This window comes from Trachemys scripta, chromosome 23, assembly GCF_013100865.1.
Source record: "Trachemys scripta elegans isolate TJP31775 chromosome 23, CAS_Tse_1.0, whole genome shotgun sequence".
Classification (NCBI taxonomy): domain Eukaryota; kingdom Metazoa; phylum Chordata; order Testudines; family Emydidae; genus Trachemys; species Trachemys scripta.
The window spans coordinates 9,229,870-9,344,897 of NC_048320.1; the positions used below are offsets into that span (position 1 = coordinate 9,229,870).

The 115,028-nt window shown below is 58.1% G+C and overlaps 2 protein-coding genes across 2 annotated transcripts; one reads left to right on the forward strand and one right to left on the reverse strand.

The window, feature by feature from the left end:
- Positions 1-10,528: 10,528 nt before the first annotated feature.
- Positions 10,529-91,653, forward strand: LOC117869429 (neurabin-2-like). Its single transcript, XM_034756269.1, has 20 exons — positions 10,529-12,254; positions 31,814-31,946; positions 34,484-34,604; positions 39,477-39,581; positions 42,272-42,407; positions 44,995-45,147; positions 46,135-46,188; positions 47,016-47,245; positions 48,310-48,406; positions 50,236-50,286; positions 61,963-62,097; positions 73,510-73,561; positions 83,575-83,732; positions 85,302-85,623; positions 86,164-86,242; positions 87,894-87,968; positions 88,582-88,741; positions 89,198-89,317; positions 90,175-90,330; positions 90,757-91,653. The coding sequence occupies exons 1-20, from the start codon at positions 10,905-10,907 to the stop codon at positions 90,919-90,921; spliced, it is 3,852 nt and encodes a 1,283-aa protein (XP_034612160.1). The 5' UTR covers positions 10,529-10,904; the 3' UTR covers positions 90,922-91,653.
- A 5,680-nt stretch (positions 91,654-97,333) lies between these two features.
- On the reverse strand, positions 97,334-114,588 carry PDK2 (pyruvate dehydrogenase kinase 2). The gene is made up of 11 exons (XM_034755817.1): positions 114,414-114,588; positions 111,502-111,643; positions 108,021-108,092; positions 105,772-105,956; positions 104,942-105,031; positions 104,272-104,349; positions 103,690-103,766; positions 103,035-103,133; positions 102,368-102,475; positions 101,906-102,019; positions 97,334-97,662 (listed from the first exon to the last, which is right to left on the reverse strand). Exons 1-11 carry the CDS (start codon positions 114,532-114,534, stop codon positions 97,522-97,524), a joined length of 1,227 nt encoding a protein of 408 aa, XP_034611708.1. The 5' UTR covers positions 114,535-114,588; the 3' UTR covers positions 97,334-97,521.
- Between the last annotated feature and the right edge of the window lie 440 nt (positions 114,589-115,028).

Here is a 115,028-nt window from a genome sequence, read left to right on the forward strand (position 1 = left end):
GGGGGGGGGGGGGGGGGGGGGGGAAAGAGTGCAGTGCGGGCAGACGGCCACCAGGGGGAGAGGCGCTGAGCAGAGCTACCACAGCCCCCAGCTGCTGTGGGAGGTTCTCACCGGGCTGCCCTTTGCCCTGTCTCTTAGCTGGGTGGGGCAGGGAGGGGGGGCCTGGCCTTGCCTGGGGATGGGGGCGCAGGCTGCAGGGAGGAGGGGCTGAGTTGAAAAGGTGGCCGTAGGGCAGGGCGGGGTCTGAGCTGGGCGGGAGGAGGCTGCAGGAAGGGGGCTGGGGTTTGAGCTGAGGGAGTTTGAGATCTGTTGTGGGGAGATGGGGGAGGGATCTGAGCCTGGGGTGGTCATAGGGAGGGGGAACTGAGCTTGGGGGGAGGCCACGGGGGGGGGTCTGAGCTGGGGGAGGCTTCGGGGGGGGGGTCTGAGCTCAGGGAGGCTGAGATCAGTTGTGGGGAGGCGCGGGCAGGGGGTTGGGGTGTCTGAGCTGTGGGGTGGCCATGGGGGAGGGGGGCTGAGCTCTGGGGGAGGCCACAGAGAGGGTGGGTCTGAGCTAGTGGGGTGGCCATAGGGAGGGAGGGTCTGAGTTGGGGGGGGAGGTTGCAGGGGGGGGGCTGGGCAGGGGGGGGCGGGGGGGGTAACCCTGGAGGGGTCTGAGCTGGAGGGGAGGCTGCAGGGAGGGCAGGTCTGAGCTAGTGGGGTAACCCTGGGGGTGGTCTGGGCTGGGGGGGGAGGCTGCAGGGAGGGGTGTCTCACTTGTGGGGGAGCTGCAGGGAGCAAAGCCAGTAGCCTCATTAGTCCCCATTAAGATTCTTGCTCCACTCCTCAGTGTGATGTTCTCTCCTCTGCGGGGCTCCCTGGGGGCAGCTGCGCTCACGTAGGCCGCTCCGGCCTCGCTCACGTTACAGAGCCTTATTTCCCAGGGCGTGGACCTGCTCTAGAAACACACTGGGAGCTGGAATCTGGCCCACACGTTTCCAGGACATGGGGAGAGAGCCACGCATGTGTGCGCACGAACACCTGCGTGTGCGAGTGTGTGTCGATGCGTGTGCCTGCGCACGCATGTGCGTGAGCCTGTGCGCGCACAAGCGGGTGCACGTACTTGTGTGTCCGTCTACATGTAGCTCCGTGCACGCGCCGCTGTGTGTGTGTGTGGCCGTGTGTGCGCACGCGTGCGTATCTCTGTGCACGTGAATATCCAGCTGTGCATTTCTGCAGCCCCCCGGTATTAAGAGTGGAGGAGACTGACCCCGCACACGCCCTCCATAGCATCTCTCACTGGATGCTCCTGGCCTTTTCGGCCCATTAACGAATTAAGGCTCCAATGCCCAGGAGAGGCACTTACGTCTAATACCCATTTGTGAAACCCAGCGAGGTAAGTGGTTCCCCCTTAGGCCACAGAGTGAATCAGTCAGTGGCACAGACAAGACTGTATCCCATGAGTCCCAGTGCCCAGCCCCCTTTCCCCCAAACCATGAGACTCCAGTCCCTGTCCAGAGCCAAGAATAGAACTCAGGAGTCCTGACTCCCAACCCCCACATCTCTGCCCATGAGGTCACGCTGCTGACCATGTTTTTAGCCCATTATTTTAAAGCACGTTCGCTTGCTTATGTTATGCGCCCCCTAACTTCACCCTGCAGCCTCGACTGGATTTGGTATTCTTCATTTCCTGCCCTAAGCTAGGTGCTTAAGTGACTTGCCACAGGTTTAACAGCAAGTCGGTGGTAGAGTCCAGAGTTGAACCCAGGAGTCCTGGCACCCAGTCCCCTTCCCTAACCATGAGATTACCCTCCCCCGTAATATTGGGAATGGGACCCAGAAATCCAGATGGTTGGGCTCTAACTTGTAAACTAAACTCCATTTTAAGGAACTCTCTGGCTGTGTGAGCTCCCTTCCTCCCAGGTGGGAACAGAACCCAGGCGTCCTGCTGCCGCGACTCCTGCACTAACCACTAGCCCGCACCACCGGATGCAACTCCCTCGGGGCTTTAGGTGTTTTGAAACGCTGTTGTTGTGAGCAGCTCCGCCGACCGCTCAGACTGCAGGCTCAGCGAATGCCTGTCAGCATCGGCTCCCTCCAGCCCTTCCCCTTCCCTGCAGGTGGGTGCAGCCCCCGCGCTAGCGTGGCTGATTTCCGAAATACATCGTTGCAGGGCTTTTATCGAGAGAAAAAAGGAGGCTAAATATAGCAGTCGTGCGCTCGACTGTAGGTGGCTGCGAGGGAGCCCCCGTGTGAATGCGAACGGGGGCTGTTGGAGTGAGGAATCTGTTCCCTGGGTGAAGGAGGGATTGGGGAAGAAAGCGACCACGCGCGGATTCCCAAGGGCTCAGCGCCCACCGCTGGGCCCAGATTTGCTAAAGTGATCAGCACCCAACGCACTGAGCTCCAGCAAACCCGGACCGGAGGGCTTGATTCTGATCTCACACCGGTGCCAACTGGAAATGGCTCCATTGAAGTCAATGACCCTGACTCGTAGTTACTCCAGGACAGGGACGGGGTAAGATGATGGCTTAAAGCCCATGTGCACTCCCTTTATCTGGGTAGGGCCATGCAGGACCCGGATGTAAACTAGAGCAGCCCCTAGGCTGCTCTAAATCTGTGCTGTGTATCCCATGATCCTCAGGGAAGCAGAGGATAACCATAGTGCTAGGCATCCCGGCCATGCCCCCAACACTCTCCCTGTGCTGGAGGTTGAGAGTAGGGCCAGTACAGTACCTGGACACTAGCTGGCTGCTGGGGCAGATTGTCAGGGAGGCTGTTACCAGCTGGGGATAAGCCTCAACGGAGCTACCTTCATGTTAAAGCAAGAGTGGGCAGTCCAGAGAGAAGAATCTAGAGCGACCGGGCCCTTTAAATAGTTGGAAAGCAAAGGGAGTTCCTGGAAGGGGCCTGTGGCAGAGAAACCCCAGATGGGTGGGCATTGGGAGAGCGATCTGGAAAACGTTTGAACCCCAGGGGGACAGTGGGGAGAATGGATGGGGTTGGACTGGGAGGGGACCAGCGAGCGGAAAAGAAAGACCCCTCCTCCCCCCCGGGGCAATGGAACCGTCGTGCCTATTAATAATGATGATTAATAATTAATAACGGCTGCCGTTCAATGAAGTCCCTTTCAACCGAACATCCCCCGGGCTCTCGACAAACTGGTTTGGCAAACGGCAGGGGCTCGATCCTCGTTCCCCATCCCACCCCCTTGGCACCGGAGCTGATTTCAGAGAAGCTAGCACCCTCAGAGCACCACCCGGCGCTGATGTGCGGCCATCTCTGGGGTGGGATGTGGCAGCGAGTTTAGGACAGGAAGTGAAGCGGGAGCCTGTGTTTCACTCTGAAACTGCAGTGGGGAGGGAGGGACTGATGCGAGAAGTTTGTTCGTGGTGTGATTGTAATGGCGTGACGCTGGGAGTGGAGGTAGCTTAACCCAGCATATGAGGGAGCGAATAGGAATTTGAGCAGTGCCTGGGAGTCAGGACTCCTGGGTTCTATTCCGATCCCCGTGAGGGGAATGTTGGGTATGCCTGGCTGTCCAGTCGGTGCCTCTCGTCTGTTGACTCTCCCCATCCCATCTCCTCAGTCAGCGTCACCGGCTCAGCCCCATGAGTGTCTGATCAGTGCTTAGGTGTGACTACGTTTAAACTCGGCCTCCCAATTCAGCCGTAGCAAGCATGCAGTCGGGGGGGTTGGACACACATGGCAATATACATTTAGGTGGCCTGCAGAACATACCCAGATTGTGCCGAATCTCCGCTTCCATTAAAAGAAAAAAAACCTCAACCCTCAGGGCTGCCGGGCTGAGCGTAACTGACACGGGGCCGTCTGGGTCTGCAGAGAGCCTGAAACAATAACTCAGAGGTGGGAACTCCCCTCTCCATTGTGGGGTGTTTATAGTCCTGGCTTTACAGAACTCATCTGTCTTCTCCAGCTGAGCCTGAAACCCAGTCCAGTTTTATTCCAGCCGGGCTGGCAGGGGAACTTTCACTGGATTCGTTGTTTTATTCTGTACTGTGCCCCTTCTGTCTCAAGGAGGCGCTAGTTTGCCTCTTGGGTGTCCCATCCATCCCATTCTTGCAGTGACCCCTGCTGGAGGGGCTAGGATAGGGTGACCAGATGTCCTGATTTTATAGGGACAGTCCCGATTTTGGGGTCTTTTTTTTATATGGGCTCCGATTTCCCCCCACCCCGATCCCGATTTTTCACATTTGCTGTGTAGTCACCCTAGGCTAGGAGTTGGTGTGGGTTGCTCATTCATTCTCCCTCTGAGTCCCTACCGGGCTACCTGCTGGCTTGGTTACAGATTGGCCTAGATCGCCCACACCTAGCCCCTTTTCTTAGGCAGGCTAAGAACTGGTCAATATCACTCATTTTCATTCTCCCCAGGTCCCTTGCTGGTCCTCGGCTCCTGCTTCCAGAGCAGCTCTTCACCCACCAGAACCCGACGGTATCTACCCTGGCCCCTGCACGGCGTGTGCGGAGAACCCCGCCTCAACCTGTGTTTGATTTGTTCTCCGCACAGATGGTTTCGGTGAGCGAGGAAGGTTGGACGGCGTGCGTTTCTGGCAGCCCTCGCTCCATTATCCCGTGGAAACACTAACACGGGCTTGGCAAATACAGCGTTGGGTGCAGACTATGACATAGTTTTGTCCCTGGATTTCCCCGCGGGGGAAAGGGAGGGAGGACGGCCTGGTACGATGGGATATCTGTGGCCAGTTGTAATTGATTTGACACTGAATGTTTTCCGCCCCCGGGAGAGCAGAAACCGTATTTCCTGATTTAAAAGGCTCAAGGGCTCCCAACTTCCTGGGTATTTGCCTGCATCACAGACCCAGACCACTGCCTGATTTGGTTGTGGCTGATTGACAGCACCTGTTGTGGGGGTGGAGATCCTGGCAGGGAGGGAGCAGCAGGTCAGCACCATGCAGAGAACTGACCATGGCAGGTCAGAATAACCAGGTCATGGTTGAGGGGCCTCGGCAGAGATGTGGGGGACCCCAGGGCTGGGCCAGATTGGGTCAGTGTGTAGCCGTGTGAGAAGGGACGGGGGCTCTCGGTCAGAAGGGAAATGCTCGGCGGTCCAGTACTAGAATAGCCGGTCTCCCCGGGTTGGGGGAGCGGTGAACAGAAGGGCTGGAATAGAAAACAGCATTCCAGGGCCGCTCGGAGCCTACTCAGCGGAGCTGTGCCGTGCGAGTTTGCCTCACACCTGCAACAGACCTGCCTGGCCGCCATCCCAGCGCGTGTTGTGTGACCTCCCAAGCTAATCCGGGACAGCACTTGAAGGAGACCTCCGAAGAGCGCTGCAGGCAGAGCTGCGGGTGATTCACTGCTCTTCCCACTGACTCGTGGTTGAATCAATCCTCCAGCTTGAGGTCGTGCTGCTGGAAGAGCCGTTCTCTGCGGGAGCCGTGAAGCCAAGTTCCTGGCTTCTTGCGCTGGTTAATTTCCAGTGCAATTGGACGAGAGTCAGGGTGTCGATCCCAGGGTCCTGGCTGGAAAAGTGCATTCTGTCTGCTTCAAATTCTCCCGCTGTATTTCCAGTTGGATTGAACTCAGCAGTCTGGCATGGCATTGCTGCTAAACAGCGGCTGTGCTCTCCCCCCGCCCCAGAAGTGGCCGCATTTCAGCAGTGGGTACGACGATCCCTGTGTGTAGACAATACATCAATTTGTTAAAATGTTTTGGGATCCTTCAGGTACTGAAATGACTAATATTGCTCGGTTTGGACGTGTACTGGAGTTTGTGGGGGAGCAATCTGTGGCTAATAGAATCATAGAACTGGAAGGGACCTCCAGAGGTCATCTAGTCCAGTCCCCTGCCCTCAAGGCAGGACTCAGTATTATCTAGCCCATCCCTGACAGGTGTTTGTCCAACCTGCTCTTAAAAATCTCCAATGATGGAGATTCCACAACCTCCCTGGGCAATTTATCCCAGTACCACCCTGACAGGAAGTTTTCCCTGATGTCCAACCTAAACCTCCCTTGCTGCAATTTAAGCCCATTGCTTCTTGTCCTAGCCTCAGACGTTAAGAAGAACAATTCTTCTCCCTCCTCCTTGTAACAACCTTTTACGTCCTTGAAAACGGTTACCATGTCCCCCCTCAGTCTTCCCTTCTCCAGACAAAACAAATCCAAGTTTTTCAATCTTCCTTCCTAGGTCTTGTTTTCTAGCCCTTTAATCATTTTTGTTGCTCTTCGCTGGACGTTCTCCCATTTGTCTGTATCTTTCCTGAAACCTGGCACCCAGAACTGGACACCCTGCTCTAAGTGAGACCTCCTCAGCGCGGAGTAGAGCGGAAGGCTGGTTCTACATTTGACGGACCTCTACAAGCCACGGTCCAGTCGCTTGGCCCAGATGACTGCGAATTGTTCGGCACTGCAGGAAAAGCCGGTGCCGCCCAGAGTTAAATGACAAGTTAAAGCAGTGTGGGTGAGTGGTCAGGGCCCTGGATCAGCGATCTGGGTTCAAGTCTGGTGCTGGCTTAACCTTGACTCCCTCTGGGCCTCCATTTGCCATGGGAATAATGGCCCTTCCTTCCTGGGTCTTGTCTATTTAGACTGTAAGCTCTCTGGGGTGGGGCTGTCTCTTGCTATGGGTCTGGCTACACTGCAGATGAAGGGGTTACTGCAGCACCGGTAGGGGGTAAGTAACTGGCGCGGGTAGCAGTGGTAGTGAGGATGTAGCTGCCCCCAGTACAAGGCCGCCGGGGGGAGTAGATACAACTCAGGAATCCCGGGTGCTCGGCCTAGCTCTGCTGTTGCTTGGACAAGTCATGGCCTCGTTCTGTTTTCCCTTTGTCTGTCTTGTGTAAGGCCTGTGTGGTCTAGTCCCCAGGCTCCAAGCTGGGATCAGAGACCCGGTTCTGTTCCCAACTCTGCCTCCGCGCTGCTTGGTGACGCTTTTCTCTGTCTTGTCTACTTAGCCTGGAAACTCTTTGGGGCAGAGACTGTCTCTTAATTCGCCTCTCCGGGCCTCAATTTCCCCACGTAGGGGTAGCAGGGCCGCCCACAGGATTCAGGGGGCCTGGGGCAAAGCAATTTCAAGGGAGCGGACAGAAAAAAAGGTGCCACCCGCTGCGGCGCTTGTACTCACCGTGTGGCGCTCCGAGTCTTTGGCGGCGGGTCCTTCACTCGCTCCGGATCTTCAGCGGCACTGAAGGGCCCTCCCCCCCGCCTCCGAAGTGCCGCCGAAGACCTGGAGCGAGTGAAGGACCCGCCGCCGAAGACCCAGAGCGAGTGAAGGACCCACTGCCGAAGTGTTGCTGAAGACCCGGAGCGCCGCCAGGTGAGTAAAAATTAAAAAGGCGCCTCTAGCCAGGAAAGGGATTCTCGGCCTGGGCTCGCGGGGCCCCTGTGGGGCCCAGGGCAAATTGCCCCACTTGCCCCCCCGGGTGGCCCTGAGGGGTAGCGATGCTTATCTCATTTGCAAAGACTGTGGAGATCTTCTGAGGAAAAGCACGCCGTCAAAGGAGGCGAGATGAACAAGACTGGGACTTCTCAGCTTAGAAAAGAGACGACTAAGGGCGGATACGAGACAGGTCTATAAAATCAGGACTGGTGAGGAGAAAGTTAAGGAAGCGTTATTTACCCCTTCACGGACGACACGAACCGGGGCTCACGCAAAGCAATTCCTAGGCAGCGGGTTTAAAAGAAACATACGGAAGTACCTCTGCACACAGCGCACAGTCAACCTGTGGAACTCATTGCCAGGGGACGCTGTGAAGGTCAAAAGAATTAGATCAATTCACGGAGGATTAGCCACAACCTCATCCCTAAACCTCTGACTTCCAGAAGCTGAGACTGGACAGCAGGGGGGTGGATCACTCGATAATTGCCCTGTTCTGTTCGTTCCCTCTGAAGCACCTGGCTCCAGCCACTGTCGGAAGACGGGATACTGGGCTAGATGGACCATTGGTTTGACCCAGTATGGCCGTTCGTATGTCAGATCTAGGTATTATTTTGCTATTTGCACGTACAGCGCCTGACACAATGGGGCCCTGATCTCAGCTGGGGCCTGTAGGGGGTGACCGTCGTCCCAATGACTAATAAATCAAGGTGAGGGATGCAGATCACATGGGGCTAGAGGCGCTTGGGGGAGTTTCATAACGTGCCTTTTCCCTTTATATAACTCTTGCCTCTTGTCTGGCAAGGGTTAAATGCCCAGGCTTGGGGTCGGTGGGTTTGCAGGACAGATGAGTCAGGCCAGAGGTAGAATCAGTTCTTGCAGCTGGCGGGTGGGGGGGGGGGGTGAAGGTGTTTGTGGTGTAAAAATCAATTGCAGCCTGGCATGGGGTGGCAGAGCGTTGTGGGTTTGGATCCCTGCTCCTCGGCTCTCTGCCCTGGATCCGAGTACAAAACCCTCCCCTGCCCGCTCTGCAGCTGCTGTGGGGCTGGGATTTGGGTGGAAGGAGGGGGGGGGGGGGAAGAACTGCAGAGGGGGAAGGAAAAGGTGGGGGACGTAGAACTGTGCTGGTTCACACACAAAAAGGCAGAAGATGCAGGAAGCAACGTAGCGGAGGGGGAGCTTTTGTCATCTGGCATCTTCAGGGTCCTGGTGCCGCCTGGTTCCCGTGCTGGGGGCCTTGGGAAAGGGAAGGGAGCCAGGCCAGACATGGCGTGGCTGGTGAAACCCACTCCTGCCTGTCCAAGGGGACTAGTGATTTGGGGGGCCCGGGTCGAGACCCCTTAAAGGAGTAGGCGCCTTCTGAAAATCCAGCCCCTCTAAGGCGTCTCGCCTCGATCCCCCCAGAATCAAGGCGCCCCAGTTTGACTCCTCGCTGCTGGGAGTCTTGGCTGGAGACGAGAGCCTGGAGGGAGCGCTGCCCCGTGTCGCCGGAGCGATTGGTCGATAGCGACAGCGCCCTGCGGTTCCCGATGAGCACTCCCAAGGGCGTTGCGGGGAGCGGGCCTTGCACGCCGCCGGGGGCGGATCGCCAGCCCCGTTTTACCGGTGGGGGAGCTGAGACGCAGGGAGGTGGCCAGATGCATCCAGATCTCAAGGGACAGCGCTGCGGGATGCGGGGAAGCTGAAATCAAACCCCGTGGGACCTGATTCCTCTGTGACTTGGTCAGAACATAGAGAGGCAGTGTGTAGGGCTGGATGGAGCTGGGTTTTCTTCCTCTGACCATGTTCAAGTCCTTTGGCCTCTCTGTGCCTCAGTTTCCCCTCCCACCCTTTGCCTGTCTCTTTAGCTTGTGAGTTCTTTGGCGTCTGCCTCTCGCGGTGTGTCTGCGCAGCGCCTAGCAGGATGGGACTCTGAGCTTGATTGGAGCCTCTGGACACTACTATAATACGGGTAATAAACAGAGGGGTTACTCCAGATTGACATGGGGGTAAGGGAGGGGAGAAGCCAGGCCCCTAGGGGGTCAAATGGAGTTTCCTCAGGGATGAATTTGGCCCCGCGAAGCTCTCCACTGCAAGGTGATGCTGTGAACTCCCTGATTTCTGCCCCCAGTGGGTTCGTGAATGGGCACAGTCTGATGGCATTGAGTGGCCATGTCAGAGTCAAAGTATTTCTAAGGGGAGAGACGCATGGCATCAGAGCGGCGTACGGTGACTGAGCCGTAGCACTGAAACCACAGGCCAGCGTCTTCTAACTCACGTGGTTAACGGTAGGCGGCCAGCACGGTATTTAGGGGGCTGATTTCGCCAGGGAGCCAAGCCACAGCCTCTGTCATCAGCGCCTTGGCAAAGCAGGTCTCTTCCGGCCAGGTGCCCCGCAACCTGATTTTCAAAGGAGAGGAATGCGCCCAATGCAATTGCCCCTCTGAAAACCAGGTCCCAACTGGGGCTTCAGCCGGCCTTGCAAAGGCTGCAGGGAACAACCACGGCGGCATCTAAAAGGTGCCCCCGGCCAGTGTTTGGGGGGTGGGCGTTGGAAACGGACCCGGCAAATCAAGAACAAGCAAGCCAGGGAGTTGAGGGGTGCACCTGAAGCCCCTCCCCCACCAAAGCTGCTATTCCCCAATTATGATAGTACCCCCCCTCGCCCACACCCCTTTTTCCGACCCTTTGAAGCGCTGCCCCCAGCCTCCCTCCCAGCGGGGGTCCCCCAGATCACCAGGGAAAAGGGGAAGCCTCCGCTTAGAGCAAGGATAGGCCCGCGGGACAGCACCTCTGCTGCAGACGGGCAAGGACTCTGCCTCGTGCCTTGGCCCGGAGCTAGGCTGAGAGCGAATAAGCCTTCGTGCCATGGAGGGCGGGACGGGGTCGGGGGCAGCCAAAGGGGGACGTGGTCACTGGCTTGGAGGGGGGAAGAGCGGATCTGTCCCCCTGCAAAAGGCGCCCAGAGAAACAGCCGCACCAGAGGGGGCTGAGTCGAGTTTGTCGCTGTTTTTAATAAGTCGATGGCAGAGCTGGGGGGCTTTCGTCGTCCCGGCCCCCTCCTACTGGGGCGATTAGCTCAGTGGCTTAGGGGTTTTGCAGGGGACGCATGGCCCTGTTGCTTCCTTTAGGCGGGGAAGAAGAGAAGGGCCTGTGTGATCTCTCTAAGACCCAGAGGGAGCCTAGGCCGGGGCGGTAGGCTGTGCTGATTGCAGAAGAACTGGAGCCTTCGGTCTCCATCACCAGCCATTCAGGCGCAGAAAGAGAGAGGGAGGAAGAGGAGGAGGAGGAGAAGGGGCGAGGGGCGGGGGAGGGAATCTGATCACCCGGCTGGCAATGGCCTGAGCCGATCCCTTAGGAGATCCAGCGCTCCTGCCCTGCCTGCCCGACCAGCCCTGCCTCCTCGCCACCCTGCTCCCATTTCGCCTGCACAATGCCAGTTGTACGGCGTAGCCCCTTCCTACACTAGGGGGGCTCTGCTGGGGATGTGAGCCGGCGGGCAGGGAGAGCCATTGTGGGGAAGAGGAGCCAGCCAGAGGAGGCCGAGCGAGGCTATGAGGTGTGGGCGACCGGAGAAGGCTCCTCGCTGAACCATGATGAAGACGGAGCCCCACGCCGCCAGCCCTGGCAACAGCAGCAGCGGCAGCCTGAGAAGCGCCTCTCCCCACAGGAACGCCTACGAAGCGGGGATCCAGGCCCTCCGAGCCACAAAGGATGCCCTTGGGGCCGCCGAGAGCGAAGAAGCCAAGAAGGCCAGGAACAAGAAGTATGGCTCCAACGTGCACCGGATCAAGAACATGTTCCTGCAGATGGGGACCGCCCCGCCGGGCGAGGGCACCTGCGACCTGGCCAAGGTGAAGGAGAAGCCCGTCCGGCTTTCCTTGCCCAGGGCCAGCAGCCTGAACGAGAACGTGGACCACAGCGCCCTGCTGAAGCTGGGCACCAGCGTGTCGGAGAGGGTGAGCCGCTTCGACTCCAAGCCCGACAAGCCGGTCTCCAAGCTCCAGGAGACCCGGAAGATCTTCGAGCGGAGCCTTCAGGAGAAGGAGACCACCAACAAGCTCTTGCTGAGGAAGGAGAGGGCCGGCTTCCAGGACAGGAAGCTGGATGTGGTGGTGAGGTTCAACGGCAGCACGGAGTCCCTGGACAAGCTGGACACGGAGGCCGTGTCGCCCACCGTCAGCCAGCTCAGTGCCGTCTTCGAGAAGGCCGACCTGAGGAACAACCTGCACAAAACCCCCAGCAAAGTTGGGCCCCTCAACTCCAAGATCGTCAGCAAGAGGTCCCGGGTCTTCCTCCAGGGTCCGGAAGGGGGCAAGGCGGAAGCCAGGGGCGGCGACGGGCCGGCTCCCCAACTGAGAGGCGACAAGGCCCAACCCAAACCAGTCGCGCCCAGGCCAGGCGAGAAGGACACCATGGGCCCACGGGCCCAGAGCGTCCAGGAGGTGCGGAAGATCAAGCCGGTGGAGGTGGAGGAGAGCGGGGATTCGGAGCAGGAGTTCGAGGCCGCCGAGCAGGCGGAGGAGAGGGTGGCTGAGCAGGACAAGAGCAAGAGTTTGGCGTCTGGGCCCGAGAGGGCCGAGATGATCCAGGCTGAGGTGACAGTGCATGCGGCCTTGGAGAACGGCGGCCTGGCTGCGGAGAAACACGGGCAGGCCCCAGAAGTGGACGCCTACCCCGAGGAGGAGGGCAAGGCCGAGGGGCAGGAGGAGGCCGACCTGGGCGATGAGTCCAAGAAGGAGGACTTCTCGGAGGCCGACCTGGTGGACATCAGTGCATACAGTGGGCTGGGGGAGGACTCGGGGGGGAGCGGGCTGGACGAGGACGAGGAGGCCGACGGGCTGTACGAGCCCGAGTCGAGCTGCGTGGAGATCCCCGGGCTGTCGGAGGAGGAGGAGCTGGCGTCCAACCGCAAGATCCAGTTCAGCACGGCTCCCATCCAGGTAGGCCGCTGGGCGTCCCTGCGCCTCGCCGGGGTGGGGATAACGGGCCGGGCGCGCCAGCCAATGGAGCCCTCTCAGCGCCCGCGGGGAGGTGCGAAGAATTCTAGACGGGGGTGTCATTCCCACCCTGGGGCACGTGATGAGGAAGTGTCAGAGCTGGGATCAGAACCCAGCAGTCCCTAGCATCTAGCCTCATGCGCCACCTCCTTCCCCGCTACCCGGTAGCTCCCTGCCTGGGGATTTTTCCAGATTGTCACGCCATCGCCCCCAGTTAGCATTGGGCCAGCTGGGGTGGGATGCCATTGATATTGGACTCTAGGGGTGCCAGGCTATCTGTGCCAACATGCTGTCTGTGCGCCGGCACCCATGAAATGCAGCCACTTCTGGGGTGGCTGGACAGCGTCCATCCAGTACACACTCTTGCGGGGCTAGGGGTGGGTGAAAATATTGGTCAGGTGCAGCAGAGCCAACCCCTCGCTGGGGTGAGAAGTGCCAAGGGGCTATCAAGGGCTAGGCAGGACCGTGGGGTAGGGTGTGGGTCCCCCCGCACCCCGGTGAAGGTCTGAGCCAGCCCTGAACCAGTGATTCCAGAGGGTGTAGGTATGTGGCGTGTCTCTAGCCCATTAAGCCGTCCCCATTTGGTGGAGCGAGCAGAACCCGCCTTCCTCTTCCGTTGGCAGAGCGCGGACTGGTTTCAGACACCACCTGCCCGCCCGGAGCCCAAAGCCAAGCCAGGCCTGGGCAGCTGCCGAGGCTGCTGGATTCGCCGCAGGCCGGATGAGGCTGCCCCCTGGCATTGTGGGCAGATCTGTGGCATGGGGCGGGCGGGTTGCTGGCTCGAGGAGGGGTCTGAGCAATGTGGGGCAGGAGAACATCCTGGGTACGGGGGGAGTCTGCTGTGTACCCCAGGAGCCTGGCTTCTCTCAGGGATGGACAGCCTCCGGATAAGGATGAGATCACGAAGCTGGCGAGGAGGGTGAAGGGAGGATACCAGCTGTCTGATCCTACCTCAGGGGAGGTCTTTCCATTGGCATCTGGGTTTGCCCCCCCACACACACACACACTGCTCCTCTGCCCCTTTGGGGGCCTGCGAGAAGAGGCTACAATCGCCCCAGCTTCCTCTCTGGAGTTATACCGGGGGCAGCATTTGGCCCAGTGCCTGTGATTTGGGAATGGGAGCCAGGAGGGCTCGCTTGGTGTGGATGGATGTGTGTGCATATCGGCCGGCGCCCTGCTCCAGTGCCCTCGCCACTGGGGTGCGTAACCGACCCTCTGCACCCACCCTAGATCCAGGGGATGGGAGCCCGGCCGCTGGTGGAGCCCCCAGGAACAGGTGCATTATCACAGCAGCCACTCCCAAGCCCCCAGCTGTGGTTGTGCAGCTGATGAAGTGGTGGGGGGTTGGCCCGGGGTGCGCCTGCTCCCCCACCCAAAGCCTTGCTCCTGGAGTGAGCTGGGGCTCAAAGCGCGGCTGGCGCGCGAGCCATTCCAGGCCGGGTCTGACTCTGAGGGTCTGGGAATCGGGCCGTGAGAGGAGCCAGGCAGCGCTGTTATCCATAGGCAGCCCCAGGGGTTGAGGCGCCTGGGTGGGGAGGTAAGGCTGCGGGGCAGAGGGACCTTTTGCTAAAGCAGAGGCTTGGGTGTCAGGAGAGTCGGGTTCCATGCCCAGCTCTGCCATTGACTCGCTGGGCGATGGGCGAGTCACGCCTGGCTCCGTGCCTCGGTTTCCCTACTTGCAGAGCACGGGCCGTCCGGCTGACCAGGCTCCCTGCAGGGTTGGAGGCTGGGCTTGTTAACGTTTGGGTGGCAGGTGCTGGAGCAGGACGCATTGCTGTCATCCTGGGGGTGTGGGGCCATCGCAGGAGATTTGCCCAGGTAGAGGGACGTTAAGACTTTGCTTGTGTGGTGTGCCGTGGCCAGGAGAACTGGATGCAGATGAGCCCTGCTGGGTCTCCTTAGTGGCTTGTCGGGGTAGGAGGTGGGAGCGTACAACTGCTGGGCTGAGCAGCGGTGGCTGGTCTTGGCCTTGTGGGCGGTGATTGTGGATTGTGCCCCTCTTCTCCATGTGCTGAGTGTCCCAGGGGTTGACTGGGCTCTTCTCCCATTGCTGGCCTTACGGGGACAGTGATCTTTGTAAAACCCCTTCTCCCAGGGCGGAGCTGCCTGAGCATCACGAATGAAGGCCCTGACTGAGGTCAGGGCCCCGTTGCGCCAGGCGCTGCGCGTCCAGAGTCGGCGCCCTTGCCCTCGAGAGCTCACCATCTAAACAGACCCGACAAAGGGAAACAGACTGGCCCAAGGGTCACCCAGTAAGTCTGTGGCAAAGCCAGGTCTCCTGGACCCCAGTCCAGTGCTCTGTCCTCTGCACTGGACTGTCTCTCTCTCCGCTCGCCTACAGCTGCCTCTCATCCATTGTTTGGCATGTCTCAGCCTGGGATCTCTTGGGAGGAAGGGCTAGCCATTGGTCATGTCCCTGAGCTAACAGGCAGTGGTGTAGTGTGGACCCCTCTTCCCCTGTGGGGTGGCCTTCGGGGGGTGGGGGATCCCCAGAGGAGAAGGAGCTCCGAGCTGTGAAGGGGTGTGGGGGTGGGGAAAGAGTGGCAGGGTGCCCGGTATCAGGGCTCTGCTGATCTCTGGACTGTCATGCCCCCCCCTCCCGCCCGGGTGCAGCAGAAGTGAGAAAGGGGAAGTCTCACCCCCCATGAGATGTGCCTGCTTTATCGTCACAGCCTCTGAGCAAGCGGGACTGGCCCTCCTGTAGATTCACCCCGAGCCAGACGGGCACGGAAGAGCCTGGGATGGGGAGAGGAGGGAAGGGAGGGGTGACTGTGCCAGTGATCTGGGGCAGGATTCGGGGGCGAACACATACATGGTGCCTGGGGGGGGGGGACACAGATGGAGGGAGATCCCTGGCAAAGGGACGCGGGGGTCCACTGCTGTCAGTTGGCAGGGAAGTTATCGTGCTCACCTCCCCAAGCGGGGCCATGCTGGAGCAGGCAGGTGTTGGGTTCAGTGCAGCCCCTTGGCTATTGCTGTCTGAGAGGCGGTAGCCGGGCCACGAGCCATTCCGAGCTGTCACCAGGGCTGGCAGGGGGGACATCAGTGCCACCGGGGGCCAGCCGAAGCACACCACCTTCCTGCCACATTGCTAATGATCCCAGTGCCGGGGCATGGCCGGGGGCTTGTGATGCCACAAAGCGGAGTGGCGATGCCCAGGGGGACGATGAACTCCCGGGGGCCGGGCCGCTATTTCTGGGCTTTCGCGACTTGCTCGCACTCGTATTCCCCTTGACTGGAGGAGCAGCAATTGCTTTGTCTCTGAGTTCGGTTATTTATAGAGCCGCGTCCCCAATTGCGTTGCTGAGTCGGTTGGATCACTTCTCTCGGCACCTGGGGCGGCCTGGGGTAGGGTCACTGGCGGGCTGCGTTTGAGGATCTGTTCTGAGAGGCCCGCTCCTCCCCGGACACCGAAGCAGCCGGGGGGGTTCGGAAGAGTGCCCCATGGAGGGTGCTGGGATCCTGTGACCATCTAGCCACTGGTGTCACAGCTGGGGAAAACCTGGCCCTTTCGGTGCCTAGATGGGCATTGGGCCCTTTGGAAAATCAGTCTCTGGTTGTGGTACTTAGCCCGAGGACTGTGATTGCGGGGAGTGGCCAAGCGCTGTATTTTAAAGCCTGTTGAAATTGTACCGCACGGGCAGCAGAGGGAGCTGAGGAGCACCGGGCATGTATTATTGTAGGGCCTGCCTAAACGGTTAGCTGGGGTCTTTTTTTCTCATTGGTGTGGGGGGAGTGGCGCATTGCGAATCGGGAGGGCGTCCTTCAGCCGATCTGGAAGGAGGCCGAATTCCGGGCCTGGATTCCTTGCGATTCTCTCTCACGCTGGGAGCTGGGCTGGGCTAGACTTTCTGCCATAGCAACACGCCACTCAAATGTGCCCCCCTGCCAGGCCCCCAGGTGGCTGGACCCCCTAATGCATGGGCATGCCCCCCGTGGGGAATGGGAGTGAGGGGATGCATCTCCCTCCTGTCATTCCCAGAGCTTCTCGCGCCTGGTAGCCCCTCCCCGCTGACTGCTTCTTTATGTCATCACACCAGGGGCGTCATATGTGGACACAGCACCCTAGCCTTTGATCACTGAGAACAGCAGCAGAACTCCCCTTCATGCCAATGAGGGAGAAAATCAGGACCCGGCTGGAAACATACAACCCAGTGGAGTTGCTATTATATATATTATGGTACTTCTAGAGGCCCCATTGTGCTAGGCCCTGTACATATCGTTCCTGCCTCAAGGCGCTTGGCAATCTAACCAGGCCAGCCCAAGGATGGGTGGGAGGAGAAACAGAAGTACAGACAGAGGAAATGTCGGGCCCAAGTTAGTGGCAGAGACGAGTCCTAATCCGGTGCCCTGCCCACCTGCCCTCTGGTCTTTGCCCATGGCAAAGTGAGTACGGACCAAGCCCCCAGCCGGCTCGTCCTGGGGGCGGCTGGCTTTCGCTGCTACTGTTACCCACGATAGCGAGCTAGATGTTAAAGCTGGTGACTGCCCGGGCTACGATCGCGCCTTCGCTTGTGGCGAAGAAGCTCTGCCAGCCGCCGGCCCTGCAGTCCCCCACTCAAGTACTGAGCCCCCTGGCTGGGTGTGCTCCCCTCCTTAGAGCCGCCCTGCTAACGGGAGCCCCTGCCTTGGGGGCGAGAGGGCAGAGAGAATCCGGCTGCCGCTCCGATCGCTCGGCACGTTGCCCAGCGAGCCGAGATCTGGAGTGAGGAGCGTGTCCGCTTTCTGAGCGTAGCCTCGCTGTAAAACAAAGCCCAGGGAGTAGGCCCTCCCCTCCTGGAGCATGGGTTCCACGCCCCCCAACCTCCACTGTCGTCTGCTCCCAGGGGCCAGACAGCAGCAGCGAACGGGGCAGGCTGTATGGAAATGCGGCGGCCGCCATCTTGGCCAACGCGGAGGTTTGAACTGGGCACCTCCAGAGCTAGCTAGCTGCTGCTGTACCACTCTTGTATCTGTGGAGCGGCACCTGTAATATTCACTGAGCAGTAGCATGTGGGCCACAGAATGCGGGGGGGACAGGGGGCTGTTTTGTTTGGCCTCTTCCTCTACTGTGGGGCCCCCCCACCAAGAGGACTGGATGTGAGATGAGCCCTCTGCAGGTGACTGATGTTGCATTGCTCAATCCTTACAAGGATGGGCTGTTGGAGCTTGTTTGGGCCGAGTGGGGAGAAGGCGAGGGCTGGCCGGGCATGTTCCGAGGGGGTGGAATGTTCCCATCAGCTGGCATGGGGTGTTTTTCTCTCTGCCACACACAATGCCCCAGGGAGCTTCATTCCAAAGAGCTTCCTCCCCAGACAACCCAAATACCTAGAATACCTACTGTGAAGGGAGCAGCGGGAGCCGAGGTCCATGTGCACAGAAGCTGTCTGCAAGGAGAGAATTGGCGGTGCCCCTTGGTACTGTGCACAGAGCCTCCTGCCGTGAGGGAACAAGTGTGCCAGGCCCAAGTCCTGGCCCACACACCCCAGCAGAAGGCAGCGTGTGCTCAGAGGTGGCTGCTGAGCAGGGAGGACGGCTCCGCAAACATGTGGGGGTGCAGTTGACGGGGGCGGGGAGGCTTTTGGTTAGACAGACAGCTGGGAGGGCTGGGCTTGGGTCCAGTTTCTGCCTGGGAAGGGAATTGGGTTGGGGCGCAGAGGCTGATACGCTGATCGGAATCGTGCATTTGAAAGGCCAGGAGCATCGTCATAAATAACAGCCCTTTCCATCCATGCATCTTCAAGCCCCTCGCAGAGGAGGCAGACATCCACCTTATTGATGGGGAAACTGAGGCAGGGAGGTGATCAACCCATTTGCCCAAAGTCACCAGAGAGGCAGGGTTAAAACCTGGGTCTCTGTTATGCTCAGATGCCCCCCCCCCCCAGTCATCACGGTCGCTCAGCCCGCCATCGTCTTGGCAAATCCCAAAGGGATGCGGCTTCCTTGCCCCTATCGATCTCTGGCAAGGTGCTGAAGATGGTGTGATTGTAGATGCTGGTTATGTCCGTAACGTTCCTGGGGTCTCTTGCAGGGCTCCCCCTTTGACGGCGGCGGGGAATTGGTGCTGGCGCCGAGTGGGGTGATCAGTGGTCCTGGGTCGCAGGCTAGCCGCTGGGCACGTGGTAGCTCAGGCCTCCTGGATGAGGGCTGGGCCAGTGAGAAGTTGGGGGGTCGGGGATCCTGCCTGAGGGTTAAACCAGTAAATAGTCGGGTTCAGGCGACGGGTGATCCCGTTGCTGGGTTGTCAAGGAAACGGGAAGTCGCAGCCTCGCCTCCCGGCAATACAACAGGCCTTACGTCTTGTCTCCCTGGGCTGCTTCCTGCCGGCGTCCGGTTGGGTTGCTCCATGGCCGCTGGGGCCTGGTTCCCTGTCTCCGCTCTGAACGGCTCCCCCTGCGCTCCCTCTCTGGGTCCCTCAGGCTCTGGGGGCTGCGGCTGGCCTGTCCTCCAAGCTGGGATAGGAGTGTCCTCACCCACTGCAGCTGGTCGTGGGCTCCGTGGGTGGCTCTGCTCCCTGGAAGGGACGTCTGACTCCTTCCCTGCTCTGCCTCCAGTTGGGCTGGGGGGCCCAGCCCTTATCCCTCCTGTCCTGTCCCCGCAGGAAGTGGGGGAAGGGACAGGGCTAACTGGGTCCAACCCCTTCTGTGCCGGAATGAGGCCGCCCCACCTTGGCGCAACATCCATCGCGTCCGGATGGGACATGGACCGAGGGGCTGCTGTCAGATATTTGGGCAGCATCCCAGAGCGTGCTGGAGGGTGCTCAAACCATGGCCCTTGGGTCAGCATCATGTCAACTAGGCCTCAATGCATCCCTTTGTGTCATGCACAGTCAACCTGTGGAACTCCTTGCCTGAGGAGGTTGTGAAGGCTAGGACGATAACAGGGTTTAAAAGAGATCTAGTTAAATTCATGGAGGTTAAGTCCATTCATGGCTATTAGCCAGGACGGGTAAGGAATGGTGTCCCTAGCCTCTGTTTGTCAGAGGGTGGAGATGGACGGCAGGAGAGAGATCACTTGATCATTACCTGTTCGGTTCACTTCCTCTGGGACACCTGGCATTGGCCACTGTCGGTAGACAGGATACTGGGCTAGATGGACCCAGTCTGGCCGTTGTTATGTTCTTATGCCCTTCATTAGCTTGGAAGCGCTGTGGGGGGTTGGGGAGATAATTTCTCGGTGTCTGCAGCTGGCTGCATTGCTCCTGGAGGCCTGCTCCGCCCGCAGAGGGCAGTGGGCTGGGATCTGCACAAAGGCCTCGGGGCGTAGGGCCCCCCCGGCTGCCACTGAATTTTGGTGGGATTTGGATGCTGACGTCCCTTTGGCGCCTTTGAAAATTGCAGCCAAGGTTCTAGTCCCTCCTGTGGCCCTGATCCGCTGGGGGACGTGGCGCGAGGCCCTGGCCCTCTCTGTAAAGTGGGATGGAATGTCTCTGCCCTGCCTGCTCGGGGGGATGTTTGCATGGGGCTCCGAGGGGGTGCGCGGCACCATTGCACAGTGAACAGGGATTGGAACAATCCACAGGCAGGGAATTGGGTTCAGAACCATCCAGGGGAGCTGGCTCGTTGGGGGAAGGGTTCTGGTTCGCAAGCAGGCCCATGTGGAACGGGACCAGGAGCCCAACAGAGAGGCCTCAGGCCCCACTCTGCAGAGGGGGATCATTGTGGCCTCGGAGGCAAGCCACGAACTCTGCAAGCCCGTGATCATCCCCCAGCCTGGCCATCTCCTCTATAGCCACCATTCCCAGGGCATCCGAGCGCCTCTCGAGTTCCCCCAGGAGGCTGGGCAGTGCTGGTCTCACCATTTGATGCAGGAGAAACTGAGATGCCGAAGCCCGCACGGATTGTTCAAGGTATCTCGGTGTTGCAACGCCTAACTGATTGAGGAGCCCGAGTCTCATTTTTCCCAAGGGATTTGGGCACCTGCGAGCCAAATGCCCATTGACAAGGGGATTTAGGCTCCTAAGTGCCCGAATCCCTTTTGGAAATGAAACTCAGGCTCCTAAATCAGTTGGGTGTTGGGACACTGAACGCAGCAATACCTCCCCGCCTAGAAACCAGTATAGGTGACTTGCCCAAGGTCACCCAGGAAACCCGTGGCAGAGGAGGGAGCTGACTGCGGCTTTCCCAAGTCCCGAGCTAGTGCCCTAACCGCCCGGCCGACTCTCTGGCTGTCCTCTCCAGCTGAGCGCAATGCAGCCAGCCAGCCAGTCGGGCTGGTGTTACGGCCGTTGTGTTGGTCGCTACATGCGCTGGGTATCACAGGGCTTTGCTCTATAGCCCACGACACTGATCCCTAATACTCTTTCGTTCGGAGGGTTTAGCCGAGCGGTGTTATCCCTTCTCCCCCTAGCCCCGTATGGCTGTAATCCTCTCTCCGTGAGCGGGAGATGCTTTATCTGAGAGCCCGGCCGGGGTAGCCCCTTCTGCCTCTTGATGAGCCATCTGCTCCGCCTGCGTTCCCAGGCAGCTGAATGTGGGGGGCCTGGAGGACCCCGAGGGGGGAATGTGGACTGTTCCCCGGGCCACCAGAGAGGCGGCCAGTGCAGCCTTTGCCCTGGCGTGGGGAGCATTAGCATGCCTGCACGGGTCTTGCAAGGAGAGGACGGGCTGCCTGTTCCCTTAGCCTAAAGCCGCGCTGAACTGAAAGGAAGGGGTGCTTAGCCGTCCGAGCCCCAGGCCTGCGGGTCTTGCTTACGGGGGTGCTGCAGAGGCAGCCGGGCCAGCACTGCTTCAGAGGGAGTGGAAGAGGAAGTCGACCGCCTGATGGTGGGGTTGCTCTGGCCCTCCTTAGCAGTGGGGCCGGCAGGACTATAAGCTTGGCCTGGCCGCTCTGTTCCCCCCTCCCCCCATTGCAGCCCTGATGAGTTCGGGGGGGCATGGGCTGTTGGGAGCCCTTAGGGGCCTAACGAGTGGAAACATGGTGGCAGATCCTCCACTGGTGCCATTGGGCGGCCTTGGTGCCTGGCCGAGTCGCACGTCAGCTGAGGATCTCGCTGTCGTGTGAGAGGGGCAGGATGGCCTCAGCGCTCCGGCAGGGATGGGAGTGTGTGTGTGTGGGGGGGGAGAAGTGAGGTGAATCTGTATGACCCCCACCGTGAGAGAGCCAGCTAGTGCCAGGTAGTTCAGCTCACCCCCAAACAGGGACATCTGCAGTACCTTGACGGACAGCTACCCCCTCCCCTGTTAGCTTCCAGCTTCGGGGGTGCCCCCTCTGAGACAGCAGATGCCCCATGCAGGAGCTGCCCCATGATGAGAGTTAATGGGACCTGGGATTTACTGTATTAGAGGAACATACAGGCCCAGCTCCAGTGAGTGTCTTCGCTTTTTTCTTCCAGCTTTGAACAGCTGGTGGGATCAATACCTCTCCTCCGGCCTATTGTCTGGGGGAGGTGGAGGGGGTGTTATTGGCCTATAAATCCTCCTTCCCTCCCTTTTCTCCCTGGTTTTGTGTGTGTCAGAGCACGTGTGTCCGGCTTAGCTCATCTGTTCCATTTGGGACCTCCTTCGAATAAACCGAGAAAGGGACGGTTGGGGGGATTGGGTGAAGGTCTCCTAAGAGGTCACTCGGTTAGACTATAAAGAGCCTTTCCATTGTAAAAACGCACGGCCAGCAGCAGGCGGCGGGACGAAGTTCTGCGCTGACGCAAAATCTTCGAAACCCTTGATAAAATAAGCAACTTCCTGCAGAGCAAAGCAACTTTCTAGCCTGGCTGGGTGACCTTCGAAAGGCCAGGTTTCTGACAGGCACAGAGATCAAGGGCTCCCACTCTGGCAAAAATGCATGCAGGGTAAGACATGCATGGGGCCCGGACCATGCATGGGAGTTGCCAGCTGGAAAGATCATCCCTGGGCTATCCAAGTTGAAAGGGCCGTGCATCGCAGCATGCATGTTGCAAAGATCATGCGTGGAATGTATCCCGGGCTAGGTCTGCTCCTTGCGTTTATCTGCAAATGAGTAATCCTTGCATGACTTGCCTCACCTATACCTGATCCTTGTGCTTCTGCCTCTATGGGTGGCTGCAGTCTGGGGTGAACACGATGCCTGTTCCCCCACCCCCCCTATTCTGCACACTCCCCCAGCTCTGGCCCGGGCTGCACAAAAATGAAAGAGAAAATGTACTCCCCATGGTCTCCTCAGTTTGTTGCTGGTTTCCCTGGTGACTGCATGGAAACTGACCAGCACAAGGGCTACAAGAAAACCTGGACCCCTTCCTTCCTTCATCTAGCATGAAAGAAGTGTCTCCCCCCCCCCCCTGCCCCCGACCAAGCCTCCAGGGCTTTGCGGCTTCAGGCTACAACTGGTATTGAGGTGTGAGTATAGCGGAGCAGGCAAAGACACCCTTGCCATGGGCTGTTAGCTTGCCAGGCAGACCTCTGCAGTAGTCAATTTTGTGCCCCTCACTCCATCTCTTGAAGGAGATGGGCAGCTCTCAGCTTCTTCATGCTGGGTCTTACGTCTGGAGCTGCCAGTTCTTGTGGTTTGATCACGAGTCTCGTGATTTGGGGGAGGGAGCTGCGTGCTTGTAATTCCCCAGCTCCTGGACTCATGTGATTACATGAGAGCCTCCCCTTTCCTTTAAAAATGTACAAGTAAGTGTCTAGGGCTTGTTTACACGGCCATGTCTACTCTACAGTCAATGCAGTGCTGCGGCTATCCCTCTGTAGCACCGTAGTGTAGACGCTTCCTGCATTGATGGAAGTGATGTTTACATCAATGTGGGTAATCCACTTCCCCAAGTAGTGGTAGCTAGGGCGACGGACGAATTCTTCCATCAACCTACCTGCATCTACACCTTGGGTTAGCTCATCTTAGTGACACCGCCTCGAGGTGTGAATTTTTCACACTGAGCTAACTTGCTCTACATTTTAAGTGTGGACCAGGCCACATAATTAGTTTGCAGCAAACTGGGGTATGAATTTACCCTGCACTCGCCTGCCATGGTCTAACTGTCCATGTGGACCCTCCTGACGTGCATTAACAGTCATTAATGCGCTTTGATCTAGTCCTCTTTGAAACGGGACTAATCAAAGCACATTAACCAGCTATTAATGCACATCAGCTGGATTTACACAGTCAGTCAGTCCACCGTAGGCTAGTGCAAGGTAGATTCACACCCCAGCTTGCTGTGAATTGATTGGTCGTGTAGACCTATTAGCATAGCCTATGGGTCAATGTGTGTTACTGGTCCGTCCCCTCCCCCCCAGTGCCTGATCTGCAGAGAATCTGAGTCTGTTACAGCCCAAGCTAGGGGATGCTAGCACTTTAGGTCAAGCTGTAGCGGCTCCAGCGTTTAGCCCTGCTTTGATACCTGGAGATCTTGGTGGTTGCTGAGAGAGCTTGAAAATGTGAGCCCTAAAGGCCTGAAAAGCAGAGGGTGGACAAAAGGCACCTAAAATGCATCGTATTTGGCTTAAAAACCTGAGATTTTTTGTAATCTCATGATTTTGGGGGGCTGGGGCCTGACTCGTGATTTTTAAATGCTTGGGCTTGGCAGCGCAGAATACCTACAGCTCCTCGAGGGCGCGAGGCTCGCCGCAGTCGCATCCCTGCTGCAGAGAGTTGAGCACTCTGAGCGGAGAAGGAGTGCCCAGAGGTCAGCATCATGATGAGTATTTATTGTTTGTGTCACTGGAGCGACTCAGAAACCAGGACCCTGCTGTACAAACAGAACAATTCCATGTGATCTAGTGCCCGGGCAGTCCAGCCCTGCAGTGGGTTTTCAGGAGAGGGTGGCATGGCTGTGACTGTATCCAGGAAGGAGGTCCCAGGCATAGGGGACTAATAGGGCCAAGAGTGGAGGAAGGACAAGTAGGGAGCAGTTGGCCGAGCTGTTTGGGCAGAGGAGAGGGCAGCGAGGGACCCCTGGATTTCTTCCAAGAGAAGCCACCAGATATGGAGTGTGGCAGTTGGGTTTTGCACAGAGCGTTGTAGCCCTAGGCCCTGCAAGGTACCAGGTCCCTGGCCAGCATCCAAAGAACCTCATCACTAGGGCCCTACCAAATTCACGGCCGTGAAAAATGTGGCATGCACCGTGAAATCCGGTCTCCCTTCGTGAAATCTGGTCTTTTGTGTGCTTTTACCCTACACTGTACAGATTTCACAGGGGAGACCAGCGTTTCTCAAACTGGAGGTCCCAACCCAAAAGAGAGGCGCAGGGGGGTCACAAGGTTATTGTAAGGGGGCTTGTGGTATTGCCGCCCTTACTTCTGCGCTGCCTTCAGAGCTGGGCGGCTGGAGAGTGGCGGCTGCTGGCCAAGGGCTCAGCTCTGCAGGCAGCAGCGCAGAAGTAAGGGTGGCAATGCCGCGACCCCCCTACAATAACCTTGCCCCGCCCCCCAACCTCCTTTTGGGTCGGGACCCCCACAGTTACAACACCGTGACATTTCAGCTTGAAATAGCTGAAATAATGAAACTGACGATTTTTAAAATTCCATGACCGTGAAATTGACCAAAACGGACAGTGAGTTTGCTAGGGCCTCCCTCACAGTGCTTTAACCCCGGTCCCTAGTCCTGGATGCTGTTCTGCAAATGAACCTTCTTTCCCCTGTCAGCAGCACTGTGCAGATGCTCCCTGTCCATCGGCCAGGAGACCGACTCACCCCCTCCGTGCCGCCTTCCCCATCCTGCGCCTCCTGCGGCCGCAGGCGCCCATTGCAGTCAGGCCGAGGCCTTTGCCTGCCAAAGCCCTGCGGATAAAGGTCTCTCTGTGCTCTGAGCGTGGAGCTTCTCCGGGTCCTGGCAGCCAGTGAGAGAGAAGGGAATCCGAGCGCTATCCCCCCTGAGCGGATGTTGGGGGGTTGCTCTCGATGGACTCACTGGTTGGAATCCGCAGCTGCAGAGCTGGGTCTGTGAATGCAGTGAGGGAAGGGAACAAATGGAGGTTCGGAGGCTCTGCGGTGCCTGTTTAATCACAGGCCACAGGGAGCTGGGCTTGCTGCCTGGATGTTGCACTAGGTACCAGCAGACGTGTGTGTGTGTGTGTGTGCACCCAGGCACACACAAACATGCGTGTACAGGCACGAGCGTGTGTGTGTGCGCATGTGAGCGTACGCGCTCGTGCATGTGCACCCACGTTTCTATATGTACACAAGTAGACGCATACTACACGCATACTCATGTACGTGTGCCTGCTCATCTGTGTGCACTCACACGTGCACAAATACACACGTACTTGCGTGCAACGCCGTGTTGTTTCAGACTGTCTCACATGACCATCTCAGAAACAAACGAGGGGACCATAGCCTAAATGAACCTACTATGAGTTGCGTGCACCACTGGTTGGAAAATCGTACTGGGAGAGTAGTTCTCAATGGGTCACAGTCAAGCTGGAGGGGCATATCACAGGGGTTTGTCCTGAATCTGGTTCTAGTCAATATCTTCATAAATGATTTGAATACTGGCTTAAGAGAGCACACACATGAAGTTTGCGGATGATACCAAGCTGGGAAGGGATGCAAGCGCTTTGAAGGACAGGATTAGAATTCAAAATGAGCTTGACAAACTGGAGAACTGGTCTGAAATAAATAGGATGCAATCCAGTAAGGACAAATGCAGGAATGATCAGTGGCAGAGATACACAATGGGAAGTGACTGCCTAGGAAGGAGGAGTACAAATGAAATATGAGTCAATAGTGTAATATTGTTTCCAAAAAAGCAAACATCATCCTAGGGCGTATTAGCGGGAGTGTCGTAAGCAAGACACGAGCAGTAATTCTTCCATTCTACTCAGCACTGCTAAGGCCTCAGCTGGGGTTGTTGTATCTGGGTGTGGGCACCGCACTTCGGGAAAGACAATTGGAGAAAGTCCAGAGGCGAGCAACAAAAATGATGAAAGGCCTAGAAAATACGACTTACTAGAAAAGACTGAAACAAATGTGTGCACCGGAAAAGAGAAGACTGAGGGGGGACGCGAGAGTGATTTTCAAGTACGCAAAAGATTGTTATAAAGAGAAGATTTATAAATTGTTCTGCTTAACCACTGAGGATAGGACAAGAAGCAACGGGCTTAAATTGCAGCAAAGGAGGTATAGGTTGGACATTAGGAAAAACTTCCTAACTCTCAGGGTGGTGAAGCACTGGAATAAATTGCCTAGGGAGGCTGTAGAATTTCCATCATTGGAGATTTTTAAGAGCAGGTTAGACAAACCCCTGTCAGGGATGGGCTAGATAATACTTAGCCCTGCCTCAGTGGATAGGACTGGACCAGATGGCCTCTGGAAGTCCCTTCCAGTCCTACATGTCTCTGATTCTATGCACACACACATTTCGGTATGTGCACATGTGTACACACGTGTGAACATGTGTACACACCCATGTGCACATGCACACCGATGAAGATTCATGCCCGAGGTAGACTCCATTCCTAGATCTCTTCCTGGGGGGTGGGGGCTGCACCCCGGGTCCATTCCGGGTGGCCACAAAGATTCAGTTCCGGTTCTTCCCAGGGGATAGACAGCCTAGTAGAAACGTCTGCTTTTCTGCCCCTACTCTGCTCTCCCTGCTGGACACATGCACGGGGAATTCCTGGCCTGAATGCGTGTGCTTTCCTCAGATGGCTGCCAGGCACGACTCCCCTGTGTGTGCTGTACCAGGAGCACTCGGAGAGCCGTTAACTCCCTAGCTGGGAGTGTTTGGCAGCTTGTGTGTGGGCTGGGCTGCTGGTACAGCTCGGTTTGATTCTCACATCCTCAGGGTAGGGAGGGTCTGCAGTGCACAGGGATCGTCCCCTCGTGGGAGAGGGGGGCCTGGCGGCTGGCAGGTCTCCTGCAATCATCAGGGCATCTGTGGTTCTGCTCTGTTTGGGTTACTTGGGAGAGTAACACGGAGCAAGACTTTAGCCCCACGGCTGCCCTAGACCCAGGTCAGGGCCTGTGTTGTGCCTGTTCTCGTTCATTAGCTAACTGGGGCAGGGGGATGGGCCGGAGACAGCTGTGGAAGCTGTTGATTCTTTGCCGGTACCAGAAAGTCTCCTCTTGACTTCGGAGCAGGCTGTATCCGGTGCTTGTCTGGGGCTGGTTCTGGGCTGGGCTCCATTGACCCAGGAGACGTAACAGCGGCGTCTGACCCTGCGTAGTTAACCCCCGGCGCGCCGTTCCCCAGCGCTCCCTCTTCCTGGAGCTGCAGACTCCCCCCTCCCTCAGGACTAGGCTCCGACGCCAACTGGTGTCATATCAGCCGCCAGATGGTCACGACTTCTAGTCACTAGTGAGCGGGCTGGGTACGAACCTGCCTCTGACAAACCCTGCGACTCCCTGCCAGAGACCCCCTGACCTACTTCCTGGCTTTTAATTATAAGGCTCAAAGGTCCCCCTCCATGAGGAATGGCCGTGCCTGCTTCTCTCATAGACTCATAGACTTTAAGGTCAGAAGGGACCATTATGATCTTCTAGTCTGACCTCCTGCACAACGCAGGCCACAGAATCTCCCCCACCCACTCCTGGAACAAACCCCTAACCTATGTCTGAGTTATTGAAGTCCTCAACTTGTGGTTTAAAGACTTCTAGGTACAGAGAATCCTCCAGCAAGTGACCCGTGCCCCATGCTGCAGAGAGGAGCAGAACCCCTGGGGGACAGGGTTGTCCTCCTGCCAGAGGTGCCCTGCCAGGGCCATGCCCAGTCGGCTATGGGGAAAGGGGAAACTGCCGGGTACCAGGCTGAGAGCAGGAAATCCCCATGGCAGGAGAAGAGGCCATGCGTTGGGATTGGAAAGAGAGCTTTCTAGATGAGTAAATACCAGGGCATGGATCTGCCTGTCTCAGCTTTTTCTCTGTCTAGCTATCTAATCCCGAGTGTACACATCTCTCTGTCTATCCCCATGCACCACAGCTTCCCCCAGCTCCGCCTGCCCTGTGCGGCTCCCGGCACCCCCGCCCCCTCCAGCAGCCTGCAGATCCCGGGTGCTGGGCACCACAGTGGCGGGTGCCGCGCTCTCCCCACCCCTCTCGCCTCTCACGCTCACTCCAGCCTGTAATCGAGCCCCGCAGGCTGTCGCAGGAGAAACGAAGCGTGAAAACTCTTCCCGTGAAGCCCAGGACAGTGCTAATTAATCTGCCAGCGCGGCCGTCTGCCTGCCACCACCCGGGCCTCCCCAGCACGCCCGTCACCTGCAAAGCCTGGGAATGACATGCCTGCTTGGTGTGTCCCCCGCCATCCTTCTAGCTCCGCTCAGGCTGCGTGGGGTCCCCTCCAGGATGAGGGATCCACCCCATAGCCTGCCCCCCAGATCTAACTTCAAGGGAAGGTCCCATTTCCAGCTCCTCCATCCCTTCCTCCCACCCTCTGCAGTCCTGCCCTGTCAGCATCTTCCGCTTGACTCCGTTCCAGCTTGGGTCCTCCACGGCCCCTGCCCGCTCCCACACCGCCCATCCACGCCCAACCCTGGGCACGGACCTCCTCTGGGTGCCATGGCGGAGAGCCGGGGAGGCAGGACCCCAAGCCAAACATGCTGGGGGTTGTAGTAATCCAGGGGTAGCCGCTTGAAACTGACCCATTGGGTGGGTGCTCCCTGGCACCCTGATCTCAGAGAGAGCCCTGGCATGGGTACCCTATTCTGGGTGGCACTTAGGAGCCTTTTAGCTCAGGCTGGCTTGGGCAACGTTCTGGGGACCTTTGGCACCATGAATGTGGAGGACACTTGTCAGGAAAGCTCTGCTGGAATCTTCCAGGTTTTCCTCAAATTTCCACCCTCCACCCAGCCAGGCTGCATCAGGAGACACACGGACAGAGAGTGCCTCGCCCAGGGGAATTGGGGTGCGCCACCCGGCAGGGTCCTGGCCTAATGCTGGGTTCTAGGCCCCCCTCTATCGCTGACCAGCTCAGCCGCTTTGGAGAAATCACTTCCCCTCTATCGTGTCCATGTAGAGTGTCCGCGCACCTCCTGGGCAGCTTTTTACTCGGAGGATAGGGCTTCACTGCAAAGCCAAGGTGGGTTTGGAACTTGGCTTCGCTAACTTGGATTAAAATAGCAATGTAGACTGCCCTTGTGTGTGCATACAGCTCCTAGCACAGTGGGGATCTGATCTCAGTGTGTGTACAGCTCCTAGCACAGTGGGAATCTGATCTCAGTGTGCGTACAGCTCCTAGCACGGTGGGGATCTGATCTCAGTGTGTGTACAGCTGTTAGCATGGTGGGGATCTGATCTCTGTGTGTGCGTACGGCTCCTAGCACGGTGGGGATCTGATCTGTGTGTGCGTACAGCTCCTAGCATGGCTGGGATCTGATCTGTGTGTGCGTACAGCTCCTAGCACGGTGGGGATCTGATCTCAGTGTGCGTACAGCTCCTAGCACGGTGGACATCTGATCTGTGTGTGCGTACAGCTCCTAGCACGGTGGGCATCTGATCTCTGTATGCGTACGGCTCCTAACACGTTGGGGATTGGATCTCTGTGTGCGTACAGCTCCTAGCACAGTGAGGATCTGATCTCTGTGTGCGTACAGCTCCTAGCATGCTGGGCATCTGATCTCAGTGTGTGTACAGCTCATAGCATGGTGGGGATCTGATCTGCGTGTGCGTACAGCTCCTAGCATTTCTGGGATCTGATCTCTGTGTGTGTACAGCTCCTAGCACGGTGGGGATCTGATCTCAGTGTGTGTACAGCTCCTCGCACGGTGGGGATCTGGTCTCCGTCAGGGTCTCTATGTGCTACTGTAAGTTAAGTAATAATTTTTTTAGTTCATTGGCCACTTGCCGAGGTGACGCTTGCGAAAGGGCCTCTGCCTTCCAAGCTGGCACCGTTGCCAGAGTCAGCGAGGGCCGGCACGGCCGTGGGTGCTGCTGGCATCCGGGAATGGACTTGAAGCTGGCAGGAGAATGGCAGAGGCAATGCCAAGGCAGCTAATGGAAATCTTTCAGGCCTTATGAGCCCCGAGCGGTGCCAGAGGAGGGGGTGGGGGCTGGGAATTACTAGGAGCTAAACGTTTGCTTCAGAGCCGTTCCATCCAAACCCCTTACTCCAGGTCTTCTCCACAGAATGGGCCCATAGGCAAGCTGGGGTGGGACTTGCAGGTGGGATTCCCACCTGCCCTATATGACGGTTCCCTCTAGAGCCAGGAAAGATTGGGGACGTATTGGGGGTGGATTTAGCCCCTCAATCCTTGATGGAGGGACTCAGTGCGTGTCCTCTGCCCTGCAGCCAGGTGCTTGGACCCCCCAACATGGGTAGAAATGCCTGGACAGGCTTGATTTCTACCTGCTTCATCTAGTGGGCCGCTGGAGCTCCAAGGTGTCTGTGCTAACGGGGGTGAGGGGTTCCCTCTGCACATGGGCATGGTCCTCTCTGGTCTCCCCTCAGCTGTTTGCTCCCCTACCCCAAAGCCTGCTGGGATGGATGCCAGGCTGTGGGTGAAGGTGCCAGGGACTGGCTTGGCACGGGCAGGGCCTGCGAGCGAAAGGCCAGGGGAGTGCGGCATCTCTGCACGGCCCCACATTGCAACCCGATCCGCCTGCTGGCATTGTCTACAAAACCCAGGTGCCCCCTGAACAGCCAATCAGCCGCTGCCGTGGCCCGTCGCTGACCGCGGGCACACAGGTGCCCTGCATGCTCATTCACACGCACCACCACCCCTGGGTGGCATGGGGCTGGCAGGCTCACGGTGCCAGGGGCGGGAGGGGCCAGGCAGCCATGGGACCCACCGGGCGATCCCATTCCTATTGTAATTACAGACGTGGGGCCGGGAGGAGAATACCTTGTCATTTATTCATGATTACACGGGTTCTTGGTAACCGGAGCCTCGGAGCATTCAAAGGGCAGCTCGCAGCGGGGAGATCGGTCGCTGTGAACTCAGCCGAACCCTGGGGCTTTGCGTCCGGCGCTTTCTGGGAGCCCCAGCGTCATGTGGGTTGCTCTGAGGCAGGGTGGTCCGGTGGGGAGGAACCAGGACACCTGGGTTCTATTCCAGGCCCTGCCCTTGGGCAAGTCATTTCAGCCCAGGTCCTCCCATGTATCCAGGTGCCTAACTCCCCTTGATTTCCAGGGTGTCAATGGGCGTTAGGAGCCTGAATCCCTTTGAGGACCCAGGCTGTCTCTCAGTGGCACTGTTCCCCTTCCCACCCTTTGTCGCCCTTGTGCAGTTGGATTGTAAGTTCCTGGCAGCAGGGGCCTGGCTCTCAGCTGGGCCCTGCAGGGGCTCTGGTAATGGGCACACTCGCCGGAGATCCTCACAGAACCCCGTTCCTTAACGGGCGGGGCGCCGAGAAGTGGGGGGATCAGCCTGAGGCCACACAGGGATTCGGGAGCTAACCCCACAGCCAGTGCTTCAAGCCCAAGGCCCAGCCGCCCACTAGGTTGCCACGGTGACACTTCGGGCCTTGTAATTGTGGGGAGCCCTTCACCTCTGCGGTGAGGCACTGAGGTCATGGGACACCCCAGCTTGGGAGTAGGGGCCACAGGCTTAGATGCTGTAGGGCTGTATGGGAAGAGGGAGCCATCCCCTCGCCTGCCAATGGGGGTGCCGGGTCCCCTCTCCTCCCCATCTCCCCCCTCGCCGGAGGCACCCCTAACGCCCCCCTCTCGGCTCCACGCAGGTGTTCAGCACCTATTCCAACGAGGACTACGACCGCCGGAACGAGGATGTGGACCCCATGGCTGCCTCGGCCGAGTACGAGCTGGAGAAGCGGGTGGAGAGGCTAGACCTCTTCCCGGTGGAGCTGGAGAAAGGTGAGGAAGGAAGAGGCTGGCACTGCCCGGGCTGCGGGGGGCTCTCCCTGCTGGCACTGGGGAGGCTAAGGGCCGGATACTCAGTGACCCCATCCCTGGGCTTGGGGCTAGGATGGGGGGAGAGGTTATGGGGGCCTGGAGCCAGCTGTTCTCTGCATCCCCCCACATGCACACTCATCCCCCTATCCTCGCACACGCACACACTTGCACATTCATCCCTCACACACTCACCCCCCACATGCTCATCCACATCCACTTGCACACTCATATACACCCCCATGCACTCGCACACTCATGCACACGCTTCCTCGTGCACTCACATGCACACACACTCCCCCACGCAGCTGCACACTCACACACACACTCCACCTTGAACTCACACACTCATATGCACACTGTCCCATGCACTCGCACACACATCCACACACTTGCACACTCATCCATCCACCTACTCACTGATTCATCCCCTGCACAGTTGTACACACAGCTTCACACACTCATCCCACATACACACTCAGCCTCCCTGCCCTCACCCCCTCATCCCCACCCCCTCCCCCCTCCCACGTACACAAAGCTGCTCACTCGTTCGCGGTTCTCACGTGTTCACCTCACACGCTTGTTCCCTTCATGCACTCAAAGCATTCAGTGACTCAGACACAGCCTCTGTCCCATCCTCGTGCACACTCATTCCTCTCTCAAACACACACAGACCCCGGCACACTAATCCACACACATCTGGACACGCACACATTCTTGCACACCCATTAACACCCATGCTTACACACACATGGCTGTGTGCACACACATAGGGGTCACACATACACACCTCCTTGCACACTTATTCAGACACAAACATCTGTACATACAAATACAGACACCCCCCTGTGTGTGTACACGCATGCCTGTGCTGCACACCAATCGGCACATGTACCCCTCCATACACACCTGCCTGCATTCATACACCCTGGTTCACACACATAGCCTGCACACCCACGTATGCACACACACCACTGTACGCACACACAGTTCACACACATACCCTGCACACCTACACATGCACACATTCCACTGTACACCCCCCAGTTCACACACACACCCTACACAGTCACTCATACACACACAGCAGTTAACACACATACCCTGCACACTCACTCACACACACCACTGCACACACACACCAGTTCACACACATACCCTGCACGCGCGCACACACACACACACCAGTTCACACACATATCATGCACACACACACACACACACACACCAGTTCACACACATACTGTGCACACCCACTCACTGAGTGTAAGTGAATGCACTAGTGAAAGGCTCTCCTCTCTGCCCCTGAGGGATGCTCTGAGAAGCAGGCCAGGGCGGGGCCAGGGTAGCTCAGAGATGGCATCTGCCCAGCAGGCCACAGCTGGTACGAACGCAAACAGGATGCTGCGGTGCTTTCGACGGGCGAGAGACAGCACGTTGCCAAGCCTGTGTGTGGTGCGTCGGTTCCTCCCCCTCTCAGCACTGAGCTCGCCCTGGGAGGGATCGACAGGGAAGAGGGTTCGAGGCTGGGGTGGGACTCACGTGTGGAAGATCCTGGGAGGAAGAGAAGCTTGAGGGGGCTTGACTAAGGGATGAGGCTCCTAGGGGGATCAGTCCACAGCAAGGGGCGCATGGGGGAACCAAGCAGCTGGAGGAAATGCTGCCACTCCTGGGTCATTGGGCTGCAGGAGCTCAGAGGGTCAGGTTAGCAGGGGTGGAGAATGTTTGCAGCACTGGTTGGTAGCTAAGATCCGTGCCACAAGGGGCACCAACCGCCGTGTTTCTGGGCATAAGCCGACCCCCTGGGGGCTGGGGATTAGCATCATGGCAAAGCGCAAGGCCCAGGGGGGCAGGAAATCTCGCCTCGCTCTGAAGCATCAGGCGTTGGTTGCTAATGGAGGCAGGATACCGGGGTGGATGGGTCAGCGTTTGGATCCGGTCAGGCTACGAAAGCGAATGTTGTGATGTGTCTTACGGTAGAACCCAGGTTCCCCAACTCAGCCCTAGGCTCCTGCCCTGCTGGGCCTGGGTTCTAAGCCGGTATTTCAGGGCCCCAAACTCTGATGTTGCAGGGAAGCCAGGCTATGGGATTTCGATGTGCCGGCGGGTGTGATCTGGCACTGCCCGTCCTGGGCGCTCTTCTTCACACTGACTCGTTCCTTTGGTTTCCTCTCTCTCACACAGTCATTCACCCTCCCACGCGTGCTACCGCCCGTAATTTAGCTGCCATCTGTCCTTGCCTCTCGCTGTAATAAACACTGTTCTTCTCTCCTGCTACTTCCTCGCTTTCCTCCTGCCCCCGGGGCCAGTCCTGGCAAGTGCCGGAGCCCTCCGTGCTGGGCCCCTTTGCCCATCCCTGCTGCCCCGGTGCTCGCCGGCCCCAGTTCGCCGGGCGTAGTTGTTGGGGTGACTGGAGAGAGGGGAGAGCGCCGGCCTGGCTCGGAGGCCCCAAGCGGCAGCCCACGCGACCCCGTGAGGACCCGGGTCTCTCTCTCTTGCAGACTCCGAGGGGCTGGGCATCAGTATTATCGGGATGGGCGCCGGAGCGGACATGGGCCTGGAGAAGCTCGGCATCTTTGTCAAGACGGTGACGGACGGGGGAGCGGCTCACCGGGACGGCAGGTAAGCCTGGGGACGTCGGCGACTTTCGGGCCAGAAGGGAGCACGGCAACCCCACAGAAGCTGGCGGCGGGGCTAGGAGCTGAATCCAGAGCTCATGAGTCTCAAAACCAGAGTCTTAATCCCAAAACTGAGCATCCTACTATAATGCTCAGCTCCAGAATACACAGACCTATGCCCCCTCCAACACACACGCTTTACGATCAGTCTGTTTGTTCCCTTCACTCCCAGCAGGGGGCGCTGTAGTGAGCAGGGCAGGAGCACTGGCTGTGGGGGGGTGGAGCTCCCAGCTATTCCAGTCCCCACCTCTCCCAGCAGGGGGCGCTGTAGGGAGCAGGGCAGGNGCAGGGCAGGGGCTCTGGCTGTTGGGGGATCTCCCGGCTATGTCCAGTCCCCACCTCGCCCAGCAGGGGGTGCTGTAGGGAGCAGGGCAGGGGCTCTGGCTGTTGGGGGATCTCCCGGCTATGTCCAGTCCCCACCTCTCCCAGCAGGGGGCGCTGTAGAGAGCAGGGCAGGGGCTCTGGCTGTTGGGGGATCTCCCGGCTATGTCCAGTCCCAGGCTCTCCCTTTTGGAATTATTGAAATTTTGGCTGCAGACAGTACTTTGTGTATTTTGTAACTGATCCTAAGGGTGTGGTTGGGAGTTTGTGTATATTGCACACCAGTCTGCTGGTGTGGTTTGTGTGTGTGTGTGTGTGTGTGTGTGTGTGTGTGTGTGTGAAGGGGTGGGCTGGCTATTGTTGTATTTATCGGCTTTGCGTTGCTCTTTATTTAGCTTTGTAGTGTGTGTACACATGCTGCTTTTTGCATTGTGTGCTAGTTGCGTTAGTGTGTGTGTGTGTGTGTGTGTGACAGTAGTTGTGTATGTGCAGCTTGTGAGTTGCAAATGAGTTGCTAACAAAGCCCTGTTGTGTTAATTATTCACTGTATCTAGGCTGCTTGTGCCTGCCGTCTGAGTTGTGTACCATCGGCATGGTAGACAAGCCTGTGTGTATCCCTGTTGTGCATATTGTTCTGTGTATATCTATGCTAGTTGTGTGGTTGTAGATGCAGAATTGCCAACCCCCAAGCATTCCAAAATCACCATCAGGCCTCCAAAAATCATGAAATTGGCTTTAAAGTCATGAGATTTTTAAAAAATAAAACAACTTCTTATATTGGACTTCTTATTGGCCTCCTTTTTTTGAGGCTTAGGGGGCGGGAGTAGCATTTTAAGCTCTTCGCTGCAACCGGAGGAGCTAGAAATTCACTTTGTTGTTAAAAATGAGATTCAAACACAATCACCTGACTCCAGTCGCTGGGGCTTTCAGAAAGAGAACTAACTCCTGCAAGACTCGGCACTGTAGTCTGGAGGTCTCTGTGTTAGTGTGTGCTGCGGCTGCTGTGTACCGTGTTCTCCATGTGCTCATGGTGAGTTGCAGGGCACGTGTCGGGGTGTGTGCTGTTTGCATCTATAACGTATTTCCGTATTCATTTCAATGGTGCTGACTTGGAGGGCTTCACGATACACATATCTCCCTCCCAGAAGGGTCTCTAGGGAGAGCTCAATCAGACAATCTTTTCCCAGCCTACTTCAGCGCAGCCCAAACAAGCAAATGCAGGAGGGTCTCGGCTGGATTTTCCGTTCCCCGGCAACTTGGGCTGCCACTGACACCCGTGCAAAGTGGGTATGTTCTGATCTCTGGTTGCCTCGCCAGATTACCAGTGCTACTGTGTGTGGGGACACTGACATGGATTTCAACTGGGTTTAGAACGGGTCAGTTTGCACCGGTAAAGCTAAACCTACAAAGGCCAGCTATAAAGTGATGGCAACTCAATCACACACCAGTAGACCACACACACACACACACACACAATATACACTCACCCCATTTGCAAATAAATACATTGAACCATGTACAAATACACTAAGAAACCCATGCAACCCCCCAGTGCAAACACAGCCACCCACGCACACACACACAGAAAAGACAGGCTTATGCTCCAACACATCCACTTACGCTCACACACACGCACATATTCAGAAACACAATCACAACCACAAAAAGCTGGACCAGTTTTGACCAAACTGGTGCAAAACCAGCGTGGTTACAGGTAGACCAGCTCTCGCTTCGCACGGGGGTCCATGGTGGAACGAATCACGGGGACAACAAAGGATCCAGCCCAGAGACACAATCAGGCCCTTTGTCTATCACACCAGCAGGAATTGGGAAATCACAGCGAGTTTCACAATGAAAGGTTCTGCAGAGCAAAGGGGAAACGTCGAGACACAAACGTCAGTCTCGGTGGCCTGATCAGATTAGCCCAGTGGGGGCTGTCCGTACGTATTATGTTGTGTGTTGGTGTGTATGTGTGTTAGGGGAGTTGTATGAATATACATTTGTACCCCTTTAGGCAGGAGCTGTGGACTGCCATTTCCAGGGCTAGGTCACCACGCCACTCACTCAACTTCAGCTTGGCTCTGTCATGGTCTAATACTTAGTCCGGCCAGGAGTGTAGGGGATGGGACTAGATGACGTCTCGAGGTCCCTTCCAGTCCTACGATTCTATGATTGGGCCGAGCCAAACCTGAGTCGTACTGTGACCTGGTGCTTAAACGCAGTAGAGCCATGGCCGACATGCCCCTCTTCCCCGCAGCTCCGCAGCGTGTGCCTTGGAGTATATTTTTTGGTATATATGTGTGTGTTTATGTTGCTGAGTCTGTATTTGTGCGACTATAAGTGGAGGTGTTTGCACATGGGTGTGTATTTCTGTGGGAGTGCTTGTGTAGGGATGGGCGTGTTTGCATGGGGGGGCGCCTACATGGGTATGGGTGTGTGTTTTATGTACGTGGGCGTGTCCGTTGTGTTTATGGGTGTGTTTGTTACTGGGGGGCACATAGGGGGTGTATGATGTGCATGGGTGGGTGTGTATTTGCGTATGGGTGTGCGGGTGTTTGTGTGTGGGCGTGTCTGTTGTGTTTCTGGGTGTGTTTGTGCACTGGGGGGTGCATAGAGGGTGTATGATGTGCATGGGTGTGTGTGCATTTGTGTATGTGTGTGTGGGAGTTTGTGTGTGGGTGTGTCCGTTGTGTTTGCGCACTGGCGGGTGCATGCCCAGAGCAGGCTGCAGACAGTGGACGGCCCCGAACACCGTTATTTAAGCCGCCAGGACAAAGTGGCTAGCAGGGAGTGAGAGCTCCTAGCCCCATGCAGGGGTGCGGTGACAGCTCTGTGTGTGTTTTCGATCCACTCGTGGGGCAGGGACAGGCACAGACTCGGTCAGGGCTTTGAGGTGAGAGAACATCCCAGGCTGGGGTTTGGGGATCTCAGGTACACGAGAGCTCCCCAGCGCTGCCTGATGCCTGGGCCCCATCAGGGGTGTCACTGCCCATGCTGGGGGCCGACACTGGTTTATAGCATGGACGCCCCCCCTCCAGTCCCAGGGAACATCACTGACCTATACGAGGGATCCCGGCTCAGCTACTTCCCCGTTCTGGAGCCAGCATGGGGAGAATGCCCCAAGCCCCCGTGCCCCACTCCAGGCCAGGCTAGGGCTGGCAGATCTGTGGGGTTGCCATCCCACTCCCCCCCCCCCAACTCTCTCGGTCTCAGCAGTGGGAGGACCATGTGCCCGGCTTGGCTGCCTGGCTCTGACAACTGCATTCATCCTCCATCTGTCAGCCGGGAGCTGCCCGGGATACCTCCGTGGCAAGGCCCAGGGCCTGGCCCCCAGGATAACAGCCCTCGCCGCTCCCCGGAGGAGGGAGAGGCGAGCCTGTCCTGAGGGGGCAGAAGGGGGAAAGTGGGGTGAGTGCCTCCGGGGTGAGGTGGGGGATGGGGCTGGCTTTACAGTTTGTGCTTCCCCCAAGGAGGCTGTTCTGGGAGGCCCCACCCATCCTAGCAGGCTCTCCTGCCCCACACATCCTTCCCAGACCAGCCTGATCCAGCCCAGGGCCGTCCCGCCCCTCAGCTCCCCCTTTGGCCGTGGGCTCTGGGGCTCCCAGATACCGCTTCTCCCTGGAGGGATAGGCGGGCGGTAGAGGCGTCGGGGACACAAGGATGCTGTACCCTCGTGAGGCAGGGGCGGTGGGAGAGGGCTGGGGTGCTGGCATGGCTGGGGCATGGGGGGCACAGCTTGATGGCCGGTTCACCCCCTCTGCTGCCGGGCAGGCTTGGGGCCCAGTACGATCCTGGCACCATCTCAGAGCCTCTCTGCGGCCTTGCTCTGTGTGTGCCACTTAATCTAGCAACCGGGAGTTTCCTCCCCCGACCGCGCTGGCCATCCCCGGCTTCCTGAGCACGGGGAACAATGTTCCTTCCTCTTTCCACTACGCCGCATTATCTCCGATTAACCCTTTCCAGTGTGGGGAGGAGGGGCGAACCCCAGGAGACAGAGGCCTTGTTGGAAGCAGATGGCACAGCACTGGGGTGATTTAGCGGCAGTTACGCTATCTGGGAAGGGCAATTGGCCCTCCTGCTTCAGGGCGTCATCTGATCACCAGACGGGCAGGGATCAGGAAGGAAATCTCCCTACAGGGCAACATGGGGGTGTTGATTTTATGCCTTCCGGTGCAACATCCGTAATTGGGCACTGTGGGAGGCAGGGTGCCAGACTACACGGAGAATTGCCAGCTTCAGTGTGGCAGGAGACACGACGGTGAATTAGACGGGCCAGTGATTTGATCCCACATTGCAGGTGCCAGGATAGGGGACTGGATGGGCCAATGGGCAGACCTAGGTTGGCAAGAGATCTGGGGGGGTTGGGAGGGCACCATCAGCTCAGACAGCTCGTGGGCCTGTACCGATCTGGAACACTGCCCCCAAGCCCACCGCACCCTCTGCCAAAGGCCCCTCCCTCCCTTTCCGTCTCTCACTCGCCTTCTCCCTCCCGTAGGATCCAGGTGAATGACCTCATCGTGGAGGTGGATGGTACCAGCCTGGTGGGTGTGACCCAGAGCTTCGCGGCCTCCGTGCTGAGGAACACCAAGGGTAGAGTCCGGTAGGGGAACGGCGTGCAGTCTGCTTGCCATGAGATGGGAAACATGACAGTCAGGGGGCCCCAGGGGAGCAGACCACACGGCTCAGAGCCCGGCTGGTGGGCGCCCCAGGGGAGGTTGTGCTGGGATATGCCACTTCCTGCCGCCGGCAAAGTGGAATCTTTGATCTTCCCTAGTCTGGCCCCCTGGATGTAAACATGGTGTCTCCACCCACTTCTGTGTTGGGTTTGCTCCCCAGTTGGGTGGGAAGGGTATAAAAGGGGGTGATGCTCTAGCCAGGCCCCACCCACTCTCCAAAGCCCCGCCCCACAATTCCAGACAAGCTGGATTTTTCTTTTTCAACAACCAGCAATGACCTAGTTAACATTTTAAATGTCATCATTACACTTCAGAGTTAACACCCCCCACTGCAATTCATGGGGACCGTTTACACCTCTCTGAGCCATTAGGCCAAGTTGGAAGGTGAATCTAAACTGCCCTGCCCTTCTCCCCACCCTCTTTAGTGTGTAAACGACACTAACACAGGCAAACCCGTTGTCTCGGCTGCCTGGAGTCTTGGACTAGGCTGCTGTGAAGGGCTGGTCCCGTTCTCCGCCTGTTTCAATTTCCTGGAGGCAGGAACGTGGTTGGGTTTGATTGTCACCCGCTACTAGGATCTTCTGCTTGTGCCATCCCAAGGGGTCGTGATGCCACAACCAGGAAGGTGGGCTCGACCCTGCCAGCACCCCTGGTAACCATGCTGGCATCAGCGGCGTCATGCCTGCGGGCGAGAGGGGAATCCAGCGGGCATGGGAATACGAGATTGCTTGGAAATGGACGTTGCCCCAGCTTTGAGCCCAACTCCTGAGATTCTGCGCTGGGCCTCCTGGAGCAGGGCTGCCTAGGCCTAGTGCTTCCCTCTGCATGGGGTGGGGGGTGGGGATTTCACGCCCCATTCAAACACCCTCCATGCCCCAGGATCTGAGCGTGACAGTCAGGGATCCCCTCTCTGGGCCTGTGTTTGCCACACACCCCACTCTGGGTCTGCCTGTCATAACAGCTCCAGATCTGTCCCATGGCACCCCACCGTGTATCTCCTACAGCCCCATAACACCTACTGTGCACCCCATGGCATCCCACCGTTTATCTCCTACAGCCCCATAACACCTAATGTGCACCCCATCGCACTCCACTGTGTATCTCCTACAGCCCCATAACACCTACTGTGCACCCCATCACACCCCACTGTGTGTCTCCTACAGCCCCATAACACCCTACTGTGCACCCCATCACACCCCACTGTGTGTCTCCTTCAGCCCCATAACACCTACTGTGCACCCCATCACACCCCACTGTGTGTCTCCTACAGCCCCATAACACCTACTGTGCATCCCACCATGTATCTTCTACAGCCCCATAATATCTAACGTGCACCCCATCACATCCCACCGTGTATCTCCTATAACCTCTAGTGCACCCTACCGTGTATCTCCAACAGCCCCATAACATCTACTGTGCACCCCACCGTGTATCTCCTACAGCCCCATAACATCTACTGTGCACCCCACCGTGTATCTCCTAGAACCTCTAGTGCACCCCATGGCACCCCACTATGTATCTCCCATGACCCTGATACCCTGCACTGCACACCCCATAGTAATCCACTGTTTAGCTCCTGTAGCCCCATAAACTCCACTGTACCCCCCGTAGCCCCCCACTGGGTATCCCCTGGAAACCCCAGGGAACATCCCCAGTGCATCCCGGAACATGGGTAACATCCCAGACCACCCCCACACCCCTCTCTCCCTCCCATCACACCCTGTCCCTGCCCCTCGAACCCCCTCCCACAACCAGCAAGGGGCCTGCTGGGTGAAAAAACAGCTTACCCCCTCCCCAGGAGCGGGGCGAGGGGGGCAGACTGTGGGAGCGAAAGAGGAAGTGAGCGATGCTGGAGCAGCCGAGGGGAAGCACTAGCCGGCGGTGTTTCCGCCTCGCTGCAGGGCTGTTTGCAGAAGGGCCCTGCTGACCCCTTTATCTCACCCCGAGCATCTCAGGCTCCGCCCTTCCTGGCCGGGATCAGCGCGAGGGGCCGGGGGCTGCCCTCGCTCTGCGCCCGACACCCAGCTCCGGATGTTTTCTCTCCAATATCTATTTTTAAAATAACCAACCTAAAATAAACCCGCCCACCAACGCGGCAACGTCAAGCCAGCGCAGCCGAGCCTGGAGTACAAACTGGGCCCGCCGGCCTAGCCCATGCCTATCCCTCCGCACCCACCGGTGGGGCCGAGCCCATCAAGGCATGGGCGAGGCCGGCCCGGGGAGTGCCAAACTGATTGGTTGGGGGGTGGGTCGTGGAGGGGGGCAGCATTTGCATCTCCTCGTAAGCGGGCTGGATACTGCAGTCAGGTGGGCAAGGAGATTCCAGCAGGTCTTGCTCTGGGGCCTGTTCCCATCCCAGCTTTCATGGGCAGTGGGGAGGAAATGAGACCCACCCTGGGAGTCGAGGGGGGGGTGGTTCTGCCCCCCGAATCCCGGCTTCACCCCACTACCCTCTAACCTCACCCCACCGCAGTGGCAGCCTCGCTGCAGACACAGGAGAGAGGCACAGGGAGGAGGACGGGGCCTGCTGGGATCAACCAGCAGCCGCTCTGTCTCCGGGGCACAGGGGTCCTTCTAGGCTGACCCACTGGCCTCGTGTCCGTTCCTGTCACAGGTTCCTGATCGGGCGGGAGAAGCCGGGCGAGCAAAGCGAGGTAGCTCAGCTGATCCAGCAGACGCTGGAGCAGGAGCGGTGGCAGCGGGAGATGATGGAGCAGAGATACACCCAGTACACGGAAGAGGATGAAGAAGTAAGAGGCGCGCGCGAGCGGCATTTCCCGGTCGCCTTTGGGCAAGGGCTGGAGACCGGAGCATGTGCTGGGTGTCCTTGCAGTCCCGTCCTCCCCAGCTCCAGTACAGGCCCCCAGGGAGACTCCCCCGCTCCCTGGGGTCAGAGAGGAATCCATCTAATTAACCCCATACTTAGTTATTCTGCAGTGGCACCTAATGGCCTCAACCAAGATCAGAGCCTTCGTGTGCTAGGGGCTGTACGTACCCAGAGGGAGAGCCAGTCCCTGCCCCAGAGAGCTTCCGGTCTGAATAGGCAAGACAGACAAAGGGTGGTAGGACTCCCCCAAAGATCACCCACTAGATAGACCCCGGGTCTCCTGAGTTCCAGTCCCGTGGCTCTACTCACTAGTCCATACTGCCACCTGTGCAGGTGCACCAACAAACCCACTGATCCTCCAAAGGACCCGAGTCCTAGCTTGGTTGGGGTTCCTTCTCGTGAGATGAGGGGGAAGTCAGGCTCCAGGTCCATGCCAATCCAGATGTCCCCATTCCCTGCTCCACCCCGGCCACTGGCCGTATCCTGGAGAGATTGCCCTGTCCAGGGGCGTTCACCCTTGTGCTTCCCCCACAGGGGGGAAGGGCCAGGAGAACTGACTCACCTAGCCTGTGTACCAGGAGCCCAATGAGACACCGTCGACCTGATTCATTGCCCCGCCTCTCAGGTTGTCATTTACTCCAGTGAAAAGTGGGGGTGAAACGCCACCAACTCCGCCTGGAAGCACTTTGCACTGGTGTGAGTGACGCACGAGGTGCAGGGCATTGGAGTATCAGCCCCCTGCTGCCCTCTTCTCAGCGTCCTAATCGCTGGGCGTGCTGCCAGGCACCCAGCCGGGAGGTAGCTTCCTACACCCTGCTGGGCTCTGCCGCGGAGAGAAATGCAGGGTGCAAGCCCCTCTCTCCTGTTCCCAGGGCTGTGCCTGTCTCTCCCGGGCAGTGGAATGTGGCAGCATCCAGGATTGATGGGCTCTCCTGGCAGGGTCCCTGGTGGGCTTGTGTTGTGTGGGAGAGGAGTGGAAAATGAAGGAATCGCTCCATTCGAATGTCACGACGCCTAATTATAACTCTCGCTCTTAGCGAGCGCTGTGCATCAGTAGCTCTCAGAGCACTTTACGCTGGAGCGCAGCATTGTTATCGCCGTGTGACGCACGGGGAAACTGAGGCACGGAACGGGGCTGTGACTTGCCCACGGTCACCCGGTGGGCCAGTGACAGAGCCAAACAAACCTAGGCCTCCCGAGTCCCAGTCTAATGCTCTGCCCAATAGCGCCAGCTCCTTCGAGAAAGCGGTTGTTATTGGTCCAGGTCATCACCTGGGCTAAACCTGCAGGATGACGTCAGTGGAGCAAGATGGACACCAGCTGGGATCTGGCCCACTCGTTATTATTAAATAATTGCACTGCCGGGGGAGGGAGGGGCACCTTCAGGGCCTCTTTGTGCTGGGTGCGGGACAGATCTAACAGATCCTACTCTCTCTGCGCCAGTCCCTTCCTGGTATTAACCGGTCTATGACAGTGGTTGATTTCAGCAGCACACGTCTCAGAGGCCTCGGACAAACATCATCGTCAGAAGTTGTAATAATGACGTGTCGAATTACAGCTACTCCCTGCCCCCCCCCCCCAAAAACCCCACAGACACGACCCCCCGCTCTCTCCTGCCCGCCCCAGCCCCCCCCCCGGCACACCCGTGGGGATTCTCAAAGCAGCCTAGTGAAATTAGGCACTTGATGCCCATTGAATTCAATTTCAACAGGAGTTGTGTGCCTAAATCACTTAGGCGCCTTTCGAAATCTCGGCCCGAATCAATAACGCTGCGGGCACACAGCTGAGCTGGTGGCTAGCGCGTGGGGCTAACCGTCAGGATGTCCTCCGTTCTCTTCCTCTGCTGCTGAGTGACCTTGGGCAGCTTGCTGGATGCCTCAGTTTTCCCACCTGTAAAATGGGGTTCATGATTCCCTGCTTCTCGGGGGGTGTTGTGAGGAAGAGGGGCACTGTCTCATGCCTTTTGGAGATTTTTGTTGAGGTCTCCAGCCATTCCATGAGTTAGCACAATGGGTCCTGGCCACTCGGCACTGTGGGAATAGCGGTAATAATGATTTGTATTATGGTTGCGCCTGGATACTTCATCTGAGATTGGGTCCCCGTCGTGCTAGGCACTGTACGCACACACAGGGCAGGTATCACATTCTGAAGAGGCGGGACAGATTTCTTACCCCCCCCACCATGTTACAGATGGGGACCGGAAAGGTGCAGCAGCGGCCCCAGGTATGAATCTAGGGTGTTAGCAGCAGAGCTGGGACCTGACCCTGAGTGCCAGCCAAGTGCAGAAACCACCAGGCCGTCCTTTGCCCCTGCAGGTTAAGTTTGCACAAGGTGCTTTGTCCTGACCCTGCAGACTGGGAAGGGGGGCTGGGTTTTAGGGTTCTGGGGAGCAGCGGTGGTGGTGAGGGCGTAGCTGCCGGCGCTATGAATGGCTCTGGTCTGGGATGTGCTGGATTGGGGGTGGATCACAGGGAGGAAACTGACCAAAGCTCCCGGTTCTGTGCCCGCAGACAGGCGAATATGCCACGGACGAGGACGAGGAGATGAGCCCCATGTTCCCCGGCAGCGAGATGGCCATCGAGGTCTTCGAACTGGCTGAGAACGAGGACATGCTGTCCCCTGTCGAGATGGACCCCGAGAAGCTGGTGCACAAGTTTAAGGAGGTAAAGACGGGGAAAGGGGAGCTCCCCGAAGACACCCGCAGTGGGAGTGGGGGGAGGCAGAAGGGGTGTACGGCACCCGTGTGAGTGTGTGTGTGTATCAGGGTGTGTTTATTCTTGTGGGAGTGTGTACATGTGTGTATGCGGATGCATGTGCGTGTGTCTGAGTGCACGGGTGGGCATCGGTGCATGGGTCCGTGTCCATGTGTGTGCCTGGGGTCAGAGCGCAGGTGAGTTTGCGCCTGTGTGTGTATTCACAAGTGCAAGGCTGTCTGTGCATACTTGCACGTGTCCATGTGTGTCATGGGATAACAGGTATACGTTCATGCATGGGTGTGTTGCACAAGTGCATGGGTGTGCGTGCACGTATCTGTTTCAGTGGGGTATGCTGCACACGTGTGATTATTTGTATGCGTGTGGTTATGTTGCCCTCTAGTGGCTAGAAGCTCTGTCTGTAAGCTCTGACGAAGGCAGCCCAGCCGCACCCCCGGCTGCGGGGTCTAAGCACAGCCCAGATCTCCAGGAGAGCTCTGCGCAGAGGGTGCCGTCCCCTGTTGTGGCCCTCTGGCCCTGCCAGCTGATTCTCCTCTCCCACCGGTGCCACTCCGCTGGGGTCAGGAGAGTCACGTTAGTGCAAAGCCAGCTGAGGCTAGAGGAGAACTGGAACCCCAGCACCTTGTGCTGAAGTGCGGCCACCTCTGAGGTGTTTCACGCTGTTGCATCGCCACACAGCAACGGCCCCTGACAGCTGAGGGCAGGGATCCGGTCTCCAGCTGACGCTGCGCGGTGTTGTGTGCCTGGGGGGGATTCACTGCAGCACCATGTCATGTACCCCTGGTGGGGGTGTTGCCAGGACTCCGGGGTTCATACCTTGACTCTAATGGAAAGCTGCAGGGAAATGTACTGCTTGCAAGTGACCGGGGCTGAGGGCAGTGGCTGGGGCTGGCATCTCCCTGAATGCAGGGCGTAACCGCTCTTACTCTCTGTCAGCTCCAGATCAAACACGCCGTCACCGAGGCCGAAATCCAGCAGCTGAAGAGGAAGGTGAGCTGCGGAGAAGGGACCGTGTGGGGGGTGGCGGACGGGTCCCCTCCTTGGGCTCCCTGGTCCCGTGAGTCTTCACCCGCAGGATCCCGGCCGGCCTGGGCTGCTGGCACCTCCCTATTCTTCTGTTCCCTCCTTTCCCCTACCCGGCATGGCCTTCGCCAGTCCTGCTCTGGCGTGGGGTCTTCTGCTTTCCTCCTCGCTCTCAGTTGGCCCCGTTGTTTGTATTGCCCAACGACACACAGGCGTGGAGAGACACAACCGCGCACACACAGAGACACCCGACCGCACACGCTGATGTCACCACACTCACAATAGCACACAACCGCACACACAGACAGAACCAAGCATGCATAATCTCACACGCAAATCCCCCCACGCAGCTACACATGCAGCACACAAAGACATACACAAGGATGCACAACCACACACAGAGACAAGCACACACAGAGCCACAAGCACATACACAGATATACAACCAGGTGCAGAGATACAGCAGCACACAACCAGACACACAGAGAGCCAAGCACACACAGAGACACAAGCACAAACACACAGAGACACAACCACGCGCTGAGATACAACAGCACACAACCACGCACTCAACCACAGTCCACAGCACCAAAGAGACACAAACACACACCCATACTTCTCCCAACACTCCCTGCTACTGGGGTGCATGTGCTGCCCCATCTCCTGCCCCATGCAGCCCCTCTCCCCAAATGCCCCTCATCTCCCCTCCCCCTACCTGTCATCCCCCGGCACAGTCTCCCTTCCCCGTCTTCCCCTCTTCCCCTCACCCTGTGCGCTGTGCTCTCTGCTCTCAGCTGCAGTCCATTGAGCAGGAGAAGGCTCGCTGGCGAGCCGAGAAGGCCCAGCTGGAGCAGAGCGTGGAGGAAAACAAGGAGAGGATGGAGAAGCTGGAGGGTTATTGGATGGAGGCCCAGAACCTGTGCCAGGCAGTGGATGAGCACCTGAAAGAGACTCAAGCCCAGTACCAGACCCTGGAGCGGAAATACAGCAAGGCCAAGCGGCTCATCAAGGAGTATCAGCAGAAGTAAGGCCATGTTCTCTGTTCCCTGTGGATCTCCCAGATCCCCATCCCCTATGGATCTCCCAGGACTTGTGATCCCAGATCCCCATCCCTTATGGATCTCCCAGGACTTGTGATCCCAGATCCCAGTCCCCTATGGATCTCCCAGGACTAGCGATCCCAGATCCCCGTCCCCTATGGATCTCACAGGACTTGTGATCCCAGATCCCCATCCTCTATGGATCTCCCAGGACTAGCGATCCCAGATTCCCATCCCTTATGGATCTCCCAGGACTAGCAATCCCAGATCCCCATCCTTTATGGATCCCCCAGGACTAGTGATCCCAGATCCCCATCCCCTATGGAACTCCCAGGACTAGCAATCCCAGATCCCCATCCCTTATGGATCTCCCAGGACTAGTGATCCCAGATCCCCATCCCCTATGGAACTCCCAGGACTAGCAATCCCAGATCCCCATCCCTTATGGATCTCATAGGACTTGTGATCCCAGATCCCCATCCTCTATGGCTCTCCCAGGACTAGAGATCCCAGATCCCCATCCCCTATGTATCTCACAGGACTAGTGATCCCAGATCCCCATCCCCTATGGATCTCACAGGATTAGCGATCCCAGATCCCCATCCCCTATGGATCTCACAGGACTAGCAATCCCAGATCCCCATCCCCTATGGATCTCCCAATACTAGAGATCCCAGATCCCCATCTCTTATGGATCTCCCAGGAGTAGCAATCCCAGATCCCCATCCCTTATGGATCTCACAGGACTTGTGATCCCAGATCCCCATCCCCTATGGATCTCCCAGGACTAGTAATCCGAGATCCCCATCCCCTATGGATCTCCCAGGACTAGCAATCCCAGATCTCCATCCATTTTGGATCTCCCAGGATTAATGATCCCAGATCTCCATCGCCCATGGATCTCTCAGGATTAGTGATTCCAGATCCCCATCCCCTATCCTCTACCAGGGATGGGGGTCTGTATCCTGCCCAGTTCAGAGAGTCCCTCGGGTTAGGTGCTGGAGCAGCGGCCAGGCTCTGGCCTGACTGCTCACCCCATCCCCCACAGGGAGATCGAGTTCCTCAAGAAGGAGACGACCCAGAGGCGTGTGCTGGAGGAGTCGGAGCTGGCCCACAAGGAGGAAATCGACAAGCTCCAGGAGAAGGTGGGCACCAAGGACCAGGATACGGGGTTCCCCTGAGGCAGCAGAGCGGGAGATTGCAGAGGAGAGGGGCCCTGGCTGTGACTCGACGGCTCGGACGGGGACTTCCAGCAGACCAGAGCTGGCTTTGGCAGGAGCAGGGGGTGGGGCGAGGAGGGGGCTCCATTTGCCTCGCTCTGCCTTCTCCATGACAGCGTGGGCTTGATTCCCTTTGTCTGGTGGCCCGGTGCGATGGGCACGCCGGATCCTGCGTTGGATGTCAGGGCACGCCGGATCCTGCGTCAGTGCTGCTCACACTGGATCCTGCAGTGGGTCACACCGGATCCTGCGCCGGGTGCTGGATCACACCGGATCCCACAGTGGGTCACGTCAGCTCCTGCATCAGTGCTGGTCACACTGGATCCCGGAGTGGGTCACACCGGATCCCGTGCCGGGTGCTGGATCACACCCGATCCCACAGTGGGTCGTGCTGGATCCTGCACCAGGTGCTGGGTCGCACCAGATCCCGCACTGGGTGCTGGATCACACCGGATCCCACAGTGGGTCACACCGGATCCTGCGCTGGGTGCTGGGTCACACCAGATCCCACAGTGGGTCATGCCAGATCCCGTGTTGGGTGTTGGATCACACTGGATCCCGTAATGGGTCATACCAGATCCTGTGCCCGGTGCTGGATCACACCAGATCCCACAGTGGGTCACCCCGGATCCTGTGCCGGGTGCTGGGTCACACCAGATCCCAGAGTGGGTCATGCCAGATCCTGCGCCGGGTGTTGGATCACACTGGATCCTATAGTGGGTCACATCAGATCCCGCGCCGTGTGCTGGATCACACCAGATCCCACAGTGTGTCATGCTGGATCCCATGCCGGGTGATGGATCCCACCAGATCCCACAGTGGGTCACACCGGATCCTGCGCCGGGTGCTGGATCGCACCGGATCCCGTGCTGGGTCACGCTGGATCCTGCATTGGCGCCCAAGTCAAGACTCCAGGGCATTGTTTTGCAGCTGAACATCCCTGTGTGTGTGTGCATGTGTGTGAGGAGGGGTTCCCTGCTGCAGAGGACGGGATGGTCAGGCAGCATGGGCCGAGGGGACGTCAGAGGCTTGCACCCCCTCTCCTAGGGCTCCCTGTGCTTGAAATGATTCTCTGATTGGCCCCGGCTTGGTACCCTGACTTCTCTCTCTCTCCCCAGGGAGTGGCTGCTGCCCTCCGCTGCGGTGCAGGCACAGCGCCCCCCGTTGGGCAGCGTGGGTGCAGGCAGGCAGATGCCCCTGAGTGACGTTTGTCTGCCCTGCCCCTGCCGTGCTCACGCCCGGTTCCGCAGGGAATGTGGCAAAGCCGCTGCTCCCCCACCCGGGCACACGTGTCCCGGGCTGAGGCAGTGGTAGCTGCTGGAGGGGGCCGAGGTGCCCCGCCGGGCTGCAGGCCGGGTGCATTTTCAGTCAAATGGGGGGGGGTGGCTGCACAGGACCCAGGAGGCAGAGCCGGGTGGGCACGGAAATCGGGCTTCACGCTTGCTCCTACTCTCCCCCCTTCCTCACTGCCCCTCCCCACCCCCACATTGGAAGACATTGCCTGGCGTAGAGCACCCGATGGCTTCCCAATAACCCCCTCCCTCCTCCGCACCCATCCCCTCAGCAGAGACCCCCTGCATCCACCCTCGCAGCAACCCCCCCATCAGCCATCCCCTTCCCCCTCCCGTCACCTCTCAGCATTCCCCCCACGACCCCTCTCAGCGATCCCCCCTCCCGCGCCCCAACATCCCCGGCCTCGGGACGGCCCCGCTGTTTCTCTGCCTGAGATGTTTATCCCTTTGTCTGTTTTTCAGATCTCCGAACTGGAGGGGAAGCTGCAGACCTTGAAAAATTCAAACCCGACTTAAAACAAACACAAGCAATCGTTGGTTGGGGAGGAGGGACACTTTCTCCTTAACCCCCCCCCACGCCTCCGTTTTGCCCCTGCTCCTCCCCTGCCCTCCCACCCCTTGCTGCCTTCATAGAGGGGTGAGAAAGAGACACAAAATCGAACCCACTATGAAAGGAATAATAATGATCCCTCCTTCCCCCGGCCTTCCTTTGGGGGGAGAGAGAGAGGGGGGCTGGGGGAAGGGGGGCTCTGGGATTGGCTGGCTGGGTCCCAGCTGGCCTGGAGGGGGCAGTATGGGGAATGTCTCTGGGACAGGGGACCCCTCGTCAATTTCTGTTCCTCATGTGAGTCTCGTGTTAACTTGATGGATGCATTTTTTGGCGGGGGGATTTGTTCTGCCTGTGTATCCCCCCCGCCCCCAACACCCCTCCCTCCACCCCTCCCCACTGAGGAGCCTTTCCAGCCAACCTCCCGGCTCGGATCAGTGACAGCTCACCCGCCGACCGCGCCGTGTCCCCCCGAGGCCTCTGGGGAAGGGCTGTGTGGGCAGCACCCCCTGTGCAAAGTGGGGCCGGCCCGAAGCTCACCCCTTGGCGGAAGGACTTTCTTGGGGAGGCCAGATCTCTTTGTTGGCCCATCCTCGGGGCAATCCATTGTGCTCTGTGTGTCGTGCGCTGATGGGAAGCGTGTCTGTGTTTGAGATCTCGACCCAGTGCCGGGCGGTATCTGGGACCCTGGAAGGCAGACAAGCCGCTGGCGCTGGGACAGGAGGCCCTGGGCAGCGCTGGCAGGGACAGGTTATGCCTGTGGGTGACGCTTCCCCACCCACCCCGGATAACTTCAGGGACCAGCGCCTTGGCCTCTCCTGTGAGTCTGTCCCGGAGGAAATGACAGCGAGCTTCCGGCTGAGGTAACATCTCCCCAGACACCGTGGGGCAGGGGGGAGATCCTGGAGCAGAGACACCCCCACCCCCGGGGCGCAGCCTGCAGGGGGGAAAGACCTTGGGCATCTGCCTCTTCCCCCACAGCTGGATGGATACAGTGACGCATGGGCTGTGGGGTGGGACTTGCTCCTTCCCGGGCCCAACGCCGGCGCTCGATGGGAGGAAAACCACGACGGGAAGTGGCCCCAGCCGAGACTCCTCCGCGCTTGGCTCCGCAGAGGCACCAGGGACTGCGGGCTGCAGCTGGCTTCGAGCTGCATGAAGCGCCGGTGGGAGGGGGCCTGGGGTGTTCACACAAGATTCATTGCTCTGGAGGGGAGGGGGAGCAAACGATCCAGACGCAGGCCGTGGGCAGCAGAGCACTGCCCCGAGGTGACTAATTGGGGTTGGACTTGGACTGGCGTCAAGCAGTGCACGTGGGAATTGGCACACTCACAGCACGCACGGGCCTGGCACTGGTGCGCTCACACCCATGCATGGGATGGAGGCACTGGCGTGCTCACACCCATGCATGGGTTGGGGGCACTGGTGCGCTCACACCCGTGTGTGGGATGGGGGCACTGGAGCTCACACCCGTGCGTGGGATGGGTGCACTGGCACGTTCACACCCATGGATGGGTTGGGGGCACTGGTGCGCTCACACCCGTGCGTGGGATGGGGGCACTGGTGCGCTCATACCTGTGCACAGGATGGGGGCACTGGCACGCTCACACTCATGCACGGGATGGGGGCACTGGTGCTCACACCCGTGCGTGGGGTGGGAGCACTGGCGCACTCACACCCATGCACGGGATGGGGGCACTGGCGCTCACACCCGTGCGTGGGATGGGGGCACTGGCGCGCTCACACCCATGCACGGGATGGGGGCACCGGCGCTCACACCCATGCACGGGATGGGGGCACCGGCGCTCACACCCATGCACGGGATGGGGGCACCGGCGCTCACACCCGTGCGTGGGATGGGGGCACTGGTTCTCACATCCGTGTGTGGGATGGGGGCACTGGTTCTCACATCCGCATGTGGGATGGGGGCACTGGCGCTCACACCCGTGCGCGGGATGGGGGCACTGGCGCTCACATCCGTGCGTGGGATGGGGGCACTGGCGTGCTCACACCCGTGCGTGGGATGGAGGCACTGGCGTGCTCACACTCACGCATGGGATGGGGGCACTGGCGCTCACATCCGTGCGTGGGATGGGGGCACTGGCGCTCACACCCGTGCCCAGGGACATGGCACCCATTTCACCACCCCACCGTCTGACCTAGTTAATTACATCTGTGCAATTGTCCCCTGTTGCCAAGGCCTCGGGCTCAAGCTGCCTTCCTTCCTTTTCATTTTTCTTTCTTTTCCTGCGGCGCCTCCTTTTTCGCCTCCGGCCCAACGGGCGCTTTTCTTCCGGGCACACGGGGGAGTTGGGGAGGAAGCCCCCAGCTCCCCTTTATTTCCAGGGCGAGGAGAAAAGAGGTAGGAACGTCCTCAAAGCCTTGTGAAAAGTGACCCCTCCATGTCCCGCTCTGAGCCGGTGGGCGGCCCCGCGTGCCCCGTTCCTGCAGAGTTCGGAGGGACGATGCCGCCGAGCTGGGCCTTGGCCCCGATCGCACCCCCGGCGGGGCGTAGCCAGTCCAAGTGAGAGGCATCCTGCGTCACCAGACACACACACACACACACACACCGGACACGATCGCACGGGCACCGCCGGGAGCCGTGTCTTCGGGCTGAAGCGGCCCACCCCTCCCCTCACGTAAAGGCCGGATGAGGGGGGTTTTTTTTAAGCGATAACAAGAACAAAGGAAAATAAAGACTTTTCAAAACCAAACGATCGCTTTTAAAAATTGTAAATAATTTAAAAAAAAAACAATCGCAGTATTTATATGTGGCCGGGACAATTGTTTTCCATTGTACTCTGGAGATTGCCAGGAGTGGGGGGAGGTTTATTAACTCCTCGCCCCCACACTGTCTAAGGATCGACAGGGTCCAGCCAAACCCTCGCCCTGGTGGCCCTTCCACTTAACGGCTGAGTCTCTGACAGTGACTGGATGTGGGGGCGTTGGGAGCCAGATCCCTGCCGGCTAGACGGGGCTGGGCCGGTGTGGAGCTGGGAGCACAGTGGATGGGCAGGTCAATGCAGGATAGACCCATCGGCAACCCCCTCTCGGGATTTGCGCGGAGCAACGGGATGCCTGTGAAACGGACGTATGAAAAACCAGGAAGGCGGCGTGGGCCAAGGACACAGGGAAATCGGGTGGGATGACAGCCCGCTGGGATATTGTCTTAAATTTTTATTTAATCTCCTGACACACGTATCAATGTGTATGTATATAATATATATATATATATGGATGGATGGATTGTTTCTGGTTTTGTATTGCAATGTCCTCGCATCGGATCATATCAAATACAGGCCCTCGTTGTCCCCGCGGCTCCGTTATTCAAATGGCTGATCTCATCGGGCGCGGCCCTGCTGGGAGACCAGGCCCACTGGCAGTGTGGGTGGGATCGAGGGGGGGGGGAAACCTGTGTCTGCTCGCCAGCGCCCCCTGGGGCTGACGTGAGGAGCGGCGTTCAGCCACCCATGGCTGGAAAGGCCCCACGTGTGGTCGGAGGTGCAAACACCTCAGGAATGGAGGTTCTTCATAACTGAAATGTTCATAACTCTTAGGTGTCTTCTTTCAAAAATTTGCAACTGAACATTGACTTAATACAGCTCTGAAACTGGACTGTTGAGAAGAACCATGATGCTTTTCTTTGGTTTTTTTAGTAGTTTACATTTACGGGGGGTGGGGGGGTTGTTTTTTCTCTGCTGCTCCCTGGTTTCATACTTCTGGTTCCAAATGAGGTGTGTGGTTGACCGGTTGGTTCGTCACTCTGGTGTTTGTCGCTCTGAGCTGCTCCTGTATGTTTAAATTCGATAGTTGATGCTCCTCCATCCACCCGAGTCCCCGGATTCGTGTCACGAACAGCCCAGGTTCATGGTGGTGCAGGTTCTGGGCTGGACGGTGTCGGATTAAGGACAGCATGACAAATAACCACCTATTTCTCCTCCGCCCCCCAATGAAACTGAACGGGGATTCAAAGGGTGGTATAAGAAATCATCCGAGGGGACAGCGGGAAGGGAGAGAAGGCCTGGGCACGCCTCAGCAGTATTTGTGATTGGTTTTAAGCTCTCGAAAACCAGATATGTGGTTCATTCTTCAACAGGGCAGAAGAGCAGAAATCCCAGAGACACCCTCCAAAAAATAGCCCTTCTCAAAAACCTCTTAGCTCAGTGTTTCTCAGCCTTTTGGATACCAGGGACCGGCTAGCTGCCTTCCTAAACGGTGCCAGGGAGATCTCAGGGAGTGGCGCCGGTCCATGGAGAAACGCTGCCTTAGATGATTCTAGCCAGAATCCACCCGTTAACATCGGCTGCACCCCAGAGAGGGTGGAACGTGGCCGGCACGTCTCAGCATGGGAAGGGGAGGAAGGATTCCTACGGGCATGGACCAACCGCTCCCTGGTGGGGGCTGGATGGATATTTCCCCTCGGACAGAGCCTATAACTGCCAACTGCTGGGTTCTTGCTCGTTCCTCCAACGCAGCTGGTGCTGGGTCCTGTCAGACCGAATCGTAGCAGGCATGGGCCGGTGGCGTGACCCAGTCCGGCAATGCCCGTGCTCCTAGGGAGAATGCTGGGGGGAGGGGGGAGGACTCCAAACCACTGCTGGCCCCCCTGTGGTTCCTGGCCTCTGCCTTTGGGAGCTGGACCTCAAAACGTATGTGCTGCTCATTCCTCCAGCACCCTGGGGCCCCCAGCCATACACCCCACATGTGTGTGTGTGGGGGGGGGGGACGGGGTAAATTGATGCTGGTTTGCTCTGATCTTTTCTTTTTTTTAATGACGTCTTTGTTGGTCGTTATTTAGTCTTGTTTGTTACTGAACTAAACGCTGTGTTTGTGGAGCCCGGTGACACAGGTGTACGGGAGAGCTGCCGGGGTGGGGGTCGTGTTTGTAGGGGGAGGGGTGCACCTGGGTCTATGTTTGGGCATGCGTGTGGGCATACCTGCGTGTGGGCATTTTCGTGGGCATGTGCACGGGTGTGTGCGTGTGTGTGTGGAATGGCAGCCTGCCCCGTGACGGGCCCAGGAGGCTTGGGCCAGCCAGCCCCAGTGAATCACCCAGGCCCGTGCCAGAATTACCTGCCTCCCAGCTGAGGGGCAGGACTAACGGGGTCAGGGGAGGCACCCCTGGGCCTCCGCAGAGACACGGCGCTTGGGAGAGGACCCAGAGGGAGTATTCGGGCCCCTGAGCTGGGGTCTGCTGGGCACTGGCAAACTGCAGCAGAGACTCCAGGGAAAACAGCCTGAGCAGGGGACGGTGTAGCCCGGACGGGCTGAGAACGGAGTCCAGGGGACAGGCCGCAGGTAGCCCGGACGGGCTGAGAACTGAGTCCAGGGGGCAGGCTGCAGGTAGCCCAGACGGGCTGAGAACTGAGTCCAGGAGCCAGGCTGCAGGTAGCCCGGACGGGCTGAGAACGGAGTCCAGGGGCCAGGCTGCAGGTAGCCCAGGCGGGCTGAGAACGGAGTCCAGGGGACAGGCTGCAGGTAGCCCAGACGGGCTGAGAACTGAGTCCAGGAGCCAGGCTGCAGGTAGCCCGGACGGGCTGAGAACTGAGTCCAGGAGACAGGCTGCAGGTAGCCCGGACGGGCGGAGAACTGAGTCCAGGAGACAGGCTGCAGGTAGAACTGGAAGGGATCTCAAGAGGTAGCTAGTCCAGTCCCCTGCACTCAGGGCAGGACTAAGGATTATCTGACCGTCCATACGTGGTGCTGTGAAGTGTTAGATCTGCTGGGGGGAAGGGTGTGGCGGGGAGTTAACAGGGCACCACTGATGGGAGCAGGCTGGTCTGGACTGAAAACTCTTACGAGGTGGTGTGTGTTTTGCATGCAGTAGTGATAGGGTTAACCAGGCACTGTTAGAAGGAAGCACGCAGCACCAGCATTAGCGAAGCAAAATAACTCTGTGTTGCACAGAAAGAAGCATAAGCTCCGGGTTTGCCTCTTGCCCGCAGGGACCTGGGTTCACATCCTGCATGAGTCTGTAGCTGAGATGAATCTGAGGGGTCTCCGTTCAGCCCCTCTGGTGTTTAAGCTCATCCCCCAGGTTCCTTGTATTACAGCAGCACCGAGAGCTGGGTGCTGTACAGAGATAAGGGACCAATCCCTGCCCTGGGGAGCTTGCAATCAAAACACAACGGGTGGGAGGGGAAACTACAGCACGAAGAGGAGAAAGTGACTTGCCCAGGGTTATCCTGTAGCTCTGTGGAAGAGAACCCAGCTCACCTGAATCCCAGTTCAGTGCTCCGCCCAAGTGGCTCTCAACCAAAACACTAGCGAAGTCAGTACAAACTACAATTTCATACAGACAATGACTTGTTTATACGGCTCTATATGCTCTCCACCGAACTGCAAGGACAATCGTTACGTTCCCGTTGAGTTGTTTGATCTTTACACGGTCAAGGTGAGAACGTCAGCGATTGTACAGTAACAGCCGGGGGCTGTGACCCTCTTGTATTTTTCGGTCTGATTTTGCAAGTCGTTTTTAAGGGAGGTGAACCTCGGGGGTACACAGGACCAATCACGCTCCTGCAAGGGGCCCAGCGGTCTGGGAAGGTGGAGAGCCCCTGCTCTGCCCGCTACGTCACTCTGCCTCCTGCCTGCCCGGGCGTCGCTGCCCAAGTCTTTCTCAACATGGCAGTTGGCAGAGCGGTGCCTGGCACCCAGGGCGGCTTCCGGAGCCGTTGCTCTTTGCTGGGCCGCAGGGAGGGCCGGGTGAAGTCGCTAGAGCCTCACCGGAGGCTCGTTGTGGAGCATCGGTGCTGGAATTAGGGGTGCTCACACCCCCTGTCTGGAAGTGGGTTCCATCATATACAAGCTTTAAAGTTTGCTTCAATGGCTCTCAGCCCCCCCACTGTACACATTGTCCCAGCCCCCCTCTGCTGAAGCTGCCATAACTAAATGGAGGACAAAAAGGGAACGAAGACACGCTGGTGCGAGGAATTCTGGGCGTGCGACGGACCGGTGTGTGTCTGCAGGCATGACTCCGCGCGTGTGCGAGCGATTGGGTGAGCGCCTGTGTGGGAGTGAGCTACTGGACTCTGTGTGTGCAAGCGAGCCTGAGCATGTGTGCGACCGGAACACACACACACACACACCCCTGCCAGAATCTCAGCCAGCCACCTGCCTCCCCAAGTGTCTTCTGACGTTCAAGCCGGACGATTGTTATGAGGATCGGGGGCTGTTGAGAAGGAGACAACTCATGCTAGGCTGGGTCCCACCAGAGATCGGGGTAGATAGGAAGCTCACACCCCTGTGGGGCTGATGGAAATGCGGTCGGTTACGATCTTTGGGACACTTCCATGGGTGGGAAACAAGCACCACCCAGGCCGCATGGTGGCTGTCGCCCCACCCAGGCCGCATGGTGGCTACATGGCAGGGAGGAGACATGACCATTATTTATTATTATATACGGGGCAGGGACTGGCTTTTTGTTCTATGTTCGTACAGCGCCTGACACAACGGGGGCCCGCTCCAGAACTGGGCTCCTAGGCTCTATGGTGAAACAAATCTTAATAATAAGTAGCAGGAGAAGGAAGAGCTGGTCTGCTGGGTCTCCTCCTCTGGCTTCTAAGATTACATGAGCCCTTGATGAGTTATTTTTCCATTGCATTTTTATTGCATCACCTCTTTATTTTCTGTTGCCTTTTTGTTCCTGATCTCTATCTGGCGGGAGCCTACACCCTGTCCTCGGAGCTAAACTGCTCTTGAAGAAGGCAAATGCAGAATAAAATTAAGATTCAATTATCATTAAAGCTGGTCAGGACTTTTTCAACAAAATATTTTTTCCCCTCAGAAAACGTCCATTCGTCAAAACTGAAACTGTTTGCGGGAAAGGCTCGGTTTGGACTCATTTCGAAAAAAGACATTTAAAAAAGTTTTTTTGGGGAAAAGAGTTTGTTTTTCAGTTCAAACCCATTTTTCATTTAGAAACATACCTTGATTTAAGGTAAAAAAAAAAATATCCTTCAGTTGACCTGATCCCATTTTTTAATTTTATTTTCTGTTCTTGAAAAACCTCCGAGATTTTGATTTTTCATCCCCGTCTGGAATTTCAAAAATTCTCATGCAGAAACTAGTTTGCCACCGGGCTATAGTGATAATGTCTTTTCAAAGTGCCCCTCACTGTAGTATCTGGGCCGGTCCTGTCCCTTTAAATTGACCATTCCTGGGGTGATGGTGGGGGTAGTGGGATGTCCTGGTTGCTGCGGCGATCTCTGTGTCAGAAGCGAGATGGATGCCAACCTGAGCTTTGTTTCTAACCATCTCTGCCACATCATAACCCCCAGGAACACGAGCTGGAAGAGAGCTCTCCTGCCTGTTATGCCCGGCTGTTTGACATTGGCACTGGGAGTGAGAGTGGCTGGCATGGGGACCGCTGCCTCCCACTGCCCTACTTTCTGCAGTCGGGTTTGCGAAGGCACCAGACCGTGCCCGTGCTGGCTCCAGTCCTCCCCCAGGCTGGCAGCCTCCTTGCTGTGACTGCTGGAGCCAGGAAGCTGTGTGTGTGTGAGAGAGAGATTGTGTGTGAATGTGTATTTGGATTAAAACACACACGGCGCCCGGGACGTGCATCAACATGTTGCTAATCCAGGCAGTGATGTTGCTGCTGCTCTAGGGATGGCAACCTGGGATTCTGGCGCTCCCAGGGAGGGGCAGAGACGTGGGGCTGGGGGGCGCGGGGGGAAGAAGCTTCTGTCTCATTTTCTAGCCTGGCAGCAATGTGTAAAGGGGCCCCCAGCAGGCCCTGGGGCAAGCTGGCAAGAGCACAGCTCGGGTGCCGGGGCCTTCACTCGAATCCGTCTTGCCCCACGCTGGGATGGGGTGGCCTCTTCGTCGCTCACTCCAGGAGGGGCCCATCGCTGCCCAGTCCCAGGACCCCTCCCCGACTCCCCATCCATTGTGGCGACAGATTCTTGCCACCATCTCAAAGCTCTGCCCCACCCTCATCAGCACTGACCCCCCCACCCCTTCCCCGCTGCTCAGCCAGTGTCCCTAGTCTCACCTGCCTCACCCTAGCCTCACCTTCCAGCCACTGTTGTCTCTGTGCTGATGGCCCCCTAGATGCAACCACCAGCCCCTCCTAAAAACCCCTCTTCTGCCAAGAGAGACTCAATGAAACGTGAATTGAAAATCCCTATTTTCTAGGCCTCTCTTCCCCCAGGATGGGGCCGGCTCTGGGCCCCTCTTGCCCCCGGGATGGGGCCGGCTCTGGGTCTCTCTTCCCCCCAGGATGGGGCCGGCTCTGGGCCTCTCTTGCCCCCAGGATGGGGCCGGCTCTGGGTCTCTCTTCCCCCCGGGATGGGGCCGGCTCTGGGCCTCTCTTCCCCCCAGGATGGGGCCGGCTCTGGGTCTCTCTTCCCCCCGGGATGGGGCCGGCTCTGGGTCTCTCTTCCCCCCAGGATGGGGCCGGCTCTGGGTCTCTCTTCCCCCCAGGATGGGGCCGGCTCTGGGCCTCTATTCCCCCCAGGATGGGGCCGGCTCTGGGCCTCTCTTCCCCCCGGGATGGGGCCGGCTCTGGGTCTCTCTTCCCCCCGGGATGGGGCCGGCTTTGGGTCTCTCTTGCCCCCCAGATGGGGCCGGCTCTGGGTCTCTCTTGCCCCCAGGATGGGGCCGGCTCTGGGCCTCTCTTCCCCCCAGGATGGGGCCGGCTCTGGGCCTCTCTTCCCCCCAGGATGGGGCCGGCTCTGGGCCTCTCTTCCCGCCAGGATGGGGCCGGCTCTGGGTCTCTCTTCCCTCCGGGATGGGGCCGGCTCTGGGTCTCTCTTCCCCCTGGGATGGGGCCGGCTCTGGGCCTCTCTTGCCCCCCGGGATGGGGACGGCTCTGGGTCTCTCTTCCCCCCAGGATGGGGCCGGCTTTGGGTCTCTCTTGCCCCCCAGAATGGGGCCGGCTCTGGGTCTCTCTTGCCCCCAGGATGGGGCCGGCTTTGGGCCTCTCTTCCCCCTGGGATGGGGCTGTCTCTGGGCCTCTCTTCCCCCCAGGATGGGGCTGGCTCTGGGTCTCTCTTCCCCCTGGGATGGGGCCGGCTCTGGGCCTTTCTTGCCCCTAACACTAAACGGACTCTTCTGCGTCCAAGTGAAGAACGTGACAAGGAGCAGAGCGGTTCTAGCCTCAGCCTTGGCCTTGCTCGTTGACCCAGTGGCCTCCTGTGGTTAATGAAATCGCCCCCGACCCGACGCCTTCCAGCTGAATCCGTCTGTCCTGGGAAGGAACCAGTTTTCTTCCCCCAGGTTCTCTCCCCCATCCCAAGCTCTCCTTCCCCCTCACAAGCCAGGCTCCTGGGAGCTGTCCATTCAGCACCACCAGCCATTGCAACTCTCAGGATTCCTCCCCATGCAAAGGGGGCGGGGAGGATCATTCCCCTCCGAGGGGCGGTTACGTCAATGGAGATTTGGGGGAGTCCTGGCAAGGTCCAGGTCCCTGATGTTATTTCTATCCTGTGCCCCCCCAGCATGGGCCTCTGTGGGCTCAAGTGCTTGGCAAACGCTTAGAGACATTCCCTGCTCCGAGGATCCTCCAAACGAGGCAGACAGTGGGGAAACTGAGGCACGGAGAAGCCACTTGACAAAGCAGAATCAGGATGAGCCCCCAGGTCTCACAAGTCCCAGATCATCACCTTACCCGCCGCACCCTTTTGCCACGCCAACCAGTGCTGTCACTGCCCAGGCCCAGAATGACACCGCCCATCTGCTCCCCCGACCCATGTTGCTCCATCTAGGGACCCCCGAACTGCCTTTCAAAACCTTTGTGATCCAGGAAACACAGTGGGTTGGCAGCCCTGGAAAATCAGGTCTCAAATGGAATCACACACGTATACTGGAGTCGTGGGCAGATGATTGGGGGCTCTCTTTCAGATGAGACCCTAAGGCCCTTCTCTGCCAAGATCCCACAGGGTTTCTTTGTTGTGGGATCAAGGCTGTCCCCCCAGTGGATTTAAGAACAAGCAAACGAAAGCGTCGCCGCCTTCCACTGTTGCAGAACACTGGTGGCTGCAGTTCCGCGCTGGGTGCTGCAATTGTGTCTAGGCCGGACGGCTCAAACTCCGGGGCCTAAAGTCAGTCGCTCAAGCCCACGGTGAACCAGCCTGATTTCTCCCCCGGTGCTGAGCATCACGTCCCCCCTTGCCCCGTGGGTGGGCAGCACCTCTGAAAATCAGGCTTCGTTTCGGTGCCGACATAAAGGAGTCGAGCTGGGGGAGCCGGGCGGCAAGGCGCTCTGGAAACCCTTTAAGCCTCGGATTTCTCATTCCCTGCCTCTCTCTTCGCATCTGCTTCCCCCCCTCCCCATCTTTCTGGATCTCCCAGCCCCAGGGAATGGCTACACGGGGCCAGTTCAGCACTGCATCACCACACCAGCCGCGCTCCCGGCCAAGCCAAGCCAGCAGATGGGAGACCCGGCCAAGGCTGCATCCTCCTTCCCTGACTTCAAATCAGGCTGCCTGAGCTGCTTCCGGGTTCCTGTGACCCCCCCGCCTTGCCTTTCCCTTCCCCCCCTTCCCCTCCCCTCCCTCCAGTCCCTGGGACCATCCCAGCCTGGAGAATCCAGAGGTCAGTATGAAATTTCTCTCTGCAGAACCTCCCCCTTGCAGACCTCTCTGGATACGCTCGCTGCCTCCTTTATCCTCTCCGCTCCCTCCTTGAATTTTTGAAAGCTTGTTGGATCCAAAGAAGAGGGGAGGGGGCGGCGGGGAGAAAGGGGAGGGGGCGGTGAGGGGAGCCACAAGAGACGCCTCTGGAGCCCAGCATGGACGCAATCGGACGCGGCTAAGGATGCCAGGGTGCCGTCGGTGAGTGTGTGTCAATTTCAGCCTTGCCCATCAGCATCTCGTGTCAGTTTCAGCGCAGGGCTTCCTTCTTCTCTGCTGTGTGTTCGGCTGCCGGCTGGGTAGTTGTTGTTTTTTTTGGGGGGGGGGGGCTCCTTGTTTGTTTGTTTATTTATTTCCAGCCCTGCCTGCCTCGAGGCTGCGTGGATCGCAGCGGCTTTAAGGCTGCAGTCCCGATCCAAATAGCCCCCCCCCCCACTCCCTCGCCTGTTTTGATGCAACCAGGGGAGGAGAGCGGCATATTTGGTGTTTTCCTGTCGGTCCGCTCGGGGTGGAAACGGAGCGATGGGGGGCGGGGAGGGGGGAGAAGGGGGGGTTATGATGGTGGAAAGTGTCTTCAACTTGGGGTGTTTATCAACGTTTCGGAAAGACGGCGTGGAGTGGGGTGGGGGTTGGTTAGAGAGAGAAATGCACATGCAGTTATCTGTGCTGGGTAGAGTCCAGCCCCCAGGTTTGAACCCACCCTGGGTTATTAAAATCCCCCTCCCAGCATGAGGCTAGCAACGCTTTAAACATTAATAAGCCGCCCTCCCCCTCCTGTTTTCGATCAATAAATTAATAACCATCATAAAAAAAAAACCCACCCAGCTCCTCTCTTCTGAGCCAGTGCTTAGCCGCCCCCTGCCTCTCCCCTCTGGGGTCTGGTGGGGCTGTATTTCTCCAGGGTACGGGGAGCCTGCCCCATAGCGAGCTGGCTGAAGCAGTGTCCTTCCCTCGATGGGGCCGTGCTAGGGGGTCTGCAGCCCCCCACCCTGGCTGGGTTCCCAGGCTTGTTCGGGTTCAGTGGGACTGGCTGCCTCCTGGGCTAGGTTGGGAGAGTTAGGCCTTGGGCAGGTCTCTGCTGCGCCTGCCCTGGGCAGGGTCCTTGGCTGTTTCCCACCTTCTCACCTTGGTTTGTTTTATCCCTGGGACTCACTACATCCACCCTGCCTCCATTCTGCCCTTCATTCCCTGGCAGCCCCGCGCATCCCTTCTCGCTCGCGCTCCATCTCCTCTTTTAGAGTCTTTCTGCTCTCCTCCATAGACCCTGATTTCTTCCCTCTTTTCTCCTCTCTCCTCTTTCTTCCTCCAGAATCCCACTTCCATCTCTTTCTGTCTTCCCCCTCCCCCCAACACACACACACTCACACTTCCTTTCCCATCTCTCTTCTTCTTTCCCTCCTTTCCACGAGCCTTTTCTTTCCTCATTAGACCGGAGCACTAGGCCCATGTTGGTTTAGATTTTTCTGCCCTTCTGAGGCATTGGATCCAGGGCTAAAACGGACAGACCTCTCCCTTCCCCTCTCTCCCCCACATGTGCACCCTTCCTCTCTCCGCTTGAACTGAAATTGACCCATTGCCCTGGAGGGGACCCGTTGCTCTGGCCTCTGTCTCAGAAACGATGGGGATGTGTGTGTCTCATATTGGTATGGCTGGAAGGAGGCACTCCTAGCTGTGAGTGTGTGTTGGGGGATTAGTTTGCAGGACAATAATGGAAAAGCCTCTGGAAGGGAAGGACATTTGCCTCTCGGCGCCATCAGACCCCTCCCCAGATCCATTATTTGACATTGGCTTTGGACTCCCACCTCCCCAAGCTGGGAACTTGTTCCTTCCCCAAAGCAGTTAGCTGGAGGAGAGAGATCCCAGGTGCTGCAGGTAGTGGCGATTCAGCAGGGGGCGCTCTCCCCCACCCCCAAGTCTGTACTGACCCCAACGCCCCCGCTGGGGGCTCTGGTCACTGCTGCTGGAGGCACTGACACAAAACCAGGGGCCGGAGCCTCTCTGTTGCATTCGAGACCCCCTGGGGATTTCCATGGCAGTCAAGGAGGCTAGCCCCAGGGTCCTGGTTCAATCCTTGAGCAAACAGCCGTCCGCTCCCTTACATGCACGCTGCAGCTTTCCACTGGATCTAGTATTCTTCATTTCCCATCTTAAACGGCTGGGCTGGGCTAGCCGTGCTGCTGTTTAAAACAGCGGCCGCGCCCCCACCCCAGAGGTGGCTGCATTTCAGTGGCGGGTGAAGCGGCTCCATTTGCGAACCACTTTGACACTAAGGGAGCTGTCCGAGATCGATATGAATCGCTGCCAAAGCAGACGGATGAGCCACTGGGCTGTAATTTTCTGTCTCTTTCTGCCTCCTGACTGCTCTTCCTGGGGACTGAAAATCCATAGGCATCGAAAGGTCGCGCCTCCCATTAGCGTGCCTCCTGGTAACGGTGATGGGAGCAACGCAGACTCCACGTGGCATTAGACGCTTCCCTTCTGATAACGCCAAGGAGCCTCCAGTGGGGCAGGGACAGAGGGGAAGGAATTTGGCCCTGCCCTACACTCAGGCCTGCATAGCCCTGGGCCTAACTTCTATCCCTGCTCCAGGGGGCTCCTAGGGGCTTTTCAGGGCTGTCGAATCACGGGAGCACAGGTCAACCCTGGCCACGCTTCCACCCACCTGGAACGGCCCTGGAATCCCACCCTCACCCCCTGGCTCACCCCTAAACTGGCAGAGTCTTCCTCTGTACCTGGGTGTAATGGGGTTCAGGGCCCCCCCTTCTACCTCAGAGCCCCTTGGTACCACCCTCGCTGGGGCAATGGGTAACAATGAATTGAGCCTCGCATGTCTAGGGAGTTTGGGGGTGTTTTATTCTACGCCCATCTTATTTGTGTTCCTGGTGGTGCAGCCAGATCTGTGAGCCTGGTCAGTCTTGCCCCTCAAGGCCTTGGAGGGCTTCCCAGATATTAACCAGAAGGCCCTTTCATCAGATAAAAGAATTGGCCACTTTGGCCGGCTAAGAGGAACTTCTATTGGAGGAGTTTGACATCCTTCATAAGCATGACAGCATTACATCTCCTAATCCCTGCCCCTGGGCTTTGCACAATTCAATCTTTTTTTTTTGTTATCATTTGATGGATATCGATTTTTTTTATGCATTTTTAATTTTTATTCATTTAAATGTTCGGTTACGGGAAATTAAGGGGTGGGGTCGGACGATGATGATTTAATGTTGAGATTCAAAAAGTGAAAGCTCTCTAACCATCCCTACACACCTGGCCGGCGTCCCACGTCGAAACGTCCGAATTAAATATCGGTCAATGAAACGCGAATCCGTTCTCGAGCCGCGTTTTCCCTACTTTGCCTCGCTGTACCCTTTGATTATTAGCAATGGAAATATTGGGCGTGTCTGCAGTGAAATGGACATTTACCGATAAGAATCGAATCCTTCCAAGCCTAATTATATCCATTAAACCCGTGGTTTTCAACCTGTGGTCTGCGGACCCCTGGGGATCTGCAGAGTATTTCTAATAGGTCTGCAAAAGGTTGTTGTTCCCATAGTGGTTTGCAACCTCTGGTCCGCATAGACTGTGCCTAAGATTTACGTACCTCCTCTCAAACTTTGTTAGGGGGCTGCAAATGAAAAAAAGGCTGCAAACCGCTGCATCAAACAGATGGGGAAATGAGAGAGGCCCAATGACGTGTGCAGTGTCACACACTGAACTGGGGGCAGAGCCAGGAATGAAATTCAGGAGTCCTGACCCCCAGCCCCCTGCCCTAACCAGCAGCCCACGTGAGCTGGGGTTGCCTCGGAGTCCCAACTCCCAGCCCCCGGCTCGCACCACTAGAGACACATTGGAGGTTTTGTGTAATATCCCATTTGGGAAGGCAGGTTTATTGATCCAGCCCCCCCCCACCCCCCCGTGACAGCGTGTCCTCGGGACCTCGCTTCTGAAAGGCGGGTAACTTGTCTGCGAACGTTCGCTCCAGGCTGGGCACATGGCAGTCGAAGTCCCCACCCAAGGATGGTCTGGTCCACGCATTTCCCGCCAGCGGGGCAGTGGGACTGGCTGGCTCAGAGGATCGCTAAGAGACCGGGGGGGTGGCTACACTGCGATTCAACCCCTGTGCCTGGCCTGGGTCAGCTTGTGCCCTGGGACTCTTCCCCCATCGCATGGTCCCAGGGCCCGGGCTCCAGCCCGAACCGGAATGTCCCACACCCTGAGTCAGCTGACAGGGGCCTGCCCAGCTGTGGGTATTCAATTACAGTGCAGACATGCCCTAAGCGACCTTTCACCTCTAGGTCACCAGGGGTTCAAATACAGCTCAGCAGGGATTTCAAGCCGATGGCTGGGGGAGCTGCTGGAGGCCTGTAGGGGATGATTTGATGGGTGCCTGTCAGTGTCCTAGCAGGCAGGCGTCTCTCCCATAAAGACCATTGTCTCCCTTGATGCTGATTATCCCCTTGTGGGCAGCTCTGGGATTAATTGCACAGGGGCGTCTCCTTTGTCATGTCCTTCCAGGCACAGGGCAGCTGCCTTGGGAACTTGTAGTGGTACCAGAATGCTGGGCTAACTTCCGGACTGGTGTGTTGTGAGCAAGACACGAGAAGTCATTCTTCCGCTCTATTCTGCTGGCTAGGCCTCAACTGGAGTATTGTGTCCAGTTCTGGGCACCGCATTTCAAGAAAGATGTGGAGAAATTGGAGAGGGTCCAGAGAAGAGCAACAAGAATGATTAAAGGTCTTGAGAACATGACCTATGAAGGAAGGCTGAAAGAATTGGGTTTGTTTAGTTTGGAAAACAGAAGACTGAGAGGGGACATGATAGCAGTTTTCAGGTATCTAAAAGGGTGTCATAAGGAGGAGGGAGAAAACTTGTTCATCTTAGCCTCTGAGGATAGAACAAGAAGCAATGGGCTTAAACTGCAGCAAGGGAGGTTTCGGTTGGACATTAGGAAAAAGTTCCTAACTGTCAGGGTGGTTAAACACTGGAATAAATTGCCTAGGGAGGTTGTGGAATCTCCATCTCTGGAGATATTTAAGAGTAGGTTAGATAAATGTCTATTAGGGATGGTCTACACAGTATTTGGTCCTGCCATACGGGCAGGGGACTGGACTCAATGACCTCTTGAGGTCCCTTCCAGTCCTAGAATCTATGAATCTATATGAAAACCCCATTGAAATCAACAGAGCTGCGACCAGGCAAAATTTGGCCTCTTGACAGTCCCTGGCTCTAGACTGAAACCTCATTATGCTGGGCGCAGTGAGGGACAGTCCGGGCCCATGTTGTTACACTTCATTAGCCAAAGAGTGGGGAGGGGAAACCGAGCAAAGCGGCTTGCCCGAGATCACGCTGCAGTTCAGAGGCAGGTGGTCCCAGAGCACCAGACCCCTCGCTTCTGTCTGCCCCTCGCTTCTGTCTGCTCTTCGGCAGAGCCGTCCATGGTGACAGCATGGAGGGCTGGGACGTTGACCTAGCAACCCCCCTCTTCACTCCATCCCTGGCCTGACAGGCTTTGAGGTGGTATTAAAGATGGGAATTACAGTCCTGGGGCGGGGACAGTGAGGCTGGCTGAGATGGGCTGGAGCTGTTAGTCTGATCCGGCTTCCTTAAGTGGAACCAGGTAAAGGGAATAGAGACGACCACCTTGTGTCTCTTGCCGCCTCTTACTTGCAACCTGGCTGACCCGGGGGGGAGAAACAGAGTGCGTGGCGTGATCAACCCATTCTGGGACCTGGCAAACTCGGACCAGCGTCAGGCTGTTCAGGGCATTGCATTTAGCAGCCTTTCCGGTCACGGGCTCGCTGCGGGGTTGTGAAAGGGGCAGGCGTGCCCGGCTAAGGCAGATTCTAAACAGAAGGCAAGAGAAAAATGTAGGGTGGGAAAGGAAATGGGCCCATGAGGGAGGGCCGGGCCGCAGGAATCAGTGTCCCCTGCCAGGCGGCACTCAGGAGCTAGTGATGGGATCTGGCTCCCTTCTCTGGGCCAGGCGCTCTGACTTCCCTTTCAAGCCAGCCTTTGGATTCATTCGTCATTGTTCCCCTGCTGCCCTAGTCTGGTACCCAGCAGCAGCGGCCCCCTGCGCTGTGTCTCCGTATGCTGGAAAACCTCGCTGCCCCTGTCACGGAGTCCACGGGCGATGCTCTGGAACTGCTCCCCACAAAGCCAGTCAGGACTTTGGGGTGCCTCCTCTCCCTCGGAGCAGACCGTCCTCAGGGCAAGAAGATCACACGGCTTTACCTCCTGGATCTCTCCTGGGAGCATTCAGCATATGCCCCTCCGTGCGCTTCCCACAGCGAGTCCGCCCAGGCGGGGTCCTGGGGAAGCCAAAGCGTTCTGCACCCCCCACTTCGCAGTCAGACGTGACTCTCAGCCAGCCAGTAAAACAGAGGTTTATTAGATGACAGGAACACGGTCTAAAACAGAGCTTGTAGGTACAGCGGCGAACGGGTCCCCTCGGCCGGGTCCATTATGGGGTTCAGAGAGCCAGACACCCACATCTGCCCTCACTCCTAGTCCCCAGGTAGCTCCAACTCCAACCCCCGTCCAGCCCCTCCTTCTCTGGGCTTTGTCTCTTTCCCGGGTCAGGGGGTCACCTGATCCCTTTGTCTCCAACACCTTCAGTTGGCACCTTTGCAGAGGAGGGGCCCAGGCCATCAGTTGCCAGGAGACAGAGTGTCGGGCATTTATGTACCCTGGCCCTTTGCTCTGCAGCAGCCATACACCCTTATCCCACCACCTAGATACTTAAGAACTGCATAGGGGAAACTGAGGAAAACATGAAGAACAGTTCCACTTCGTCACAGCCCCGCTGCAGGGGAAAGGCCAGGCCTCTGTGGTCAAGCACCTCTTCAGCATGTTGTTCCATTGCAAAAAGCTTAGCTCCCTGTCCCGGCACCTTCTCTCCCGGCCCCTCGGAGAGTTTTGCTGCTGACTTCCTGGTGAGCAGGATCTGACCCACGGTGCAGTGGAGGGGGGACGTAGGGAGGCCAAGCGGAGTGACCCAAGGGGAGGCAGGGCAGCAGGACTCGCCAGTGGATTTTTGCTGACTGTCAGGGTGTCACCTGAAAAATGCCCCCTTGTGCCCTGTTGGGGTGATGTCCAAGGGACGCCTCCTGGCCCATGCTCCAGCAGGGTCTGTGGCCGTGACTCTCGATCCTCAGCTTGTAATGCTGATCTGTAGACAAGGGGTGTAAAACGGAGAGGCTCTCTTCATTTCAGTGCTGTGCTGATTAACAGCTGAGGGTTTGGCTCGAGGCATCTGGTTTTACCCATCTCCTTGGCTGTGCACGACTCCGCACCGGGCTCTCCAAAGTCCGGGTGGTCTCCTGCACTGAATGGTGTATGCTAAAAAAACCCGATATGACTGAGTGGCTAATGAATCCGGCTGTGGTCATTCTGAGACTGAGCTGCTGGGTTACCTTGGGCAAGTCACTGCTCTGTGCCTCAGTTTCCCCATCTGAGCTGCCTCTACAAAGTGTGTTGATAAACTGGAGCGGGTTCAGAGAAGAGCCCTGAGAATGATTACAGGATTAGGAAACAGTGACAGACTCACACAGGTCTGTTTAGCTTACCAAAGAGAAGGGGGAGGGGTAACTTGATTACAGCGCATACGTATCTACACAGGGAACCAATATTTAAGAATGAGCTCTATGCGCTAGCCGTGAAAGGAATAACATGAACCAGTGGCTGGAAGCTGAAGCTAGACAAACTCAACGGCAAATAAGGTGTACGTTTTTAACAGTGAGTGTTTATCCCCTGGAACAACTTACCAAGGCGGGGCGGGGGGGGGAAGTGGGGTGGATTCCCCGTCACTGACAATTGTTAAATCAAGATCGGAGGTTTATTCTAAGACATCAGCTCTAGGGGCATGGGCGGTGGGTGAACCCTGGGCTCAGGGAGGCTAACCCTGGCCTGCCCCTTCTGCCCGAGATGTCCCTCCTTTGCCACGCCACGCCAGCCCAATCATCCCCAGCCCCGGAGCGTGGAGCGAGCGGCACGGGCCCAGCCCTGGAGCGCTGGGTAGCACGCCCCCTCCCCCAGCCCTAGAGCACTGGGCGGAGTCCCTGGCTGCAGGCTGACCCCCATTAGCCCCAGCACAGGGGAAGAACTGGCAGTAGCAGAGTACTGGGAAGCAGGAGGGGGCTGGGGACGGAGCATGGGCAGGGACACACAGCGCTGTTTGGGGAGGCACATCCTCCCCTGCCGCCCATGTCTCGGGGTTATTTGGGGGAAATCCTGGGGCCTGTGTTATCCAGGGGCTCAGACTAGAGGATCACGACGGACAAGCCCCTTGGCGTGGTCACCTTTCCTTCAAAAGCTCTCGCCCTTGGCTCATTGCAGAGCAACCGCTCAGTCCTCAAAGGCGCTGGGCCGGTAGGAGTCTTCCCTGTGCCCTTAATCAGCTGATGCGCCCCACGTGGGGTGGCGGGTCCCAGGGGAGACCCGGCTTTGAATTCAGGAGGAGGGAGGGGCCTTGCTTGAAAGGATTCGTGGGGCGGGTCAGCGGCCGGCAGGAGCCGGAGGAGGAGAGGGAGGCGGGTTACCAAGCTGCTGAGGGGTGGCCCTTGGGAGACATTTGCAGTCATGAAAGCATCTCTCTCTCCTGCCGCTTGGTTCCACCACCACTGAGGCTGCTTTGGGGCCTCCAGGGAACGCCCCAGCACTAACCGCAGGGAAAGGGACACATAGAGGCTAACCCAGATAAAGGCTCTACTGCGGGGGCGGAGACAGCAGTGACAGTAACCCTCACCCCAGCCTGGATTTGAACCCTTGACTGTCCGCCCAACCCCCCTGCCCCTTGAGCTAAAGGAGCAGCACCGTAGCGATCAGCAGTAGCAGGCTGCTATCCTCTAATGGACATGGGCGTGCGACACACTTTGTCAGGCGAGGCGTGGTGCATACGCCCAGTAAACACTCCCGGCCCGAAAGATCTTATAGTCTAAAGAGAGATGGCCCGTGCCTCAGTTTCCCACGCTGAAAAACGGGGATGTTGCTGCTGATCCCCCGGCAGAGGCGCCCGAGGGCTTTGTATGAGGTGCGAGGTGCTGCCTTGCTCCTCATTCACCCTCATGCGAGCGAGAGGGAATCCGGCCCGGAGCTAGTGTATTCGTGACTGGGATGGGCTGAGGGGCAGTCCCATAGTGTCCTACCCCTAGAGCTGGGGAAGATAAACACACCCACTTGCTAAGTAGCCTTTTCCCCAGAGACTCCGTCCCTTCGCTTTCCCGGTTCAGGGCCGTCGAGCCAGACGTGTCATTTTCTTTCCAGGTCTAAAGTCATGGCTGCTGTGAGCAAAGGCAAACCTCCCCGGTCTGGTTCAACGGGAGTTCGGCCTGGGGCAGGGGGAGCGCACTGCTGCAAGGGGAGCAGTGGGGATACCTGGGGAGCCCCCAGTGAGGTGAGGGAATATACCCGCTTGTAGCGGGGTGGTTAGCCGCTCCAGCCCTGACAGGGTTAAGGCCAACCCTGGGAGAGGGCTGGGGCTGTAAGGAAAAGCAGGCCTAGCTGGGGCCACGCCCCAAACAGAGCACAGCAGGTCCTTATAAAAGGCTGCTAGCTTGGCGCTAGGGTAGCCTCTCCGGTCTTGGAGGGAGCAGGGCCTGGCTGTTGGTAGCAAAGGTCCTGGGAGTGAAGCAGGGCTGGGGAAAGGCCAGGGGAGCTCCAGCCTGGCAACTCCCCAGGCTGCAGGGCCTGGTCCTAGGCCCACCCCTGAGGTGGTGGGTGGTGGAGGAAGACAGCAGGTCCTACCCCCTTGCCTGGGTCTTATATTGCAGTCTGCTCCAAGGAGCAGGGCCTCATGGCTGGACTGGCAATAGCCACTGGCTGAGGCAAGGTGGGATTAGGGGGTTGGGGGTCCCTGGGGAGGGGAGACCCTGAGAATGAGGGGTTACTGCCAGGGGGCAGCACCCCAGATAATGGGGCACTGGAGTCCGAGAGGGACATGGGGGCCAAGCGGTAGCAGGACACCAGCCTGCAGAGGGCGCTCCAATGGCTGGTGAGCTAATTTCCTGAGATGTCCAGTAGGAGGCGCCGCAGGGGTGAGTCCCACGCTGTTACACTGCTCCTACACCCCTTTCTGGGACACTCCTCGCTCTGCCCCAGTGGAAATTCACACCGAATCGCTGACCCCCGGGGCCCGCTTCTGCAGTCACAGGATCGGGCCCAGCAGTATTAGCGCTGTGGTTTATATTTAGTGCAGCTTTCTCTGCCCTGGCAGGACGGTTCTCTGCAAAGAGGACTGGGAGTCAGGACTCCTGGGTTCTCTGCCTAGCTGTGAGCCAGTCACTTCAGGCCAGCGGCTTCCCTGTCGGCAAAACTGGGGGTCACACTGACCTTCCCGCCCCTGGGTGCTGTGGGTCTGAATTCATTGTTTTCAAAGAGCTTTGAGATCTTTGGAGGGAAAGGGCTGGGTAAGATTGCCATTGTCACAGAGAGCGGGGAACTGGAACGCTAGATCAGATCATTCCATCTGGTATCATTGCTCCAAGAGTGGCTGGCCCCAGCTTCTCCAGAGGAAGCTGAAAGAAACCCGCCAGTGGGCAGTTAGGGGATAATCTGCCCCTGTGAAAAGTTACCTCCTGACCCCCTAATAGTTGGCATGCCCTGAAGCCTGAGGGTTTATACCCCTCCCCCAAATCTTAGCTTTTCACATGCTTTCTACTAGAACCCAGAATACTCTTGTTCTCCACACAAATGCCAAGTCCTCTTTTGAGTCCTGCTCAGCTCTTGGGCCTCAATGAAACACTGTGACCCTGAGTTCCACAGGTTAATTGGGGGCTGGATGGAAAAAAGTATTTCCTCTTATCAGACTGATCCAGTTCTAAAACCCCCCCGAGTGACTGACATTTCCACCACGTCCCTTAAGTACGTCCTTCACCCCGCCTGTCAGGAAAATACCAGCCGTGGGCCGGCCGGCGTCTCCTCTCGCTAACCTGAGGGAGTTGTATGGTGGGGAAGGGAGAGGAGAATCAGGCCTCCTGTCTCTTTAAATGGATGGACAATAGCAGGTGATCAATCAATGTCCATGTCTTCTATTGCATCATCCATCCTGGTTCCTTTTGTAGAGCGATGGGGTTGTGGGGTGAGGGAGAAGGGGGCAGCAGGGCTGTGGGAAAGGGAGGGAGAGACGTGGTGTGTGATGATAAGGGGGATCTTGCTATACCACTTGGTCCCTCTACCACCCTCCCCCACACACTGCCCCCAGGATCCAGCGGCTTGGTCCACCTCCGGAGCCTGGCTATCTCCAGGGTGCTTCTGTGGGGATCCTACGGGTCTCGCTGCTGCAGCTCCATGCTCCGGACACGTCCGGCTTGACCCCATGTAAGAGCTCAGGCCGGGCTGGACGACGTGACCCAGACCGTTCCCCTCTGTAACACAGGGTCTACTGCATAGGCAGCTGAGACACCATTGCTGGGGAGACTACAACCAGGGCCAGGCCCAGATGGCCCCCACTGGCCCTCCCCAGAGTTCTCTCGCGCTCCAGACGGACGGGGGGTGCTCTAGTCTCCGGTGGGTGCTTGGAGACCCCGGGGCCCAGCCGCACGCGCCTCCCCAGAGATAGCCCTGCCAGCCACTTGGCTTTGGACCTCCAGCGCTCTGACCCTGCCTCCCCTCTTCTCTCCGCAGAGCTGCCCTGCCATGTCGTCCTCCAAACGCCGAGACGCGGACGAGGTTTTCGGTAAGTCCGCCGCACGGTCTCCACCCTCTTCCTGCCCCAACTCCCGGTCTCTCTGAGCCCACGTCCCTTAGCGCCTGCAAGCTCGCCCCTGGCGTCGCCAGCCAAGGGAGACTTTCCCCAGCGCTGATGCCTGCAGAGCAGAGCAGGGACGGCACGGACCCAGGCTGGGGGGAATGTGGGGCTCGGGGAGGGACGATCTGGTGGGAGGGAGGTTGGCGGGGGTGTTAGGGCCGGGCAGCTGGGGGCCGGTGAGCTAGGGTGTGGCTGGAGACAGGGAGGTGGGAGATTGGAGATAGGGGCTGGGGATGGGGGAAGCTAGCGTTGGGGAGCCAGGGTATTGGGGTGGATGTGGGGGAGGGGGAAATTTGGGAGCTAGGGCCTGGCTGGGGGGAGGGAGGGTGGGGAGATCAGCAAGCGCAGGAGCCCGGGGAGGGTCTGGGAATGAATCCCCTCCCGCCCCTGAAAGCCGCGATCTGTTCGCCCACCCCAGAGTGGCCCGGATCCCTGGGAGATGGACTGGGACAGCTGGCCTAGGTTTCTGGCCCCTCGACTCCGGCCCTAGGCTGGATTCACCCCTGGTGGGGGCTCCTGCTGCTGTCCTCCGGGGATGGGGGGGGTCGCTGTGCTGGGGGAGGGCAGCACCTGCTGAATCAGTGCCTGTCTCCGGCCGCCCATCCCTCTGGCTCCCTGGACACTGCCTCTCTCGCACACACCTAGGAAGCCAGGAGCAAGTGGGGCCCTAGGAGCAAGGCCCCTTAGCATGTACACGTGGGGCTCCGCCTCCCCAGAGGCGCCTCTCCCCACTTCCCTCCACCCCATGCCCCCTACGGCTACTGGGATCCTGCAGGGACCCTGCATCCTGCAAGAACCCCCTGGCCAACTCCACAGGGCCTTGCTCATTCCACCTCCTAGGGATATCCCTCCACACACACACACTCCTACTACTCCCTCTTGTCTCCAGCTGGTCTCCCCTCCGCTTCCCTTTCTCTCTCATCCCTCGCTGCTTTCTTCTCTGGTCCCTTGGTGGCCAGGTACTGCAGCGCCCACTCCAGCAGGCAGCAGAACTTTGTGCAGGGTCCTACTTTGCCTCGGTTTCCCATCCACCTTCCGTGGGGGTCAAAGATCTGCCCTGCGCACCCTCCTCGGGGGCCTGACCCTGCATCCTTCAGCAGCCTGAGACTCTCAGGCAGGTCGAGGCGGGTTTGGTGCACAGAAGGAAGGAAGGGTCGGGCCCGTCACGTGTTTGTGTCTCTTGGGGCTTGCCTCCACTCAGGCAGTTTGCACGCGTGGACCTCCTAGCGTAGGCAGTTGTGCAACGCACGACGGTTGTGCGAAGCACGGCTGGCTCTGGGGCAGCTGGTCCCAGTTGGGCATGATAGCCTGACGCCGTTCGTGCTGTGGTATACTGACCAAGCCAGTATAGGCAGGCCTTTGTCAGAATCGTTCCCGCTGAGTGTGCGTCTGCCTCTCTCATTGGCTGACGGCCAAAAGCACCCAGGCAGGTGCATGCGTGTGTCCACACTCACACGCGTGTGCACGTATGGTGCCTGTGGTTCACAGGAGCCTGAGCCGTGCCATACTGCAAAGGCCACTGTCTCGACTCCCAGGCGGCTGGAGTTGAAAGACCACGTGCCATCTGCAGACAGCTGATGTTGGCTCCTGTCTGCGGCTGGAGAAAAGTCATTTCCCCCCCCCCCCCCAAAAAAAAACAACAACCGCGCAGCAGGGCAGAGGAAGCGGCTGGCAAGCGAAGGGGCGAGTGCCCCCGAGGCACAGCTCTGATTTCCCCCCGCTTGGCTTGGCACCCGCCTGGCGTGCCCTGTTTATAACGAACCAGCTGGGATGAGCAGCGCGTAGCAAAGACAACCTGGGGAAGGCTGGAGACTGACAGCGCGGTGAGTTACAGCCGCATTACCGCCGGGGGGGGGGGGGGGGGGGGGGGCGGTGTCCCCGGGGGGGGGGGGGGGGGGGGGGGGGGAGAAAAGGAGGGGGTACCGCGTGGGCAGGGATGCGGCGACTGCTTAAAGAAGATGGTCATCTAGTCCAGTCCCCGGCAGGACAAAGTCATAACTAGACCTTTCTGAAGGTGTTTGTCTAACCCAGGGGTTCTCAAACTTCATGGCACTGCGCCCCCTTCTGACAAGAAAAATTACTACATGACCCCAGGAGGGGGGGACTGAAGACTGAGCCCGTCTGAGTCCCACCACCCCGGGTGGGGAAGGGGTCAAAACCAAAGCTAAGGGCCTCGGCCGCAGCCCGCGGGCCGGTAACCTGGGCTGAATCCCTTGGCCTCTGGCTTGGACCCCGAGCCCCAGCAAGTCTAAGCCAACCCTGGCGGCCCTATTAAAATGGGCTCGCAACCCACTTTGGGGTCCCAGCCCACAGTTTGAGAACCGCTGGCTCGAACCCGTTCTTAAAAACCTCCAACGACGGAGATTCCTTGCATACATGTAGGCCCGAGAGCCCACAAATATACGTGCGCCCGTGCAACGCACATGCACTTGTGCCAATATTGGTGCGCAGATGTGGTGGCACAGACACACACCACACACCTGTCCCAAATGGCCACACGCACGTGCCCGCCTGCTCAGGTACACACAATAGGTGCACGAAGGCGTCAGGAGTTGCCTGTTTCTCGTTCCGCTTTTCCTCTTTACCCAGAGGCTTTACCGCTGGAAGCGTCTAGCTCTGGGGAGGAGGAGTTGGACAGTCAGCTGGTGAGTGCTGGAGAGTATGAGCCAGGAGCATGCAGAAGATTGCCTTAGTTCCTGGAAGTAAATATGGGACTGCAGTAACTGACATGATGGGGAAATGGGAGCCTAACAGAGGACCCATAGATCATGGGAGTTGGAGGCTGTTGTAGGACTGGCTTTGCAGCATAGGGGTGTGTGTTGTATATTGTGATGTGTGGTGAGCACTGTCCCCAAGCCTCTGTAGAGGCTCGGCGAGTTGGGTGGCTATTGGCGGCAGCACTACCGGCTCTGCCTAAAATTCAGGTTGTCTGAAATGTTCCATTAGAAGACCCTGTTTTCAGGTGCTTAGAACTTTGCCAGACATGAACCGTTTGGCCTGAAAATTTCCCCTGCCTCAAATTGAATTTGGAGAAGGGGTGTGTGTGTGGGGGGGAGGGAGTTGGGGGTTTCAGCAAAAACCATTCCGCCATTTCTGAGAACGAGGTGAGGGGCAAACACCTTGTTTTGCCCAGGTTCACGATCATTCTCGGGTCTGTTTCTTTGAGCCTCTTTAGTGCCCCCAGGCTTTGGTGCAGGGAGTTGAAATTGGACAGGGGGGAGTTTCAAGGTGTCAGCCAAGCCCCGGCCCCACTGGACTCGGGGCGGTACAAACACCTCCTAAGAGCCCTCTCCACCCCCAAAGAGCTGGCAATCTAAATAGATAAGACAGCCGAAGGCTGGGACAGGCACAAAATTGGAGTGACTTGCCCAAGGTCACCTAACAGATCAGTGGCAGAGCCAGGAATCAAATCATGTGTGCCATGCCCTACCTACTAGGTCATACTGCCCCTCATGCTTTTTTAGGCAAGGCCCCTTCTTTAGGTGCCTAAATGGGAGTGGAGCTCTTGAAAATCAGGCCGTAGGCTCTTTAGAAAACTTCCTTCTAATAAAGTGTCAAAATCCAATCTCCCCTGCCGAAGAAGCAATGGGTTTAAACTGCAGCAAGGGAGGTCTAGGTTGGACATTAGGCCCTAACTGTCAGGGTGGTTAAACACTGGAACAAATTGCCTAGGGAGGTTGTGGAATCTCCGTCTCTGGAGATATTTAAGAGTAGGTTAGATAAATGTCTATCAGGGATGGTCTAGACAGTATTTGGTCCTGCCATGCGGGCAGGGGACTGGACTCGATGACCTCTCGAGGTCCCTTCCAGTCCTATAATCTATGAATCTATGAATCTATAAGAAGGGGAGCACTCCCCCTGACCCTGGGACTGGTCACAGTCACTCTCCCTTGGGTGAGGAGGTATTTTGGGGCAGTTCTCTGGCCCGTGCAATACAGGAGGTCAGACTAGAGGATCCTAATAGTCCCTTCTGGCCCAGGGGATTTGAAAGGGGCAGAATGGCGATTTTCTCCCCCCCCCCCCCCCATGAGATGTTCTGGTTTTCACAACAGTCGTGGTCCATTTCACATTTCCTGGGAAATCCAGGACGGCTGGGAAACGCACCCCAGCCTTCTGCCTCGAGAGCAGGTGGCTGGGAACCGACACAGGGTCTGGGGAGCTCTGCGTGCAAGTGGAAATGTCCGAGGGGCACGCACGACGGTCGCCCCAAGCCGGCTTGCTGGCTCAGCCGTCCCTGGCACTCAGCCCGCTGCCTGCTAGGTATTTTCCATCTCCGGCCTTTAAAGCTCGCGAGCATTAGCGCGGTGGGGGCTGGGCACGGCCGGCAGCCTCCCTGGATTCGGGGAAATGTTGTTTGCTGCTAATGTGAAGTGTGGAAAGTGCATCTAGATGCTCTTGGGCCTCGTGACAGGGAAGAGGCAGCGCTTGGTTGTGTGCGCCCTGTGAAGGGGGGATCTGTGCAGAGGTTGCTGGACGCAGACAGGCCCTGTGATTCTCTCCAGCGAGCGGCTACCCCGGCCGGGGGTCACCACTAACCACAAGGCCACTGATCTTCAACTTGTCCCTTCTAGGGCCTCTAGGAGCCAGGCCATACGCTCCTGACTGCATACAGCTTCGGGGGCAGGCGTGCCCTCTTTGAAGCATCCACTGTTGGCAGCTGCGGGAGGCGGGATGCTGGCCGTGATGGGCCGACGCTGGTCTGATCCGCTCCAGCCAAGGGGACGAGGGGGAGGCCGGGGCCCAGCACTGCTGTGGGAATGGGGATCCCCCGCCCCCTTCTGTCTGGTGTGCAAAGAGGCTAGTCTAGGTGTTGTTTGCTGCCTCGCTCCCAGGCCTGCAGAGGGAATGCCTGGTGCTCACAGCAAAGCAACTTACAAAGAAATCTGTCAAGTATCAGGGGGTAGCCGTGTTAGTCTGTATCTACAAAAACAACAAGGAGTCTGGTGGCACCTTAAAGACTAACAGATTTATTTGGGCATAAGCTTTCGTGAGTAAAAACCTCACTTCTTCGGATCTGTCTCCGTCTCCCTAGCGAACGGCCCAAATCAGTGTCCCGAGACTGTAACAAGCCCTCAGATCTGGGGAAACGCTCGGCTCAGGTCTATTTGTCTCTCCTGTACACCTGCCCCCATCATCTTCCCCCTCTCTGGGGCTCTGCCGTGGGCCATGGGTGAGGGCCGGGCCGCCAGAAGGTTCAGTAACAGATGTTACCTCACCCATCTTGTCTGTCTTGTATCCAGGGCGCGACACGGCTCCATGACTGGCACAAACGATGCCAGCGTCTCTTCGGCCTTGTCTGTGCCAGGGAGATTGGCCCGGCTGACCCGTACCACACATCCGGCGCCCAGTTTGGGCCTGTTCTGGGCAAGGCTCCGCTGTGCCCGTCTGCGTTGTCTTTTCTCCCGTCCGTCCCCCTCCCGCTCGCTCCCCGTTCTCATGAGCCGCGGCTCCGTCCCTCCCGCTCCCCCTGGAGTCACCTGAGGGGGTGTGTGTGTGTGGGTGTGTGTGTGTGTGTATGGAACTGTGTGAGCGTGTGTGTAGGGGTGTTTGTAGCTGTAGGGTGTGTGTGTAGCGGTATATGTTTTTTAGTGGTGTGTGTGTGTGTGTGTGTTAACCCTTTTTGAGGACAAAACACCCCTGTAGTAATTAACACCCCAGGGTCCCAGCCCTTTTGGAGTATTAAACCAGCCCTAGGATAAGGGAAACTGAGGCATGGGGAGACTTGACCCCGGTTACAGCGAGGAGCCTGTATCTGAACTGGGGTGACGTTTCAGGAGATCCTGGTTCTGTCTGCTGTGGTGACCCCCTCCCCCGCATCTCTGCTCCATTTGCCTCCCCACCCCCAACTGAGGAATCGTCTATTGACTCAGCTGCTCTCCGGGTGGGGGAACTGGAGCCGGTTAATCACTGACGCTTCAGGGTGACAGGCCGAGCACCCAAGGGCTCTGGGCTTATGGGGTGAGCTCCCATGGTGCAGGGTTGGGAGGGGGGGGGCTAGTCTCTGGCAGGTCCCCCTAGATGAGGCCCGACTGATGTGGCTGTCAGAGGAAGTGGGGTACACCAGGGGGACGGGGTAATCTACACAGCCACCTCCTGTTGGCACACAGGTGAATGAGTGTGCCAGTGTGTGTAGGTGTGAGTGTGCAAACATACCTCAGGGCAAATGGATAGGTGACCTGCGCGTGTGATGCGGGGTGGGTAAAAGCCACCAGCCGTGCAGCACTGTCTGCAGTGTCCCGCAGGGTCTGTGGGCTCCAGAGCGACCCCCAGTGCAGTGCTGACCCAGATGTCCCCTAATTCTGTCAGTGCTATCTGTAGTGCCCCCCAGCACTGGCAGTGCCCCTCCCCCCGCTGGCAAAGCAGTGGCATCTAGAATGACACCCCCACCCCAGCACTGGCAGTGACCCTCCTCCCCTCTGCACTGACAGTGCAGTGCCACCTGGAGTGACCCCCAGCACTGGCAGTGCGGTACTGGGCCAAGCGCCCCCTGGTGCTGGCAGTGCAGTACTACCCCCGGTGTCCCCCCAGCACTGGCAGTAAGTACAACGCTGTCCCACGCACCCAAATGCTCTCAGTGAAAATCTGGCCATTGGTGTCACACTAGGAGCTGCCGGGGACACGGGGCTATCTGTCCCTCGCTGAGGTGCCACGTGCCAGCCTGGCCACTGGCCCCACGTGGCAGAAACTCTTCACTGGCCAACATTTCAGCCAAAAGGTCCCCCCTTCCCTTCCCTGCTTTGTGAGGATCAGTTTCTCCAGGCCCTGCCCCTAAAAGATCCTGCACTGGCCAGGCTATGGGGATGGGCGGGGCCCCGGACACACTCAGTGCTTTACAAGCATTAGCTAACCCCTATGGGAGACAGTATTAGCCCCATTTCACAGATGGAGAAACTGAGGCACAGATAAATGTAAGCAACTTGCCCAGAATCGGGCGGAGGCAGAGCTGGGAATTCAACCCAGCAGCCTGGACTCCCAGCCCCCCACACCTGAATCCTATGGCCCAAATCGCCTCTGAACGGTGAAGCCTTTCTTTGCTGGAGCTGGGGTAGATTCTTGCCCAGCGCTGGGTCTGGGAGATCAGAAAACCTCTAAGGAGGGCGGGATCTCGTGGGCACTGGCCTGTTACCTCTGCTTCCTGAGAAGGCAACAGGGTGCACAGGCTGGGTCATCAACTCCCCCAGCCCTAAAATATCACCCTGGCTATAGAGGTCTCTCTCTAATGACTGACCCACCGGTTTCTCTTACTGATACAAACCCCAGGAGATCCAGCTTGGGCACCACATGCCCCCCTGGGCAGGCGGGTGCCAGGACAGATGTGAGGCAGTTTGCTCTTCCCAGAAGCGAACTGGCCCCCGAGGGGGGGCTTGGCAGGGTGCAGAATGACTGGAGCAAGCGCCGCCTTGACCACGACCCCTCCCGCCTCTGCCCGGTCTCCACTCTACCCCCAGCCCGCCCCCTGCTACAGAGCCGGCTCTGCCCCCAGATGCGGTTCCTTCCTGCAGTCCCCCCCGGTGCCTCCCCGACGTGCCTCGTGGGCACAAAGGGGCTGCCGGGCAGCGCTGGAGAGGGCCCTCTGTGTTAACAATAACGGGGCAGGCACCCTCCATAAAGATCAGGATTTCCAGGCAGCTCCGACCACTGGGAGATTTACTAAATCCATCATTTCTGCCCATAAACCAGCGTGTGCCCCCCTCACCCAAGCCCCAGCTCTCAGCTCGCAGGGGGAAAATTCCTTCAAATTAGCTTGTCGTTTCCACGGCTGGACGTCGTCTTCCCTTTGAACTGACGGGGTTTGCTGGTGTTTCTGCCCGGGAGGATCAGGGCAGTCACGGGGCAGGGTTGGCAGCCCCGCTGCCCTGGCTAAACGCAGCTTCGGTTGGATTTAAAACTCATTCCAGGTCCCCTGGGGCACTGAGCCGTTTAACTCCTGGAGATGTGCCCGCTGAGTCTCCTGGGGTAGGCAGAGTGGCTGTGGCTGCGGGTCCTCGGTGTGGAACAGTGAGCGTGCGTGAGTGAATGTACTCACGTGTGCGGGTGAGTGCATCCGCCTGGGAGCTTGGGCGTGGAAATGTGCACACGCCAGAGTGTGCAAATGCACATGCCTAAGACTCTACAAGCGCCAGTGGGAGACCTCGGGCTGGTGTCCCCGTGAGAGAGGGAGGGAAAAAACGGGGGGAAATCAAGGCAGGACGAGGAGGCCGTGCGTGCGCTGCGGGCATGAAGGCTGGTGGCTACTCCACCAGCTCTCGCCCTGATTTCAGCACGATTCTGTTCCCCCGCGTCACCTGCTGCCCTGGGGAGGCGTTTCCTGGATGGGCTCTAACACAAGGAGGCAAACTGGCTTGAGGACCTCACCTGAGTCAGCCCTGGGTGCCCTCTGCAGGGGCTTTGAAGAGACACAGCTCGGTCGTGATGCAGCTGAAGCTGATCTGAACGCTGAAATGCTGGTGCTTCTGCTTCGGACTCCTGGGTTCCATACACAGCTCTGGCAGGGGAGTGTGGTCTAGTGGTTAGAACAGNGGGAGTGTGGTCTAGTGGTTAGAACAGGGGCCACTGGGAGGCAGGACGCCCGGGTTGTACCCCCCCCCCTTCTGCCCACGCCCCCGTTTGTGATTTTGGGCGAGTCACTTCCGTCTCTCTGTGCCGGCAGCTGTCTGTGAGCAGACTGCAAAGCCCGCAAGCGTGTCCGTTACCCCCAAACGATTCGCAGATTCCTCGCCCGAATCAGCCCAGCGATTGGGTCGCTCACACGATCCGCCTTCCTCCGATGAGCCAGGGCCGCAGGCGGGAGACGGTCTGGCTCGCTGGGAGGGCAGCAGCGCAAGTGGCGGGCGTGCGGGGCCATGAGGAACCCAGCCCGGCATGGCCGGGCACCAGCAGGGCCGCTGAGAGCGGGTTCGGGCCCCGGTGAAAAATGTTTTTTCAGGGCTCCCCAGCAAGGGCTGGGGGGGGTGGAGCCAGCCCGGGGCCCCCTTCCGGACCGGGGGGCCCCGGTAATTTGTACCAGCTTCCCCCCCTTTTGTCGGCCCCGGGCACCAGCAGTTGCCCTTGTAGAAAGCAAATATGAGAGGGGCCCGTCGCAGCTGAGTCAGATCGCCCGTCGCAGCCTTCACCCAGCTCTGCTCTTTGCCCCCTGCCTGGGTGCAGCCCGCAGTGCCCGGTGCCCCCACATGGTCCCCAGAGGCACCAAGATGCCAGGTCACCCTTTTGCAAGGAAATCCGAGCCGCCCTGTGGCCTGGGAGGCGCGGGGGCTGTGGGCTTTAATGGAGGTGATGGAGGGAGGCATTTGCTGGCAACGAAAGGCCAGTCATTGGGGGCGTCCGTCGGCAGTGAGCTCAGCTGGCCCCAGGCAGCAGCAGCGAGATGGGAGGTGGATGGGCAGTGATTTCCCCGCCCCGGGGATCAGCCACTCTGCAAACTCTGGCAAGGTAGCCCTGTGCGATGGGGCGGGCTGCTTCCCTACGGGGGGTGCAATTGTCTCAGAAGAGCTCGGCGGGCAGCTGGATTCTCCAGCGTGCTCAGGCCCCGATGCCCCTGAGCTCGGGGGGGACCCCAGCCCCATGTGTCTACGGCAGCTTGGCCCAAGCAGATCCCAGCTGCAGTGGGGGGGGGGAGGGAGAGATGATTTGGGGGGGGGCGGGGGGGGGGCTGAAATGGCCATCGCTGTGCATCTCTTCTCTGAACTCTCTCTCTTTCTCCCCCTGTTCCACCCTCTCCCTCCTCTTTGTCCCTGGCTGGGACACTGCCCCCCCCCTTTCCTTTGTCTTCCATTCATTCTTTCTCTTTTCCTCTCCTCTCCCCCTGCTCTGTCCCGTTCGCTCTCTCCCAACCCCCTGTGCTCCCTGTCCCTCTGTGCGCCCCCCACCGCCCCATCCGTCCGTCCGTCTGCTCTCTCTCGCTCTCCCACTTCTCCGCCCCCCTTTCTCTCTTTCACTCCCAGATTTTAATGATGTGATTCCAGAGACCCAGAGGCTGGACAGCAGTTTGCAGAAGGCCCGAGCCCAGCTGTCGGCCAAGGGCAGGCGGCACCGCCCGTCCCGGTCCCGCTTGAGAGACAGCGTCAGCTCGGCGGAAGGGGATGAGAGCCTGGAGGGGAAGGTGAGCCCGGGCTGCGTCGTTCCACGCGAGGTGGTCCGGGGTGACTGGAGCTCCGGGTCAAAGGAGACCGTCCCCAAGGCCTGCACTGAGAATGGCTGCCCCCTCTCCTCTCTTGGGCCATAGGAGCTCCCAGGATCTGCCACGCTGGATCAGACCCTGGGTCCGTCAAATCCTCTATCCCACCGGGTGCTGCATTGGCCCTCCCGGTGGGTTCTCCTGCCGCCTGCTCCCAGCGGGTCAGGCTCTCGCGCAGTAGCCAATGGCCAGTGCTCTAGCAGATGGGGGTCAGGAGGGAACAGTCCTTAAGGGCGGGTTGTTCCAGAACTGCCTCCTGCAGGGTTTCCGCGCCTGGCTGCGGTTGCAGGCAGGTGACTGGGTTTGATCAACCAGTGGCCTGATCCAATGGGGGGTGAGAGGGGATACTAGGGGAGCTGGACCAATGGTCTGATCCAGTGTGGCAGGTGGAGGGATACCAGCCATGGTCTGATGCAATGGGGAAGGAGGAGGGGATACCAGCCATGGTCTGATGTAACGGGGCGGGAGGAGGGGATACCAGCCATGGTCTGATGCAGTGGGGCAGGAGGAGGGGATACCAGCAATGGTCTGATGCAATGGGGCAGGAGGAGGGGATACCAGCTATGGTCTGATGCAATGGGGCAGGAGGAGGGGATACCAGCCATGGTCTGATGCAATGGGGCAGGAGGAGGGGATACCAGCCATGGTCTGATGCAATGGGGCAGGAGGAGGGGATACCAGCAATGGTCTGATGCAGTGGGGCAGGAGGGGGGATACCAGCAATGGTCCAGTGAAGCAGGAGGGGAGATACCAGACTAGCTGCCCAGTGGCCTGTTCTATGGTGGCAAGCCCTGTGCACCTGGGGGCTACCTAGTGTTGCCAACTTTCTAATGGCTGAAAACCGAATACCCTTGTCCCACCCCCCGGCTCCACCTCTTCCCTGCCCCCCCCCACTCGCTCTCCACCCCCACCCCCACCCCAGGACTCACCTGCTGGGTGCAGAGCCAGGCTGGGGGGAACTGACACGGAGCCTGCCCAATCAGGGCAGATCGGGGGTCAGTCCCCATAGCCTGGGGCCGGGCAATTGGGGCATGGTGGAGCAGAAGGGGGGTGGCCAGGATCCTCCCCCTGCCCCCACCCCCGGACGGCGGCACCTACCTCTTGCAGCCCGGTCTGGAAGCCAGCCACTGCTCCCCCTCCAGCATCATCAGCTGAGCAGAGGCTACTCTTCCCACCCCCCCACTGGCGGGGGCCGGTTACTGCAGCCAACTGGACTTTCAGCCTCCGGTCAGCTCGCTGCCCGGTTCCCTGTTTCGACCGGACACCTGGCAACCACTATGGAAGGCGCGGCTCCCTGATCGGCCCATAGCGAGGGTCCCTGCGGGTCCGGGTTGGAGCTCACCAATGGCGGGTGGGAGCAGCTCGCCCTGCCCCAACACTGCGGATAAATAGGGGGCTTCACCATTGTCCCCCCATCACCCCATTGTCCCCCCTATCAATGCAGCAGTTCCCAGGGTCTTTCCTGTTGCTGACCCCCCTGCCTCCCACCCCCAGGTGACCGATAAATATGGCAGCCCGCGGCACCGTCTGAGATCCCCGCTGCACGCCACCCTGCAGGTCTCCTCTCCCCTCTCCGGCTCCTCCCCCTTCCTCCGCGCCACCGAGTTCTCCTTCGACGCCTCCGTGGTCAGGAGGACACTGGAGGAGGACGAGCAGCCTTCGTCCCCGCTGATCCGCTACCGGCCCCTGACCAACGCTTCCTCCCAAGAGACCTTGGGATGCCTCCCCACCAGCTCGCCCCCCAAGTCCTGCCACAGCTCGGACAGCTCGCCCATCTACACCCGGAGGGACCGCCGGGCCGAGCGGCACAGCGAAGGTAATGGCTGCATGGGGGAGCCACCTTTACACAGGAAACCCTTCCACAGCATTACCTGCCCTGCTCCCTACAGCACCCCCTGCTGGGAGAAACTGGGGCCGGAGTAGCTGGCAGCTCTCCCCACAGCCAGCGCTCCTGCCCCTTTCTCTGCAGCAGGGCTGGGCAGTGCCCTAGCTAACAGCGAGGCCCCTCTGGATTGGGTCATGGGCTGCAATGTCCGAGTCCCAGTTGGTACCTGGTGGTTTTGCCAGGCAGCAGTGAGGTTTGGGCCCGTCCAGTGCCCCCGGCAGGGCTGGGGGTCGGGGAGCCCATTTTTACAGAGCTGGGATTGCCTGTGCTTGGGAAGGGAAAACACCTTCGCGCTGAGCTGGAGAACTCCCGACGGCCCAGATCTCCCAGGCTTTCCCTTAAACTGGCCTGGGAGCTCCCTTGGCAGGACTCTGCTGGGGGGCCACTGCCAACTTCCGAGGGATCCCCGAGGCCTATCCCCACCAGCCCAGGGGACATTCTCCCAACGCCTTTGATCTCTCTCTGCCCCAGATGACACAAGCCCGTCAGAGCCCGCCAGCCCCACCATCGGGCTTGACAAGAAGACCCGGAGGAAGTTCCTGGATTTGGGGTGAGTCCCACGAACTCTGGAGGGGAAGCCCCTGCTGTCTGGGTAGGACCCACGTTACCATTGGTTCCCCGGCTGCCTATGCTCTGTGTCTTAGAATCATAGAATCTCAGGGTTGGAAGGGACCTCAGGAGGTATCTAGTCCAACCCCCTGCTCAAAGCAGGACCAATTCCCATCTAAATCATCCCAGCTAGGGCTTTGTCAAGCCTGACCTTAAAAACCTCTAAGGAAGGAGATTCCATCACCTCCCCAGGTAACCCATTCCAGTGCTTCACCACCCCCTAGTGAAATAGTGTTTCCTAATATCCAACCTAGACCTCCCCCACTGCAACTTGAGACCATTACTCCTTGTTCTGTCATCTGGTATCACTGAGAACAGTCTAGATCCATCCTCTTTGGAACCCCCCTTCAGGTAGTTGAAAGCAGCTATCAAATCCCCCCTTGCTCTTCTCTTCTGCAGACTAAACAATCCCAGTTCCCTCATAAGTCATGTGCTCCAGGCCCCTAATCATTTTTGTTGCCCTCCGCTGAACTCTTTCCAATTTTTCCACATTCTTCTTGTAGTGCAGGGCCAAAACTGGACACCGTCCTCCAGATGAGGCCTCACCAGTGCCGAATAGAGGGGAATGATCACGTCCCTTGATCTGCTGGCAATGCTCCTACTTATACAGCCCAAAATGCCGTTAGTCTTCTTGGCAACAAGGGCACACTGCTGACTCATATCCAGCTTCTTGTCCACTGTAATCCCTAGGTCCTTTTCTGCAGAACTGCTGCCTAGCCACTTGGTCCCTAGTCTGTAACAGTGAATGGGATTCTTTCATCCTAAGTTCAGGACTCTGCACTTGTCCTTGTTGAACCTCATCAGATTTCTTTTGGCCCAATCCTCTAATTTGTCTAGGTCCCTCTGTATCCTATCCCTACCCTCCAGTGTATCTACCACTCCTCCCAGTTTAGTGTCATCTGCAAACTTGCTGAGGGTGCAGTCCATGCTGTCCTCCAGATCATTAATGAAGATATTGAACAAAACCACCCCAGGACCGACCCTTGGGGCACTCCGCTTGAAACCGGCTGCCAACTAGACATGGAGCCACATCTCCTAGGGATCAAGGGAGGTCGGGGGTGGGAGTGGATGGATAGAGGGGCATCTATGGGGAGGGACAGACAGACAGATGCCTGGCTGGCTGGCTGGCTAGATAGAGGTGTGCGGGGGGATGGATGGATAGATGAAATGTATGTATGGGGACAGACAGACGGATAGATAGAGGGGTGTGTATGGGGATGGATAGATAGATAGATAGAGGGGTGGGTATGGGGTTTGGATGGATGGATAGAGGTGGGGGGGACACAGACAGNGTGAATGGATAGAGGGGTGGGTATGGGGTTTGGATGGATGGATAGAGGTGTGGGGGACACACAGACAGATGGATAGAGGGGTGGGTATGGGGATGGATGGGTGAATGGATAGAGGGGTGTGTATGGGGTTTGGATGGATAGATTCTCTGCTGTCTAAATTTTTCTTTTCCTCCTGCTGCCCTGTCCTCACCCTCCTCTGATCTGCACCCCTGTGTGCCCGGTGCCCATCTCTCCCCAGCCCACAGGTGCCCCCACCCCCCCCAGCACGCCACTAACGAGCCTCCTCTCTCTCTGCCGCAGGGTGACCCTGAGACGAGCCTCTTCCAGCAAAAGCAGGAAAGAGAAGGGGAGCAACCGGTTGTCCATGGGGAGCAGGTGGGGAGCTGCCAGCCTCCCCCGAATCCTGAGCTTCTCACAAGCCACAGCCAACAACATCTCCCTGAACCCCACAATCACACCCACCCCCTCCTGCCCTGCCTTCCTCAGTGGGTCCCGTTCACCCGCTTGGCTTTTCTATCGCCAGGGGGCACTCGGCCATCCCCATCTCCCGAGGAACGCGCCCACCCCTCTGCCCTGACAAGCAAGGAGCTCAGCCTGGTCTCCAAAGACCCGGGTGACGTGTCAAGGGCCCCGGAGCAGCTGAGACCCAGAGAGGGAGAGACAGGGAGGTGTGGCTGGGAGAATGTGTTCACTTTCAGTGATGGAGCTGGGGTGCACGGAGCCGCAAGGAGAGGAACAGAGAGAGCTCGATACGCTCAAGAGGCAGAGAGATGAGAAACTGGCAAAGAGGGGCGATAGATAGAGGACTTGGGGGATGGTCTGGGTGCTCTGGATAGATCCAGACCCGGGCTGGGCTCAGCTGGGCTCAGTTGGGTGGAGTCTGGTCACATCTGGCAGCTCAGATGCTCCGGGGAGCCCGGCCCCCCTGCTGGCCCCCTGGGAGCGAGGGGAGTGAGGGTGCTAACCCGCCTGCCGGCTCTTTCCCCAGGGAGCTGGCGGAGGGCTCCAGCCGCTCGTCCGTGTCCCCGTTCATGCCCTTCTCCTGGTTCATGGACAGTGGGAAGGGCTCGGCCTCGTCCGGCAGCACCGTCTCCCCGACCCGCTCACCCAAGAGGGAGGGCTTAAGCCCCAAGAAATCTGCCTCCCAGGTCAGTACCCATCCCCACCTCACCCTGTAGGGCCGGGGGCGGCGCTGTCCCGGGGGGCGGGGCCATAGTCCTGTCATGACCCTTTGCAGGGCAGGCCCCTCGTTCACATCTTGGGTTACTACCTGGCTGGTACTTGATCATTTTGGCCGTTTTTTTTATGGCTTTGCCAGTGGCCAGAATAATCATTGAATCCGCTGTTTTTTTCACATGGGTGTAAAGATTTGCATTATTCTCACCAGACCCTGGGCTAGCCAAGGGTCAAAGTTTCTGGCACCAGCTAAAGATGCTGCCGGGTTCCCCCGGCTGCAGTGTGAGTGAGACAAGGATGTTCTCCATCTTTTCTCCCTAGAGACTGTCAGTGGCTCTTGGGGGGTGGAGTTGCCTTCGTGGGCGGGGTGTCGGGTTTTTGGCAGTTTTTTGCACCCTGCTCATGTCTTGGCCTTTCCCTGCGGGCAGGACTCCACCCTGAGCGACGACTCCACCCCACCCAGCAGCAGCCCCAAGACGCTGAGCAGCGGTGCCAGCGAGACGAAATGCTCCTACCCCTACCACACGCTGTCCCAGTCCTCCGACGAGGTGAGCCCGCCGGGGCGGCGGCGGGGGGCAGCCTCGGGGAGCCGGTCGGCCAAATCCGACGGCAAGGGGGCTTTCGCCGCTCCACTCCCGGGCCCCAGGGCTGGGGTGATGCCGTCCATGGGCCCCAGGGAGTTGCAGATCCTTTGCCAGGCCTGGGGCGGGGGTGTCTCAGGGCTGCCGGGTGTTGAAAGGGAAACTGGCAGCGACATTAAAAGTGCAGTTACCTGCGGGAACCGGCCCCCGAGGGGCGGGAAGAGCAGCTGGAGCCTGGGGGGGGGCTCGGCTAGCAGCGGCTGCTCTCCCCTGCCCCCAGCCTGACGGAGAGAACTTGGAGGGACTGGCGCCATCTGGGGTGTGTGTGTTTAACCTGTCTGCCCCTTACCCCAGCTGTGCCTCGATTTCCCCAGCCCAGCTCCTCGCTCCAGGGGACCCCCGTGCCCCACCGTGCCCCAATTTCCCCAGCCCCTCACTCTGGGGACCCCCCTGCCATGCCCGGCTGTGCCCTGATTAGGCACGGTCTGCGTCAGTTCCTCCCAGCCCAGCTCTGCAGGCCACAGGTGAGTCCCGGGAGATGTGGGAGTGAGCGACAGGGGCAGGGGCGGACAGCGAGCGATGGGTGTGGGGGGGAAACAGGCGGGGCCTCAGAGGAAGGGGCGGGGCAGGGGGTGGGGCTTCACAGGGAAGGGGTGGGAGAGAGGTGTTCCGTTTTCAGGGATTAGAAAGTTGGCCCGGATTCACCTGTGGCCTGCAGAGCCGGGCTGGGAGGAACTTCTGAAGGATCCCTGCTGGGGTGCCCTGACTGCGGGGGGGGGGGAACCCCCACTGGTGCTCACCCCCCCTCTTTCTGCCCCCTGCAGTTCCTGGACGAGCCCCTCAGCGCCGCCACCAGCTGGAGCAGCCAGCAAGTGGGCCAGTGGCTGGAGAGCCTGAACCTGGAGCAGTACGTGGGCGAGTTCGCAGCCCGCGAGGTGGACGGGCAGCAGCTGCTGCAGCTGGATGGAGCCAAGCTGAAGGTAGAGATGGAGGTGGGGGGCCTGCCCCATGGCTCCTGGGTCCTGCGGCAGCTGCGAGCGGGGCTCCGGGGTCGGACCTTGCGCCCTGCAGACATCCCTCCCCCAGGGGGGTTTGGGACGGCATTGCCTTCCCCCAGCAAGAGGGACCAATCCCTTTGATGTACTGGGGCAGGAGGGAGGATGCTGGCCTGGGGGGCCCTGATGGTCCAATGGCTACTGATCTAGATGGGCCATCCCACTGGGCTACTCCACGAGTTAATCCAATTCCCCCTTCGTTAGCGTCCCATTCAGGAGCCCCCAGCCCCCTCCCCTGGAGCTCATCTCTCCCCAGCCGGGTGCTGCTCCAGGCGGGTGGGGGTGGGAAGGGCCGAGGTTGTAACCCTGAGGCACCCCCCGACGCACACCACGCCCCGTTGCCTCCTCCAGGCCCTCGGCGTCAGCAGCTCCACCGACCGGGCCCTGCTGAAACGGAAGCTGAAGGACCTGAGCGTGGCGGTGGAGAAGGAGCGGAAAGCCCAGGAGAAGGTGGAGAAGCAGAGGGAGAAGCAGAAGCAGAAGAAGAAAGAGCAGGAGGCACAGCGGAAGAGTTAGGGAGGGCGAGTTGGCACACGGCTCCCGGCGCAGGGAGGGACAGAAAGAGACCGCCCCCGCCCAGGCGAGGGGGAATTGGGCGTACAGACCGGGAGAGACACCGGACCCCACAGGGGATCAGCCCAGGTGCCAGTCTTTGGCTTGGGGCGGCACCGCCACGGAGCCCGGACCTTCCAGCCGCCTCCTGGATCCCTGCTGGCCCCAGTAGACAAGCAAACCCCTCCCCCACGCTGCCCATCCACTCCGCCACGCACGGGGCTCCTGACATTGCTGGACCCGGCCCCACAGCTGGCTAGCGGTTGGCACCCGCCCGTGGGCTGCAGCTGGCGCGGCTTCCCCCTCCCGGCTTCCCTGCTGACCTCCGTCTGCTCCCGATCGGTTCCAGTCACCGAGGCGCCTTCCTGCTCCATGCTGATCGGCTGTCCTACCTCACCGGCCCCCCGTTTCCCTTAGCCCATGGGCACCACTGCTGCTCCCCACTCCCTCCTGAAAATGACGGCTCGGCCCCGATGGGCCCGCAGGACGAAGATAGTGCATGGCGTTACCCCTCCCCCACCCACAAGCGATCCCGGGTTGCGCTTGGGGTCCCCGGACACCCTGCAGGGGCCAGGATCGACACAGCCCGGACTAGCAGGGCCCGGCCAATTTATTCCGAGAGCACAGACACCGACCCAGGGAGAAACCACGAAGGAAATAAAACCGATTGCAACCAGCCCCCCCGGGGTCCTCCCTGCGCCACGCACCCACCCCTGCGTTCCGCAGGCTGGGGGCCGGGAATGGGGCGAGGTGGTTACCTGCCCTGGGAAGCAAAGTAGGCCCTTCTCTAGGGTGGCCGAAGAGTGCGGGGAGGAAGGGGGTGAGGCTGGATTCTTGGGGCAGCAGCATCCACCACCTCTAGGGGGTGCTGCTCCCTGGCTGTGCTCGTGGGAACGCTGGGGTCCACTTGGAGCGGGAGTGGCGGAGAACTAGCGGGAGCCAGGCTTATAAAGCCCGGGGGGTTGAGAAGGGATTTTTACTCAGAGGCGTTGAATTACTGTTATTTCCATCCTAGCCTCTATTAACTCCAATGCCTACCCTACCTTGCGGAGAAAGGACTTCTTTGTTAAGGTGCAGCACCTCCCAGCCCCTGCACCTAAGGTAGCAGAGCTCCTGGTAGAGGGCAGCTGTGGCGTGTCAACCCCTAACCTGTGGTGCTTGAGCTACCAGAAGCCGGCCCCAACGCTCTGCCTGGCGAAGGGTAAGACAAGAGGTGCCCAGAGACCGGGGGGTGTGAGCCAGCCGTGGGCAGCAGGCCAGGCGTTGGGCTCAGGCCACCAGCAGCCTGACCCTTGTCAAGTTTCCTGAAGCTCTCAGCGCCCAGGGAGATTAGAAGGCAGGGAATGAGGCAGCGTTGGGGCTGTTGATGGGATGCGCCACCCAAGCCGAGGGGCAGCTGGGGGCAAGGTTGACAATTCAGCTGGTGGGTGCCGGAGAAGGAGAGATGCCAGAGGGGGAGCAGGCAGGCCCTTGACACGGAGAACAAGCAGCTGGGGGTTGTGATGGTGAATGGGTAGGCGGGGGCCCCAACTCTATCCAAGCATTGCAGGGGCAGAGGGGCTGTTTTGCGGCAGGCGAGCTGGGGCAGGGGACTCCCGGTGGGTGCTGAGCACCCACCAATTTTTCCCTGTGGGTGCTCCAGCCCCAGAGCACCTCCGGAGTTGGCGTCTATGGCCTGTACCCTGCACTACAGTCTCCGCTCTGGGCTGCTGGCTGGGAGCAGGGGCCTGCGCGGTGTGGCCACCGTGTCTCCCCGGGGCTGGGGTGGACAGAGCGAGGGGAATCAGGGATTTCAGCAGCATCGGTTACCCTGGGGCAGGCAGGTAAGGAGGAGGCCGGGGCCAGGCCCAGGGCTGGGGGAGGTGGCATCGGCCCTGCAGTGGCCTGGCTACATTTCAACAGCAGCGCTTTCCCCATCAGTCCCACGGGAAACCCACTCGCTCAGGCCAACCACACCGAGCTCAAACATTCATGGCTGGTGACTTGACACAGGCTGGGCCCTCGCCCTAGCAGAGGGGCCTGCAGTACCCCACACCCACCACGAGAGGGCGGGGTGCACTCAGCAAACGTGAGCGAAAACACACGCACGTTTAAAGCCCTGTAATTCTGAGTTACCTGGGGGTGGGGTGCAGCCCCAGTCAGGGCCCTGCTCCCCCATTGTGCTGGGTGCTGCACACCCACAGCCCAATGGGGCAGTCAATGCCCATTAAATAAGTGTTGCTGTGGGGAATGCAGCCAGCAGCGATCACCCCCCCACCTCGCTTCCCCCCCGCAACACTACAGCCTTGTGCCAAGGTGCAAGAACAGGGGGGCGGCAGGACACCTGGGTTCTATTCCTGGCCCTGGGCAGGAGTGTGGCCTAGTGGTCAGAGCAAAGGGGGGTCAGGGGAGCGTGTAGAACTCAGGACTCCTGGGTTCTTTTTGCGACCCCTGTCCGTGCCCTCTTTTCGGAGCACATGGGGCCCTGGCTGGCAAATGGGGCTAATACGTAACAGAGGGGTGTGTTCGGCATTGAAACGCTTTGGGCCAACTGAAGTCTTTGGCTTAAAACAAAGACGGGTGGGGGAAGCTGTAATGCCCGCCTGTGATTCGCAGCAGGGCAGCCTAGAGACACCATAACAGGCCTTCTGGCTGTAAACCCTCCGGCAGCATTCGGGGGGTGAGGTGGGTGGGTCATGTTTATTAAACCTACCACAGCCCTTAAATCCTGGGCATGGGCAGTGTTACTAACTGGGGAGTCATGGTTCTGCTTTCCTGAAACACCACGATTTGTTGTTAGTACTTAATCTCGGCTGCAAAAAGCCACGTGCCCCAGGCTGGGACAGATCCTTTGACATGACCGCTGCCACCCACAGGCCCTTGAAACCTCCCAGGACCCGTGCCGGGCTCTCCCCGCTCCAGTGCACAAGGCCCCACTTATTTTAGGAAACTCTGCCTGGAGACCACAGCCGGGACCACGCCCGGCTTTAGCAAGACGCAGCCTTTGGCCTAGTGGGCGCCGCTCCAGCCCCGCGCTGCGGTGGGGACTGCCAGCTGCTCTTTCCCTTCTTAGGACGGTGACTCAGCTGACAGACAGGAGGAGGCTGCATCCTCACCCAGCTGGAACCTCCATCACTAACACCAGGGGGCGGTAAGGGCTGCGGGTTCCACACCAGACTCAGCCGCTCCGTTCTGCCAGGGGAGCACCCTGCTCGGCTGGGGCTTTAAAGGGGATTTTTAAGTCTTTTAGTTAAAATAAGGGCACGGTTAGATGGCACTGCCCTTCCCCCAGCAAGAGCAGTGGCCCAGCCCCTCACGCGCAGGGGGAGAGCCCCACATCCAATCCCCCCTCTAAGGCATTCAGTCAGGGCTGTGCTACACCCCAGCTGTGGCTCTAAGCGTATAGCTTGCCTTACAGCGATGTGCCCCCCGCCCCGACGGGGGTGCTGATGCAGTGCTGGGAAGGTGCTTTTGCCCGGTACACAGGGCAGGGACGACAATACAGCAGTGAGGCGCCTTGAGGCTGGTATAACTGCACCCACACTAGGGCATGCGCTGGCTGGCATGACTAGCCTAGTAATAAAAACCTCGCACGCCTCCCCGCTGGGTCTCGGGGTACAAGGTGGGGGTGTGGGCCAGGCCCCGGGCACATCAGGGCCCCACAGGAGTGAAGGGAAACCCGACAGCCAATGGAGCTGGTCCCAGGGACGGGGCTCACCTTCGCTCCCCCCACACCGTCCCCTCCAGCCAGCCGAGGCTGCGCTCAGCCACCCGCCCCAGCTGCCCAGAAGGGGCCCTGCGTGAAACCCGACCTGGGAGCCTGCCCCCTCATTTTTAGAGTTGGCAAAGGCAGCAGGCGGCCTGGGGCCAGGCCCTCACTGTTCTATGGTCAACCCCTTAACGGAAGGGGGGCCCGCTGGGGTGATTTGTGGAGCGGGGAGAGAGCCCTTCTCCCCAAGGAAGCTAGGTCCAGGGAGGCCTATGGGGAGAGGATGCAGAACAGCTCGCTTGTACACGGCCCTGCTCACGTGCAGCCCAACGCGGGGGTCACTCGGTTTGCAGAGCAGAGCCTGCCAGCCCTCCCTCCCCCTCTGCCATTGGGTGACTGCTCACACAGTACATGCTGTCCCAGCCACCTCCCGCGGTTTTGCCTCCCCCGCGGCTGGGCAGGAGTCCTCTCAAGGGCACAGGGGAGGTGGTTTCCAGGGTTTGAAATGCAGTGTCAGCTCCCCGGAGCTTTGCGTCAACACGGCAGCTGCGCGCTGGGTGAGGGAAGCCGAGCGTGAGGCGCTCTCTGCTGCTCTGGCTACGGGCCTCGGCTCCTTTCCCTCCCACCAGGCTGGCTGGGCTCAGCTAGGTGGTGCCAGTGTGGGCCCCTGCCGCGGCAGGATAAACAAGGCCATGGAGCGCTCTGCAGAGCCAGACAGCTCCCTGCCTCGCAGGCCACGGCCAAGCAGACAGGGAAACCTGACCTCCAGGTCACTGCTCTGCAGAGAGCAGCGCACGGCCACAGCCTGCACGGTGCCACGCTGGGAAGCGGGACGCCTGGGTTCCGCTCTCAGCTCTGCCAGTGCCCTCCCTTGGGAATATCGTTCCAGGCTTGCTAGGAAAAGGGTCCCTTTGGCCAGGGCTCTCAAAGCATTATGGGAAGCCGAGTGTCATCCTACTGCTGGTAAACTGGGGCAGTGACTTACCCGTGGCCACACAGCACGTCCCGAGGACCCAGGCGTCCTGGTAATATGACTACCGTATGAATCAGTTTTACTACAGCAGCATTGAGGTCCCCTTGTGCTGGGAGCTGCCTAGACACGGTAGCCAGACCCTGCTCTGAAGAGCTTACACTCTAAATAGACACAGAGAAGGTGGGAGGGGAAACTGAGGCACGGGGCAGCGATATGATTTACCCAGCAGGTCAGGGGCAGTGCTGCGAACAGAACCCAGGGCTCCATCCAGTATGAAAGCCTACTTACCTTACAGATGTTTGAAAGGGTTAATTGGCTGTAGAGGTGATTGGATCCAGTTTTAACACTCCACTGACTAAGTGGTTTGGGCCCATGCAGAAGGCAGGGTGCGAAATCCACTGCCCGGGAGGACAGGGGGTGTTTGCTGCACGCCGGGACCCCGCGAAGTGCAAAGAGACCACCACCAACACCACGTCCATTTTGGTCAATGTCATCTTTACGGATCAACAATGGGATGAACGCCACGACTTAACCCACCGTGTCTTGGGCAGAAACAGGGTTCTGCCCACAGCATAAAAATATATATCTGTGGAGATCCTTTCCAGAGAACATAAACGCATGCCATGGCAATCGATCACACGTGGGGCATGCAGGGCAGCGGTGTGAAGACACAGGGAGCAGTCGGTGCCGAGGGGAGCTCCCCGGCCAGGACAGAGACGGCTAGAGGGTCAGGAAGGCGGGAGGGAGGGTGGCAGAGAGAACAGGCTTCTCCAGAGCCCAGGCCTCAGACAACACGGACGAAGTTACAATCCCTCAGACCCTCACCAGATCAGCACCTGTCTCTGCCTTGCAGAGCAAACGCCTCCAGCTCGCCTCAGTCAGCGCCATACAGGGGGTGTGGGGGGAGGGGTCCCGAGTGCGGACAGACCCGGACAGCTGCTCTGAGCTGGAAAGAGGCCCCGTAATGCCTCGTGTATAAGCACAGCCCAGAGAGATGGCTGCTGCACCCCATCTGGGAATCTGGGGGGACCCCACTACGATCTCCTCCCCCAGGTGGCTGTTCTAATGCCTAGCCCCACCCCCACCCCAGCAGGGTAGGACTGAGGACAGCCCCTTCCCTTTCCCTTTGATGCCCTTCCACTGTCCCAGCTCAGGAAAGGGCAACCCTGGCACCTTCCGGCAGCCCCCTGGGCCACCCCCTCCCCCGAGCATGGAGGCCCCCTCGCTCCCTGCACCTCCCCCGCACCATTCACGACACACCTGACCCTCCCCCCACCTGGGGGCTGGTACTAGGGACCCACTGGCTGTTCTGGTGCCCAAGCTGGACCACACCCCCCGCCCCACAGGTTCTCCAGCCCTGGCTCCCAACTCCCCCGGCCTAACAGACCAAGTGGGAGCCCGTGGCCCTCCTGGCTCTCTCTGCAGGGCCCCCATCCACCCCACACCTAAACCTACAAGGCTTCCCCACCTGCCTCCACATTTGAAACTCTTCGGCCAGGGGGCTGGTTTCCCCCGTAACCATAAAAGCCGTCTCCACAGCCTGACTCCTGTCCTCCCGCTCCCAGTGGCAAGTGGAGGCAAAGAACAGATCTCTGGTGAATAAAAGGATTATGGGTAAAACCCTCAACCACGGGGAATGCCCGGAGCCTGCCTGGCTCTCTCTAAGGTGAGGATGGGGGGAGCCCAGCAGACGCCGGGCAGTGGTGGGCATGGGCTACTGCACGCTACATACCGTAAAAAGAAAATCATTCCCGCTCCTGGGCGGAGCGTTAGCCAGACTGGTCAATAAGAAGAGTCCATCGCTCGAGTCCTTCCGATGTGGTTTTTGTGATGTGGATAGATTCTCCCGCCCCAAGCCCGCTAGTATCTCCGTCTCCAAGCACCACCAGACACCCCCGGGGGCCTAAGTCACCCGGTAGGTGGAGGTGTTCTTTGGTTCTGTACTGGGCACGCACCAGTCGTCCGCCTCCTGGATGGTCTGGTAGTGGCGCCAGGCCGACTTGTTATACACGGGCAGCCTCTCCACGGACTCTGTCGACAAGGCCTGTGGAACGCAAGGCAGCCAGGTAACTGCATGTCAGCCGACAGGAGAAGTGCTCTCTCTGCAGTGAATCCTGCCCCCAAAGCCCCATGTCCTCCAAGCATCCTCCCAATGGCACGGCCAACCACTAGGAAGTAGCCCTAGGAGATCTCTGGTAGAAACTGGACAACAGTTCAAGACCAACCTCTGCTGTTTCCCTCCTGGTCCCTACTCAAGGCAGATTTCATGCCACGTGTTAGCCTGTAAAGTGCTTTGGAATCCTTCCAGACACAGGGCATCAGCAACGTTCTGCCCTCTTCTGAAGCCTTCCACCCAAGGAACCCAGGAGTCCTGGCTCCCAGGCCCCTGCTCTGACCAGTAGGTTCCCTTCTTGATACAGGAGTTTGATATCAAAGACTCTGCTAATGAAACCCTATGATTCTTCGCTTCCATTTCCTGGCACCGAAGCGTGTGCGTTGGAATGCAATTTGCATTCAGAGAGGGGCAGGCAGGGGGAAGCAGTCTCTGCAGGTCAGATCTTGCATTTGTTTCCCCAGGGCTTTTAACTGGAGCTGGCTGAGAAAGGGAATCCCTTTCCCACGGACATTTCCACATTTCTGAAAAAGGTTCATCGTGCATTGGGATGAAATGTCAAGTCCGTGACATATCCACAGGGAAGGATTTAAAGACCGATTCCATTTTGGGACGCCCGAAAGGGAATTTTCCCAGCTGACCTCAGAGAAGGTGCCTGTCAATTTCACCTGTGAAACTGACAAGAGCCTTCCATGCCCAGCTGCTGGAGGGGCGGAGAGCCAGAGGGCTGTGTCACTCTGACAACCCCCCAGCTCTGGGAGCCAGCAAGGGGCTGCCTGGCCCCTAGAGCTTGGGGGAGGGGGAGGAGAGAAGAGGCAGTGAAGCCTGCCTGTGTTTCAATAAAAGAATTTCACTAATTTTGTTGGAAAACTTTCAACCTGCTCTACTTCTAACTCCTCACCAGCTCCACAAGGAAGATTTTAATCACCTCTGGGTGGGTTTCTGCACGAAGGTCGGTCTGAATACAATGCTTCTGGTCCCCTGCCCATGCACCAGCTAAGGACTGAAGCCAGGAGCAGTTGCATCAAGGGACTGTCTATATACTGAGGTTAGCTACAGCTGGGTGAATAAAAACCACGCATTTCTTTAATTGATCTAAATCACTTTTTAAAGTGTTAATCATTTTTATTTTATGTGTTGCTACTTCTTTACTTTCCCCCCATAATTGGCCGCAGTGGATGTTTCTTCCCTTAATTAGCTTCCCGGTTGTTGATAGAATTTCAGGTTTTACAAAGATTTTTGTTCTACTAAAGTTTCACACACAAAATGTGCATCTGTGTTGAAAAAGACAACACCAGGGCACCAACATCTATACCGTGAGAACCGCAAACTCTGGCACAACAGCGATCAGCAGATACCCCCGACTATGTTTGAAGCCAATATATTAAACTCCCACAAGTCAAGAAAGCTGAAATGCTTCAACCTGGCTAACATGCCTCCATCGGGGTTTGCGGTCAATGGCACGTGTGTTCTTGAATTATGTTGGCTCTGGGATTTTTCCAAAGCACCTAACTTTAGGCTCCTCTTTATTTTTGAAAATGTTGGCCTGTGTGTAGAACGAAGTCGTTGTGAATATTTGTATTGAATTGAAAGTCTAAATAACTTTTCATTGTTCACACCGCAGCAGTTTTGTTCTGAACGGACACAGATTTTGTGCAGTGTTGTTATAGCTTCCTACAGACCAGGATACACCATCTCAAAGCAGCACCAGCTCCTGCCAGAGCAACAGATGCAAAACCTGCCGACGTATCTCCATTGCTGCGATGATCAATACCCTCTCCAACACAATTGTCAAGATTCCTGGTCCTACACGCTACACGTGAGGTTCCTCATGCAGTGCTTCAAATGCCCCAACAACCACCATGAGGGTGAAACCAGACAATCACTACGCTCTTGAATGAACTTATGCAGAAAAGTGATAAAACTACCGTCCATGGGCAAACACTTTTAATTTCCCCAATACTAATTTCTCCCTACTGTTACTCACCCCTTCTTGTCAGTTATCTGTAATGGGCCACTCTCTTACCACTTCAAAAGTTATCTCTCCTCCCTTGGTACCCTGCTGTTGATTTATCTCGTTAGAGTGACTTAACACTTGGTAAAGCAACCCACATCCTTTCATGTATTTATACCTCCTCCTGTATCTTTTACTTCATACATGTGATGAAGTGGGTTCTAGCCCATGAAAGCTTATGCCCAAATAAATTTATTAGTCTCTAAGGTGCCACAAGGATTCCTAATTTTTTTTTTTACTTTTCACAAAGTGATCACTCCAGATCTGATCTTACAATACTCATCCTCAAGGGAAATCTACACAACACCTTCAAAAGGTGAGCCTGGGACCTTAAATTCCTAACTCTGCTAGACATTCAAAACCATGGACTCCACGGGGTTTTATGGCTCATTACGACAATTTGTAACTCACCCACCCTACTGCCTGGCTAAACCTTAACTGCCCGCTTCAACCCCCTTACACAGAATAGCCTCACCCTCAACTGACAACTTCATTTCAAGTGGCCTCTACAACACGGGTAACCCCTTACGCTTAACAATCTGTCCCAACTTGTATTTAGCTCAGACTCTCTGATCTCCTTCCCCAGGCGTGAAGAAGAGATCTGTGTGGCTCTAAAACTTTTACCTTCCCTCGACAAAAGCTGGTCTAATAAAAGATACTGCCTCACCCACCTTGTCTCACTCAAAAACTTTATGTCAATAAAATAAAAGTTGAATAAAGATACAATATTAGCCCGGATGCTGCAAATGCCTAGGCACGTGCTTAACTGTAATCCCACTGAAGTCAATGAGATTAGGCAAGTGAGTAAAGTTACGTATCTACTTAAACAGTCGCAGGATCCGGGTCTTGAATTTTACAAAACGGCTATAAGCCCAAAAAATTTGAAAATGTATGTACAATATCCTAATTGTAGTGGCACCGGAGGAAAACAATAGTGTTTAAAATTTAGTGTGTGATAAAAAAAGTTAAAATTCACAGTTGCAATAGCGCACGTTTTCCAATTAGCTTTTACAAAGCCTCCACCCGATTGAAACCTGATTTTAATACGATTATTAATATCGAAATGATTTAATAGTGTGACTTAAAACAGCTACTTACGAAGAGCAAAAAATCCCTGATGCAGACGAGCCCTTAGACGCCTAGCTCTGGAGTACAGGGGAGTCTAACGAGGAGTCTGTCAGTTACACATCACCTCTCAGCGTGACCCAACATGTAAATGACATCCTGGGAACCTGCTCCCAAAGCCATGGGCAGGGCCGACTCAGACCCAAGCTCCTGCTCCGGTGGCTACCGGAGTCACCCTGGCTAGGTCACTGATCTTATTCAGGGATCGATCCTGAATGGAGACATGCTTGGGCTGAGAGACAGGTTGAGCCTTTGCGGGGGGGGGGGGGGGGGGGGGGGGGGGGGTCGAGTGAAGTGGCTAGGAACAGAGTGAAACTGACCCACGGAAACTTCACCAAGGAGGGACAGCATCAATGGGGACAAGGCTGTAAGATCTGGAGACTCCACCCACTGTCGGTGACATGGGGCAGGGATCACCTTCTTCTCTGTTACAAAGGAAGAGGAAAAGCCAGGGGCTGGGGACCGCCAGCAAACCCTTCCAGCGTTAGCACTTATCTCTGGTCCCCGCTGCGGTAGCGTCCGCACGCCTCCCGATCTTTCATTTATCTTCACAGCCCATACGTGAGGTCGGGCGGTGCCACCAGCCCCGCGTTACAGACGGCAATGAACAGACGCAGAGAGATTAAGGGCTTGGCTACACGGGAAAGTTATACTGGAATAAGCCACGATCTGAATTTAAACCAGTGTAGTTATACTGGTATAACTCCCCATGGGGACACACTTATCCCAGTATAAGAGCGTCCATACGGGGAATGATACCAGTATGGTTCTACTGGCGCAGCTGGGAAGAGTTTCCTGTGTTGACAAGCCCTAAAGGACTTGCTCAAGGTCACACAAGGAGGTTGTAGGAGAGCAGGAACGTGAATGCAGGCCTCCAAAGTCCTAGGCAGGCCCCCTAACCACTGGAACATCCTTCCTTCTAGCTCCCCCCTCCACATGGGGTGCCTGTCACTGACAGGACTGGGAGGCCTCCGGGGAGCAGCTGCCTGAACTAGTGGGTTTGAGAAGGAGAGATGTGGGGGGTGATTTACGCACCTTCAGGTAGATGACTGCGTCTGTCCCAAAGCCCTCCATGGAGAAGAGCTGAAGGTCCCCTTGGAAATACTTGGCATAGAGTCTGGAAATGGGCAGGCCGTAACCAAAGCCAGCCTGGCGGGGCGGGGAGAAGACGACAGGAGGTTATGGTTGCAGATGTCTCTGCGAACTGCCTGACCACCAGACCCTAGTTCCCCCAACATCACCCCACCCAGACATCAGGAACCCCCCCACGCCCTCCTCCCACTCCCAGGTGGCCTGGCTGTCAGATGTAGGCCCTCCGCCATCCCACCATGCCATCCAAGCGGATCAGTATATGTGCAGGCTGCTTACTGGAATCCCCTGCACACGGCTCTGGAGGGGGAGGGTGGTTACCTGGAAGGACTTAGGGAATTCCATCCACTCACCCACCCACAAAATCACAGGGACACCCAGGTGGGCCCGACTTGATCCGATACGTACCAGGGGTGTCCCGCCCGAGCCGGGCTGGGGGGTGGGTGCGGTGGAATACATGTAGCTGAAGAGCCGCTCGATCTTCCGCAACGGAACCCCGCCACCTCGGTCGCTCATCTGCGCGACGGGACATTATGTCAGTGACCTCCCACATGCCCTGAGCAGCGGCGCGTTAGCCATCCCCACCCCCACAGGGAGATATCCCAGTAGCCCAGCAGCGCCTGATATAGAAGAAGCATCAATAGGCCATGACAGGGCGCTCTGTCCAGCCCCCGTTACTGGAGAAAATGCCCTTGTGCGGCTGGGGGAGCAGGGAAAACAGCCTCAGGGTTCAAGCGGGAGGCTCCCAAGCAAGGACTGGCTACGGGCATCCCAGAAGCTGCAGAGATGAGCTGCGCTGGAGAAGAGAAGCTAAACAGCATTTGGGGGGGTGGGATAAATACCCCCCCACACACATGCTCCCCGAAGTCTCAGGCCCGGGGGACAACAAGTCAGATAGTCAAACAGAACTCAGGAGGGTCCTCTTGCCCGATCCTCTATTATCCACTAGCCCACATGCCCTCAGGCTACCTGCTGCACTGCAGGGGACTCCCAGGACACAGGTGAGCACCCTGGGGAATTAGCCTGATGCTGAGGGACCCTTTCTATCCCTCGGACCCTCAGCCAGGCCACCTACCTTGATAGAAAGATCTTCTTTACCCAGCGCTACCATCACCTTGATGGTTGGGAGTCGGAGGCTGGACTCGTGACTCTCCACGGTGGCTCTCATGGCATTCTACGCGGGAACAAAGACAAGAAGCGGGTCATCAGGGATTTTGTAATGACAGACTGTCAGCTCCTCTAGCCTGGCCCCCGCCTGCCCTGATGCTTGAGGAAGGTATAAAAACCCCCACAAGGCACCTATTTGTGCAGTATTTGTAAGGGTAGGAAGTTCCTTCCTGACCCTGAGCCGGTCATCTGCAGATGCCCTGAAGCAGAGGCCTGGTGGTCCTGGACTTCCCATGAGTCGATTCCTTCTTTAAAATGTTTACTAAAGCTAGTTCCCTAGGCAAAAATCCTGCAGAAATGAGTTCCACGGGTTAACACTGTGGCTGAAAACGTGCTTTCCTTTACCCATCTCTTAACCTACTCTCCTCATACATGTACTCCCTGGCCTCCACCTCACCCACCGCCAGAGGCGGGAGCTCGAAACTCCGGTGCCTACTCCAGGGAACCATCGGTGGGTCAGGCAGACAGAATGCCAAGTTCTACCATGGTTCTCTCCAGCTTCGTCACCTCCTTGCAGAGAAAGAAGTGCTACAGGTGAAGGACCACAGAGACAGGAGCCTTACCTTGAAGAGCTCAAAGAGCATGTGGTAGAGGTGAGATGGGACATAGACAATGCGGATTGGCTGCTTGGAATTGTTGGCTACAAGGGAAAGAACACAGCGGCTGTAGGGGAAATGCTCCTGTAAGCTGTCGGCCTGACTCCCCCAGCCCAGGAAGGACTCACGCCCAAGGACGGCGCAGGTCCGTCTTTCGGGGCGCAGTTTTGTTCTTCAAATACCAAACTCTCCGAGTAACACATGTGCAAAGCAGGCAGCAGGGCCCAAAGGCCTTTCCTCTGCGTCTCTCCCCCGCTATACGGCCAACCACGGGGGCCACCTTGCTTCCTGCAGCTCCCTTCTTCAACGGAGCCATTTCAGCAGACTCAACAGGGAGGTCGCTGATCAGTCCCAGGCCAGGCCGGGCCGTGCTCCCCGTAAAGGGCCAGTCACCTTGTGCCAGCTTCCTTAGAGAGCTCCTCGTCCTCAGCTGCTCCCCACCAACCCCTGCACCCCACAAGCAACTCACCTTCCCACCGGGCTCAACTGCTCCCCCACGAGCATCCCCGCCCACCTGTCCCCAGGGGCTGCGGGTCCCTCTAGACTCACCGCTGACTTCCTGGATCTCCAGATCGGGCGAGGTCATGTAATACTGGTCGCACAGCAGCTTGGCCATGTTGTAGGCATCTGGAGAACAGGGAGAGGTGGGATCGGCACCGATTCTACCCAAGAGAGCAGAGCTCAGCGCCTGCTTTCCCTTGGGACAGGCTCAGGACTTAGCGAGGGGACGGGAGACAAGGAATTTCAGCATGGACAGCGCAGGGAACGACAGACTGGAGCGGGATATTTGCTCCAACAAGGACAAGCTGGACATCAGCCGGGTGAATTTCCCCCAGGCTGCCCTGTGCCACTGTCCCCTGCCTGACAGGGACCCCCTTTTAGGGACAAGGGGAGCTCAGTCACTGTGGCCCACCAGTGCTTGGCATCTCTGGGGTACCCCCAGGGGCAGTCTGACATGTGTTAGGTGAATGCTTGTCCACTGGCACCTAGGCTGAGATCTACCAAATTCGTCACACAGAGAGGCTTCCAAACAAACAGCCTTCAGGCCCCGCTGGCCTGGCACGGATCAGAACCGGATCCCCCTGCTGATCTCCCGAGCCAGCCAGTGTCCCCTCCCCGAGGCACCAAGATGAGGTTGCACTGGGGAGACCCTTTAGCCTTCTGCGCTCCACCACCCTTTTGTGGGGATGCTGCCTCTCCGCCGTTACGGGGCACAGACCTCTCACAACCTCGGACACGTCACAGTGGGGGTCGATGCTGCCAATGTGCTTGGGGTGAGCCGGGTTGGTGCTGCCATCAAAGAGCAGGCCTGCATGGGAAGAGCGGGAGGGGAAGGAGAGACAAGGGGGGAGGAGAAGGAGGAAGGGCCTCAGCACAGACTGAAACATACGAGTCCAAGGGGGAACCCAAAAGGATCAAAAACATGCGTGTCAGTTTCCATCTCTCCTACCCTGTCCCTCTGTCCCAGTACTCCCCACCCACCCACAAATTCCACCCCTCGGCCCCAGTGCCCTACTGGACTCTCCCTGCTTATAAGGTCTATTCCCTGATTCCCTCTCGTCTAGCCCAGAGGTCTTCCGGGCGGTCCATCAACTCATCTAGATATTTGCTTAGTTTTACAACAGGCGACATAAAAAGGACTAGCGAAGTCAGTACAAACTAAAATTTCATTCACCTGGTGACCTGTTTATACTGCTCTATATGTCAGGACAACATTAATATTCCAATTGATTTATTTTATAATTATCGGGTAAAAAGGAGAAAGTCGGCAATTTGTCAGTAATCGTCTCCAGCGACTCTTGCGTGGTTTTAGGTCTGATTTTGCAAGCAAATAGTTTTTAAGGGACGTGCAAGACAAATCAGACTCCTGAAAGGGGTCCAGTCGTCTGGAAAGGTTGAGAGACACTGCACATTTTCAATACTCTGCCCATCACCGCAGCATCTCATCCCTGCCTCATTCCACCTCTCCTCTGCAGCCCACTCAATCCCTTCCTCTCGCCTGTCCCCTCCATGGGAGACAGCAGGCTTGGCTGGGCGGTTGTCACTCACTGTGCTGGTTGATCAGCATGCGGATGGAGATGCGGCTCAGGTAGAAGCGGTCCAGGAAGTACTGGATGTTCTGGTTCGACACGGGGTCGTCCCCGTAGGCCTCCTTGTACTCGATCACCCCCTGCGCCATGGTCGGCACCACATCGTTGTGCCGGTTACGGATGGTGATCAGGGCGTCCGTGAACCTGGGGAGAGCAGGAAGGGAAAGCAAGGGGGTTAGTCCATGTGAGATGGGAGCAGCTCATCATCGAGCGAGGCAAGGATAGAGCTGGCTTCCCAGAGCCTGGAACCAGAGGGCTACAACAAGGAGGCAGGGGACAGCAAGACCCCCAGTCCATTCCAGGGAGACACAGCAATCCAGGCCAGGTTCCCCTATGGCTGAAGGAGCTCTCCCCCAATCTAACCCTAATGCGGGCTTTCAACAGTGCGCAGCTGCCTGGGAAATCCCGGAGCAGATTCCACCGCACAGCTGACAAGGATCTCCAGGACACAGGTAACATTAGAGATGGCTGAAGTGCCATAGATGGAATTCAGCTCTGGATTGGGGCGGGGAGGTCCGGAGGGAGCTGGGACCTGTGATAAAATTTCAGTGACACTCAAGCCCAACCGCAGCCCGAGCGGAGGTCCCTGCCAGGATCCGGGAGTGGGGCAGCAAGAAAGCACGACTGTCCCGTTCAATGCGGCCCTACAAAAGGAACCCTTGCTCAGGTATCAGTTCATTGCTAAATGCAGACGGTAAAAATCATAAATAGCAATACAGAAAAGGCAAAAACGTTCACTAGGGAGTCCTGTGGTGTATCTGGAACGAAGCAGGAGGACGTATCCATCGCACTGGAATAGAAAATGTACCATTTGGAAAAAGAAAGAACGCGAGGGCCCATATAACTTGCATCCTTAAAGAAACCAGCTGAATCACTACTGTTAATTTTTAACCGATCTGGGAAAACAAGAGAAATTCCAAATTGGAGGCCTGCCACGGCAGCCCCAACATTTAAAAAGGGGCGAAGGGATGACCCAGCGAACTACAGATCCGCTGGCTGATGTGATTCCCAGGCAAATGACAGAGTCTCCGATTAACTGCTCCATCAAAGAATTAGAGGCGAACAATACAGCTAAAGCCAGTCAGCAGGGTTTCATGGAAACTAGGTCTTATCAAACACACCTGGTATCTTGGTTTTTTGACAAGATTACAGGTCTGGTTGATAAAGGTAACTGCGCATAGTATCCCTAGATTACTCCAAGGCGGTCGACTTAGTACCAGATGACATTCGGATTGTTTTACGGAATTAACGAGGCGCTCATTAAATGGATTGCCAGCCGGCTCAATGACAGTGTTGTTGTTACTGGGGAGATATCACTGAGCGGGGCTGTTTCTCAAAGGGTCCCCCAGGGACTGGTTCTTGATCCGGTGCTATTTGATATCTTCTAGATGATTGATAAAAGTCATATAACATTTTTGCTGGTTAGGTTTGCAAGATGGCACAAAAACGTGTGGGGTAACAGATAATGAGGAGGACAGGTTAACGGCACAGAGCTCTCTGAGTCGCCTGGTCAAATGGTCACAATTTAATCCACTCAAACGGACGTTTACTCATCTGGGATGAAAGAAAGCAGATTACACCTAAAGGAGGGGAGACTAGGTCTTGGGAAGCAAGAACTCACAGGAGGACTTCGGGGTCACGCTGTTGCTAAGGGGCCTAACGTGATGCGGGGATGTAGACAAAGAGGGAATTCAAGCAGAAATTGACAAGTGCACAGCATTGGTAAGGTGGCTACTAGAATATTGTGTCCATTTCCGGTCTCCACGCTTAGAGGAGGATGTGGATGGATGGGAGAGAAGCAACCCTGGCAGAGAGAGGCTTAAGGAGCTCCACTTCCTCGGTCTATGGAAGAGCAGGTTGAGAGGTGACTTGGATCACGGTGTATTGGCACCCGCGCACGGGAATGGTAATGGCTAGGTGGGGGTGGGGCATTGATCATGCTGACACAGGCATAACAAGCGCCAATGGCTAGATCCAATTCAGCCTTGAAATATGCTACAGTTTGCTAGCCAGGAGGGTGATTCAACACGGGAACAGCTCCCCAGAGTGGTGGACTCTCGGTCCCTGGGAGTCACCAAGCGGAGATTGGATATCTGAAAGATACGCTTCAATGCAGGTTCTGGGAAAAAGCCTTTGGCTTGTGGACACAGGCGGTCAGACGAGGTGACTGAAGGGTCCCTCCTCCCAGTCAGCCCACACCCAACTTACTGTCCCAGGGTGCCTTGGTCCTCGGGGTCTTTGTCCAGGAACTCCATGATGTCCAGCAGGCTCTGAACGTACCTGTGGGGGAGTGGGGAGGAAAAGGGATGCAGGCTCCGTTTATATTCCACAGCCACATGTTGGGAGCACGGATCAATGCAGAGTGGCCCCGATCCCCATCCCTCTACAGGCAGGCGCCCCCGAGAGCCCGTGTGGGACAGCAATGCCCCACTACCCGCCTCCATGGGGGGAGAGGATCCACAGAGTCTAGACACAGTACTTTACAAACAGGAATTGCTTCATCCACTGCTGAAATGCAGCCAGCTCTGGAGTGGGAAGCAGCACTGCACGCACGCACGCACACACACACGAGTTTAGGGCTGGAAGTGGAGAACACTCTGGGATCTCTAACAGGCAGGATCGCCGCTTGGCATCCGCAGCAACACAGCCCCCCCTGCAATGCAGCAGCCAGTGGTTTAGTGCTGAATTACAGGCAAGGCTGCCTCCTACGGAGCCACCCCCACAGCTTCCGGCGGCATTTGGGCTTTCTGCAAAGGTCTCCCATCCAAACCCCAATCCAGCCCAACCCTGCTTAGCTTCACCTGCCAGGATCTTAACCTGCAGCCATTGCCGCTTGGGCTACTGAATCAAAGGCCTTCCCTGCCTGCTACTGCAGATTCCCGAGGTCCAGCTCTGGGAGCCCAGTCTAGGTAGAGCTGCTCGTTCACCCGCTGCCTACCATTCCCTAGAGCACGGTCACCCAGCCCTCCTCCCACAGCGGGACAGGAGAGACGGGCCTAGCCTAGAGCCTTGCACGATGGGAAGTATAACAGGTGAAGGAGGAACAGCGCACCAGCAGCCAGGGGCCAGCGACTTCCCAGGCCTGCACCTTGCCAGAGGCTTTGGGACATGCAGCGCACCTTGCCTTCTGCAGCCTCAGCTTAATCAGGAACGTCTGCCAGGCGAGCCCCGAGCAAGCAGCCCATCCCCTCCCCTCCCCTGGGTCAGTTTCCCTCCAGACACACAGCTCCTTCCAGGGGGCACCATGACAGCTGCAAACTCCTAAGCAGGCTGGCTGTCAGCGTGGGGACGGAATGGCTTCCCAGGGCTGTGTTATATTTGCTTGGGGATGTAGGTTACAGGGAAGCAGCTGCAAAGGCACCGGTCCTGAAAGAACAGGAAGTTTTGATCACGGGATCCCAAGGGTGCAGGAGGAGGAGTACAGGAGCGGTTCACCGCCAGAGATGACGGGGCAGATCCCGCCACCAGTCACAAGGGGATGAGGGGTGGAAGGAGAGTGCTCATGTGGGCCCCATCACCAGAGCTACCACGCAGCACAGCATGGTGTGGGGCTTACGCCAGAGAAGCAAGGACTGGAGTAGCAGGAGGGCCCTGGCTGGTCTGGAACGGAAGGGATGTGGGAAGGTCAGGGTACTGGAGCAGTCTAGATACCCCTGTAGCACTCAAGCATGTTGGCAGAACTGGGCGTGGGAAGGTTAGGGCTGGACTAGCAGGGGGGGCTGCAAGAAAGGACTGAGGTGCATGGACATACGTGGGGAGCCCAGGGCATCAGGGGAGCCATGGGGGAAGGATGGAAGGGCACTGGCAAAGCTGTGTAGAGGGCCCAGGGCTGGAATAGCAGGTGGGCTGCAAGGGCATTGGCGTTTGGAGGCTCAGAGGAGTGGGAGAAGCTGCTCGACAACAAACCCCTCTGAGCGCTCTAAGGGGCGCTGCGATGGGGGCTCCCGTGGGTCTCCGGGTCAAGCCACCTGAGCAGATGTGAAAGACCGCAGAGCTCCATGCTGGAGAGGGGTGCAGCCAGGGGACCTCCCTGGCCCCTCTGAGGAGGGGCTGCTTAAACAGACATGGGGTGGGGAAGAAGGAACAGATGGGAGGGCTGAAGACGCACCCACCCACAGGTGACAATCGCGTGTGGCAGCTTAACCAGCCACCCCTTACTTCACAGCCCCTCGAACCTCTGGGGTGCTCAGACCTGGCAGATTAATAATAAAGGGGTCGAGGAGCAGCACAGGGTTAAAAGCCACCCCCCCGCCGCCATTGGCGCAGGCAGCAAAGGGTTGACGGCCAGCCCCTTGGGATCACTGATGCAGGAATGCACCTTCCAGGAGGGCAAATTCCAGCCTCGCTGCAGGCAAGGGCCAGGTTACTATTAACTCAGGCTCCTGTCCCCTCAGCTCCCGGGGGAGTGGGATTCAGCTGGTCTGGGCAGCCTCTGGCCCTGCCGGATGCAGCAGGAACCAGGAACAGGAGGGGAAAGAGGAAATCGCTGGCTGCACAAACAAGCTGTCACGTGATCCCCGAAGCCCCAAAGTAGGACAAAGTTCAGGCTGCTGCTGTCTGGTAGTCAGGGGCCGGGTATTGGGGGGGATCTTAAAGGGACATTTCCCATTTCTTCCTCCTCCTGTTGGCCTACAGAGGCCCAAACCTATAAGGACCTGACCAGAGCAGCTGGTGCCTTTGAAATGACAACAAACCAGTCCGAGGGGGAAGAAGAAATCTGAGCATGGGCTGCAGGCCGGCGGGCTTTCAAGGGTTAAATACAGTCGCTGCCCCACAAACTGCAGTACCCAGCGTGACCTGGCGGGGGCGCCACAACCGCTGGAGTAACAGGGAGCACGCACTTCCCCCCGAATCGTCCTGGCGCGATTCAATGAGCTGGTCCGTTGCTGGCCCAGGTCTAGTCTAGGAAGAGGTGTTTCTCAGCATGATCTGTCGGCTAGCTGTTCTTTACAGGGGTTAAGCCCTGTCTACACTAGAGGTCAAAATGCCGTCGCTAACGAGTGTACACACAACCTGTTTTCCCAGGCTTCGTCAACACTAGAAAATTGAGTCAGCTTAACTACATCCCGCCGGGTTGTGAAAAAGCCCCACCCCCGACCAGCGTAGTTAAGCCGACCTAACCCCCAGTGTAGACAGTGCTAGGGCGATGGGAGAATTCTTCCATCAGCTTAGCTACCACCTGTCGGGGACACGGAGTACCTACGCAGATGGGAGAACCTCCCGTTGGCGCTGGTAGTCCCTATCCTGAAGCGCGACAGTGGCAAGCTATGCCACGGTAGCATTTCAAGTGTAGACGGGCCCCTAGTCTAGATGTGGTCTCTTGGGTATGAACTGTCTCAGCCCCCAGCCCTCCCCAGTTACCACTGCGATTTGACTCCCCCTTGTGCCATTTCACACCCACACACTCAGTATGTCCATTCCAGAGGCCCTCGCCTGGCAGGGCCTTTGAGCTGCCATCCTCATTCTCCTCCTGCATCTGTTACATGTAAACCCAGACCAGGCGAGCAAGGGGCTTGCTGAGAAGGAGAGTTGGTGGGTGCGGTGGGATATGGAAAGGCTGGCAGTGCCATGCTCCCCCCCAGGCTAGCAGTGCCATGCTCCCCACCCAGGCTAGCCGTGCCATGCCCCCCACATACACACAATTAGCTGCCCGCCCCCACCCCCTTGACTGGCAGTTCATCCTACTCACCAGCTCTGCACCAACTGCACCGAGGGCGTGCTGATGACCCGGTCTGGCAGCAGGTTGATCTCCTTCATGATGTTGGACAGCCTGACAGGCAGCTCCTGGCGGAGGAAGGTGAAGGAGGTTTTCTCGCAGGCATTACTGGACCCTAGAGATAGAAGCCCCACCATTAGAAGAGCAGGATCTCAGTGACGCCCAGCCTGATGATGGGGAAGTAGGCACCTATCCCTTCAGGAGACACCCACCTGTCCTGCCCCCGATATCCGCTCAGGATGGTACATCAGACCACCTGTGGGACTCCCAGAGATCAGGTGCTCACCCAGAGCATTTACCTGGTTCCTCTGGCCCCTTCCCCCACCACAGCCCCTTGCATCAGAGGATCTCACGCTCATCCATAAACATTACACCTCAGACCGCCACTGAGTACAGTTTTAGCCAATCTAACCACTAGGCCACATTCCCTTGCAACTGGCTGAATTCCATCAGGGTCTTGGGCACAGCTCTCAGGATGGGGATGGGGAGGGGGAGGAAAGCTGTCCCCATCACTTCACCCCCAATCGCATACCAGCCCTTCTCATCTGCTGCTTACCCCCTCCATGCTGCTCCCTCCACCAGTCACCTCCTCCAGCTGCCAAGCTCCAGCAGGGGATACTGGCTAGGAGACTCACAAGGGAAGCCAGGTCGCACGCGAACCCCAGGCTGCAGCCCATTACTGCCCAGCGTGGGAAATGGGGAGAATACCCCATCACTTTGAAGGCATGCACCCACAAGGCCAGGGCAGGTGGGGTCGTCTAGTGGTTTGAGCAAAAGACTGGCGTCTCTGCCTGGCTCTGCCACTGATTCACAGAGTGACCTCAGGCATGTCACCTAACCTCTCTGTGCCTCGGATCCCTCCATCCCTACACATCACTCCAATCACAGGGCCTCCAAAGAGTCCTGTACGGTTATTTTTCATCACTGCCTCCCCAGGTTGGGGGACCAGAGCCTGGCACACGTGGTACGTGCGGCATTCGGCACGCACACACTCCTGAAGCATCGCTTGCCTGTTCCTGAGCTCTGACGTGTCCCTAAGCACAGCACAGCACGATTGCGGGCTGCCTAAGGAGAGCTTGGCCCTGCCACCGAGTGACAGACAGACGCTAGGAGCCTTAATGACCGGGGAACTCCCAACAGTGGCCAGCAGAAAGGAAACTAACAGCCTTATTGGCAGCAGCTCCAAGTTCTGCAACCAACACACCACCCCGCCCCGCACTCCCAAAGCACCCGGGTGACAGGGACACGGGCCAAGATGCTCCAGGAGGGTCTGGAGGAGGAAAAAAAAATAGGGGGTGATTATTAGATCACAGCAGGGCTATAAAGTAACTGCAGGGAGAAGAGAAGAGGTGGGAGGCTGGTAAACAAGGCCACAGTTCTGGAGAGAGCACTGGCGGGTGTACGTGTGTGTGTTTAACTCACACGCACACAAATGTACAGATGTAACCCGAGCCACTGCACGTTCGGACACCCCTGGCAGTTTCTATCTAAACAACGGCACAGATTGTTCGGAAGACAAGTGGCTAGCGGAAGGGAGAGAAAAGCACACGCGCGGGTGTTCGCACACACACACAGCAGCATGCATGACAGCAGGTTGCCACGCAGCGCAAGCCAGCCAGGTATGGCAGGGGCTTTAGCTAGCGTTTTGAAAGCACCGGCAGGCCCATCATTTGTTCTGGAAAGAGAAGCCACACGAAATGGACACAGAGGACGGCTAGCGCTGGGGGGGCTGGAACGGTTCTAGGACGCGGCAGAGGGCACTGGATCCGATATGAGCAGGCACCCTCCCCCTTTCAGCACACGTCTAAGGACAGCCGGAAGAGAAGGGGGTGCTGTGATGCATTTCAAATAGTTTACGGCAATAAACCTCTTCGCCTTTTCCTATCTCCTTCAGACCACGGATCTCCATGTACATCAGTGAATCCATCTTCCCAGCCTCCCCCGGGACGTGGCTCGGTCTCGCTACCCCCATGCGACTGAGGGGGAAACTGAGGCTCAGAGCCGGGAAGGGAGGGCCAGGAACAGAACCCAGGTGCCCCTTGCTCTAGCTAGTGGGCTGGGAAGCAGCAAGGAGGGGCTGCGGCTGGTCTGGAGAGGGAGGGGCTATATCCCGAACCCCAAAGCAAGACAGCACCCTGTTGTTTTCAAACAGGATTTTCCAGGGGGGAAGATCCTTGGAGGGTTTGGGTGTATCAGAGTCAGACTCCCCAGAGCAGGGAGGGAGGGAGGGCAGAAGAAGTGGTGTGGGGGGATGGATGGGGTGTATTCCAACCTCTCATCCTCTCCCCCAGCTGTCCCTTAGAAGAGTGGACAGCAAACCTTACAGTAATCCAGGGACAAGAGTAACCATCCTCTCCTCCCCCATAGCTCCTGCTATGGCCTAGCGGGAGAGGGGGGTCCAAATAAACTGCTCTCTATTCTCCCTGCACTGATTTAATGCACCACCCACCCACTGGTTTCCCCTACGTCCTCCACTCCCCAGAGAACAGGAGCTTTTCTGCTCCCCGCCCCCACATATCCCACTCTCAGCCCTATAGCCCTTCTAGCCCTTTCCTAGCCCCCGCTGGTAATGAAAAGGCAAAGGGGGTATTTGCCCGGGTGGGGGAGGGGCCTGGGGATATTTGCCCAGGACCCCGGGGGGTACTTGCCAGAGGTGGGGCCTGGGTGGGAGAGGTGCCTGGGTGGGGGAGGGGGTCCATGGGTATTTGCCCAGGTGGGGCAATGGGGGAGGGGCCCGGGGCAGTATTGGCCCCAGTGGGGGAGAGGCGGTGGGGGAGGGGCCTGGGGGGGTATTTGCCCAGCGGTGGGGGAGGGGCCCGGGCGGTATTGGCCCCGCGGGGGAGGGGCCGGGGGGGTAGGGGCCCCGGGGGGGGAGGGTCCGGTACCGAAATCCAGGAACTGCTTCATGGAGAGCGGCGAGGGCGAGAACTTGCTGAAGTGCTCGATGTAGGACGGGGCCCCGGCGGCCCGCGCCGCCTTCTCCAGCAGGGCCCGCAGCAGCCGCATCGCGCCCGGGGCCGCCCCGCGCCGCCGGGACCCTCCGTGCCACTGACAGCGGCCTGCGGCGGGGCCGGCCAATCCCGCGCCGGCCCCGCCCCCCGCCGCCCGCAGCCAATCGCGGTTCAAAAACATCCCCCGCGGGCCAATGGGGAGCGCTCAGACCCACGTGCCACCTGGGACACGCCCATTAACCCTTCCCTGCCCAGGACCCTTCTGTCCGTCCACCCCCGCGCTCTATCCCCTTACCCATTTCCTCCCCAGGGCCCTACAGCCCACCCTAGACCCCCCCATTCCCTTAACCCCTTCCTGACCAGGGCCCTACAGCCCACCCTAGACCCCCCCATTCCTTTAACCCCTTCCTGCCCAGGCCCTACAGCCCACCCCAGACCCCCCCATTCCTTTAACCCCTTCCTGCCCAGGGCCCTACAGCCCACCCCAGACCCCCCCATTCCCTTAACCCCTTCCTGCCCAGGGCCCTACAGCCCACCCCAGACCCCCCC

Coding starts and splice junctions, on each gene's coding strand:
- LOC117869429 (XM_034756269.1), top strand. CDS start 10,905: ATGATGAAGACGGAGCCCCACGCCGCCAGCCCTGGCAACAGCAGCAGC. Junction 48,407..50,235: donor TCGACAAGCTCCAGGAGAAG/GTGGGCACCAAG, acceptor TCTGTTTTTCAG/ATCTCCGAACTGGAGGGGAA. Junction 50,287..61,962: donor TGAAAAATTCAAACCCGACT/TAAAACAAACAC, acceptor AATTTTTGAAAG/CTTGTTGGATCCAAAGAAGA.
- PDK2 (XM_034755817.1), bottom strand. CDS start 114,534: ATGCGGCTGCTGCGGGCCCTGCTGGAGAAGGCGGCGCGGGCCGCCGGG. Junction 111,644..114,413: donor GAAGCAGTTCCTGGATTTCG/GTACCGGACCCT, acceptor TTCTATCTCTAG/GGTCCAGTAATGCCTGCGAG. Junction 108,093..111,501: donor GTGCAGTTGGTGCAGAGCTG/GTGAGTAGGATG, acceptor ACTCCCCCACAG/GTACGTTCAGAGCCTGCTGG.